Source organism: Athene cunicularia, assembly GCF_003259725.1.
Source record: "Athene cunicularia isolate RWA chromosome 7 unlocalized genomic scaffold, athCun1 chr7_part1, whole genome shotgun sequence".
Classification (NCBI taxonomy): Eukaryota; Metazoa; Chordata; class Aves; order Strigiformes; family Strigidae; genus Athene; species Athene cunicularia.
Genome location: NW_020799107.1, coordinates 4,379,039 through 4,480,970, shown reverse-complemented (window position 1 = coordinate 4,480,970; position 101,932 = coordinate 4,379,039). Strand labels below are relative to the sequence as shown.

The following is a 101,932-nucleotide window of genomic DNA, read 5'->3' as shown; positions in this document are numbered from 1 at the left end:
AAAAAAGGGGGGGTGGGGTGGGGTGGTGGTGGAGGGAAATAATTAAAAAATAAAATAAAATCAAAGCTTGCCAGTTGCAAAAGGATCTTATAGCCTGGGAACAAATGGGAGGAGGAAGATTCTTTCTGACAACAGCAACTCAAAGTCTCTCCTATGTACTGGATTCTCCTTTTATCTCTGCACTTGAAAAAGACTACCTAATGGGTCTCTCCCTCCACAGGGTGCGGCAAAGCCAGACTCACTGGCAAAAAATTATTCTTGGTAGGACTCATTACCAGTCTAAAACACAGAGTCATTTTGTAGATATAAACTTACTTAAAACAGATTTATTTAAGATGCTTAGATACAAATTCTTTTGCTGATTTGCAGCAGACTTATGTAGTATTTGGAATTCTAGAATTTAAAGACAAAACTGGTTTTATGTGCCAAGTCCTTTATTTTAAGAACATTGAACCCTTGGGCTTTTAAAAGTCTGTGTAGTTTTAGCGTCTATTTCCATACACAGAGAGTGTAGCATTGCAAAGTTACAGCAAAAATTACATGGAAATGCATAGGCACACAGAGAAATCTTAGGGACCAGATTAATCACTGACACTTTCAAAATCAGATGTTGACCCTTAATAGGATCTAAAAACTCCAAAATGGTGAACATGTTCTAATTTCACTGTAGTGAAGTTGAAAGAAATATTTCAACTTCCCTTTGTTATTTTGCAGAGGGTTAGAATTTATTTTTACTGTAGCAGTGATGTACTGCAGTAGTAAATGGTAGGAGGTTCTAGCATGCATGACCTGGTTCAGCTGGATAGCACTATTGATTTTCTTCTTTTCAGTGCCTCTGCTTTAGTTAATTTTAACTTCATTTTCTGATTCTTGATTAGCTCAGTGGGAAGTTGTCATTATAGCATTTGACTCCCTAAGGACATGATCTATAAGGCAGATTTTTCCAGTAGAGGGTCATGATTCAGCTAATTTACACATAATTTAAACAGCAGTTGGTCTAATACCCTCAAGTGGAATTTGAGATAGTTGAAGTCCAAGAATGTAATACCATAAGTTAGTGTTTCTGTTAAGTACTCTCTAAAGACCTGCAGGAGGGGCCAGTGGGACATGTAATGCCCCTTGAGTTCTTTTTTTCAATACGTATGTGAAGTTAAAATCTCAAGATTAAGAAGGCAGTTGCACTTAATGTGGAATTGCCATATAACATTTCATTGGGAAAGCTTTGTTTCATCAAAGGTGCCATAATATTTGTTGCCCAGACTCTGTATTTGGATTTATATTTTAATGGCCTATTCAAATAAATGAGCATAATAAAAATGTCTTCATGTGGTTAGAGCAAAGTAATGAACTCTGACTTTTGTGTTTACTGATGTTTCACATTTCTTGAAAGTTTAATGCAGAGCTGTGTTCAGTTACTTAAAACCATTTTTGCAAGATACAAAGAAAACTTCAACAGATGGGTTTTGGGGTTTTGGTTTTTGGGTTGTGTTTTGGTTTGGTTTTTTTTTTTTCTCCCCTGCCCAGTTCCCTAACAGAGTTGGCTCTGCAGAACTGCTTGTGCCACTGCAGAAGGGAAGCATAAATGGGAGTCTTTGGGGACAGAAGGCAGTGAGGAACACAACAGCTCCAAGAGTGTGTCTAATATATGAAACTAATTTTGTGACTAATGATAGAGTAACATCGAAGCTAAATATGTTTGAATGGCTATGTTTCCGTGAAGTGGTTTTCAGTGACACATATGGTGAATAGTTAAAGTACATTAGCAAAGTTTCTAAAAGAAACAGAAGCTACTGTCTAGATTATTTTTTAATTAGCTGTACTTCAATATGATTAAGTAAAAACTGTACAAAACATCTCATAGGCTGATAACTAAATTGATGGGACCTGGTTAGGATCTGTATGTTTTAGTAAGTAATATTAACCATGTATAGCTAATAAATACATACATTAGAAAGAGTTTTTCCCTTAAAACAAATCCTTTTTTTGTATTTATATAGTGTATTTGTATGGTGTTCTGAGTGTGTGTACAGAATATTAAGATGGTGCTCAAATATGAGGGCGGAGTTGTTACGTACACAGTCTGAATTTTGAAAATTCTTCCTATAGATCTTTAAGCCTAAAAGAAAAGCACTGAAATCTAGTCTTAATTGCAAGGTGTTTGCCTGATTGGGTTGGTTTGTTGTTTGTGTGTGTGTGCATTTTATTGATTCAGAAGTGGATCCTGTTTTTAGAGGACAGAAAAAGTTTCAGTGTACCAGTAAAGATCTGAGCTAGGTATCATTGACCATGATCTACTTATTTAAAACTCTGTTTCTCTCCTTTGCTATTTCTGCCAAGCTGACACCATATCTCCTGTCTGTCTGCCGCTGGATCTCTGCTTCCCCTTCCAAACAGTTAGACTGGTTTTATCACTTCTTTCTCTTTATTGTCTGTGGTACTAGCAAGGAGCCAGCCAAGGATGCAGCCAGGTGATTCAAATTGCAACGTTTCTTCCAGGCCTGTTTCAAGGTATTACCTTGAGTTTCTTACAGTCACCTGTATTACAGACATCCAGCCATTTGGGAGAGAGTCACTCCTTTTTAGAGGGCCATTAAACTTTTGAAAGTTTGCAGGTGGTAAAGATTTTTTTTTTTTTTTTTTTTTTTTTTTTTTTTTTTAAACCTGCTTCTAGGTTGTATTATTTTTATTTTTAGTTCAGCCTTAGGCTTTAGTATCTCTGAAAGTCAACCAGATATATCATTTTAAAACATTTTTATTTCAAACTTTTTGCAGTGTTATTAAAATAAATGGGTGCATTGCAGTGCCTTTTGGCATAATGTGTAAGGTCAAACTCTAATTACTCTGTAGTTTAAGGTGGTTTTGAGACATGCAATTCTAGCTGCCTTATCCCTGTTAAGTTAAATAACCATGAGAACTGAGGACTCGCCTATATAAGAAGGGCGTTCATCAGTACCATTCAGAAGTGTCAGTAGCCAAAGAAACCTGCTTGATAGAGTTGATGAAGTTCTTGGATGCCCTGCTGCATCAGTGCTCCAGTCTTTAGGCTTTGCTGTAATCTAACAGAATAGCCTGGTTGACTTTATGCATGACACAAGGAATGAAATGGTGTCCCACCCCAGTGACTGTCCAGCATGACAGGTGGAGATAAGTGTGTCTTAATTGGTTTCCAAAAAAGCTGTCAACAGCCTGAATACATGTAATCTGTGTTTAAAAAAACAAATAGACAAAAAAATTAACAGATTTTGTTCTTGCATTTATGATTCTTCCCAGCTGCCCCTGCTTGAACTGTGTTTGGAAGAAATCCCTGAGTCTGTAGTTTGCCTGTTCGCTATCTAAATGCTTAGTTGGGTTCATGATGTTCTGCTGTTTGAATTTCCTTCTCAAAACTTGCTGTTTCTTTACTTCCCTACAAAAAATATGACATCCGACCTTACTAGTAATACATAATGGCTATCACTTTCTGTATTTACAGAGGTATACCTTTCACTATGACTAAACAGATGAATCAAAGTGTCAGAGGTCAACTCATACATTTTTGTGAGACAACTCTATAGTATGTTTTATTCTTTATAGTAGAGATGTAGACAGAGAAGTTACACAGCCCTCCTTTATCTAACTCTCCTGTTTTAAAATGTAAGTCTGTTCTTTTCATAATTCTGAGTTGTAGTAAAGCATTAAATCAAAAATCCAGTCCATCTGTGGTAAGCAGCTCAGTGGCTTTTCATAGCAGATATTTGTTTATTAGGTAACTTTTTTTTTTTTTATTCTGGCACCTGTTACATGATAAGTGAAATTAAAAAAAACACCTTTGTTCTAAACTTGCAAATGCAATCTGTTGCTAATTCTTATTTTCACTTACCAATTACTTTATTTTTAAGAACTCTCTCCCTAAAGTTAACATTCCTAATAAGGATGAAGGGGGTTGTATTTTTTGTGTTCTCCTGAAATTAAAAGATCAACTATAATAATTTTTTTCAGTGCTTTTGAGTCAGGGAAAGAACCACATTTCATGTCACAATGGTTATAGATTTAGCATGAAAACGTGTAATATTCCTGCTAGGAATCAAGGCACTGTATTTTAATTCAATTTGAATTTATTTTCTCATTTTTTATATATTTGGTTTGATATTTATGAATCACTGCCTGTAATTTGGTTCCAGAACTGGAAAATTTACAGTTTTATTATGTTAATCTAAGTTACAAGGCTGATTATGGCATTTTATAGACAGAAGTACCATAACTAAATTTAAAAAGGTTAATAACATAAATATCAAAGCAATAAAGTGCAGCCTCCTCCTTCCTCCATTTCGATTACTTCCTTCTTATAATGTTACCCCTTCCTTTTCATCTTTGCCTTTAACTGTGTTGTACCACAGAAGTGGGAAGATTGGAGCTATCTAAGGTCCTACGTGTATTAGAAGTGAAGTTTTCACAGTTCTGTAATCCTATCTCCTTATTAACTTTTTTGTAGTTGGGACACTTTCACTTGCTCCTGGACTGGAAATAGAAAGACCAACTAGGCTTTCAAATGTTTGAAAAACAATGCGAGTGAAGATCTGTTGCTTCACCTAAACATTGGCTAGGCTGTAAATGATATCCTTGTTCATAACATATTGAGGAGTTTTATGTAAGTCTCTACTTTGACAGCTCAAAAACTTGATACTTGATCTAGCTGTTAATAAAACTGTGTCACTAGACATGTATACTATTTAAAACATCTAATTTTGCATTTTTAAGTAGCTGGCATTTGAGGTGGAGACAACAAAATAAAAAAAATAAAAAATAAAAAAAAAAGAGATTTCTGAATAAATGTAATTGAATATTGCTAGATTTAAACCAGAATCTACTTTGACAGGAACACTTAGATTTTGGTCTATTTAAAAGAAAAAAAAAAAAATCAGACCTGGAGAGACAAATAGGTCATGTTTCAGTGGTGCAAAATAAGAGAAAATAAAGGCCCTCTGTATTACTGTTTTTAACACCAGGGCATTAAAAAAAAAAAAATTAAAAAAAAAAAAAATTATTGAAGTCCTATGAAGTTTGCAGCTAAAATGAAAGCATTTTTAAAGAAACTTCAAAAAATCAGAAACCTGAAGATTAATTTACCATATTTAAAATTAATTTTTTAATGCTGATTTAGGGTTCGTGTTTGTGTGGTGTTAAGTAGGGATTCTACCACAGGTCCTCTTCTACATGCTGCCTTCATTCTTTCCCCTGCAAGAATGTTTCATTTTCCTGGATGAATTTAATCCTTTTTGCAGACTTATGGCCCTGAAGTAACTCTCAGGCATGACCATTATCGTGTATTTACTCTGCCATACTGGGACATTAGTATGTAAGACTCTTAAAAAGCATATATGCTTGACTGCCCCTCTGCCTTTGGCAGTAGTCGTGTCAGCAGCTTGGGGCTGAGGTGACAGCCCTAAGGTGTGGGTGCTGTGTTATGATGATCTCTGAAGAATACTCTCATACCTTTGAATAAACGACATGGCTCGGTGCTTTGCAATTTTTTATCACTAAGGCACTGTATATTTTGTGAATTGTCATTCACACAATGTTTCAACAGATTCCTGGAGAACAGTGTTTATCTAAAACTTCCAATGTCAAGACTCTTAGTTTATTTCCCCCCCTCCACGGAGTTGTTCAAAATTAAAACTTGCATCTGAATATTCTTCTACACCTCTGATTGTTTTATTTTGTGGGTCTTCTCTCAAAACACGGGGCATTTTTCCAGGTGTTTGGTTCCCAGCATCTGATTCTGTGCATTTTTTCTATAGCCCTTTAAATATGGTCTCTCCAGTGTGTTCTGTCCTTTAGTGCTCAGTGGTGAGAGAAGTATGTTCTCTTGAACACCAGTCTCTCTGTCTCTCCTCTTCCATCTATAGAATACAACTCTTATCTGTCAGTTTGGCAAGCCCTTATTGTGTAACTAAAAAAGGCGTCAGATACTATGATAGTTACAGCTACATGGGTATTTAAGAACATAATTAAGCCAGGTGATTTTCTAGTAACTCAATTGCCACTATGCTTAGAGAAATTATTTACTGCAGTTTGGTGAATTTCTGTTAATCAGATAAGCCATGTTAATTGCGCCATTATGGCTTCGTGACAAGTGCAGATAAAGCACAGTATTTTAACTTTGAGTGAAAGTAGCAATTTGTTAGAAATTTAGAGGCAAGTTTATTTTTCTTTATTCCTTTGGTTTGAGGAGTTGTAGATCTCACTGCTCTAAAAATAGCCCTGATAGATAATATGATAAAACTAACTTTGTACTTCAAAATATAACAAGATTGTATTGTTATACAGCTTAGACTACACTAACATCTAGCAGAGAGTTTAGTGGTGGATATCACAGAGAATTTGAATTATGTTCTTGGCCTTTACAGTGATATTTTGTGCTCAAAGTTTGATGCCACTGGGTAGGTATCTTTTCAACAGCAGAAATGCCGCATATTAACTCTTGCTGAAGAAGATGTACAGATCTCTGATGGCTAGCAGCCTACTGAATAAAGGTAGTTCTCAAAATTAACTTTTTCAACAGGGGGAAAATAGAGTGTCTGCTAGCAGCTTTCCATTTATCACTGATGAAGTTCTATACAATTTGGTTACTGACTGAGTTCAGAAAAAGTACATATTTCAAACTGGTATAATAAGGATAAGTAAAAAGAGGTATCAAAGAATGGTTCTTTCTATGGGTAAAAAACCCCTGAAAACTTTGGAATGAAAATTGCTGATCTTCTAATGCAGCAAAACAACAATTCATATAATTTTGATCAACATATTGTAATGGAGTGTTTGCAAATTTGCAAATCAATAGATGTAGACGGTTAAATGTTTAATGGTTGGACTAGATGATCTTTAAGGTCCTTTCCAACCTAGTTGATTCTGTGGTTGTGTGATTCCGTGAAACATTACAAGTTGAGGTGGTTCATCACCTATAGCTAAGCAAAGTTGTTTCATGTGAATGAATCTGTTCAGTGCTGAAGCACTTGGAAAAAGTGACAGAATGCAGATGTGTTAAAAAAAAAACAAACCACCAACACAAAACCCAAACCAACAAAAACTAACTCTATTTAATATGGGTTGTAGGATAGAGTTGGAGGTGATATGTGGATGACAATTCAGGGCACAAATGTGTGTCTCACGCAAATCAACCTAGGGAAGATGCACAGGAAAGTTCTACTGGGTTTTGTGTGTGCATTTTTTCCCTCTTGCTTTAACCAAAAATGAAGAAAAGAAACCCCTGAAATGTAAATAACATCCTTTTGAAAGGAAGCTCTGTAACAGTGCAGACCTATGTTTGTACCACTCATTTAGACTAGTCCTGCAAATTCTTAAGACTGCTAACATTTTAAATAATAGAGTTGCAAAGTGTTTGAAGACAAGATATCCCTATAGTGCCATGAAATAGCAACAAAGCCACAATTAGCCCAAAGCAACAAATTGCTGAATAAAATTGCATGGTAAATGTATGATTATTCCTGAAATCAGAAAATTGAGCAGAATTCAAGCTATGGTGGTGAATTGCTCCCTCTTTTATTCCAGGCCATTAGAAGAGAAAATACTTGGATAAAAATTTATTAAATTTCTTAAATGAAAAGTAAGCGCCTGATTTGGCAAAGAACTTGAGCAAGTAAACTATCCTCTGTTCATAGAGCAACAGCAAGGAATATGAGATACTGTCAATATCAAAAGGATTCATAAAGCTTGGATGGGCAGCTAGGACCATTTGAAAGACGGAATACCTACTGCTGTGAGGATCCCAAAAGCAGAGTGCAGAGAGAGAGGGCTTACTGTCAAGCTTCACTAGAATCCATGGTGAATGCCTCGAATATGTACAAATTCAGTGATTCACAGTATTACCATGGGCAGGGGAGGAACAGGTAGGGGTGTCATCCATCCCCTTTTGTTGATCCTAGCTATGTTATTGGTCATAACATGAGGAACAGGTCCATAAAATTAGTGGAAGTTGATACTGTCCTGTTTGTAGTCCTCCCTTTCTGCTTTGAAACCTCCATTGAGCTATCAGTTACTGAAATAGTGGTGAGATCTTCTTTTTGAAAAGTTATGTTCTGATTCTGTAGTAATGTTATGCCGACTGTAAATCAAAGAAGAACTCTCTAAGCTTTTTGTAAAGAATTTGTCAGGAAAATACCTCTATTTTAATGTCTTGAACAACTGCTAGAAGATATTTTCAATTTAGAAAAATCCTTAAACAGGAATGTGAAGTTCAGAAGTCCTGGGTTTTACTGCAGCTGTCAGCTGTTCCAGTGACATTGGGAGGCCATGTATTGTGTCTCTGTCTTGATGTATTCATCTACAAGGTGGAATGATAATAATCTCATAGGAGTACTTATAATCATTACTTAACGTCAGTGAATGCTTCTACATCCTTTGTTGAAAGATTTCATAAATGCTAAGTGCATTATGGGAGAGGAAGCAGCTTCCACAGTATTAATAAGCAACTACCTTCCTTTGTTATACCAATTTTATCTGCAGCATTAGTTTGGCATAAGAAAAAGAAATAATAAAATTTGGCTTATTAGTTCTGACTTCTTTATGTTTCTTCACCAGGGGATGTATGAAACTCCAGAGAATTTGAAGGAAATTCAGGGGTTGGTTAATTTGTTTTAACTTAAGGTTGCTTTTAAATCACATTTTTCTTTTTGGCTGCTTTAAGTGTGGGTGTTTGTTCATGTATATATATAGTGAATTAAAAGACTAGCAAGCACTGGGTCGATTCTAATGACATTTGAAAAGTTAATACCTACTAACCAGTGTAGACTCCAGTTTGAGTGTTAAAGCTATTTGGGTTTCAGGGGCAGCATGTTGAGGTTTTACTGCTTGAAAAGAATTATTATACTAGCAGCTTCAGCAGTATTTTCATTTTGAAGGAGCTACAAAGTGAGAATAATATTTTACTTTGGCTCTTATAGTAATTAAGCTCTAATTTTTTGCTTCTGATTTTAATGGAGTTTAAAAACATTGGTGGCATTAATAGTTCTTGTGCTTTCTTTAAGAAGTCAGAGTTCGGTTATAATGGATAATTTCTGAAAGGTTAAACACACAAAGCTAAATCTGTTTTGAAAAATGTCACTGAGCTGTGACCAGCAGGGTATACTTTTGAAAATCCAGTTAGCAGAGACACATGTTCTTGGATGAAATAGAAAGGTGAGATTAATTTTGTGCAATCACCTGTGCGATGGAATTCCCAAAAGATTTAAATATAAGTAGTTCAAGAAACAAATTAGAGCTTGCATGCTCACGTTCATAAACACAGTGAAGAAAAAAGGAGCATAGAGGTTTGGCAGACTCGTGGGGAACCTTCTACACACAAGTACTACTTAATGTCTCCATTACTCCCAGCTTGCAACAATATTTTTTTTCAGTTCCTTTTCAGCTTTTTAAGACATATAAGTAAATTCACATATTGCTTTATGCTTTCAGTTTTCAAGGTAACTTCTAATGAGTAATTTTGATTTTTCATCTTTATCCCCATCAACCATACCAGAACTATTTTTCTTCATATTTTTTCTTTATATGTAGAAAATTTTATGTACTGATGTGGTTTACATCAGTATTGTTGAGATACTGATTGGCTTCTTTGAGAATTACAGTTCTGCAACAGCTACTTAAAATTTTTTGTTTATAAAGGTAGAGTTAAAGATTTTTGTAAGAATTCAGTAACAGTCCTTTTTGTCTGCATGGTATCAGTGAACCAGTTGAGAGTGCACATCTATCCATGTGCATATATATTCAACCAATTTGCAAAGAATGAGCTTTGCTTGAGTCTTCTTGCATAAGTTTTCCATTAAGACAGAATGGGTTTTGGAAAAGCACAGAAAACTGTAGCTAACAATGTGGTGTGTTTGAGCAGGATTTTATAGCACTGGGACATAATGACTATTCCCTTTTACAGAATTTCTCATATGTTGCTGTATTTCTCAATTATTACCTTTGTGTTCAATTTTTTTACACAAATTTAAAACTGCAGTAGGAGCAAGACTGTTAAAGATTGTAATTTAACACAAGCTTGTTCTTTTTTGGTATTCCTAGCTGTTGAACTTCTGTGAAATACTTAAATACCAGTAGAGATGCTCATCTGTCTCTTGTATGGTTGATTCTTTGATTGTATAGCAACAATAAAGTGTTTTGGAAAAGCATTATTCAAGGAGCGTTCATGAAATTGTGTTTGTATGTGAATCCAATACATCAAGTAATTTAATTTTCATTAGTCACTACCAGTATTATTTGTATTTGATTGACCTGGAAGTAATTTAAGTAATCTTCATAGTTATGTGTGATTCATAAAATTGGCAACATCAGTGTATGTTGTTGGGGGAAGGAAGAGAGGAGGGACTAGCATGTAGTTTGGTCTAACGGTTACATATAGGGTGCAGTTTTATGTTGATGGTTCTGATTCTGTTTCACCAGCTGACTCCTAGGTTTGTTTTTTAAAAGCAGTGTTTTCTCAAGTGCATGAGTGCAGTAGAGAGTTGGTTTATGTTCTGTGGTTTTCCTTCAGTTTCTTTTCTTGAAATGGAGTGTAGATCTCATGAAAGAGTATATGTATGCTGATGGAGTTTTACTCTTCAGACAGGAGGACAGCTGTTCGCCCCTGTGAGCTGTGCTTTCCAAGGAAGTCTGGATATTAGTGCTGACTGGTAGGGACAGATGTTAAAGGTGTGTGAATATAGGTCAAGTGCAGTTAACATGCAGTGGTCACCTGCCCAAATACATTTGAAAATCTGGTTTAAACAGTCATATTTGATGCCCTGTGAATCCATATACAGAGTGCTTGAAACCTTGGTAGCAAAGCTTAAATTTCTGAAAGGACTGAAGTGCTGTGACACTTTCAGGGTTTTGCTTCAGTGTTTACGAATCTAGTCAGTGTACCCAAAGCCATAGAACGGAGTTGGTAGCTCAGATCTCCATAGAAAGAAGGGGAAAACAAATGCCTCGTGTAGGCATTTATGCCATTCAGCAGGAAACTTTCAGCCAAGGGTCCATTGTTAGTTTTTAAGCACTGTTCTTCTGAAGTTTGGGGTGGGTTTTTTTGTTTGTTTTGGTTTTTTGTTTTTTTTTTTAATTCTCTTGCCCCTCTCAGTTTCCAATAGAAAAGCCTAAAAACTACTTCCACCGAAAACATGGCAGGTGTTGGTATCTACTTTTCACATCCCTCTCCTTTTACATCCAGTAGTTCAGTTATGGGATCAGTCACTGAATCTGCTGTAGCAATTGTCTGAATTTTCTTCATATAGTTAGGAGGATTACCTGTATTTATTTCTCTTCTCTAGTTTTGAGGGTTCAGCACAGAATGGTGCCTACCTGGGGAGTGAGCTGCTGTGCATCGTTGACAAAGTACCCTGTGCTTGTAAAGAACAGAAGACACTCTTCCATGCCCAAATGATGGAGATGCCTCACTGAGGGTTTTTCTATGGAGAGGTGAATAAATTTTGAACATGATGTTAGACATGCAGCATGTTTCAATACATGGAAATTAACTGCAGCAGGGGCTGGAATCACATCTTCCCAGTCCCAAGCAGCCAGTACTATTCTATGTGCGATAAGATGAATGAGTCTAAACTTGTTGCTCTATCACACTTAAAAAACTTACACATTCTCCTTAGTCCCAACTGTATGAAAAGATACAGAACACTCCTATCCAGGAAAACTGCAGAAATTTGTCTTGCTAGCTTGGAAGTTCTATTATGTAGTAGTCTTATCTCAGTAATTTCCACCAAACTACCATAGGATGGGTCACTTACTGAAATCTTGAAATAAGATTAATAATAACTGTAATAATGTGCAAAACCTCAATGCTTCTCCTTAGTACACATTATAATGAACTATTTGAACGTGGTCCTGATTTACAAGACAGAGATGAGGAGATTAAGTTGTCATAAATACTATTTTGTCAGTTTCATATCTGTGCGTTTAACTTCATACTGTGTCCTTGTCGAAGTGTTGGGATGAGTCAGAATGTATCCAGAAGGGCTGAAGAAGATTAGCTAAAGGAATATAATGGATAAAGCCTAAAAACCAGTATAACCTATTTTTCAACATAATCTGAGATTGATTTAGTGGTAGTGACAAAATGGATATTGCCAAGTTTTCTAAATTTTGAAAACTGTCATGTTTCATCTGTATAAATACAACTTAATGCTGTCCTTAAGGCTAACCAACTAAAGCAAAGATTCTTAACATATTAGCATTAATGAGAAATCTACTGATTTTAATAGTAAGGGATTGTGTTCAGTATCATGGATTTAAAAAATTTTTGTGAAGAAAATAACACTTTTTAAACTTTCGTTAAATGAATTAGACTTTTGTATGTCATTGTTTCAGAAGTAATAAGTTAATAAATGGGTTGTTAGAAAATCAGTTGCTAGAAATTTGTGTGGCAGTGATTTTTTTTTTTCAACTTGTGACCTTTAGCACCAGGAGGGAAACTATCATAGGAATTGGACTGTAAAAGATAAGAAAGAAAGTATATCTACACCCTGCATAGCAGTTGGTAGGCCTCGAGTTTATACGGGCTTCTTGTTCTCCTTTGAGGAAGAGTTTTTGAACAAGGGTCACCAAAGGAATTAAAAGCAAATTAAAAAAAAAAAAAAATTATGGACTTGAAGTCCTGCAGATAAATAGGTTTAAATAATGATGTTACACCAACACCACCACCCTGCCAGCCTTTGACATGATTATAACTTCTTAACATGCACTTTTCATTTCCGTAAGAGGATGATCTCTGTTAATTTTGTATTGGTTGTCTACACTAAAAACCCTAAACAAACAAACCAAAAAGCTTTTACAAATTAAAAAAACCCCAACCAAACAACCAAACTGTAACTTCAGAGAGTTACAAAACCATTTGTAGTGTCATAGTTCAGAGCTCTTGGGGAAAGGGTGATTATTTCTTTTATTTTGCATTTATAATAAGTTGGAGCAAGTGCTGAGGTCCTGGAGAGGGGAGTGCAGCAGAGAAGAACATCTACTGTGCACTGTGAAGTCTGTACAGGAGCAAAGCTAATATAGGTGTGTACGTGTGGGGAGATGCAGGCACGTTTCTCCTCATCCTTCTCTTGCTGGTTGTTCTCTGGTACCTTCCCAGAAATTTTCTGGTTTCTTCTGTCTAAACAAACACGTGGGTTTTTCACTTCCTCTTAATCATGTTCTGAACATCAGTAATAAGCTTTTGAACTTCCATTAAATTTAGCACACGTTGAGGGAAGCACGTAGAGTGCTCTTAATGGGACCTGTGAGCATGTGTGCACAATGGTATGTCTAATGCACTTCCAAGTTTATTTGGCCAAATATACTTTGTTGGAGGAGTAAAATGGTACATTTTGTTGAAGTGTTGTACCTCTAAAATGGATCTGCTAAATATGATGAGCTTTTGCATGTAAGTGGAATTTAAGTTATTTCTAAAATTGCGTGCTTTATTTGTAAATTACCTTTAGAATAAGTAATGAGTCTTTCAAATACTTCTCCCCCATTCAGTGGAGGATTTGAAAATAATCTGCCAGTGATTAAATAGCTTCTCTAGACTGTGTGTGGAACAATCAGCTCTTCCAGAAGAGGAGATACTGACATAAAATTAACCATATTCAGTGTCAGGACACATATTTCCTTTTAACTGTATATATCCACCCAAGCAGGGAATGTGTGTAAAATTTCAGAGAATTATTCATGCTGCGAGTCAAAAAGCTCAAGAGTCCAGTATCGTTTCTACCAGAACCATTTCATTTTTAAGAGCTGTTCTCTGTTTACCTGTTAATGGTAGGTCCCATCACTGAATCGTACTCCAGTGTGGTTAAAAACTAAACACTAACAAAGCTCCCTAGGCTGTCCATCATCCATCTGAAAGTAGTGGGGCAGGCAAAAATCTTGTTCAGATTCCATATAGATGATTAAATGGCTAATGGGATGTCAAATACAGACCCTGTTCGCTGCAAGTGTGCAAGATGTTTGCCATCTGTCTCTCTTTTGGAAGCAGATGAAAGAGCCTCAGTTCTTTGAGACAGAATATGTATAAAGCCTTTCTGCTGGCTCTAAGCATCCAACATCTGTAAGTTCTTGTACAGCAAAGTAAAAATTAGGCTGACACAACTGAAATCCTTCACCACGTTTCACTAGACACTGGCACTTGTGGATTTGAGGAAAAAAGGAAGCTGCTCTTGCATCATTGTTATGGTTATTCCATCGTAGTGAACAAAATAAGAGTGTTGATTTTTATTGGAAAATATAACAAGTTTGAGAAGAAGGGAATATTGCTGTTATTTTAAAATTACTTCTTTTGTTAATACAGTATAAACTTTAATTTATTCTGTGAATAGTGTAATCTACTAATGTCAGCATAATCATTGACAAACATAATGCAAAATAATTGTTTACAAATAAACATGCTGAAAAATGCATATTTTAAAAATTAAATAACTTTCCTAACACTTTAAAAGCCAGATCTAGAGAACTGTTTTTCTGAAACAAGTGAATTCAGTATGTCTCTCTTTTTTTCCAGAGATTGTGCCTCTAGCAACTTGTCTGAGGATTTATTGGTGCTTGCAGCAGTTTTAAAACATTTTCTTCAGAGTTCTATTTCAGTAGTGAAATTTAATCTTGTTCTGTTTCTTGATGTTGATATTTCTTCTTGCTGTGAAACAAAAGTTAGTGATAACCTTAACTAAGGAGTTGTTTTTGCTGTCAGATGTCTCAGTGATAACCCCATGTCACCTTTTACTCATCTGTATTTTTGGGGTTTTTTCCCTATTGAACGGAGCAAGTTATTTTTAGGAAATGGGACAGTGAAAAGCCACTTACCTGGACTTTTTGGAAACTGGTATGAAATGCATGAGTTTCATATAGATTTTTCTGGTTCCTGGCCTCTGATGTTGTTATTTATAGCAAAACACTGCTGTCTGCTTGTCCTTGGAGTTTCTGTGAATACTCCTCTAGCTTTGGCAGATTTACTGTATGAGAAATGCTTTACCTGTGGTCTGAAAGACTTCTTGCCGTGGGAGGAATAAACCACTTGTCACAATGGTATTAGGTTTATACTGGTTGGGGGGGTGGGGGGAACAGTGCATGTGATGTTCATGGTGTTTTGGTCTAACTCAGAAAAATAATTTTCAAGCTGTTACTGTAATCTGAGTTTCTCATTTTACCTTCAGAAGTAACCTTATAAGCATAAGTTTCATTACAAGTCAATGAATCACACATTCCTGTGTGCTGCAGCCCTTTAGAAAACAGGGTTTAAGACATTTTGTGCTTCATTGTTGAAGAAATGTTATCCAGTATGGGTGAAAGGATAGGGTCTGAGAGGGGAAAGAATGAATCTTCAGGTTGTCTCCAGCTGAATTTGGCTTTGTATGGAAACTCTGTGTGTTTGACAGGGAAGGGACAGATTGGACCTTTAAAAAAAAAATAAAAATATATTAAAGGGTATGGATGGGTGCAAGTTGAGGGCTTTATAGATTTTTTTTGGAAGACTTATTTGTGGAATGAAAAAGAGGTACACACAAAAAAAGTGGTTCAGCCCAGGCAATTGTTATAGCTCATGCCATTTCAAGGGACTGTCTGGCGGGGGGGGGGAGCCCCAAATAAATCCTGAGGAATACCTAATTTTTGAGGAAATAATAGAGAAATGAGATTGGTTACACTGGTGGTTGGTTTCATCCCCTTCCTAAGTGCCCCCTCTCTTGACTTGTCTGAGACATCTCTAAATTTAGAAAGCATTTCAAAACACAGCATTTTTGAAGGAGCCCGCAGGCATTTAAAGATGTCTGTGTGGAAGCTTTGGTGTTGTTTCAGCAGCCGGGAAGGACTGCAGTTGCTTGTGCTGGAAGCTGGAAGACTGCCACTCTGCTTCCTTTGTTCGGCTTCCTTTGCTGCATGAAGCATAGAAGTCAGCCACCAACATTATCATTAGTGTTAAAAAGTAATTACGAAGGTGGTGATTTAATTTTCAAATCTTCCATCCCTGAGGTCACCGTGCAAACACCAATCACCAGATCTCCCAGTTTCCTTGCAGCCCCTATTTTGCAGTTTTCTCCTCACCGTAAGAAGCACCTCACTGCGAAATGTAAGGGGTTAATGGCAATGAAGACAGGGAAAAGGAGATGGTGTTTGCTTTTCCCTGTTACTATTTAAAGTTTGATATGGCACTTAAATACTCAGCTTCCCATGCCACATGCCCATGTTGCTGCTCAGGCTGACAGAGGCAGGTGTACCCCTTGCCCAGCATGTTTGGCTGTTATTTATATTTTTATTAGTAGTTTAATTATTAATTTTAATTATTGTTTAAGCCTTTTCCTTGTCTTTTCTGTCTCTTTTTTCTCTCTGCCTCAAAAGAAATAACCTGATATAACCCTAAATTTCCTTAGTTTATACCTATCAGAACTTTTTTTTTTGTCAATTAACCATTTTGTTAAATCACATGCAGGTTTGTATTTCTTGGTAGGGTTTGGTTTCTGGACAAAACTGAAGATAATTCCTAGGACTAAGGTGGAGAAACATTCTTTACATAGGTGTGTCTTCCTAAGTGATGAATAATGAAATGGTTTGGTCCACATTTTTCTTTCCTAATGTGTCTGACTGTTAAAACTACTTTACCCTTTCTAAACAAGTGGTTTCATAGGAAGGACTCCCCCCTTCCGCACAGGACCCCCTGCACCATAACGGGATTTTCTCACTTACCTTCCTTTTGACTTCATTACAAGCTTTTAACAGACTGTTTTGCAACTCAGTTTCTTCCAGCAGTTTCCTGTGTTGAGCATTGTCGGAAACAAACCCATATTCTACCAGAAAACCTGTCTAGCATCGATGATCACAGAACAGCTTGCTTGCTTCTAATAGTTTTGTTTGTTTGTCTGTTAGAAAATTGTGATCAAATATATCACAGATATGTCTAACCATAACTTTGCTGCGTATGACAGTCTGATATCACCCACTTGCCCCAAACCCAACCGAGGAATATGAAATTGGTCTTGTGGTATTTGGGTTGCTTTTTCAAATAGCGAAATTTTATGGAGCATTTAACCATCTGCTTTTTCTGCATCTGAGAGATTGATGAGGTTGTTCATATTAGTTTGAGGAAATTTTAAAAGCAGTTGCATGTAGCTAATTGTGTTTCTTTCCCTTGTTTAATAACATTTTCTGTGATAAGTGGAAGTACACTGGTTAAGTGTTTTAATACTAGTTGTTGCCTAGGCCATTTCAGTATTTTGTTCTATTGCTGCTTTGTTGGAATTGAAATGATGAACACACTTTTGTCAAATACTGTCCATTTTTAAGTAAGTAATCAATACATTTTGTCTTTTATTAGTGTAGATTACTTTAATGGTAATGTATCCTTATGCAGGAGGAAAAAGCACCTACTTAGTTACACTGTGTTTTAAACAAAATACTTCAGTGATGATCTCTGGAGATGTGGCCAGACAACAGCCTCATGATGTGCGTTCATATTCTCTATTTAGGATGTCCTCTACTCAGTAAGCCATCTCAAATATGTTACTTAGTAATCTCTTGGATGAGGACAGGAATACACAATTTTATAAAAGGGTACCGAAAAAAGATGTGCTATGATCCCATCGTGGAGACAACTCAAGTGATTGGTCTAGTGCTGTGCAATACAACTGCCAGAAGTATATGAGAAGGAAATCATAACTCTCTTTTCACTCAAAGCTATTTTCTTCACTGACTAGGGAGAGCATACTGAAAAAAGTGCTGCCATTGCTTATATATCCTTAAGCATATATAATAGGCTGCCTGTGTTCCCTGTGAAAGTAAACCTCTAAGCTAAACACACTTGTCAGTTATTTGAAAAGCTGAAATTCTGATGTTCTTCACTGCCTGTTACTTCATTTAAACTGGATTGATTGTCATCATTACACTGTTGAAAGTCCTACTCTGTGCCTTCCCTGAAATAAGAGGCGTTGGCAGCTCTTGGTGAAACTCCCTCACGGGAGAGCTCTTACTTACTGGAACACCAGTTACCCCAGTAACGCCACTGCCTGTTCTAGGGATGCTGCTGAAATGATTCTTAGGGCTTCAGAGCCCTCATGGGTATGTCCTGGTTTCACAGATCTCGGTGTATCCACAGCTTTCTGTGTAGTCTGGGTGGTAGGGAAGGCGGCCAGCAGGAATGCCTGTGGGTGTGTGTAAGGCTTCTGCAGTTTTGCTGTAAGAACCACTATCAAGTGTACCAAAGGCATTGTTACTTGACTTTGTGTCAGAGTAACTAGTGGGATGGTATATCCGATACTTTTGCTTACTTCATCATATCCTCCCTTCTTAAACACTTAATAAAATCTGTAAAACAAAAATGATCCAGTACACGTACTTTAAAGAGCAAATGTTGGTTGGTTACCTATCTAGGGTACTACACTGTAGTTTAGGCAAGGCGGGAATTATTCCTTCATTCTCACAGGATTGTATGGAAAAGTAGTCCTACCACATCAGTGATTATTTGAAGATAAAATGGAGGTGTTTTTTAACTGTAATTGCCCACATGTTCTAATCTGAAAAAAATCAACTATTTACATGGAAATTGGTGTATAATTGCTTTAATTGATATTGAACTTAATTATATTAAAAAGAGGGGCAAGCACCACAAAAAGTGTTCATGAGCTGCATAAAGTATCTTAAATTAATTTGTCAGTCATCTTGATGCTGACATTTGAAATACTGGCTTAACTTCTCTTGTTATTCAAAGCAAAGGTAAAATTCTAACTGATTTTGAAGATAATCTGATACTAAGTGCTTTGACCTTTTATAAAATTTTTTCCCCCTTTTTTTTCCGCTTTAACTGGACTACTTTGAGAACAAATAAAGCAAAAGGGCACTGATGCCGCTTTTGGCTGGAAGATCTGAACAGAATGGAAGGAAATGGTGGGAATATCTTTACATGTGGTTGAAAAGGGAAAATCTGTACTACAATGGGATGTTTTTGAAAAGCATTGGATTAGATTTTATATTTTTTCCCTGCAAAATGTTGGTAAAGAATTAAGTTCTAAAATAATACTGTGAATCAAAAATAAAGACAATAATTTAAGAGTGTATTGGTGGTTTTAAGTGAAGAAAATACAGAAGTTACTGTACAGTGTGATGTAATCAGAGTAAGGAGATAGTTGCATTGATAGAAGGCAGTTTTTTCAGTATTGAATCCCTGGATGAAGAGGAGTCTTTATATTGTGACTTTTTTTATTCTGTGTCCGTCTGTGTTGCATCCGATCTACCCGCCTCCCCTCCATGTGAAGCCCATGTGAAGATGAAAGCATATCTTGAAATAATCTGACAGCCTAAATGACACAAAACAGGGCAGTGTAAATGTGAACTGAATGTTTTTATGTTTTCTAGTAAACATTCATTTTAAAGTTTTCTTTCCAACCTATTTATGTGTAGTATTTGTCTTCGTGTATATGTATAATGCGATATGCTCTGTGTCTCTGAAATCTCAGTGAGAAGAGCTTCACAGAATGTTTTAAAATATCTTTTTGTATTAAGTACCACTGGGCATCCAAACATCAGTCTTCTCAGTTCTGAAGTTTCTTCCTCAGCAAAGCACATACCCCTTGTATTTCTCTGAATTATTTAAGAATTCTTGAAATCGTTTGCATTGTCTTTAATATCAAGATAATGAGCTAACTTCAAATATAATAATGGACTTTTCTATTTTCTTATGTGTATTTTTCTGCAGGTTAAAGTGAGGGAAAAAAACCAAACCCAGAAACATCGTTGACTGGATAGATTTTTTTTTTTTTCTTTTTTTTCCAACATGAATCGTGCTTTTAGCAGGAAGAAAGGTAAGTAATTTAGCTTATGTTCCATGGGAGACATAAATATCTTGTATAAATTCTTCAGAATATCAAGAATCATACAAGGAAGTACTTATGAATAATTGCACCTAATTAACTAAGTAGAAATGGGCAGCCTTCTATAAGATGTACAAAGCAAAGCATTCTGGATTGTAAGGCTTATGTTGGATTTCACAGTATTTTCTTTATTTGGGGGTATGTGTGTGTATAAATATAAAATATACAAAATACATATATATATATGAAATGCACACACTTTTTTTCTTTTTCTTTCTGCACACGTCAAAGGATATGCTGGAGGGTTTTAGAACTTCTGAAGAGTTAGTGACTTCTGTATTTATTATATATATTCATTGGGTTCTTATTCTTGGAGAAGCTATTTTAGATAACAATGTTTAATATACTTGAAATATCTCTTAGCTTCAAGAAGCTATTCTGAATTTGTAGCAATCTGCAATGGTATGCTTTCCAAAAGGATATCAAACCTCTAAATATTCAGTTATGTATGTTGCTCTTCTGGCTTGCTTATTCTCTTTTCATGGTCTGTTTATGATTAACATAAGTTTATAGGTGGAGAGGTTTTTAGATGCAGTGTGTTTTTACTGACAGCTTTGTTGCTATTTTCCCTGTTTGTTTGTAATGTAGAAAATATTTAGGAGGTCTAATTATTTTTTCATGTTTTCTTCTAAAGATCTCTAAGCGTGATGCACACTGAGCTAGAGCCCTTGCTTTAATAATTAGGTGTAAACTCATTTAGTGTAAGCATAAATGTTTTGTCTGTTTAACAGGAGTGCTTGCTTTGGTATCAATATCAAAGCTGGAACTAAAATGAATCTGCCATACCTTATACCAACACAAAATGATAGCGTCACTGTATCCTTGCATGTCTAGTACTTTTATTTGTTAAAGCCTGATGAATTGAGATAATGTAAGTAGTCCAGAATATCAGCAGATGTAGCTTGATTGCAAAAGGAAGATACACTTACTCACAAAGGCTACAAAACCGGATGAAAGATCAGGCTAAAATCCATAGCCTGTGCTCCTCTTTAAGCACTGGCATATTTTCTTGTGTAGATAATTGTAAGATGTCTATCAAGAGATCTGTATGTACGAGCTGCTTAGTAATGTTGCCTAGCTTCTTCCAAATAATTTGAGAGACCATTTCAATATTCTTTGATTGTAGATTGATTTATCACAACTGGGAAGGAAGTTTGGGTTTTTTAGATTTTGTTATGTCTAGGTGACCATACAATTTTTTTTTTCCTTTTTTCCTAATGACTTCTGATAACATTTGAAACTCAACCTGCCACGTTTTAGAAACAGACCGGTTGTGTTTTGTGTTTTGGCTTGGATTCAGAGTGCTTAAACACTCTTTCACTAATATTTATTGCCGTTGCCAGTGTTGACATCTTGATTTTATGTTCAAATTGTCAAGTTATAGCCTCAGATATCTGAGATCACTTGAGAGGTCTGGATTCATTAGTTTCTGTTTTCACTTTTTCATAAGAAAATTCTTACTGACCTCACCTAATTCTTGGAATTTCACTTTATTCAAGGACATTTGCTTTGCTCTTCAGTTGATTGTCTGCTGTTCTCTTTACCTCAAGAAGAAGAAAGTGTCATGAAAGAAGCTGTCAGACACAATGAAATGCAATTATTATTTGCATTTATTCTGAATAATTATTCAGAAATAATAATATTAATTATTAATAATGAGAATTAATTATTAAATTATTAATTATAAATAATTATTCAGAGCTTGATCAACCAGAAGAATTAAATACTGTCATCCATATATTTTATTCATAGTAATGCACATGACATTTCCATTCCCGTATCCTAGGAAAAACACAAATTTCAGTTAAGCAGTTGTCAAGAATAAGGGAAAACTAGATATTTTTCATGCCAATTGAAGTTCAGAAAAGCTTGGCTGTATCGGCATTTGTGTCTACTAACTGCATTTAGGAATAATTATTGTATTTCCTGGATTTTATTCCCAGACCTCCGATACAATTTCCATGCTTGTGTTTGGTGGGACTGGCTTTGGGTTTCTTCCATTCACACTGGATATTTTTAGGAGTTAACTACATGAGTGCTGTGACTTCCCTAGCAATTCTCTCTATATCCAAATGACTTTCCTTGCAGCTGTGCTGGTAGGGTTTGCAATAATTACAAGTTTATACCAATCTCTTACCTTGGAGCTACATAAACAACAGTCTCAAATATATAGGATTGTGAGGGGAATTCTAACAGATCTCAGTGGTACTTTTGTAATAGCCAAATATTACCTGAATTGTGCATTTATAGAATAAATATCCCCTAATTCTCATTGTCATGATCAGTCTATACTAGCCTTTTTATATGATGCATATAGAGAAGATAGTAGCTAGTGCCATAGCTCTCTGTCTTCTTGAACTGGGTAAGCTGGTGACTAGAATGACAGGGACTGTGCTGTACTTGCCGAAGAGCTCTGTTCTTGTGCCATCACCTGATTCAAGCAACAAAACTTTCCTTCTGAGTGTTCAGGGAGTTATTTCATCATTGACAGATATTGGTAGACAAAGCAAGAAGAGAAGCACTAACGTAAAGCTTTCATGATTTATTTCCTATTCCCCACCCCCAAATTGTTGGAGGCTGGATAGCAACCCTTGCTTTCACAGGAATCATGAATCACTAGGAGAGAAAGGACTCTTTTTTTTTTTTTTTTTTTTTTTTTTTTTTTTTTATTAAAAAAAATTACCAAGATTTGTTGAAGAAAACATTTTCCCATAGATAAGATGTGTGACATGAGTGTTTGTGTATTGTGAGAGTCTATGTTACAGGAACAGCAGGTTTGTACTACATCAGAGCAGTGCTCTCCAGAGCACAGACCTCATTTTCAACATTACCAGTACTTCGTTTTGCAGCAGAATTTTGTAATACAGGTATTATATTTGGAGCAGTACTCTGTGTACGTTTATTTTTGAGGACCATGGTTTGGTCATGAAACAGCCACTTTAACCGACAAGGTGTGCTGAGTGCTCTGACCTTAAAAACAGCTGGTACAGTCATTGCATGTCTGACTCTCTGAGACTTAGCACAAACCAGAACTTCTAACCTGAATAGCTTATGATTGTATTTTAGTTGTAATTATTTTTATTTGTCTGTTAGTAATCTTAGATGAAAGCTTAATTGATATGCTTAAATCTCAAATTGAATAAAATCAAGCTGTTCATCTTTCATCCTAATGATGACAGTGAGAAATATAAAAAAGTGTGAAGTTTAAACAAATTCAACTTGTTTCAGGAAGTACTTGCACAAGTAATCATAAATAAATGGAATCTTTTAGCAGTCTAAGTTGTAATATCTGTTCTTATCAGTCAGCCGTGAACTCATATAAGAGGGAGACAAATTTTATGAACCAATATTGACCAAAAAAGCACTTTCTGAAGTTGTATGTTTTAACATGAAAAAACTTAGTACCTGTTCAAAGCAAAATAGCCTTCTCTTGACTTCAGTACAGGTTGGTTGGACAGCCAGCATGTGTTACAGAGAAAATTCTTTGTCGAAAGAGTATTATATGACTGTACAAACTGTACAGAAATAAATATTTTGTTTTCCATTCATTGATCAGTGAGTGCTGTATACTCTGAAGTAGTTTTCATATATTAACTGGGTTCTATTAAGGACCTCTTGCCTTCTTCCACAAAACCACGATGGACAGCGTTATGTATGTTCTTGCTGCTTTGTTGTTATGACACAGCTTGTGAGAACATTTATGTATCTATCATAGCGTCAGGGGATTGCTTTTGTATGTGATCCAGGTTTCAGTCATGGTTTCTGAGGAGTCCTCTTAGTTTTTTCTTTTGTTTTTCTTTTTAAGTCAGGTATAGTAGCATGCTTACTTGGAAATGTAATGCAAAAAGTGTAGTGCAGATCTAAGTCTGTTCATCTTGAAATATGTTTGCATCTTGATAATTTCAGTCTCTCAAGTAGTGTAGGGATATTAATGTAATTCTTCTGTAAGAGATCTTTAAGTGCTGTATTTTCATGTAAATTTTTTGTATTATAAGTGTATTGGTATCTAAACCGAATTACCTATTTGTCCTTAATTGATATGTGGTGGGGTCTACATTGATATGGGGTGGATACACAAAACAGCATTAATTATGGGGGGTTTGGTTTAGTTATTTTTTTAGTGAATGGAGATGCCTTTCTCAGATGAGTCTGGCACATTTTACTGATTCTATGGCCTTCTATTCAAAGCTATTATTATAACTGGTGCACATAAGTAAACAAAAATTAGCTAGTATTTGCTGGCTTTTGCCTCATCAGGAATGTGAAAGAAAACCACTGTTCTCCTAGACACAGCCATTTCTAAACATGGGATGACTGTAATCCAAACCTTCTGGGAGTAAAAGAGTGAAACTTTTGAGTATCTCAAAACAGTGCTAAAACTATAGGTATGTATGTCTACTTTGGGCTAAATTTAGCACTGAATTACAACATGTGAAATCCAGTGGACTTCAGCGAGGCTGTGGAGGGTGTAAATCACAGCTGAATCTAGTTCATTCTTTATTACACCCCAATGGTTCTTCTTCATCCCAGAATAAATGTCACAGTTCAATGCCAAAGCTGCTGTTGCATGCAGGAACCTGAATTTTCTGATCTTTTTTTTCATGTAATAGCAATTCATAATGTTGGTAATTGGTGCCACATTATCAACTCATGAGATGTAAATGGTATTCATAATGCTAAATGGAATATGTTGACGTAATAGCCTGTCATAAATCATAAGTTTCAGCAATAACATTTCTGGAAATGTCTTTTTATGAGTCTCCTATATGAAAGTATAGACAGATGCATTTAGTGGGTAGGATCTGACATATAAAAAATGCAATCAAAGGTTGCTCTTTTATTTGAATGGACTAATATGGTCTTTATTTTTATTGTAAACTTATGCTGCATTCCAGAGATGACAAATGTTTTGTTTTATATTTCTTCTTCTGAATGAGTAGACAACAGGTAAAGGCCCAAAAGGCTGAAGGGGATAAGTATAGTCCTAAAGAAAATACTTTCGTTCTATGAGAGAGTATATTTCACATCAGTGCTTTAAAAAAATGGGCTATTGTGTGCTGGACTTCAACATCAACAATAATGATAAAAGACATAAAGAGTAGATACTCATATACTTTAAAGGCATATAAGTAGTCACAATCTTCCTCATGGTGCCATTCACATATTCTTGTGATTACACTTTGTCCTTTCAGAAAAACACTCATCACGTTCCAGGAAATAACCAAAACTAGGTCTAAATTTCCTCCTCTGCCTCCATCCCACAAAAGCTGCTTCTTGATGTTTGTAGGGTTTTTTAAAATTTTTTCAAGAGCAAAATTTGGGTGGAAGAAAGAGTGCTTTTTTGTATATTTCTGTTTTCACTTGACACAGAATTCAGTTATCTTAATACTTCCGTAATACCTCCACAGAGAGGTTTTGTGTGTTCCAAATACTGATGTTTGGGATTTGAAATATGAGGTCATGTGGAAAACCAATATTCAGTGACCAAGTCCTTTCTTTGGATTTGTAACTGAACATGTTTTTTTTTAAGTACTGTTTGTACTATTACCTTGTTCTCATTAGGCTCTGGAGGCACCCTTTCAAGTATGCCAAGGAGAGTTGAAGGGGTACTACCTTAATTTGGCAAGGACCAAATCATCTTCTGTTGGTGGAACAAGGAAGTGGCCAGTCCTGCAGCATGTGTGTGTTTGCATGCATTTGTATGCAATTGTGTATGTATTTATTTATATTCTGAAAGCAGAAGGAACAGATCTAATTTTTTAGGAAATAAATTATTACAATATGTCTTTAGAGGATTGCATAGCTACAAATGAGGAGTATGCTTTGGAAACTTCCTCTGTAGGATTCATGTTGGCTCTGTGCAGATAAGCCTAATTTTTCTTTTCTTTCTGTTAACATGAGAATAGGAGGATAATTTCCTGTTGGCTATTTTATCTGCATTATCTTCAGAAAGGTATTGCAGAAATAATCTTATCTTTTGCCTGCTTTAAGAAATATTCTGGGCAAGTTAACAGTGATATTTACCGCAATAAATACTTGTTGCTTCTGCAAAACCTAAGGAGCTCCTTCGAAGATCATATGCACACTGCTTAACCATAAAGCACTAAATACTGAATTTAGAATGGGAATAACATTGAAGGAGTCCTAAGCTTTTTGGTTTCTCCCCTGTTAAAATTTGTACAGCCTATTTTACAGAATGTGAAATGCTTCACATGGCAGTTTGGCAAGCATATCTTTTGCGATCTACAAGCTGATAAATTCTTGATGTAAGTTGTTACTAGTGTATGATGTAGAGTTCTTGTCCAAGTGTGCTATTGCAAGTAACTTACCCAAGCTACAATCTAAATGCTTGAGTTATATAGGGATATTGCTAGTTAGGTGGACAACTGTGTAATTAAAGACAAGATGTATTATTCTGTGTGAAATAAATTTTGATGTGTACGAACCATACCTTGATAGAAATCACAATGACTACTTCATTTTGTAGGATTTAGTCTTATAAGGCTGTTGGAAAATTTCAGAGAACTCAGGAAAATACCATTCTGTGAAATCAAATCCTTTAGGTACATAAAGGGATATTTATATACTTTAGGTACATAAGCAAGAGGAAGCTACAGATATACATATTGTATTTGTTCTGAATGGTTGTTGCCACTCCTTTCTTTTAGTTTTAAAAATACTTTTTCCAGTTTATTGGTATTTTTTTAAAAAAATCTAGTTAAACTTTTCTATTACATTGTTTTAATCTTCCTGAATTAGAAAATTAAAATTATATTTTAACCTGTATTGAGATTCACATTTCTTTCCTTTTCCATTGTTTTCCCTACCAAAGTACAATATGTAATGGTCTTACTTTAGCAGTTTGGAATTCTTCAAGAACTTGCCTTTTTAATAATTTCTGAGAAGCTTAATTGATACTTTCTCAGTGACTGAACTCTGACTCCAAAAGCAAAAGGTGGAGTTGGAGGTTTAATCTATATATACTTCTTAGTGAAAACTTGTGAAAATATGATCCCTTAAAATAAATTGTACTATGCCAATAATCTCTTTTTCAACTTCAACTAGAAGCTTTTATCAAAGACACAGTGTAGCTGCACTTGTGGCAAGAAGATATAAGAGGTACAGGCTAAATAGCTCGTAAATTTTTTTCTTGTTTTTCCTTTTGATTTCAGAAGCTGAACTTGTTAAAAGTTCTTAACATCAACAAATCAGAAGGGCAAAAGCAAAAGATTTGCTAGTCACTGGTTAGTTGCACTAATATATTGTCTTGATCCTATTTTATTTTCTTATGAAGACCTATATACTAGCATCCATATCTTAAAAATATATGCTGTAAAATGCATAGGTTTGCAGTGAGTGTCACCGCTGGAGGAAATTCAAATACTAGACTTTTTTTCATTTTGTAACTGTGCTAACTCAGCATTCCGTAATAGCATTTTGCTAGTTTAGTAATCAGCTGTTTAAAACCATTCTTAAGGTCCTAAATATTATGAGAGAAGGACACAGAAAGGTGAAGCAATCTGCAAAGCTCACTTTCTTGTAGGGAAATACAGCTCCATTGTCTTGGAAAAGAATAAATAAAAAAAAAAAAAAAAAAAAAAAAAAAAACGAAGTAGCAAAAGTAATTATTTTTGAATTATGTATATTGATGGGTATTTGCCTATACGTGCTTAGGGTGGAATCGGACTCATAATTTCAGTTGCTTAATCATAGTAACCTGGTAATAACCGTAATAAATTACTGCTATTAGACACACAGATTGTACTCAGTCATTTCTCTGGAAGGTGGTTAGGACAAATACTATAGCTGAATTACAGAGGAATGTGGGTAGATCTATGTTTGTTAATAATATTTAGGTATTGTGTTCAGAAGAAAAATCTGGTAACAAGCATTAAGTCTCATGGCTCAATATATCAGTTCATTCATTGCCTGCAGTAGTCAAGAAGACAGATTCTACCTTGTTGTCTGACTAGTGTGAGTGAGGTTTGTGAGAACCTGCCTGTTTCTGTTACAGTACAGGATAAAGGAAACAAAGGGTGACAATTCTTTTATGTCCTATTGTGAAAGTTTTCTTTACACAAAAATAATCTAGGAAAAATAATGCTATAGATAGATATATACCTACAGTGAAGTAAATAAGCTATTTGTTCCCTGAGGCATTAATACCTAGATGTAGCACTGATCTTATGGGATGCTTTCTTCTTACAGGAGACTGTTACTAGGCTGATTGTCATATAACATCTTTCTTTCCATAGCAAGTTTTGTAAAGCAGGAAGGAGAGTTCCAAGATCTCTTCTCTTAGCAAGGAAAACATCTGTTGATGTCAGAGAGGTTTTGTTTCAGTAAAGAACAAAAGCTTTCTTTTTTACATTCTAGAAATAACTGTATTTTCAATATGGCACTAAAAAACCAAAGTTAAAATCAGTCTTTCTCTGTTCATCATATTAAATGGAATGGCCACTTGGTCTCTCATGCTTTGATAAACACTTTGGAAACATAGTTCAGTAGAGCCAATTCTAGCATGCATGAATTAATAATGAGAGTGGGGTTTAGGGAAGCAGTTAACTAAGCTTGCACAGTTGAGCATTGTTTTGCCATTTAGAAAATAGTTCATCAATGCCTCTCTCCTAAATCCATTCTATAATATTGGTGAGCAGTAGTGTGTGGAGATATTAATTTGAAAGGGAGAACAGTTTCTTGGCACTGTTACTGCTTTCCTTTTTGGTAGATAAATGGTCAGCTCTGCTGTTATCTAACCTAGTGTGATCCTCTGCTAAGTGCAGTACAGTTGTTCTGGCTGCTTTATGAAGTCCCCGAGTCTATCGACTTAAGCATGTGATTTGTCAGCACAGTGCTCTTCCCCAGCTCTCCCAGCACCACTGAGTTCTCTGAAATGGCTAGCACCAGTGTTTCCAGATTGTGTGATGACCAAACCTTTGATGTGAAATGCAGATTTTAAAGGAAACTTTCCTCTATAATGGAGAGGGACTGGTGTGATTCAAGGGGGACTAGAAAGGAGTGAAGTCTCAATTCTGCACAGTTAATCCTCTTGCAGTCAAAGTGCCCAACACCTGCCTCCACCATTTCAATGTTGTCTGTCAAACCCTGGGTCTTCCAAATGTGACTTTTATGTAGCTTTCCCACTGCCCTTAACAGACTAGTCTATGCTGTCTGGGAGCAAAACTTGAGAAGCTTTCACCCAAGTCAAATTATCTTAAAAACTAGATGGGACTCTGCTGCTGCTGCAGGGGCTGCCTAAAAGCCTTTCGGCACAGTTGGCATGCCATGCATATCAAGAGGTGTGTGTAGAGGCTGCAGGATTCCTGTCTTTAAGGAGGGCTGTGGCTTTCCATGTGCCTTTGAATTTGGAACGGTGATCCTTTTCCCCATCTTTTCTCCCACACAGTGCCACAATGTTTGGCAAAGCCACCACATACTTAGGCTTTTACCTCTTGGAATCTGTCATACCTCATACAAGCTAAACTCTATTTAGGTTTTAATGGACTCTGGATGGCTCAAACTCATAATTTTAAAAAAATAACTGGACACTTATTTAAGCTTTCACGTAAATGCTAAGGCAACCTAGATTAAGAACTTCAGACAGATCTAAAATAACTGTAGTTTTCACCTGGTATGATAGCATGAATCTCTTTTCACTTTTTACTAGTTATATTAGATGCATGCAGTTGTCAGTTTTGGTTTTATCTAGGCTTTTGGCCCCTTCTTTAGGACTTGCTGTTTTATTTATCTCTAAAGCATCTACAACTCTTGCTGCTATATGACTAGTAAAATAGTAATAACAGCTCTTCATTGTAGAGTTTCATATTTTCTTTGTGGCTTCAGAATGAATAATTGTATTACACTGTGAAAACCCATTCAATTTAGAAAGTGAGAGATTGTTAAACCACTAGCCACATCTACATCAGGTATTTAAATGAATAGCTGTTTTATAGGTTTTCTTTTTACATATTTTTAGAGTTTATTGGGTGCAAAATGTCTGAAATTTGGTATTTCTCAACTGCTGTGAAATCAAACATCTGCTGAGAGTGGCAGAAGTCCAAAATCAGAGCTTACGGTTCAGAAGGGAATGCTGGTAAAAAACTTCCCTATAATAGCTTGCATGATTTTTACATGTCTCTGCTATCAGTGTGAATTTTGCCTTTTACTGATTTTGTTTGGTGTTAAGAGTTCTCTCAAAAGTGCCACCACTTTGTAATTATTACCTTCCTTTAGGAAAAAGGCTTCCAATGTCAATGAAAAACTTTAATACCAATGTCACAGTGTTTGCAGATCTGCATCTGAATGTTGGAAATGCTGCTTGCTGACTCAATGTTTTAATTAATGGCACAAGACTCGTATAATTCAGGCACCTTTTGGGTGCCCTGCTAAGTTAGTTATTTCCTTTTGAGCTGAGAGCACCAGTCCATGTTTCCTTATCTTTCCCTAACTAGGGATACCAACAGTTATGGAAACACTTTCCTATCAGTGTTTTTCCATGCTGGAACCCCATATAACATTACATTTCTTTGAGGCTGGTAGGCAAGTGGATGACTTCACAAAAAAAACTTTTAAGGTAAAGCTCTGTACCTAATTACAGTATTGGAAAGATAATTAGCTGCTTAATTAAGACCAGCATTTCAAACTTGGCTCCCAGATTAAATAACTTTTTCAGATTTGAACTTGGCCTGCTTGGGGATGGGAAGAAGGGAGGAGGAAACATTTGCAAAGAAACAGTTAGTTTTACTGGTGCTTGTGCAGTCTATTGTCTGCCTGTAAAACTGCTCTAGAAGCTACAGCCTTGTTGCTTGTTTGTGCTAGTAGTAGGAATAAAATGAATGGAGGACTGGTTTTGTTGTTGCTGTTATTTTTAAGAGATTCAGTGTTTTATTTTTACTAGATTTTTTTCCTTTATGAATTTATAAATATGCTGGTATCCTTGCTGAAGCTAGTTAATGTGTAAGAAATGGGTAAATAAAACACTGACATGAGCAATGTGAATGCTTGTTTTGGAGTTGAAATTTGCGCTGTTCAGTCCCATGGCCAGTCTGCTCATCTGACCTTCGGCAGTGCACTGACTTGAAATAGAATGCTTATGGTTATCTTTTGGGTTGTCAGGCTTTATTCTAACATTCCTAATTCACACTGATTGTTATTTTTTTTTACTTGTGGATAACATCAGCTTTTGATATTGTACTCAAAATAGAGATCAGGTTTCAGGTCAAAATATCCTGAGAAATGAGTGGGATTCTTGCTTCTGGTATTCCAATCACAAGCCACAATTGAAAGGAAGAGCCACTTCGGTGCATAATTGTACTCCTGGGTGCTGCTGAATGGACAAAGCATGCTTCCTTAATTAAGGAGTGACAATATCACTCTTCAGTAATTGAGCTGAACATTACTGTCATAGAGAATCAAATTTGCTTAAAGAAAAAACATTTCTTCCAGCTTTGCAGTTTTGATACTATTACTGTGGTGAATATCTTGTTTAATAGTTTTCTTGCTTCCCTATATTCAAAAATATTTAGTTACTGGTTTAGTGTCAATCAATATCATAGCTTTTTTTTCTTGAACACTTTGACGTGAACAGGATTTTATTGTTCTTAGGTGTAACTAACAGAAAAGTTAGTAATTGGTGTAACTGCAACTCCCATTAAAGGCAAAGGGAATTGTCTGTGAATATCCAAGGATGGAATTTTGTTTTAAGCTGTCATTCTGTTACTTAATTCAATAAAGGTCCAGATTTGTGATTTTTAATTCATGATAATTAAAACACTAGTAGTCTCATATTAGAAAATACTACTAAATATTGAATATGTGGAGCATGAAATAGCACTCTGTTACAGAATCTCTCATGCCATTGGTAGTACAATTTAGTGTTTTCGAACATTTATATTTTTTCTTAAATGCTTTCAAATAAGAAAACGTCTAAAAAATAGTTTCTAGACTTCAAATAGAAGGCTTTTTTTTTTTTTTTTCTAATGTTCTGAACTCCACCTTGAATTGTGTAGGACTTTTGAAATGGCCATTAAAAAGGAGGGAAGATGTATTTCACAAATAATTAACTTGTCACCATATGAAACCTGCATCAGGAAAAATAAGACAATAGCACTGTCTTGTGATGGGAAAATCATTAAAGGAAAATATGCAAATTCATTTCAGATATATAAAGACAGATTAAAGAAGATCTAAACTTCTGAATCAGTTACCACAATCTGACTTGCTTCTGTTGTGTTGTAGAAGAACTAGGGCTTTTTTTCAGTTACAGCTCTGATAATTTTTCTAAAATAATTTCCTTTGTCCCTTTAATATCTTGATAATTTATTTTTTTAAAAAAGCACATAATTAATCAAAAAACATTATGAGAAGCACAATATGTGGTCAGTGCTTTAAACAACAACAACAGGATGCAGAAAATAATGATCTACGGCAGAACCAGCAAACAACCTTAGACCAATGAATATGTTTGGGGGTGGAGTTTGAATTCCTATGGTAAATCAAGTCAGTTAAAATGGGAGGTGTGTCCAAGAGAAGTAACCAGTTCTTTCATGTAAGTGTTTGGGAAGTTATGTACTGCATTTACCTCCAGCCCCAATAACTACTTCAGATATCTGCGTAAAAGGACGGTTGTTGATGTTTTCCAGATAGATACTATAGTAGCTAAATTAACAATTGAATAACCTATTCAGTGCTTCTTTTATTTTGCTTTTCTGTAGACAAAACATGGATGCACACTCCTGAAGCCTTATCAAAGCATTATATTCCCTATAATGCAAAGGTAAGAAAATATGAAGTTATTTTGTCCTCTTACCTTTAGAACTTGATGCGTTCTATCTTGCTTTTCATTTGAAAACTACAGAGACATGAATTAACCAAATGAAGTAGTGAAGAAAAACTTAGTTAAATATCTCTTTTGCAGATGAACAGTTTCTATTTCTTTAAATAATGGCCAGCTGATTCTTGTTCTGAATTATTTGATGCTTTTCTAGAAAGCACATCAGTGTTCCTCTTCTGCTTGATGCTCTGTTTCCTTTTAATGGATGCTAAATGGATGGAAAATTTGAGTGCAAAGGAATTTAACGTCAGGACGCATGCTTACAGTACTATAAAAATTAAAATTAATAGCACAAACTTTTGAACAATAGCAAAGGCAATGAGTAGTGATCTTATCTGCTGGATATATTGAAATGTCAAATACTCTGGAAATATGGTAGAATAATAATGGAATTTTTGCACAGTAAAACCTTATACTTTCTTACCCACAGTTACAGTGTAGCTCTACAGTAGTCTAGTGACACCTGTTTACAGAAAATGTACCTACCCAAAATAACAATTTACAAAATATTTTGCTGAAAGAAGGGAATACATACTAATCAGCATAACCTTAAGTAAAATGAATAATCAGCTATTACTTGCCTAAACTGGGAGGATAATTCAGTAAGATTCCACTGTGGTCTGTTCTGGATAAAGTTATTGTGTGATTCGTGTTTTTTACTATAAAGATGAAAATTATTTCACAGACCAGGACTTAGTTTCCTATACTGGTCTTCCCTGCTGTTGGGTTTACAACTTTCTTTTGCTTAGTATTGTCACATATACTGAGCAGGTGTTTGTAGTGGAAATTTGAATCTTGTTCTGCTAGTTGCCAGATGAACATTTTTTTTTATACTGTGTGCTCTCAAACTAAATTATTACCATTTAACTATATAGTCTTGTCAGACACTTTGGCTTTTATATTACAGTTTTTGAGAAGGAGGAATACTTGCTGGGGTGACTGTGCCATCTGTTTTCAGAGCAAGCTGAAGCTTTGAATTCTATTAGTGCACTGGAACAATGTCCATTTGTTTCTGGTCTTTACAAGGAATCCTCCCTCATCTTTCATGTCTCATTGTCTTTCTTAAGAAAGTATCTCATGAATAGGTGTTAGGACAGCTATGCAGAAAAAAATTTTAGAATAAAAACCACTGTGGTGAGATGGTGATAATCATAGAAACAACATCAACAACTTCTGGGGGAGAAAAAAAGGAATAGGGAATTGCTGTCCAAAGGAAGTCTTCTCAGTCTTATTAGGAAGACTCTTAGTTCAAAAAAGTCTTCCCTTTAATTTAGATTAATATATGTCCAAGCATCCTCTCCAGCTCTGCTCCTGTTTAATGTGGGTTCTGACTTCAGAGGACCTCCTCAACCTCTGTGCTATTTCTCCTAAGGTCTGTCAGAATACTTGCAGGAAGCTGCAATGTACTGCAGCATACGTGTATAAAAAAAGAAGTTACCCATGTTTTCATTTGGATCACAGTATAAAATTACTATTTAGAACTGTCAGTTATTTGATTCATTATTCCAAAGCAAGTTAAAAATTGCTCTGCTCTGTAAATGGAGTGTAAAGGGTATGGGATTTTCACATCACTGTTTTTATTGAGACCTGGCATAAAATTGCACAGCTTTTATGAGGTTAGCTGGCATATGTAGACAAAACATTATTAAATCTAGATGATGTTTCCACCTCAATTCTCAAGTACCATTTTCATTAAGTTTTGCGATATTTTTTAAGAGGAAAGCATATATCTGCTAGTACCTCATTTGGGTTTTGTAATGTTTTGATTTTAAACTAAAATATCCCATTGATTTCATATCTTGTAAGTACACTGTGAAATAGTGATTAAAAGTTCGGAAAGCATTCATAAAGCAAGTATTGAAAAAGACTCATTTATTATTCTTTTTACAAATGTTCATATTGTTCAACTTCCAGTTCTATAAGATATTCTATTCATATAACTTTTATATTTGTTGGAAGGAAAAGACAACACTTTATCTGATTTATTTCAAAAGGTAATTATTTGGGTGAAGAATGATGTCAGAAAATCAAGGCAATTTGATGGAAAGCAATACCAGAGATGTTCTTTTTCCATGGGCAACTGAGCTATATTCTGCTACATCTTTTTTTGAACAAAAATTATCATAGATGAAGAATTGTGTTTTCTCTTGTTTATAAGACACAAAAATTGTCTAATGCTAATCTTCTGAGATGACCAGAAAAAGAAGAGCTTACTAAGAACAACTGGAAAAGATAGGGGTTTGTTTACTTGATTCTGAAGACATCTTTAAGAATTAAAGCTTGTTGATAAAATGTAGTTTGAGCTGACTGTTACCTTATTAAAAAAAATACTAGCAAAGTTAACAGGAAATTAAAAGAGCAGTGCGATATAGACAACTGGCCTTTTTTCTACAAATTGGAGAGGACTTTTTAATAGAGAATTAGTAATGTCTTGCATCTCTTAGGGCATACACCCTCAGGATGATATCACAGAATCATCTGTTAGAAAAGACGTTGAAGATTATCCAGTCCAACCATTAACCCAACACCAACAGTTCCCAGCTACACCATATCCCTCAGCACTTTGTCGATCTCGACTCTTAAACCCCTCCAGGGATGGAGACTCCACCACTGCCCCGGGCAGCCCATTGTAATGCCTGACAACCTGTTCTGTAATGAAATGCTTCCTAATATCCAGCCTAAACCTTCCCTAGTGCAACTTGAGGCCATTCCCTCTTGTCCTGTCACTTGTTACTTGGTTTGGTTAGAGACTCATCCCCAGCTCTCTGCACCCTCCTTTCAGAGAGCTGTAGAGGGCGATGAGGTCTCCCCTCAGCCTCCTCTTCTCCAGACTAAACACCCCCAGTTCCCTCAGCCGCTCCCCGTACCACCTGTGCTCCAGACCCTGCACCAGCTCCATTGCCGTTCTCTGGACACGCTCGAGTCATTCAATGTCCTTTTTGTAGTGAGGGGCCCAAAACTGAACCCAGTCATCGAGGGGCGGCCTCCCCAGTGCCGAGTACAGGGGTGAGATCCCTTCCCTGTCCCTGCTGGCCACGCTAGTGCTGACACAAGCCAGGATGCCATTGGCCTTCTTGGCCCCCTGGGCACACTGCTGGCTCCTGTTCAGCCGGCTGTCAATCACCCCCCAGGTCCCTCTCTGACTGGCAGCTCTCCAGCCACTCCTCCCCAAGCCTGTAGCGCTGCTGGGGGTTGTTGTGGCCCAAAGGCAGCCCCCGGCATTTGCCCTTAGTGAAACTCCCCCAGTTGGCCTCAGCCCATGGCTCCAGCCTGGCCAGGGCTCTCTGCAGAGCCTCCCTGCCCTCGAGCAGATCAACACTCCCACCCAATTTAGTGTCATCTGCAAATTTACTGAGGGTACACTCGATCCCCTCGTCTAGATCATCAGTAAAGATGTTAAACAGAATTATTATTTATGGCAATAATCTTCTTTGCAAGAAAGTGCAAGCAGAGTTGTTTCTTCTGGAAGTAAAATCCAGGAGCCATGAGCATCATAAGAATGCCCTTAACTATAAAAGTATTTTGATCTCTCTCCTTTCTGCCATACCCAGCCCTCATGGTACTTGGTATTTTGAAGTTTGCTGGGTTTTGGCATGGGTTGGTGTATTATGCCATAAGATGATGGAAGCCTGGGGTTTGGGGTTTTTTGATTTGGGTTTATTTTCTTTATGTCATTGGTTTGGGTTTTGCTGTGAGTTTTGGTTTGGTTGTTTTGGGGTTTCTTTTAGTCTGATCTTACTGATGTCCCCAGTCTCGGTCTTGCTGAAAGCACTTATAATAAGACTCCACACATTTCAGTGTGCTCTCGAGGTGAAATTTTGCCATCCGTTTGTGATCCCATATTTTTCTTCAATTGAAAGCATATTGGTTTTGTTTTGTTTTGTTTTTTTTTCAAAAAAGACCAGTTAGAATCTTGATAATATATTATCAGATACAGGGATATAAGACTCATTTAGACGTAGTAACATGACAATTTTTGTGTTACTGGGTTATAAAATGCTAAAGCAACCCAAAATTTCTTTTTTGTATTAGCTTTTTTCTTTAACATTCCATAACTAAGAACAGATGTATGTGTTATTTTCCATACTGTAGAGAAAAAAGTTCTCTTTTGCTGTTAAGTTAATTCTCTTGATTTTAGGCCAGATTCCTTTCTCCAGAACAGACATGATCAAAGTGTGACTTTATAATGGAATTTGTCTGCAACCTTAAAAATGGACTGATTTGTTGTCATCATATAACTGATACTACCCTGAGGGGTGTCTTTCTGCAACTAAAACTTTGCTGCTGCCTAAAACAGCAATGTTGACAATGTCTCTCTGTATTAAGTTGTATATATATTTCCCTATATAGTCACTTGGCTATTTTTTGGCTTATAAATTATCAAATTATCAAATTTTGACGTGCACATTTTTCCATTTTGCAGATTAGAGGTTCTACTTTGCAAGCCTGGTGTTTGTTGGCTACTAGTATACTATGGAGTCAGTAGCTTTGCCCTTAACTCTAGGCTGAAGAGGTGCTACTGTACATAATAACATGATGGCAATGTTAAACCTTTGGGAATTTATTTTGCCAAGAGATGTGATGGCTTCCTAGTGCTGACCCAGCTGCTGACCTAATGTTTACTTCAGGCTTATTTTAAAACTTCGTTGTGCACATATTTCTGATTCTTGATGAAGTTTAAATCTGAAACTTTGAGGATAAATGAGAAGAGCTTTCCAAAAAAAGATGGTTAAACATCTCTTACTTTGTATTATTTTGGGGTTTTGATGACAAATAACTGTGATTTGTTTTGCAGTTTAATGCATTATCTTTCTTCTCAATTATTCAATATATATATTGGATCTGTATTACAACTGTAGGAAAGGCAAAAATTACCTCAGGGGCATTAGTAATAAATGCCCTGCAAAAAGACCTTGCTTGGGAATACCTAATAGTATTAATCTTCACCTTAATAAAATAAACAGGATTTAGTTAGTTTTCCAACTTGATGAAATTTCTTATTCCTTTAACTTTTTTATCATTGAGGAATTGCAGATAATACTTTTCTGGAGCCGGCATTTTGGACAAGAATTTAAGGTCAAAAATACCATGCTGCTGTAACTACCATAGCAGGGTTCTAGGTGTAATTATGTCATTTGACTATCTGCATATTACTATCATTAGTGTACAGTATTATCGAAGCTACATTTTTATGGAATAACCCACACATCTACTACAAATTTCTGTTTTTCTTTTCCATCCAGTCAGCATGCTAAAGAACGATCATGGTTTCATGTCAGTAAAAATAATTGATGAAAGAATGTCAAATGGAAAATTGTATAGAGATTTTTCCAAGTAAATATATGAGACACACTATTAAAAAGTATACTTAAATTTATGTGGTGAAGCTAGATATAGCAAGATATTCTAAAAGGAGCACAAAAATGTTGAGAATTAGAAACTAATTAAATAAAAGGGCATTACAAGAAATAAATCATTCAACGACATTTAATTTATTATAATTAGAATCAATAACTTAATTCCAATTATTTTTCATTACAGTATCAAAATGTCTTGGATTTAATCCTAATTAATTTTGTGTTTAAGCACAAGAAAAGTGAGTATTGTGAAAATATCCAAATGAAATATGAAAGCAAAAAGTTATAATTTTACAAGGAAATGCAAATATGGACTTCTTAGCTATTTCTGATACATTGCAGTCATTAAACTTGGGAGTTATTCTACCAAAGATGAATGATCATGTAAATAAATTATAAAATATTTAGAGTCTGCAAGGTACTGTCAGCAGACTTCTTTGCTTCAGGGAAACGAACCTACCTATTCCATCTTGCTTACAAGATTACATACTTAAAATGATAGAAGGTAGGAGAGGATAGCATTATATCCATAAATATCCTACAAAATAAATGACTCCGATGCAGAAGGATTGTATCTAAACTTTCAACAGCAACAAACATCATTTCATATAAGCAGCTGAAAGAGGGGAGCTGCATTTTAACTGTTCAGCATCAAGTTCTAGTTGTCATTTGTCTCTGAAAACTGGTGAATATTTCAGTTTAATCTGAAACATTTCTTAGTTCCTTAGAAAGATCTGTGGGGTACTGAGTGCTTTTGAAAAGCTGTCAGTCTGTCCTGTCTGAGGCTGCAGAGCCAGTTTGTAAAGGGGCAAGAATTAAGTATGCACCTCCTGAGTCTTGGTCCAGTCTTTTGAGCACAAACACACCCCTCCCTTTCAGTCAATAGTGTATCACTCTACAGTAATGGAAGTTGAATAGTATTTGCAGACAATTGTATATCTCATCTACATATGAATGCACACAAGTTCAAAGGCTGGATGAATACATGTTGTGTATGCTTGAGTAGCTCACAATGCCCTCTACATGGTCAGCACGTCAAGATCATTTTGCAAGAATTAGCAGGCATGTGACTTGGGGTGTCTGTCTGTCTCTGCACCTAGACTTTTGTTTTTCATGTCCATTTACTATTGCTTATCTGAAAGTTTTGAAAAATTTGACTTGTTTGTAATTGAAGTACGGGTATCTTTTATGACTGTATACTGGCTGAGAAGTTTTAAAAAAATTGTGGAATAGCAACAGCATATTTTTGACATGTGTATGGTCTCTTTCCAGATGTCTGTAGTCCTCTGGCAGTGAAAATGTAAAATACCCAGCTGCAAAACTTCAGGCTCTACAGATCGCAGTTACTCTCCAGAAAATGATCTGCTTCAAGAAAGGAAAGAAGTTTAGGAGCAATTGCAGTTTTTCTTTCTTAAGGTCCATCAGTGTGTAGCTTGCACAGAGAGCTTTAAGTTTGACTGAATCTCCCAGTGTCATACATACATGCAAAAAGGTCTGTCATTGAGGCACATACATGAGACAATGCTTAGATCCAAGTAATTAGAATTTGGCAAGGTGATAAGCACTTGCAAAGCAGAGCGGTAGGAGTGGAAAGAGGTTTATATCTGCATGGTACAGGTATATTGCTGCTAATTCTGCAGTGCAATGAGTATGAAGATGAATAGATGTATGTGCTGAAAGCAGAGAGAGGATTCATAAAGGTACTTCACCTAATGCATGATTTTTAGTTTACAAATGTTACAGCTAATTTTAGGCAAATGTGAACTACAGTCATTGTAAGGGCTGATACCCTCTTTGTTTTTGTCTACCCAGCACAACTGCAGTGTGCAAAGTCCTCCCCAGGTGCATGGGGAGACTGCAATTACATGGTTGCTACCACAGAAACCAGCCTATTTGCTGCACCCATTCTGTATCTGTACCTTGCATGGCATCATTATTTGAACACTCAGGGCTAATAAAAACCGAAAAGGGCTTCAAAACTTCTGAGGTAATGCAAGACAGTTTAATATCATGTGTAATGTTTCATTTCCTTTCCCCTCTCAGGAAAAGCAATCAATAGAGCACATGTGTTTTAGTGAAATATTTTTTGTAGATTCTAGTTTTAAAAAAATAATTGTGGGAGGGAGATAAAAAATATTAGTCATGTTTTTCAATACATTATAAAATGCAACTCAAAGACAAAACAGTAACTTTTATGCTATTCCCCAGAGTTCTCATCTTCTCTCAGGTTCTGCTTATGATCCCTTGGTCTCTAGATAAACTCCATTTTGCTTGAAATGTGCAAGTACTGTATGACATACTTCAGTTACAAGTATGAAACAGATTTGCAATGCAAATAAGAAATGGAAACTATAATTTCATGGCAAGAAATAAAAATAGATTGTGCCAATTAATGGTAGTATATGCAGCATAGGAACTGAGAAGCATTTTAAGATCCTTTCTCAGTAATGTATTAAGTAATACAATAAAACTGTGTAGTGAAGCAGGATTGGTACAGAACCCCTAGTCTGCATTGAAGTTGATCTCTAATCTACCACAGCCCTGAAGTATTTCTTATTCTGAGCAAGTTTTAAATTTCCTTTGAATCCAATAAGTTTGTTTCTCTTTTATAGATTGCCTTTGCATTCATTCTCTTTAGCACCCTGGCTGCTTAATTACACTCTTTTTCCTCATCTCCAACTTGGAGCAGTCTAAATTTCAGTTCTCTCGTCAGGGAAAAATTTAAACAACAGCTTTAGAGACATGTTTTGGCAGAAATTTCTAGAATCAGTTATTTGGCACAGCTATAATCTGGATTGAACATACAAAACTGCAAGAGATTTATCTCATTGTTAGAGTTCAAAACACCCTCAATTTTGGAAAGATGGAATGCCTTATGATTCCTTGAATGTTAGACTTGTCCTCTGGCTACCTTGCATTTGTATTGGGATTTGCTTTCGAAATTCAAATGTAAGAATCTAGAATAATTTAGATTGGGAGGGACTTCTGGAGATGATCTCATTAATTGGGAGGGACTTCTGGAGATGATCTCATTAATTCCCATCTGAAAATGGGGCTGACTTCAAAATCAGGCAAGACACAACAGAGCCTCCTACAACCAAGCTTTAAATACCTGCAATGGTAGGGATACACAGCTTCTCGGGAGCCTGTTCCAGTACTTGCTGCATGGCCCATGGTCTGAAGGCGAAAGTTGGTCTAGCAGTTGATCTAGCTATCTTTAACATTTAGGTTTAATTTAAGCTTCAAAGTGTGAATGAAGTTTAAGGGAAACAATAAAACTACAAGGGCCTAATTTTTCTGCAGGGCCTGAAGAGTTGCCTTGTTGTGCCCATATAGGACAATGCTGTATGTTGGTGCTTACTACAGAGCTGGTCTCTTGGTTCTGGAGGGCTGTGGTTGATGTTAGGAGCTGGGATTCTGAAGTTCCTGGATTTCTCAGTAACCTCAGATATGGGGAGGAATCAGGCCTAGATGTAATTTTAAGACCAGTGTTTTGTTTTATTCTAACAGTAGGCTATTGTTGCTCTGTTTCATCATAGAATTGGAGATGCAGAAGGGTTGAAATGTGAAACTTCTGGAATTCATATGATTTCTGGAATATGAGGCACGTAGTTTATATATATGGGAAACTTCTTTCTGGTGCAAGGCTTTTACCAGTCTTTTACTGTAAGATTTGATCTCCTAGGTATGTGCATTGTCTCGATTAAGTAAGAAAATCTGCAGCACAGGTTTCCGTAGCATTCATTTATCTGTCATGGTCTGCAGTTAGGAAGACTTGTGTTGATGTCATGATCAACAGAGTACACTGATTAACAACATGGTTTCTGAAACCCACCACCTGTGCCAGGTACATTGTTTAGATTATTTTTATTACATAAATTGTGATTCTTTCCAGTAGTCTTGGTGTAGAAGAGCTGTTTGTTGGAATATAGGACAGCCATATGTTGAAGTGTTAATCCAACAAGTTCTGGAAGTGCAAGAATATATTTGTATATATGTATGATATACAGAAAAGGCAAGTAGAAGTTTTTCTGTAGTAGTAATAGCAACTCTCAACAGCAATTCTGCATAATATGGCATTTAGTATTGAACATAGCATCTAAAGTGCATTTCTAAAAATACTGTGGTAACTAAAAGTTTTAAAATAAGTTTTAAACAGACACATCACAGCCCTTCCTCAGTATCTGTCTCAAAAGGTCTAAATGATAAGACTGTTGAAACAACACTCAGGAGGCTTAGAAGTTTTGTAACTTTTATATAATGGCATTTTCTTATCCTTCAGACAAAGAATAAATTAGTATTTGAATATAAATCTTCACTTTACTGTGAAAGATTCTCAGAGTCTTGTGTTCCTCAACACCAGGCAGGAGCAGGAACGAATTGACTAACAGGCAGTGAGTGATAAGCGTGTTGGTTCACGACAAGTGAGCAAAACTCAAAAGATTTGTCCTAACAGAATTAACAAAACAAAAAAAGTGCAAAGAAAAGGACTGATTTTCCAAAGACCTTAGGGTCAGCAAAGATTTACTCAACTCTCCCACATTCCTTTCTGTTCCTTCTCTGTTGCTGCAATTTATTCCCTTGCCTCTCCTTAAATCTGCTTGAAACTACCAATTAGCCTCATTAACATGCCCACCAAGGATTCTTTCTGCACAGTTATGTTTCCGTGTGCGCTGTCAGCTGTGAGAAAGTGAGGTTTCTTTTAGGGGAGAATGTGAGGTTTCTTTTTAGGCTCTGGATGGTCAAGTGAGTTGTATGTCTGACAGTGCAACTAATAGGCTGTAGAGTTCAAACATCTGCATTATTGTACTCGTGGGCTAGGTGACCCACAATGGTTTATAGATTGTTCATGCTTTAAATTAGAATCAAGCCTGCAGATGAATTAACCACTTCTCATCTCCCATTTTAACTTTCAACAAAGCTGAGTGTTTCTGTTTGCTCAGCCTTTGCTATGTTTATGGAGCTACTGCCACCTTCTTACATTTGCTATCCACCAAAAATAATTAGGAAATTCTCCAAAAATAAATTAGAAAAAATAAATAGAAGTGGATCATAGAAAATAAGAGAATGGCTGAACTTTTTGAACAGAAACTTCTATAAGGACATACAATTTTACCAATAAAAAAGACTACAGGAATCTGTTCACCATTCAGTAAAGATGTTTTACATATACTCTTCTCCATGAGAATTCACCCTCAAGAAACCTTTGGACAAGTCACCAGCTGCAGTCTCTGACTTTATTAATTTTAATAAAATAATAATGTACACTAGTCAGTTGTGAATCCGAAACTGTAATGAATATTTCTCTCAGAAATGCTTTCTCGAGATTACTCTGACTCAGAAAGTCTAAAGCCAACCCTGGTGATTTTAAAAAGCATTCTGAGCTTTGAACCTGAGAATTTTAGGTGTAACTTACTAGAGGAACTAATAATTTCTGATTTGGGATTAGCAGAGGAAAAATATTAGCATGAAATTATAAAGCATTGTTAAAATGTTTTGCATTTTCACTAGAAATTGCTATTGGCCACTAAAAGGGAGAGTGTCATGGGTTTATACTCTTCTAAACTTTAATTCTTTTTACCTGCTGTATACTTTTGCATAAGTAGTATTTTCTTCATTCTGAGTCCTTAAGGGAAACCAAATATAGTCAATTCACTTATGTGCTTCTGAAATGGGAGATACTAGGGAGACAGAGATAAGTAACTAAGCAAATCACATCAATTGGAGCGTTCTGTAAGATTAGATGGGAGGGAATTCTTGTCTACTCAAGAATATAGAATTATTGCTGAAAATCCATTGAAGTCAGGAATGTGTAGGTCTTCCTAAATCAGAATTTAGAAGCCGTATCCCAACTTGCAGTTTATGAGGCTTCAAGGAACTGCAACTCTTCAAAGCCAATCTACTCTCAAAATGAAAAAGCGTTCACCAAAATTGCAGATACATACTTAATGTTCAAATCAATTGAAAAAGCTTTAAAACTAGGTACAGGTTTTGGGTTTGAGTTTTGTTTTGTTTTGTTTTTTTCTTAAAAAATGTCTTGCTGTGGTACAAGTGGTCAAGTGAATCCTCCTTACTCGTTTTAATGATGTATTTCTGTGACTTGCCCCACCTTCCCCCTCTAGCCTTTGGGTAACCAGAAGAGACAGAGGTGGGGAAAGTTGGTTCTCTTCATGTGTATTTTGTTTTCAAAATCAGAGAGCACTCTGTTCATTGTGAACTAGTTGTAGCTTTTTACTTGTATTAGATTTTGCTGTTAGAATGTTGTGTACAAGGCAGAATGGGGTTCAATATTTTATATTGATTTTTATCAGTAACACTCAGAGGTACTAACTGAAATTGTGTTGTGCATTTCCAAGAGGTTCGTGTAATTTATCACAATTCATTAGATCATAAATTCTTTGAAGCTAAGGACTATCTTTTCAATGCTTTCAATGCTTTCTTTATTGCTGTTAGCCCTTTTCACTTCAAATAATCAAAGCATCCAGAACAAATGCTTGTTTCCCTGTCCTCCATCCTTTCCCTCAAGATACCCACTATTTAAAGATATTTTCACAAAACTTCAAACATGGTGCAGTTTTGGGGTTACAGTTACTACTCTGCTTTGTCCCCTGTGATAGTTTTTTGAGAGAAACATGGATCTGCGCTCTCTTTAACTCCCACAGAGAAACAGTTAATCTGATTTTCACTTGGCTACCCCAGTCAAATATTCTCTGAAAATTTCTGAGGGTATTCTGTGGATACAGTAGCTCAGAATGATGTCTACAGGTGTAATTTGTGTAAAATCAACAACAGTGGTGGATGGACTTTAGGAAGTAGTTTTTAGGAGCAAAGGAAAAAATGACATTTCTAGTTTAGAGAACAGATGTTTTCTTGGCCACTTATATCACAATACTGCTATTAATTTATGTGAATATGGCATTTATTTTAGTACATTCTTGTAGATTACCAATGTGTTTACAGATTACACTTTACATACTGACTCAGCATATTTTCCCACTGAAGTTGTTTTACTAAGAAAATATTAGGCTTGTTCTTTTTTTACAAATGTAGTAGTTCTCAGTATAGGAACTCTACCATTTAGGAAACAAAAAACAAACCCAAAAAAATCAGCAAAGGTAGTTCACACTTCATGTTCCTGTCTGTTAATACATCTCAGTACATATATTGTGGTGTTTATTATCTCCCCCACAGAATGTACATATAAATTCTTTGATATACACTAAAATAACTGGAATTTAAAAAGCAGGTGTTCTTCTGTGGTAGTGATAGTTCAAAATAAAATGTTCAGATTATGTTCAAAATTCATGTTGCATGAAAAAATTAGCAAAAGTGATATTAAATTTCCAGGCTAATAAAGCTAAAGCACTAGCTCCAGACATTCATGATTCTTTCTCCACAGTAACTATTTTCTGGTGCACTGCTTGTCCTCTGTTCGACAGAGAAGTGTTTCTATGAATCAAGAATTGAAACAGGAGTCATTTATTCTAATCTATGGTGCAGTAAGACTCACAGTATTAAAAATCCCGATTCAGAAGAGAGGCGGTGTCCTTAAAACAGGCAATTTCATATTTCACATTAAAGTGGCAAAGGGCTTTAATAAACTGAGAGTAATGGACAATAGTTAGTTGTTCCTATTACTAAGGCTATTTGCGTCTGAATGAGAATTTTGTTCCTAACTGTGACTTCTGTTTTTTGTCCCACGGGGAATTCCTGTTTCTGTGTTTATAATGTCGTTGCATGTTGCCATGGCAAGAGAATGTGATACAAGTTCAGCATTATCATGTTAGTCAAGGACAAAGGAGGTAGAAATTAGTTTACAGCAAAATAAACTCTGTTCACAAAATTGAAAGTGTTTGTGGAATTGTATCTCTGCTTTTTAAAGACATTGTTAATATTTTCCAGTACATAAGAGTAGCTTCAATACTTTTCCGTTTGTCTTTATCTATATATACTATATATATATATATATGTATATAAAAATCCATCACAATTTCTTCCACAATTTGCAGAGTTTATTTACATTGAACAGACGAAGGCTCTAATGATTTTTGTGTCCAACTTCAGTCCAAAGAAGTTATTGCAAGCTTAATGCTCAGAATTGCACAATCCCACCTTGAAATGACACATGTAAACTAGTGGCTGTTCTTGTACATGTTGTTACAAAAGAAAGAATCTGAAGCCTGTGCTCAGATTCATGCCTAACAATGAAGTCATCTGGGAAATATCTCTTTGAAGGAACAGCCACTTTCTGAGTGACATCACAGCCTGTCTACTCATGTGGCTGAGAGGTGCAGCCGTAATTCATCTGCCCCACTCCATTAAAGAAGTTCTGAGTTAATCAAAGTGCTCCAAAGGTTTGAAAGCTTCATCATACTGGTAAAGCAGAATGTTTTTGCCAGTTTCATGAAATAAGATTGGTTTTGCTGTCGAATACTTGACAACATAGCTTGTTTCTTCCGAAGGGTTTTCTGTCATCTCAGTTCAGTTTTCATTGTTCTTGGGGAGGCGTTATTCGATAGGCTGAATATTTGCAACAAAAAAAAAAAAAAAAAAAAAAAAAAGTCAGCAGGACAGATGGGGCTTGAGAACACAGAGCTCAAGCTTTATCTTGCTGTATTTTGTGAAAAAAAGCTAGATAGCCTGCAGAATGCTAATACAGAGCAGACCAGTACATGCTACAGTTAAAGGAACAGTGGCGTTATGAAAACCATTGAGTTGATACAGCAGGACAAAACAGAGCCAAAATCTAGGATAACAGTTTGTATATCTTATGCAGGGTGCTACAGTGGTAAATCTTAAGAAAGCTGTTGTAAGAATCCAAGCACTTGGAATTGATTGTAGCATTGTACTAGATTGGGGTTTTTTGAAGGGGGTGAGAAGGGGGTCTATCCTTCAGCTTTATGGGAATGCATAAAAAAATGAACTGTAACCTCAATTTGTCTAGACTAGTGGGTTTATACAAGTAGTAACAATGAAGACATTTTTTCACACTGCAGTGCCCTGAAGTTCCCTCTAGACTTGCCAATGTTGCTAGCTAGTATCTGCAGAGATATAAGTAGGAGAGCAAAGGTGGTGTCTGTGTGTCTTCTAACATTTCAGACAGTACATTTGACATCTTTGCAAAAGGAGATCTGGAGATGTAGAGCTGTACTACTTCAGTACATTTGAGTGAGTTATAGGAACTTGTTGAAGTTGTGTCTGATGGTTAATATAATCACTGTATTGACATCTGGTTTATGAAATAAAAAGCAAACAAGATGTCAACTTTCTTACATTAAGGTATTTGAAAATATCTAGGACTTGATGAAAAATAGTGTTTCGGTAAATTTGCTGGCTTAGTCTGACTTTATTACCATAAAGAAGTGATGCTTGAGTTGAATCCAATTCCTGCGGTGCAGAACTAAGTCTGCTCTCTAATTATCGACTTGAAAAGCTGAAAAATCTGTCCACTATTACTATGCACTTCTAAAGCTGAAAAGTTGATGTTTAAAATAGTGGATATGAATTATTCTTAGGTGGACTGTCTTCAGTTAAGGTAAAGTAAATATTGTTTCACTGGGAACAATCCAGTCAGGAATACAAATTTTCTGAATTGAGGCATTCAAGCAATATGGTATGTCTTCAGTGAATGAGTATCAGAGGTGCTTCATGTTTGGAATATATCTTTCTAAAGGAAGTGCCAAGTTTGATAATTAGTTCTGCTTTCCCTGGCTAGATACAGAGAATGGTCCTTGTGAATGTACACGTGCCCCCTTCCCTGTGCATCCACTTTATCAGAAGTATAATTGATTTGAATAATCGCCTTCACTGAGTGGTGGTACAGTAATGTTAACTCTTACAGAAATAAACGTGTATTATATTTTAAGAGTCAACACTGAATTTAGATTTGCCAGTTTGTAGTTCTTGGAGATCAGAGACTAAATAAAATTTAAACTAATATAAGAGTAACGATAGAGTATTGCAGGAGCTGGCAAGGATGTTATTCAGCATCTGTAGTTGGATGGCTCAGTCATCTTCTAGGCAAGTCAGAAGCAATACTGGAAGACCATGAATGTGGTCAGGCCTAGATCACATCAGTCAGCAGTACGCTCATGTAATGAGTTACCTCTTGTTAGATACTCTAAAACTTCCAGGCAATAGCAATGATACAATGCAGGAGGCTCTGCAGAGTTGATGAATGGCAATAGAGAAAGAGAAGATAGTAATTTGGTGCCATCGTTTGATGTTAAATGAATCTCTGTGTTTACAGTTTCTGTATTGAAGCAGAGGAGCTATAGTAACTTGAAGATGCCTATGGATTACCCACAGACATCTGTTGCAGTAAAAGGAGCTTACAAATGCTTCTGCCAAAAAAAAAAAAAATAAAAATTAAATCTGTTCCCCTGTGTAAAAGCCAAAGCTGGAAGCATTGAGTAAGTGCAAATTGATACCCAGAGGGTAAAGTTTGGAAATGTGTTATTCTTTAATTTACTCCTTCATTTTATCCAATCTTTGAGCACAGGATTCTTGCATGTGAAGGCTAATGACCACAGCAGCACAAGTGAAGAAAGATTGCTGTCAAAAGAATGTGTGTGTCCCAGTCACTACCAGGGAATTTACGATAAGAAATTCTTTTTCTGCAGTGATAAATTTGCTCTCACTACCATCTTCCCCTGCCCTTATTTCTTTCATGCCAAATATTATCTCTGATTTTTTATTTATTTATTTATTTATTTATTTATCAGCTGTGAGAGAACAGTGTACACCTCCCACCGCCCCAGCTCCATTATAATCTTTAGATTCAGCCTGACAGTTCTTCAGGGCATGATACAGTTGGAGATGTGCTTCTGAAGTGCTGTGTAGATTGATGAAGAAATACTGAATGTTTTTTCTCATACAACTGGTATTTTCTATACTGACAGTCTTGACAAGATAAGCTTTTTACATTTTCTGCTTGCTTTCTGTATTTCAGCCTGCTATTATCTTCCTTGTCAGGTACCAGCTGTATTTCTTAACGTTATTTTACCTCTAGGATTAGATGCTTTTATGCAGAGAACACTTTGATAGCTGTATTGCAATCTGATTTGGTTTTAAATATATCCTTCTTGGTAGCCCCTTAGCATATGACCAAACTGATTTTTCTGGAGAAAGTCTCGGTTTTGATCATTTACAAAATGTGATCTAAATTCTTCTGAAGTTCTGCTTACAGGCAAACTGGTTCTGTTAATATAGATATATATTCTTATAGTCTTTTCTTTTTTCTGTGCCCTTTAGTTTTTCCCATCTGTCTGTGGATTAAAACACAGTGGGGCTTGAGGAAGAATATAACCTTGTGTAATTATTCTTTTGCCTTTAAAATTACACCAAGCTAGGTTCAGCTTACTTGGGCCACACTTCAGGTTTCTTCCCAGTGAGCAGCTATATAATTTTTCTTCTCATCAAATATAAACATGGATTAGAAGACAGGTGCAGACACGATTAGGACTGCCATATGTCCTCGGTTTTGCAGGCATCTTGACCAGAATATTTCTAAATATTCCTGCTTCCAGACATTCGTGTTGCTGGCAAGAACCACATCCAGAGCCTGGTGAAGTGTACTGCTCCAGGGAAATGTTTATACTGTCTGTGTCTATCGACTGTTCAAATACATGTTAAGCTTTAGTTATCAAATTTTGTTCTTCATTATTTACTCATAGCACCAGATTTAAAGACTGACTGCTTACAGATTTGATAGTGAAGAGTCATTAATTGCTGCACTTCTAGAGAACAGAACGTACAAATTAAACCAGCGTGGCTTGTTGAGAGGCTGCTTAAAGTTACTCACAATATGTTTTTTACATTACTGCATCTGGAAGATTCTTTTGTTAACCATTACCTAATTATTTTACAGTCCTTCCTCTAATGCTTTGCCCCCCAACACTTCAATAGCTTATCAGATATTTTTTTCTTTATTTATATCTTAATTACTGTAAATATTTTCACCTCTGTTTTCTCACATTAATTTGGCTTAATTCTACTGATGGATGAAATACCTGGTAATATTTGATTTCCATTAGAAGATTTCTATTAGAAGACTCTTCTTTATTTGTAATTTTAACCAAGCTTTCCTTCCTTTTTTACAAACAGTACTCAAACACTCCCTCAGAAAAACGCATAGAAATTTTTGCCTGTGTGAAGAGTCACCATTTGTGCAGAACATTACATGTCAGACAACGGGATATTCAGGGAATGTGCTGATGTCTGTGGCACTTTTCTCTCTCATGTGATGAGTTTGATTCGTGCTCTAATTTGAGCGGCAATCATGCCTGGGAGAGGCAGTTGTTTTTAAGGTGTTACTAGAGAAGTGCTTCCCAAATGGGAAAAATCCAAACATTTATGTACGCTGCCAAAAACACGTATTGGTAGAGAACCAAGTAAACTGCTATAGGTGGGGAACTGGACTGTAGGGTGGGGAAAGTCAGAGTAGGAAAAGGTGTAGTACTTCATAGTCCATATTGTACTTCTGATTAATTGACAGAAGACTCACGTATGCAAGGCTGAGCAAACACTTACATGTCTTAGGAAGTGATTAACAGCTTAGACTTTTGTTTGTCTGCTTTCCGCATAGCTTCAAAACTGGTCCCACTTCTTTCTCGTTGTTTTGTAATATATACTGTCATTCTCATGTTATCCGAATGTGGATACATTTGTTTTCCTTTCATCAGTAAATCCACATCCCTTCAACTTCTGCTGTAGAAGGAGCTAATTTGTCAAATTTTGGCAGCAGGTATCCAGTAATTTTGCACTGCTTTTTTTCTTTCTTTATTGTATGAGTTTGGTAAGTACTTTTTTTCATATAATTGCATTTAAATCTGAATAAAAGAGAACTCTCAATGTTCAGGGATTTCAGAGTAATAAAGAAATGTGACATCGTGGACTGGGGTTTTTTGAAGATTGAAATGTGATGACAGAAGAAAACAGATGTTGTTTTATTATTAAAATATCCTACACTGCTCTCTACTGGAAGAGTGGCAGTCTACATTAATGCTCAAAAGTGCACCTAAAACCATTTCTTAGTCAAGTTTTAGATTTAGTGAGTTTTTTTACCCTTGTAAAGCTAACTCTTATGAAGTATGGATAGGTTTGGGTTTTTTTTGTATTTATTCTCTCTAAGTTTTGAAGAAAAACACCTGGATATACTTTGCATGTAAAAAAAGTATAATGTTGAGGGTCAAAATGTAAGCTGACAGAGAGAAGAATTACTGGACTGTGTCTTGTTAATGACAAGGAAAATAAATGAACTGTTAACTTTAACAATTCACCTTGACCTTACTGATAGCTATTGAGCGTGTGATAACAGCAAAATTGGCTTGTCAGAACTGTAAAGAATTCTGAAGTCCTGAAGTTACCCTATGTTTGAATTGACTTTTGAGTCAGCAAAATAAGAGATTTACCTTCTCTTTTATTTTAATAGTTTCTTTAGCTAAAGTACAACTATAAAGCATTTTTAATAATTTCACTGTGGAATTGGACCAAAACACGTCTTGCTCAAGTTAAATGCATAGGACAGTTTTCATTTCTGCTACATTCTGAATGAAGAGATATGCCCCACAAAGGGTCTGTTTCCTAGTTTGTCGTGTAAGACAGCCCTCCTGGCCATTACAGGGCTGAATTATTCTCCCAGTTGCTGTCAACGATAAAACTTCTGCTGATTCTAATACGGTGAAACAGTGTCTGTTAATTCTCTGCAGCTGCGCTATCTTGCAGATCTTTGCACATGGAACAAGCACATCTGGTTGTCTGATAACACTATATTATAAACAGTTTGATCTGAGGTGTTTGTCTTGTATATGGCTGGACAACGGCTCACTTTCCTAATGGCAAACATCAGTGAGGGAAGAACAAGCCTTAATGTACTTGAAAGGAACAGTTAAACTGTTTTAACTGACAAGATCTGTTGACCTTATAAAAGTTATTTCTGATTATAGACAGCTGCAAGTGAGGTCAGAATAAGTAATATTAGAAAAATAACCTTTCATCAGTTTTGTAGGGAATGTGTTTGGAAGAATGGCAGACTGCAATGAAAAACGTATTGTAATTTCGATGGGAAAAATATTGCCTTAGCTTTCTTTGTTATACAAAATATTAATGTCATCGCCTTCAAACTTCTTAAAATATCCAACTGAAACTCAGTTTGATTATGGTGAACTTCTCATTAGCACTAAACTTAACAATATGTAAATATTTTAAAAGGTGAGTCTAGTTGGCATGCCCAACTTACTGATAATTTTTGTTTGAACTGGCTTATGCATAAAGTACACCAAATTTAATTCTTACTTACCCTTTAGTTGCAAACAGTAGATACATGTAACAATCATATGGAAACATTTTTCATCTGTATTATGTATTTGATGTTAATGAACACTTAATGTAATGCATTTATTACTTTGCATATAGAATTAATACTGAGTGATATGAAGGGGAACCGCTGCATTATTTTCTGTTTCTCTCTTCTGCAATGAAGTACTTGTATTAGTTTGACTCTCAGGAACAATTACATTTCATGTTCTCAGTCCTTGTCAGACGGGTCTGCAAAATGGCCGTAGCTGCTGGAGGGAACCTGAAGTGATGAAAGCAATCACTGACTTTTAGAGTTCTCACCTAGATTGTGTCAGTATTGCTTTCTAAAGGAGCCTGATCTTGAAAAGGGAAGGTTCATATTTACCAATTTTGCTTTGAAACTTTTGTTGCAGAAACTCTCCCACGATGAATATTTATATTATTCATGCCACAGCTGTACCGAATCCCTGATACAAAATATTTGTTCTCTGTGTTTCTGTGAGATTTGGTGAGAAAAATCTGCTAAAAAGAACATAATGAAATGGCCCCATTTCATGAGGATGGTGAATTAGTTGTTAGTTATTTAAAAAAATCCCAGTGGTGGCAGCGCATCCATTATATTAGGGATTATTCAAACACATAGGATTTAGTCACATTGAGCTTGTCACCCAAATCTCCACTTTGTAAATATGCATGTTTGCTTAGCTTAATAATTACAAGTAAAGCCATAGTAATTGATACCTAATATTAAACAAAATATTATGACAGGGCAGATCACAGACAGAAGGTAGAGAGCAGATGAAAAAGCAAGCAGAAAAAAGCCTCCAGTTAATATGTCAACTATACATTAAACCTATATTGCATAGTCATTCTTTTGTTATAATTAGAAAATAACTTGTCTTGGTTTGAAGTTCTGTTAATATTTTGCCCCAAAATAGGTCTAATTCATACAAATATTCAGAATATTTGCTCTTTATTGCTGTTTTTCTCTTTATCACTTTCTTACCAAAAATACATAAATAAATACAGTTGTTGAAGGTCAGGCATGGAAGTGTAGGCAATTATAACTAAAATTTGAATTTACCTGAAAAAAAAAAAGAAAGAACTGCAGTTAACAGAGATAACAAATATGTATCAGATACAAGCAGTGCAACCTATGGCACGGTCTCATCATCTCTGATCGGTAATAACACTTAAACTACAGATCTTTTTTGTATTTCTGGATTAAATGCACTTTATTGTATTTTTCTATGCTGAATAGTTTTTAAAGCATAAGCTCTAATTCCATATCCAGTCCAAAACTGCTGAGAGCAATATAAATATCAGTAGTGATGCTTAATGTCAAAACTGATGCTCATCTGGAAGATAGCATGTTGTGAATGACTGGTGAAATTCTGGTTGGTTATGTTCCATAAATATTGATATAATACTCATGATGTTTCCATATACTTGGGGGTTTGGTTGTTTATTTCTTTTGTATCTGGTTGAGCAAACCCAATTTGTATGTGTTTCTCCAGGTTCTGTCAGTCATTTAAACCTGTGCTTTCAGCAGTTTATTGTTCCATTTAGATGTTTACTTCTCCTTCCCCTTCATGATCAGAAATGGTAATTTCTGACTGACTTTGGGAACATTACTATGGGCTTAGAAATTCAGTGACATTTAACAGATTCCCCAGCTGTGGCAGAAGCTTAATTTGGTGCTTATACTTTCTAAGGCAGTAATGTGAATTAATATGAGGTACAAGCCTCTGGGAAAACAATATTTATGGAAGTTATTGTTCATGGAAAGATTGGTCTGCTTCTGGGATTTATGGAAAACAGCAAAGATAGCTTCATCTTTCTTGGACTCTGAATCAGAGCAAGATAGCTGAGAGGGAAGGGGAGGGGAAATTACTCTGTTGCTTTTGAGGTATCTTTTGCTATCTCAAATCTCAGTCATTTGGATGGAAGTAAGCAAGTAAGTGCCCTGTGCCTTTCTGGAGGAGTGGTTGCAAGTGAGGCAGCGTGCCCCGAAGCGTCTAGAAGTGTATTTGACTCAATTCCACCCAAGACCTGGCCCTAAATCTGTATCAGGAAGTCCCAAGCTGTGTACACTGATGATGCCTCTGGAGCTGCCACTTTCAAAACTACACAAGCATGATGAAGTGCGCTCGGCCGTCTTCCACTTCACCGTGGGCAGCAATGACCTGCGTTCTCTGGTCATTGAGCCTTGTCCACACTTGAAGCTGCTATTTCCTGTGGTTATGCAGGATTCCTGTACTGTATATAATGCTCACAGACTTTACAGCAAATACACTTCTGTCTCTCATGTTGTGCCAAGAGTATGGTGTATAAATATGCTTGTGTACAGATATCTGGTATTACTGGCCTTCCTCATTGATTCTCATCTGAGTTTACTACTTTCTTCCTTGTCCATTTAAGCTTCCTTTTTTTTTTTTTTTTTTTCACTCGTATACCTTTGCTGATAAATATTCACTCACCTTTCCCTTTCTGTCTTTGTCACATGTAGTATCCATAATGTCCAAGAATCATTCTTCTTTCTCTATATGCATTTTCTGCAACTGTCACTTTTCCAGGGAAGAACACAACCTCTATTTAAAGTCATTGGAGATGTTGCATGAAAGACATCAAATCAGTAATAGAGGTGTCTGCTTTGTTATTCCAAATCTGGCTGGAGAATTGTAGTAGTAGAGAATATTGAGAGCAGATGCATATGGTGTTTTGATTTACATGGTGTTGTATTCAAATGCACATCATATTTCAGAGTGAGTAGCAAATTTCTAATGAGAATTATTGGTAGAGCTACGAAGTTTCTTTTCAGGAGTACAGCTTGAGCACATTGACTACACTTTTAAAAGTTTTAATAACATTTAAAACTTTGGAGTTATTATGTTGAAAGCATATGTGACTTGGCAAATTTAAGTCCTTCTGAAACTGGTAAGACTTAAAAATTATACATACCACTGTGCATCATGTTACACAGAAAATTGTGTACTTCAGAGAAAAAAGAGGGTTTGTTCTTTCTTGCTAGCATTATTTTGGTATATACAGATACATGATGTGACTTAAAATAACTGTACCTCAATGTGAAAATCAAACAATTCGAAATTAATTAGTTACACATTAGTGGTTCGGGCAGGATTTTCATACCTTTCATAACAGTATACTAGAAGGTAAGCAAAACTTTGCAGAAGAATCTAAAGGCATTTCTGTGTACAAATAAAGAAATGGTAAGTTCCCTTTGAAGTATTGTGCTTTGTATATTAACAGGTGTATGTTTGGTTTTCATTAAAACCTTACTTGGTAACAATGGGATCTCTAGTAGAAATTCTTTGAATATGAGCCTTGTCTTTATGTAAATTGGAGCCTAGTTCCTCTCTATCTGTGAAATTACTGTACCAAGCAGCTCTGACAGCAGAATCAGGCCTTCTTAACTGATCTTGCATCACTCTCTGAAAGTTTTTAGTAACATAGTCCAAACCATTGGCTCATGTTGATTCAGGGGAAGTATCATAGATCAGTATTTTCTTTTTTACATCTCATTATTTTGCAAAAGAGATTATGTTAACAAAATTACAGTTTTCCAGTAGAGAAAGGTACTTAACCTCTAATTTACGGAGTTTTATAAGATTGAGATAAATAAAATGTTTTTTAAAAGCTGCTTTTGGTAACTCTTTTAATTGCCTAATTAGAGTCTAATTCTTCATATTCTCTTGATTGGAACTAGCTGTATAAAAATTTATTGTTTCTCAACTATTGAAACAAATGTCTTTCCAAATGTTACTTAGAAAGAATTGGAAAATAAGATTACTTGAGTTAATTAAGCCTTTCAATGCATAACTTATTTCTCACAAATTACAATCTTCTCAGTTTCTTGGCAGTACAGAAGTGGAGCAGCCCAAAGGCACAGAAGTTGTAAGAGATGCTGTTAGAAAATTAAAGGTAAGAAAGAACTTTTAATGAAATAAAAAATTGAATGTATTCTTAACCTGTTTTTACAGATAAGACACTTTGTGTTTCTGGGTAAATTCATTGGTTCTAGAAGCAGTTGTTTTGCTAATCTTTTCACTGGTGTGTAGGCCCTTCCTTATTATGTCCGTATTATCAGATGTTCTGCTGTGAAAATATTTAGTTGTGTTCTAGATTATATAATTATTTATAGTATAAAGATTATGTCCCTTAACATGTAAAGCTTGTTCTTTGGAAATTTAGGGGCTTCATTGATACAAATTCAGTAGCAACAATTTGGTTTAGCTGCTCTGCTTACTTCATGGCTGTTGAATGCCTCTAATTAGGGCACTCCAGATGTGTTGCCAGAGAATTCAGGAAAATAAACAAAGAACTTGTGACTTCAGTAATGTCTGTCCTGCATTTCTCTGGGCTGTGCATTGCTTCATAAGAGCCCCAGTTAGGTGAGTTGCCTCTTGTTGCAAAACGGAGTACCCACCCACTTACAGTAAGGTGTTGGTGCCAAAGAACAGGAGTGAGAATGTCAAACTATGCCATAAGTGGGCTGTGATAGCTCTGTGTGTACTGGTTGTCCCTAACTGCTCTTCATCTAAAGCTAACGTGTCTGATCCATGTAACTGATTGTTAGAATGGAGTTGAAAGTTGGTGGCACTGGCATGAATGTTGTTCACCCTCCAGCTGTGGTAGTTGGTGATACATCTGGAAATAGAACTGTAGTGAATGTGATTTCCAAACCAAGCCTGTTCATGACGAGACATTGCTACCTTGTCTTCCAGGTCTTCATTTTTTGTTGGAAAAGGTTCTGTACACACAAACACCATCTATGTGCTGGTGCACGTAGATGGGTGAGAAAGACAGACGTTTACAATTTCTTCTTGGTTATGTGTCCTTGGACACTGAGGGACTCAGTAGACAATTAGAAAGTATCCTAATGAAATTACTTGTTTAGGGTTGCTAACTGATAACATGGCTTTGATTTGACTGAGTGACAGCTAATATGCTTAAAGCTCTTCAGATTCTTTGAGTTGTGGTAGGGAATGGTGATTTGATTTGTCTGCTAACTCACATTGCTATGGAATTGCACAGTTTCACGCTTCGGAGCATTGGTTTGTTTAGATATAACAATTGTCCTGCTTACTATTGTACTTTCCTTAATTTTTTGTAAGGTTTTCATTATTCATTTAAACAGAAGTTCGTCAAAATGGACAGAAAATTTTGGGAATTAATGTTGAAAAATTTGACTCCGTGTTACGACTATATAAAAAGAAAGAAGTCATGAAACACTACTCATCTAAGACTGAGGGTTCCCTTGAAAAAGTCATTTTTACAAGATTGATTAGTAATTGTATTAAGGTATTGAAACAGAAGTTGTTTGCCATTATTTTTGCTCTACCAAAATAGTACAGCTGCTTTAAAGATTCTTTTAGTCAATTCTTAGAATGTTTTATGCCAAAAAAGATTTACTCTGCTGCAGTTCATCAGAGTCATTATTGCCTAGCTGTTTTCAAGTGTTTTAGGCTAATGTAAGTAAGACTCATTTTTAACCATTGCAACATGCTACCAGTAGAAACATTTAAAATGGATGGTTTTGTATGGACCTCGTAGTTTACAGCTAATACTGGAGGAGTGAAGCCTATTGTGTTTGGTGTTTGTAAAATTCCATTACCCTGAGCAAAGTTAATTCTGTGCAGAAATCTGTCAAGGTAATAACCTGCTACGGAGAAGTTTTGATTCTATTTTAATGGTGTTTTATCATTATTGACTCCTAAGTAAAGCAGCTGCTAAGTGTCTGTCTCACTGGTGGAACTCCAGGCAAAGCTGGGCTCTCCCTGGTCATTGGAGGCTTTTGGTGGATTGAGCTGTATGATCTGGTACCTTGAAACAGTTTGCTCTGAAAGCAGCTCCAAAAAGAATTTCAAATAACTGTTCTCTGAATTGTAGGAAGAGCCGGAACTCTTCTCTTTTCTTGTGAAAAAATATCTGTCAGCCTAGCACTAAAATCTTTTGTATATACTTGTGGTGTCACTGCAGTATGTAGGTATCTGTTCTAGCTTTTTACACGTTCCCTAAATAAGCCACCTCAGAGGTATGTGTCTGAATCATTGATGCCAGAAGGATACTATTTTCTTCAAGCTTGGAAGTTTGAAGCTTAGATGTCAAGTATTACATGGGATCTTAATCACAAGTTTATTATAAAACTCACAAAGTAATTAAAGACAACCTTTGAAAAGACTTGAAAAACCTTGGAATAGAATTCAGAGAGCAGTAAGAGGTTTTATGTTGGAAACAATCTTCAATTGAATACTCATTTCAACATTGATTTATGTTGTGCATCTGAATTCTTTGAAGAGAAGCTTAGAGTTACTGGATTTTATTATTAACAAAATAACTCTAGCTTGGTTTTAGAAAATGCTAATAAAAAATTTTAAACTAGTGAAAACTGCTTGTGAAAACTAATGTCTGATATTGAAAGAAAGTGTATGAGAGTATGAGAGTTTTTGAAAGGTGTGTAACTTGTGATGCTATATTTATATTTTTTATTATATGGATTTGGGTTTAATTACAGTGTTGCTAATCATAATTTCTTTTAATGAAAATTAACAACTAGCAGAAAAACAGCTGACAATATTTGAAGCTATTTTTACAACTGAGGCATCATACTAATTACCTTTTGAAGTCATGTATTTACAGTGATATAAAGAAATACTGTCGTGGTAAACTATTTTTCTTAAACTATCATGTCATCAAACTGTGTTAGAACTGACATTTGATGTACATCTCTTATTGAAATCAAAAGCTCTTAAAGACTCATACAAAGACTGTATGTAGCACACCATTCAATGAACTTACTTTTACCAGCAGGTGGAGCTGATGTTCTACAGTAAAATACAATAACTAGGAGGAAATTTTCCCTGATGATTCATTGTACTTGTTTTATCCCAAAACCTACTACTACATTTTCTAAACATTTGACAATTTTGCTGGATCAGTTGTAATTTCAATATACACTTTTTTCAAGCATCTATATTTATTTTTTCTAGAAGGTTGTCCAGTGGTTTTATCTAGTTGGAATTTCCCTTTTTAGAAATAAAATACATATTTTGATTTCTAAGATAAGGTGCATTCTTCTCATAACTTATTGCAAACCATTTTTTCCTTCCAGTTTTCTAGTCAGACCAATCTCTAGAATTAAATAAAACTACAAAAAATGGTACCGAGATGTTTTATCAGAACTGCCTATCTTATTCAAATGTGTAAATGTTGTCAAATCATTTTATTTTATGAAGTTAAATGATTACTTTCCTTGATTAATGAAGGATATAACTTCTAAATCAAACTGCAGGAATGAATTTGGTCATTCTCAAAAAGTGCTTGAAGGGTTGCCAGAGGTGAGAACAGGTGGAACAGTCAGCATAACAGATGGAAAGGGCAGCATAACTAAACCACAAGAAAATGGAGGGGTATTAGGGAGAAACCAGAATTAAACACCTGAGATTTGGACTCTTCCTTTTACAGTCTTCAAAGGGATTTTTTTTGTGAGGGCCAAACTTAAGGCTGTTCTTTTACCCAACTTCCAACTCAGTCCTGATGCTGTCCTTAACGGACCATCAGTGGATATTGTTCTGAGCTCCTTTTCGTGTTAAAGCTGGGTTTCATTTGTTGTTGGAAGGATGAAGGAGGGTGGAGTACAGAAAATCTTTTAATATTGGAATAAAGAGGTTTCCAGTCAAGCCTTACAGCCATGACTGTTCTCTTTGAAGTACTGGAGAAAGCAAAATGTGTGGTTCAGGACCAGCCAGGGGACTGCCTGAAGACCAAACCAGATCAGTTGAGAAGAGTTGAAGAGAACACCTGTTTACCATCTCCCTCAAAAAAACCCGAAAACCCAAAACCCAACCAGACCAAACACAACACAAAGCAAAACAACCCAAACAAAACCACCCAACCTAAAAAAAAAAAAACAAAAAAACAAAAAACCAACCAAACAAAACAACTACCCACCCACCCCCACAAACAAAAAAACAAACAAAAAAAACCCACCCAACACCACATTCACTACCCCATCCCCCAAAAAAACCTTCAGGGAGTGAGAGATGGAAAAAAGACTACTGCATTGTCTTCTACCCTGTGATTAATAGATCAATAGCCTTCCCCTCAGTCCAATGTGAATTTGGAAAATATAATATACTCCTTAAAAGTGGATTTTGGAGAGAGCTTTTTCCCTACCCAGCTCACTATCAAGAGTTTCAGGTTCAAATGACTGTGGCCTTTTCATCCTTTTGTTCTTCTTGACAGCTATTTTTTAGATTTCATAATTTCATAATACCTGCATGAAACATGGATGAGAGTTTGGACAATAATATGACCAAAAAGATAAGTAGTCACTGCAGAAGAAATAGGGCTTTTTTTACCTCCTGGCATCTTTCCTTATAATGAATGTTGTTATGAAAAAAGGAAAAGCATCTTGTTAAAGCCAGGTATAAAGCTATTTCTCAGCTTAGAGAACTATGCTGCCCTCAGACGTCTTTTAAGGTATCCACATGAAGTACAATTTCTGGTGTCTCCCTGGCAGCCTGTGTAAACTGAAGGAGATGAACCTCTACTCCCTGGCCTGCAGATTAGCACCCAAACCACAGCAATGTCTACTTTTGTTTCAAGTTTTTTTAAAAAAACTTGAATTGTTCAATGAGCTGTAAATATTAAATAAAAGCACATAGTTTTGATTTGCATAGCTTAAATTGATTTTGATAGAACTTGTTTTAACCATTATTTCTTTCACTAAAGCTCATGGGTGTTTTTAAAATGTGATTTTTTTTTTCCTTGTTATTTTTGATGATTAATCCCCTGATTGTGGTTTGTTAAAACTTGATGTATAAGGATTTGAAATGTAATTTTAGTAAGAGTCTCAAAGTATGCAGTTTTCCCTGCTACTGTACTAAAAGACAAGATATATGGAACTTTTTAAAATTTTTAAAGCTAAATTAAACCATTGAAAATTGATTTATTTGTATCTGTTGCTTTCCCTAAAAGAGTCAAGAAAAATATCATGTTAATTCCAAACCAGTTAAATAAAAACTATCCCATCGCACTGAACTGCTCATATTATTATTGGGCCAAATCTGGATGCCTTGCCTGAGAACAATATATGTATAAACTAACAGCTTTAGAACTTGGCCCATCATATCTCTTCCCAAGCCATGCTGTGATTCATTGTAATTTTATATCGTTGTCCACTTTGATGCCAATGGGAGGCTACAGATTTTTACCCTCTTAAATAATCTTGTTACTGTGTAAGCTACAACTATTACTTTGTTTCAAATGTGAACTGAAAGGAGAAAATAATGTTTATAAATCTTTCCTGTCCAGAGGTCACTCAGGGTCATGGAATCATAGACTGTTTTGGGTTGGAAGCGACCTTAAAGATCGTCTAGCTTTTCCTCTTTAGGTAGAAGGAGTGAGTAGAAAAAATAGAAGAAAAAAGGCAAATTGACTGATATCTGAGTGTTGGGATCTGCTGTTCGAACCCTGCACAAGTTTAGGAGGTGGCTGAACTTGGCATTCTGGAGAAGGTCAGATGTGAAAGAAATTACTGATCAGTATCTCTATGTTATCTGTTATTACACAGAACAGGGAGTGGGCAGGAAAAGCATTAAGAAAGTAACTGCACCAGATTTTCTGAATTTCTCTGCATGCACTTTTCAGTCACTGTATCCCAGTAAACCTTTGATAAAAAGCTGACTTGTGTCTCTTGCTGCCTGTGTTGAAGAGATACTTTTGTGTTTTTCTTTCACCATTAGCTTGGTTTTGATTTGATGGAATTTCCTATAAAGTGAGTTTCTAGTCTTCTGCTAACTTTTGCATATATGCTGTGATCTTTCTCCATTTTGTCAACATCCTTCTGCAATTGAAAACCCCAGAACGTAAAATTTGAGTAGTTTCTCACAAGCAGCTGATGCAGTGCAGACATTGTAGTCTTGAGGATCTTTTTGAAATATCCAAGGATTGCATTAATCTTCCCAGTTGTAGTTCCATGAAAGGAAAAGGTCCACAGTTAATGGAGAGCCTACCATGGTATCTAGACTTTCCTAATTCCATCTTCACAGGGTAGTCACCCAAGGAAGAAAGTTTGTACCCATATGTATGAATTGCAAAGTTGGTATTGGTATTGCAACAGAAATGGGTTTGCATAAAGGCAATCTGTGATGTTCTGGTTGGTGAGGTACTCTGTGTTATTTGCCCCTCTATCAGACTTTGTGATATGCAAACTTGCTCTGTAATGATTTTAGATTGCAGATCATTAGTTACTTTTCTCCCCATGTTTCCCTCTTACTTTGCCTGCCTGCAGACTTTATCAGTAATTATTTCCCTCCTGGTCATTGTTCAATAATGTCATGCTTAAGAAATAAACCCTGCTGGAATACATTAGAAACATATCTTCCCAATGACAATTTCCTGTTTATAGCTGCATCTGGAGACTAATGTAACTAACTTAACTAATAGTTTTGTTGTATTGCTTCATTTCCTAAATGTAACAGCATGCAAAACTCAGACAAATGTTTTGTGTATTTTGACCTGTATTTTTTGTAAAATTCATACTGATCACCATTAATTTCATCTCACTTGAATTCTCTAGTTCTTGAACTTGATTTATGCCTTTTGAGAGTGGAGACGTGGTAGGGTCATTTTGTTTACCCTTTTTTTAGCATTGGCGCAGAATTATCTTCTGGAACTTCCTCAGTGTTGTAAGACTTCTTGACTACTTGGAGCAAGCTTTGGCCAGCTGTTCTAAAGAACTTGCACAAGTTTTAGACCTACTTATTTTAAAAAGTTTTCATGTTGTAGCTGTTGTTTGGGACTCTGAGGTGATTGCAGTTGGAAAACCAAGCATTTCGTCATCATTCTCAACATACACTATGGCTTTAACTCATTAAAAACAAGTATTATGCCTCTCTTTCATTACTGCACAGGAATACTCGTTTGCATCTTGATTATAAAGGGACATTTCCAAAAAGCCAGGGTTCACTCAAGTTCAAGGCTGTTCCAAATCGAGGTGTGCCCCAGGATTACCTGTTACATACGTATTTTTTCTGTGCACTGTGAAGTACACTGGAAAGAGATGCCCAAACTGTCCAGTTGATCTGTAGTTTTTGTGGTCATTCCATTTAATGTGTAGTAAACTGAGCCAATTGCAGAGCCCTGTGGTACTATGAAAAGGGACCACATATGTCCTCAAAGTTTCAACTAATGAAAGGACATAATTAAATTACAAATCAGGAAGGAAAGCTGATGGAGTGAGGGTATTAAGTAAATGTACAAGACTGATCAGAAAGACACTTTGTTTTATAATCATCTTGGAGAAAAAAATCTGCGATAATAAACATTGATTGGCCCATCAATTTCCTGTTTTTTAAAGCAGAGACATACAAATCAAACAGGTTAAATTGGTAGTGTAAAATTTGAGTCAGATTTTTATGTAAGAAAAAATTATTTTTTTCCAACAAATTTTAATTGTCCTAGAAAGTCTAGAAATGTTTTTGGCCAAAATACCTGTAAACCAATGATTAGGTTTTTTAATTTCATTTTCTGTAAAATTATTTTTTTTAATAGAAAGATGTGTATAAGATGACTCACCTTAATTAAAATAAAGGGATGGGTATAGTCATTAAACTTTATTAAAAGTATACTCTAAATATGTGAGAAATGGGCTTGACAATAAATAGGACAGGGAAAGGGTGTGCATATTGCATGTATTCAGTATACATGATACTGAAGAGAGGCAGATTTATGTGCTTTCAGGGTTGTACTTAAAACTAGTTAATATTTTGCCATGAACAGAGCTGCTTACAAGCAAAATGAAATAAAATAGATGGAGAGAGTCATATTTTGTATAGCAGTTGATTTAGTGGATAGATTTCTCAAGTACTAGTTGGCATAGGAGTAGGGAGAGAGCAAAAACCCAAACCCTCAACTATCGCTTAAATAAAAATCGGGGGATTAGGTGTTTTTAGGGGAGGTATCAGTTGACTACAGCCGAGTACTTCACAATGAGAAGGTAATTCTGGCTTCTGTCTTCCAGGTCTAGCCCTTAAGATAGCTTAGCACCCTTGTTGACATTCTAGACTCTTTATGCCACTAAAAGTCATTGTCCTCACTGACTTTTTATATAGTTTATTTGTACTGATGGTGAATTGTGTGCTCAGTTATACTCGAGTGGGAGCAAGTCTGAGAACGATGTGTTCAAACATATAGCTGTGAAGGAGAGACTCCAATTCCTCTAGCCTTCAGTGAGTCATCATCCTTATTTATGCATTTGGAAATACCATTCTAGGTTGTCAAATGCTTGAGGAAAAGAGCTGGTGACAGAGCAAAATATAGAGCAATTCTGTAACTTTGCTAAGAAAGTTACCCAAATTCATGACACTTCATAACTGCCATGCAATCGCAAATTTTAAATACTCTGCTTATTTTATATGCAGTGTTCATGACAGAATGACAAGTCAGATCTAGCACCTAGAAGAGGAGATATGAAAGGATGGAAAATGTATTGAATAGGACACATTACCTTACCCAGTCATATAAAATATTGTCTAGCCATCATCTAGTGAACTGTTAGCATATAAATCCTGAGAATATGATAGAAGAGATGAAGTATTTTTTAGGTGTTGACAGCTGTTAGTGCTTTCACACTGAACCTGTTTAAAATAACTGATTTCCTTAGAGGAACATACGGAGAGTACCATCCGTTCATGTGTACAGAAGTGGGTGTAGAAATAGTGCGATGTGGAATGATGTTCACTGCTCAACAACCAAGTGGTTGTCAAACTGCCTGAAAGTGTTCATGTTTCTACTGTTCTCATGCAAAAGCGTAAAGTGCATAAACAACAGATAGAAGTTTCAAGAGAACCAGCTGAGTAATTTTAAAATCTATTTTCTTGAATTATAATAATATTCTATAGAGTGCAGTCTGAAATCCTTGTTCAGTGCCCAGCTGAGACTTTGGGAGTGGTTGGCATTGTTTATAAGAGCTTTTTGAAGGAGGAAGGAAACAAATTCAGGTGGAAGGAGTTGAGAGGAAATGAGAAGTAATAAAAAAAAAAAATCAGAAAAGTTATTGTTAATGTGATTGCTATTGTATTTTTCATCTTACAGTTTGCAAGACATATCAAGAAATCTGAAGGCCAGAAAACTCCCAAAGTTGAATTACAAATCTCAATCTATGGTGTAAAAATTCTAGATCCAAAAACAAAGGTAAGAGACATATGTTTATGGTGCTACATTAGTAATTAAATACTGTTTTAACTGGTTTTAGTGTTTTTATTGTTTCATATTTTAAAAAAGTATTATAACTAAAGCTATTCAGTTGATGTAAAATTCTTCTACAATACCGTTTCTTGTTATAGCACATGGGTGACAACTTCCCAGGAAAAGATATGTAATATTCCAAAATACAGACTGTAGCTAATGTGGGATGTAATTAATCCTTTCACAATGGAACTTTTAAACTCTGAGGAAGGTGAAAACATTGTGGTAAATATGTGTTAACACAGCATATCATAAACATCTTTCCAAATAGTCACCATTATGTAGGTTCCCACATGTAGGTGTTTGGAGGTGAGTGAGGAGACAATTTGTTTGCAGTACTCATTCTTCCTGCTGCTGCTTTGGCATTGAATCTCTTTCCTTAACCTGTTCATTTTTCCCTCCATTTCTCATTTTTTAAATTTATTTTTTTAATTGTATCTTGCCTCCTTAGAATGCTTTTATTTCCCATGTGTGTTATTAATTTCTCTGTAAACTTCATGTAGCAGCCCATAAGCGCTCTGGTATGCTTTTCATCTGACACAGAATGACAGTCCCTGCATTTTCAGCAGTTAAGTGCATTGAGCCATCCTGTGGATGGTTTTCCCTGTTCCTTTGTTTGCTCTGATATTTTGGAAGGAGTTATATAGTTATCAAAACTTCCTCCTCACAGACTTCAAAGAGGAATAATGAGATATAACCAAGCTAAAAAGTATTTATTCAGTAGTCAGCAATTCTTAACATCTGAGTGCTCTTAAATCTTTTATGCATATGTTGAATGTTGGATTTGAATGAACTGTTTGTTACTGCTTCCTAATTCTGGAGTAGTTGCTACCGTTTAGACACTTATACTGCCTTTTGCAAAAAAGGTAGCTTTAGTGCAAGGCTGTATCTATTTGCAATCCATATTCATTTCAGACTGTTGATACAACCACAGTTCAACAGTTCATAAGCAGAGGGGAAAAGAAATATCCTCATCAACTTAAATTGCAGGTTTTGCATCTTTCTTATGTCATAGGGCAGAAAGAGGTACTAAACACCATATCCTGACAAAAACTGCTTTAAAATAATAGTTTTAGATGCCAAAATATGTTAGCCTTCCTAAGTCTTCCTGAAGAGATTAACAGAAAGCTGTGGGACAGAAGTTCCTGGGGGAATAGGAGAATTCTAGTCTCTTAGAAATTTTGTTGTTACAACTCAGATGGTAATCAAATATGAGTAGTCTTTTTATCTCCCCCAGTTTGTTTCTTAAAGCTGTATGTAAATGTAAATTTGAATCAAGTTTTCCTTATTTTTGCACAATTTGTAGATGCATTAGGAAATTACTTAAATTCCATGTTATCATCTCTGATTACAGTAATTTTTTTCATTGTGTTTTTGAAACAAATCACTTTAGTATTGTTACAGAGGAATATTGGTTCATAATCACTATTAATTGTGGTAGGAACAGGAGGCCTGCTTATGTATCAGGACTTGATTCTATACTTGGCACTCAAAAAAAGAAAATTATAGAGAAGTGGTTCAGTCCTTAAATGATATAAAGTAGTTCTATGGACCTGTAAACCCTGAAAGAGCCAGAACAAGCATATGCTGTTATGTGTAACTGCTAGAGCTACAACAGAAAGACATCGAATGCAAGACAGACCTGGGGCAATGGGAGAAATAGCATACACAGAAGAATGGCTGTAAAGACTGAGAAGAGGAACCCAGTTGGGTCAAAGGGAAAAGATTGCCCATATGGTACATTTTTTAAATAAGTGATTGTGTGCAGAGAGGGCATGCCTTTGTTTATGAGCTTATGGCAATCTGGGAACCCTGGTGCTACACAGAAATTTTCTTCTTTTAAAATAGATAATAGTTCACAGCTAAACTGCATATTTTCCTTTAAAGCAAATACTGCTTTCCCATGTAATAAGCCAAATAAAATAAAATACCAAGAAGAGACTTGTTGAAGAAAAACAACAAAAAAAAATAGTTCAGATAGTTTATTTCAGTCTTGTCAAGCTCTCTCAGCTGAAGAGCATTACCACTGCAACTTTTTTAATAGCTGGAACATGCTTTTTAATGGAAAGTAAAATACAGTATTGAAAATATGCAAATAATAATGTTTAAAAGCTGTTTATGTTGCGCTTAAGTAAGTAATTATTTAGATGTCTAACTTGGTTCTCTGTGCCCCTTTTTTTGGATAACAAAGTCATTTTATTTCTGTTTGCTATATCTAAGATAAAAATATAAGGACTCATTTCAGTAAAACCATTTTAACAAACCCTGGGAGATGATGAAATCTGAAGATGGTGTGCACCTGGAAAAAGAACAGAATATTTTACATAATCAGTCCCTAAATAAATTGCACAGGGATGCAAAGCAATAGGAAAACCAATTTTCTAGAACAGAAATTACTATCGAAACATTTCCAGATAAATGCTGTCCAAATAAAAACTTCCTGCTTACATTCAGTCCATTTTTTGGGTGTTCTCGTGTACAGTGAGAGACATTAAAAAAATGTTAATGCAACTTGCCTGATCTTATGTACATTAGGAAATTCAGATTTATTTGCGCATCTTTATCCTAAACAAGTATAGTAGGGGTTTTTTTTTTAAATAATCTTTCTTTTTATTTGCAGGAAGTCCAACACAATTGTCAACTCCATAGGATATCATTTTGTGCTGATGATAAAACGGACAAGAGAATATTTACTTTCATATGCAAAGATTCCGAATCAAATAAGCATCTGTGCTATGTATTTGACAGTGAAAAGTGTGTAAGTATGCAAGACACTGAAAGAATTACGGGCTTTGATTGATCTGCTTTGAAATAAACTAGGGACGATTAATAAAGGTGGGTAGCCTGCCTTTTAATTGGAGTCACTTTAGTATAATCTTTCATGGTAATACAGTGTCTTGTAACTTAGATGCATTAATTGAAAGAAGAGCCTTTTTCTTCATTGATCCTAAGGTGGTTTTCTGGGACAATTCTTATCCTAGGCCAAGCATCTGCAATACTCTGAGAACAGACTGCATCCCACCAAGCTTGAAATGTTTTCACAGCTGTTTTGCAGAGATTGCTGCAACCCTGTGGCTGAGATACCCTCAGACTCTTCTGCTGATGTGTCTGCCTCAGAATTTTATTTTTTTTTTTTACGGCAAGGTTCCTCCTTCTCTGCCTTCCCCCTGCCATGTCTTTCAAGTTTGTTAATGCCATGATGCACTAAAAGAGAATTCATTGCACCAACCACTGACATTCTCTTGTGTCTGAGAGAACGGGGCAACTGTTCAAAAATGTTCAATAGGAGAAAAAAAATACTTTAGGACAGGAAATTAAGAAAATGGTGTCTAGCTGAAACAGGGTCATGTGTTTACCCTGGCAGAAAATAATTAACAAATAAAAACATTGGAATCAACACCAAAAATTGATATTTAGGGTTTTTTAAAATCTGGAGTCTCTCTTTTTGTATTATTCTGAAGTATCTTGAGATAATCATATTAAGGAAACTTTTTTTTTCTTTAAGAAAAAGATGCATATTCACTTCTATATATGTGCAATTATGTAGCATTATGTGTTACTTCCCAGTATTTCTGAATTATTCACCTGCATTGCTCCAGTGCCTTCAGTAGATATTGTTCAGAATTGTTATACACATCTGTTCGATTCTCTTTCTATCCTGCACCTCTTTTTCGCCTATTCCCATGATTTTAAATTGCTCTGGAAGTCTCTGCACACTAGTACCATTTTTATTCCAGACTAATGCACTGTTTCTTTTGCTCTAACTTGATATTTCACTTACTGTACTTTTTTCCTCCATTTCCTTTGTTCATTAGTACTCTCAGATTTCAAAGGATCCCACCTCATTTGGTACTTTTCATTTCAGCCAACCTTCATCTTTCCAGGAAGATAGGACTGCATGCTCCTAGTGTGCATTACACTTTCCTTTTACTAACATAAACAGTTATTCTCTAAAGCAGTCCTAGTTCAGCTTTTTTGTCTAATTCAGTCTTGATTTAGTTAAGATAATCATTTGTGATGTTTTGGGATTTCTTTAATAAAGGTGGCCATATGTGTTTTTTTCGGAGTAAAAAGAGGAGTTAATTCCCCATTCCTGTAGAACTCAGGTCTTCACACACCTCTACTGAATGACAATGTTGGACACTGATGGATAAAAGGCTGGGAGCATCACATTCTGTACCATTTTTTTGCATCCAGCCCTTCATGTTCTTACAGCTAGTGAAGGAAAAGTCTTCTCAGCATTGGGCAGAATACTCTTGCTTTCATGAGAAAAAAGCAATTTCAGATTTTCTTTTCAATAAAGACAAGAAAATTCTAGTTTATCTTGAGCCAGATTAATGTGGGTTTTGTTGTTTGGGTTTTTTTTTTTTGTTCCCCTGTCAAATTGTTTTAAAAATTAAAAATGTTATTATCTACTGTGTTTACTTTCTCTACTGAAGTTCTAAGGCAAATGGTCCCTTTTTTTTTTTTTTTTTTTTTTGGAACCTTGGTGTGCTCAATCAACTTCTTATAGACTTATTGTTACCTTTATTTTTAAAGTAGATTTTCTGCACAGACTGTGTATACACAACATAGGATACTACTCAGCATAAAACTACTAAATTATTATATTTTGCACATACAAATGCAAATTCTGTTTGGTTGGATTTTGGTAATCAGAAATACTTGTACAGATAAATACATTTATCTATGCTATGCTGATTGACCATTATAGGATATGTAAAAATAAGTGTTGAAGTCCAAATTTAAAAGTAAAAGGGGTCAAAACATCCATTAACATGAAAATATGAAGCCATTAAAACCAAACCAATTTGTTTAATAATTGAAAAGCTTGTATTTACTTCAGAAATCATCAGAAAAAGACATACTGAAGCACGCTATCTGTATTTACAGGAATTGGAGGCATAATTTATGCTAAAAATTATCTAATTGCATTCTGCCTCTTCAGTCTTCCTTCTTCATCTGAAGTGTTTTTAAGTTACTTTCATAGCATTTCTGTCAAGGTATTTTGCTGAAGAGTGTTTGTCATGCTCCTCTCTAGTGTTGCCTTCACAATGGGTGAAGTAAATCCTTTGAACATGATACACGATGTAATGTATTTTGTGGTCATCTGAAATTAAAGTAATTATATAAAATATTCTTAATATACTAATTTCTTTCTTATGTTTTATATAAAGGCGGAAGAGATAACTTTAACAATTGGCCAAGCATTTGACTTAGCTTACAGGAAATTTCTGGAATCTGGAGGAAAAGATGTTGAAACAAGGAAACAAATTGCAGGTTTACAGAAAAGAGTAAGTTCTGAACTATGCGTTTTAACGAACTTTTGAGTTACCTGCTTTCTATGATAGTATAATTTCCAGCATTATTCTTAGATTGCTAAGAATTGCAACAGATACTAAAGAAAGAAAACTGAAAAAAGACCTGATACTGTGAAACAGTAGTATCTTTTGCCATCTTGCAGGGTCATTAAAGAGACTAGCAAGGTTGAAATGTGGAAGATACAGAAGTTTGATTACTTTTTGTGATCAGATAATTAGTAAAACACTGCTTTTAAATTGCCAGATCTCAGCTAAAATTGCTCTCAATGGACACTTTTGAAATGAATGAATATCCCAATAGCTATTGCAATAACTACTTGCTTTGTAGATTCAAGAACTAGAAACTGAAAACACAGAACTGAAAAATAAAGTTCAAGATTTGGAAAATCAGTTAAGAATAACACAAGTACATGCATCTCCAGTAAGTACATGATCATAACTCTCATATCTGAAGTTACTCTATATTTATAATCATTATCTTATGATAATTATTAGTATCCATGTTTTTTCCAATGATTATGATTAACAGTGATCATATAACATATCTGTTGAAATGCAGTATTGAAGTAACAGTAAGATTGTGACAAGCCAACAAAAATGCAAATTGCAGTCTCTCAAATTGTGGTTCTTTAATCCCGTCACCATATCTATTTGTTCCTGCCTAAAGACAGTAAATAATCATTCTAGTAGACATCTAAGCATGCCAGCTAAGAATGAAGAACTTTGTTCTGCACTTGAAGTATCTGGTTCAAGAATGCTACTTGGGATTTTTTTAGGAACTTTCTGTCACAAACATATTGTCACTTACTACTGACATTTTCTAAATGACTTTCAAAAAATCTTGTGTCTTTCAAAGGAGTCATTAGGTCTCAGGAAATAACAGTGGGTGAATAGGTAAAAAGGAGCAAGTGGGGGTTCCTCACCATTGGAAATTTCTTACGTGTTCTGCAGTTCCAATAGATGATCAAACAGAATTATTTTTAGATGACTAAATCACATTTATAGCTAGTCAGGACCTCTAAAAATGCAGGTTGCATTGCAAACTGACCCTAATGACTCCCCTCTTCTTACAGGTATATTCTATCTATACAGTATTAGGTAACTGTGAAAATAAATAAAATTTCTTAATGTGCATCTAGCAAAATCTTAGAAAAGCATGGACTGCTTTTGAGCTGTGCGTTTTGGGCCACCTTGTCCCTGCCCTGGAGGTGCACCATTTCACTTTAAATGGATGTCTAGAAATTTGGGCAGTGTAAAAAGTATGTTTATAATGGTGATGACAATTTTTCAATCCTGTCTGTACCCTCCCTTGATATTGATTAGATGGTTGTACCCATGAGTAATTATCATCTCATTTTACTCAAATCTATTTAGAAGAGAGAACACCATAAATTATAAATACTGTGTAACTGCCACAGTGAAAACTGTAAATTATGAATGTCTTCTCACTTATGAAGCATTCAGTGATAGGTAATCAACTTTAATGCTAGATTTAAAATCAATTTAGTCAGTTCTTTAATTTTTAAGTTTTCCTCAGTTGGGATGGCAGCTAGTTTGGTTTTTTTAGTGAATATGATAACTAAATGTATCTTTAAATTCAGTTAAACAGACTCATAAGTCCCGTGTGATAGATGCATTTCTTTTTCATTTAAATTAATGAAGAATGTGATAATTGCATTTAGCAAAAACCTTAAAATTATTTATAATGACCAAAAAAAATCCTGTAGTTTGTGATATGTCTAAGACAATGCTGTATCATTCCTTATCAAAGAGTTAAGATCTAAAATTGTAAATTTACCAGCTATTTGTAAATTCACTCCCTAGGTGGTGTTTTATTGTTAATTACTATTGGTACAAGGAATATACATATTGCTTAAATAGTACTTATGCTGCAACAAAATTATATAATATTGATAATTATATTAAAATATTAATTTATTTTAATAAATCACTACCTCCTGTTAGTTTTCACATACAATTTTATTGCTTTATTTATTCCTTAATCTTTAAAAAGAAAACCACAGACATTTCCTGTCACAAATTTCTTGAGTTTACTCATGATTAGAATTGCTGTAAGAGCAATCTAACAGCCTATTTAATATCTAAATCAATTCTACCACAAAATAGATATATATATATATATATAAATTAATAAATATTGGATTGGAACAGGTTGCCCAGAGAGGTTGGAGCTATCTGTACTTTTGGAGATATTTAAAAATTCCTGGACATAGTCCTCAGCAGCTTCAGCTAATTGAATTCTGCTTCAGGCAGGAGTTTGGATTAAGCTACTTTTGTCTTATCTGATTCTTCATGTAGCCAACAATAGGGGAAAGGAAAAAAAAAAAAAACCCACAAAAACAAACAAAACCAAACCAACCAAACAAAAAAACCCAAAACCATTTTCAGGCAAGTATCTATCTCAAATCTAGGAACATAACTGCATCCCCCAAACACTATCTTTTGTACCTTAAAAAGAGACACCATTCAAGTAGGTATGTTTTAAACTGGATTGTGTACTTTGTAAATCAGAGCTACTAATGGGGCTAGCATAAGAGTAAGTACATATAAATGCAACCATTAGGTTGAAAATAAATGAAGGAAAGGATTAGTGAGGTTATGAACTGACTTCAGGGAAAAGGAAGCATAAATATTTTTAAGACAGTTTGCGTCTGATAAAGGGATCATAAATCAAAGTGCCTGAAATAGGTATCATCATATCACATCCACTGCTATCTCTTCTTTTACTGTGTGAGCAATAAATATGTATGAAAGAAGGAAGTTACAATACATAAGACAATTGATTGCTGCTTATAGTTTGCAATTAATTTTGTACAGTTTTAATTCAAATCAACTATCATTTCAAGCATGACATTGCAAAATCTCAGCTCCTATTAGAAAAAAACAGAAGTGGTGCAAATAATATTTTCCTCTATTTCTGCATAATTTCAGTGATGAAAAAGATCACTTCAGTTTTAAAGTTATTAGAGATTTTTATGTGACTGAATTTAAATCTAAAACTTTTAAGTACCATATGGTTGAAAATATCTGTACTATTGCTGCTCTATGTCTTCATAATTAGAAAAGAAAAATAGCAGTTCTCTGTTGTGATCATTTTGTCAGAGTAAAATTGGTAGTATTTTGTCAAATACTGAATTAAATTACTTACATAATGAAGCAGAATATCCAACATGGGGAATAATATCTCCTCTGAGTCATTTCCTAAGCACTTGTGTTTAGATGGGGGAATACCTGCTTCCCTGCAGATACTGTTTTGCATGCTATGAACAGAACATAATCATTCTTGTGATTTAAAACAGATTTATTAATCTATAGTTTTCAGGTTTTCTCATAACTCTCATATCCACGCTATTGAATTCAAAAGAGATGCCAGTGTCATACAAGAGATCTCTGAAGCTTTTTTAGACATAATAAGGGATTTGATTTATTTCTATTTAATTCATTTGATATCGCTATAACTCCTTATCTATCAGTCCAGTTTGATGTTTACTCTGTATGCTGAAATCTAGGGACAGATTGTTAAATGATCAATGGAAAGTTTAAGCCCTAATACTTGATACCTAATACAAGTACATGTGTTATTAACTGGCATCACAGAAATTTGTAGAGAGATGTTCAGTTTCAGGAGCCAGCTACAGATGGTTATGAAGTTGCTTCTGTCATGCTTAAATAGTACCTTGGATTTTCATATCTTATGCTTTCCTTTTTGTATTTGGTTGTTTGCATGCTGTTTGTGCTTTCTCAGCGTTTGCCAGATGTGCTGCAATGGCTTTCCTGTTTTATAGGTAGTTGACTGTGCTCTTCCTTTAGTGATTAATGCACAGACACAGAAATACTTTGTAATCAGCAATTGATTTAGCACTTCAGAAGCCAACACTAGCAACTTGATTAAACAAGTTCTTACTTGATTAAACAAATTAAAGAAACAAAAGATGTTGCAAGTGCCTGTGATGACAGTTCACAGAACATGACAAATATAAACACTGAAATCACATTGTGGGCTATGTCATCTTCTCCTTCAATCCCCATCCCTATGGAAGGGGAACTGCAAGCCATGTGGAGGCATCATTATTAAGCAGGCATCATTTCAGGCTGACAATGAGTGTGTATTTTCTTTCGCCATGAGATAAGACTTAGGGATATTTATTGCACCTGTAATGTGAAACAGTGCTGTTACAGACGCCAAGTGACGTCACTGTCATGCTTTATTTGTTAAAATACTGATCTAGGACAGAATGTCTTTCCTGCTTGTCAGTAACTAAGAAACCATCGTATCATTTGTATGCAATGCCAGTCTATCCTTTCTTTACTCCTGCTTGTTCCTTATGAAGCTGATTGATTTTTATGTCTTTAATTATTCTAGACACATTAGTCTTCCATTAATTTTTAATGAAATGAAGTAGGTCGAAAATATCTTCAAAAATTTTAAGTTCAGTTCTTTTTGTATTATTTCAGTGATCCTTGACACAGTTGTTGGGGTTTTTTTAAAAGCCATTTCTACCATTTAAAAAAAAAATCTGCTCATGTGAAAATTGAAAATAGTAATTATTAAATAATGAGGGATGACTTTTCTCTCTCCAGTTCAAAGGATTGCAAGTTACAGGATTGTTTGGGAAATACAAAGGGAAATCTAATCTAAAACTACTTTCCTGATTCTTATTGCTTGTACTGCAGATTTTTTGCAGGCCATATAAGGGTTCATTTGAGGATTTATTTTAAAATACTGGCAGACTGAAATTGGTGCAAACTATATACATGCAATTAAGTACCATTTACATTTTTGCAATGTTTAAGCAGGTGCAAAGTATTGACAGCAGTAGGCTTCTGCTTTTGAAGGATACATTTGGTGTCAGAAATGTCTTGTTACTTGGTTATTAGTATCACAATGAAAATTTTTCTGTGGTTGTTCTAAAACTAGCCATATGGCCAAATCAACATCAATCGAATTTAGGAACTTTTTCTATCAGTTCATAAACTGTATGGGGGAAAATGAATTTCTTTCTGAACCTATAAAAGAAGCCATTAAAAGCAATGAGTTCATAGTTGGAAATGAAAAAAAAAAAAAAAAAGAAAACTAGGTTGTATAATCAAATACTTTCACATAAAAAATACTGTGAAAGTTGAACATTAAATTATTAATATTCTGCATGCTTTTTCTCTCAGGGTATTGTAACTATTTAGATTTAAGTTTATTTAGCATATCAGTAAATAATAAACTACTTAGTGAACATTTTTTCTGCTTTTGGTAAATGTTTTTAATTGTGCTAGTCTTGCTAAAACTTTTAAAAGTTTTATCTATAAATATCTATATTTGCCAATACAGAATTGTTATGCAATAGAAATGCTCATTTTTTTTCATTTCCTGAAATGATCTGTCAAGGACATACTATACCAAACTAGGAGTTTCCTTTGAGAAGTTTGCCTTTATAGCTGTGCTTACATGTGCCATGGGAAATGTTGGCATGGGATGTTTCTTTTGTCTCTCGCTTTGTTGCATGTACAGTTAAAGTTTCCATTACTTTTATATCTTGTGCTGTTTACTTTTCATCTGGTTTAGTGGCTTGGCAATACATTAGTCACTGGTCTTTTTTGCATTTGGTCTTGATTATATGAGGACAATCTGATTTTCGTTTTGTTGTTTGCTTATGATGATGCTGCTCAAGTTTGTATCACACTAAGGCTTTGGATGCTGTTGCTATGTGTAAATCCAACCTCCAAAGATCAGTGCATCCCTGGGAGCACTGTTTCACATGACGTCTTTTTTTTGCTATTTATATTGCTAGTGTTGCCTAAAGTGGCCTTGGTTAGCTGTCCACACAGCCTCTGTGTGGGTTAGCACCCTCAGTTTTCATAGCCGACTGAACGGTAAACCATTGTAGGTCACCAAGGAACCTCTGATGAGAGAATTTTAATCTTTTTTGGGCTTGGCTGAAGTTTATCAGGCATGCCTTTACGATTTTCTCCCTGAGCAACATGTTTAAGGCAGAGAAAAAGATTGTGACAACTGCATGACTCTCAATTTAGCTAGAAGAAAACAGGAATATTCAGGAAAATAACTTGAGAGAACAGTGAAATATGAGAGAAGCAGAATTGAAAGGCAGCAGGAAAAGGTATTGGGAGAAACAGCCCCAAAAGGAGCTGTGTTCTTCCATTCACCATAAGTATTATCAAAGAGGTAGTATATAATAAGTATTCCTATCATGGCAGTGTTGCAAACCCCCTCCTTTTTTTTAATGGAGCATTAAAGGTACTGATTGATTAGACCCTTTTAGAAAGTTCTTTAATAATTGTGACTTAGAAGCATAGGCCACCTGCACCTATTATCCTCATTAAGAAGCTTTAACACCCTCATGAGAAAACCCCAAGATAGACATTGGAACTGTATGCGTATTTCAGGAAATGGTTTTGGAATGTGTTTAGGCATGTCACTTGATTCATGTTTCCATTAGGACTGCCAAGTGAGAAAATGTTTTTTCTTTGCCTATCTTCTGGTCTTTGAATTTTATAATATTCTGTATTCAGTTCAGTGAGCACTTCTTCATGAGGGTTTAAAATTCTGTTTGTGGTGTTAAAAATAATAAATTTGAAGTTGTCTATGTCAGATTTCATTATACTGAAAAAATACTAAGATGTAGCAGTTAATTAATGAAACTGCTAATACTTATACAGTATTTTATGAATTAGTAAATTAATATATCCTTAGTAGTCCCAAATCTCAGGTAGTTTGTAATCAGTGGTTTTGCACCAAACCGTAATTTCCAATTCAAGGTCATGCACAGTTCCCTGTAACATTCACTGCAGTTATCCACTGTGACTGTTCTGTATATTACTAGCCTGAATGTTCTAAGGAAGAAAAACATTTTCTAAATCATTAATATACTTATGTGATTCCTGTGGGGCTATGACACAGAGACTGCAATCAATATCTTGAGACACCTGGTAAAAACAAACAATTTTGAAATTATTTCTTGATTAACAAAAACTCAATCATACTACATTTTCTAGTATGATGCAGCCAAACAGTGCATCTTCAGCATCATGCTAAGTGGACTGAGTCAAAAATAAATCCTTTGACAGGCACATAATAACATCTAATCATAATAGAGACCAGGTCCACTGAACTAGTATGGTAATTTCATTAAGAACTATTCCATGTTGTTTCCCTGTGTTGATGAAATGGGGTCCAAATTGCGAAGTAATATATCAGTCTGACCAATACTACACATTCAGTGTTACACAAGGGGAAGTTCAGACAAAATATATTTTCCATATAACATGGCAATTTAATACATTTTTACTGTATTTTCTTCCTTTATAATCTGGTATAAGACTATTAAGTTTCAGAAGTTATACCTTTTTGAGGTTGTGTTCTTTAGAGTGAGGATCTATTCCCTTCTGCCTTTTTTTAATCTGGTGATGTTTCCTACAATTTTAAAAGCCTTCTGTGCAATTCTTCTCTTTGTCACCTTTCAATTATTATTTTTCACTGTTGAGTACACTTCCTTGCTGTACCTGTCCTGTCTGTGGCTGCTTGGATACATAGGGCTGTAAGCAGAAAGCCACTGGCAGCCTCACAGGTCTTTCTGGTCATGAGATGCACCCACAGAACAGCACTCACAACACAAGTCTCAGTGCCTGGTGGTGCACTTCTGTACTGCACTATAGGACAGGAGGATTACTAGTACAATGAAAGATTACTAGTGATAATTCATTATTGATAAGACACATTCCCTAAACTGTCATATGAAGCTCGACATGTTGTACAGCATGAAATATCCTAAGATTATCTCTTATCCGATAAATAGGAGGAAACGTGACTGCTCAACATTCAGGGCTCAAATGATACAAATAGTGTGTATTCCCATTCTGTATTGACACCTGTCATTGCCTGGATTTGATATAAGTTCATCGTCCTTACAGTTTTGCTGCTTTGCATCCTGTGTGCGTTTTGCTGGTTTTGGTATGATTTTCCATGTGTTACACATGCATTTTTATGGAAACTACTCATCCTTTGTTGTTTTGCATTTCAGGGAAATATTTTGCTTTCTTAATTTGACTGTATTTAGTATCTTCCAGTGTTTTATTATCATGAGATCTATTTTTTCCATATATATGTATAGCAGCAAGTACATGGTAGCATCACATTGCAAGTCGTCTACCTGTAGTCTACTGAAACTTGAAATAATAATGAAAATGCTGTGTCATTTTTTTTTGCTTTAATTTTTATTGATTACCATTTCAAACCCTTTATTTCACAATTTCAGCTCATCTACAGATGAGTTCTTTGCAATTGTGATTAAAACTTTTTTTCTTATGAATACAAATTTTGAATAGAGAGTTTTGTTATCTTTGCTGGTGTTCTCATAAGTATGGCCTTGTTACTAAATTTGGATACCTGTGCCCTTACCTGGCTTATCTGTAAAGAAAGTGAAGAAAGGAACTAAGACTCAGTTTAAAATGATTTAAAATGTTTTGTTTTCTACATAACTCTGAAAAAAATGCTTTAAAAAGTCATTGATTAAATCCTGCTCTACTGGAGTTTTGCAGACTTCTAATGAAATAAGCATGTCACATCGATTGTGTAACACTCTATGAGGAGAGTAAAAGCAGATTTCAGAATTTTTGCTGCACATATCTACCACTGCTTCAGCCTGGGCAAGTTGATGGGTTTTTAGGTGAGATACCTACAGATCCATTTCCTGCCTTCTCAGTGTAGAAACTCTTGTCTCTAGCCAAGAACTCTCTGCGCAAGTGTTTAATCTGTTAAGATTCAAAGATAAATCTGCCCTCTAAAGCCTTGTTTTAACTGTCTGAAGCCTTTTTTCCCTCAGATTTTGAGGTAGAAATTACAACTTGGCCCCAACAGAATGATTGTTTGGGCATGTTTCTTAAATATTTTAAAAAGAATTTCCTTTTACACTTTTCTTTCCAGGATCAGTCCTAAGGGCTCTCTTTATCTAATTTCACGTAGACAAGTTCCATTTCTTTTGAAAACTTCCAGGGTGCAGATATTTCCCATTGAAGCAAAAAAGGGGTTTTGTTTATTATTGAAGTGGACAAAGCCCTCAGTTTCACTCTCGATACACAGTGAATCTTGCTGCAATGTACAGTTAAATGCTGCCCAGTCATATGAGGCAGCCTGCTGCAGGTTCTTGTCTGCCTAATTCAGACCAGAACCTTGCAGTTACCACTTTGTCTTATTAGGTGAACCCTCTTATCCTCTGTAGTATTCTGGTGTGGGTATTACTCATTTGCTTCTGAAGCTGTTCTGTGGATCTACGAAGAGATCCAGAGAATCATACAATCCACAACATTTTTATTTCCTTAGCACCAAAGTTTTATTCTGCCCTGCATCTTGTGCTGCTGTTGTTGGGACATGAAGACTCCTTTCCTTTGCAACAAGTCTCAGCTTTTGAGATACCTACTGAAAATACCAACTTTGAGTTTTTCATCCACGCAGAAAAGATGGCAGGACATTAGTATCCATGAATGTTTAGGTTCTGATATTCTGTAGATAGGGAAATGAAACAAAGTCTAGTGTTAATGTAAATGTTAAAATCTGTGCACAGAGAGCTTCTACTGTGAGAACATCTTAGTTAAATGTTTTTAAATATTGGTGTGATATAAATGGTAGGTGTTTCCTGGTTTGGAGAAAGAAAATTCTGACCTGTGCTTTAACCATCAGGGTAACTCTTCTCGCCAGATATGTGCTTACCTGCTTATTTAAATACGCAGATTTGAGATATTGCTGATATGTTGGTGGATTTTGACAGTTGTCAGTGCATCTGACACACCCACTTCTGGAAAGATGCCTGTTTTCATTTCATTTGGTGTAATTATCAAGGAGCAAGTTGTCTTCATTCCAGTTAACACTGGGTTACTTCTTATTATGGTATATTTTTAGATTTTGTTTTAGAATATTTTCAAGTTCTGTATCTTGTAACTATAGCACTAAACAGCAAGTTGCTGACAAAACTTTTTTGAAGTATGAAATGTGGTGTTTTTTCTTCTTTCCCTGACATTACCACGTTCTGTTCCTCAGAATGTTTTCTCTTTCTGTGATTCCTTTTCAGCTGCTGCACATAAAGTGTGATAATGATGAACATATGTTTCAAAGACCCTCTACTTTTTTCTGGTGTAACAATGAGGATTCACCTCCTTGTTTAGATATCTCTTCCATTACGCTTACTCCTAGGAGTTCTCCTGACTCTAGACTACCATCTGGATTGTTAATACCACCACCTTCAAAAAGTGGTCTTCCAAAGCCAACCAGTGAATACAGCTGCCCAAGACCTCGTGTAATCCTGCTGTGCAAAACCTTTTTCAGTTTTTTTTGGCTTTCCTTTGTTCTCTGTTGTGTGTTAACTTGTATTAAAAACGTGCATTTTGTACAGTGGTTAAAGGACAGAGCAGATGTATCTTAGATTCTCTAGAGATACTCTAAAAATAGAGGATTTATGAAGATTCACTCTTACTTCTACATAGCTTTTTCTCTCCCACCCCTAAAACAACATGTTATCTTCCCAACATGTTTAAATTAATCCATTAATTCATTGAATCTGTGTTCTCTGTCAGCCTTTTGTTAAAATTGTTTATATTAAAAATAGTTACTCAAAGCAAACAGTTCTCAAGGTCCAACTACAAGGGCTTTCCCCCCTCATGAATTAATAGAAAAGCAATCAGCCATTAAATACCTTTTAGCGTACTTTATAAAAACTCTGTGCAAAATGAAGATTGAAAATTATTCTTAAATATGAAATGGGCATATTGCCTGCTTTCTCATAGCAATATGCTTATACTCTCAATTTTTCTTCCATTTGCAAGTAACATCTGGCTGTATTTGGCAAACATCCTGGCTTTCTGCATGTGTTCACTAAATAAAATGCTTCTTGTGCTCATATGTATTCAAAATATACATTTCTTAAAATTACTGAATTATAGTTTTATTTAAATTAGCTGTATCAGTATCAAAATGGCCAGTAACTTGAACAAAATGGCATATAGACAGGAAATGACAGTGTAAAGCTTTGGTTTGCTTTTTTTTTGCCCAAAAGACTCACTTACAACTAAACATAAATACTGTTTGTTTATCTAGCTTCTAGGTAGCTATAAACTCTTAGCAAATAAGGAGAGTCTACATTAGCATTTACTGTCTCCAAGACATTCTAGGATTATCCATCAATGTTGATTGGAAATGTTGGTTCATATATGGCATATACTTACACATTAAATCTGAATGCCACCTTCCTGATGCAGACAAAAACCTATCTACAATGAGAGGGAGTTTTGTTTGAATGAAGAAAGGGATATGAGATAATTTATGTTTACTTTGGGTCAAGCACATCTGTTGCTCTGCTTTGAGTGGGAGCAGATGACATCCAGTGATCTCCCTGACTTTAATACCGGTTCTCTGACTATGCACAAAGGTGCCAGGAGGTTAATGCAGTTTCCATGAACATAACAATAAGAGCCTATTGTAACTAAACACTATGCACTGAAATCTTTTCACAACACATGATCTTTGAAATGGCGATGCTAACTCATGTTGAGGTCAGTAAGAGTTCTGGGTGTGTAAATATCTTAAATATTAGTTATTTTATGAAGTTAATTCAGCTGTGGTCTTGCCAGGGAAACATGACGGAGAGAATATTTTTGTTTTATGTCATTTGGTATACTTCAGTATACCTAGGCAGAAATACCACAGGTTTTTTAGAACAGTTCTAGATCTCTCTTAATCCAAATTTAAAATACAAATACCAAACTTCTAATAAATAGGAAATGTAGGCCTTCAGAATCTAGTTTTCTCTTTAAGCAGTGTATTCAGTGGAAGACTGTGGATCAGTATCGTTTCCTTCTCAGCAGACACTGCAGTCTCCAGAGAGATGTAGAGGTAGTTTAGGGCTGCCTATAGATTATTTAGTTTAGAAATCTATGACATGTCCTGTCAGAGGACAGCTTAAGTTGCTGCAGCAGAGGCACTAAAGAAAGTAGCATTCCAAAATAAGGTTTAGGACCATGAAACTCTCATGAACTGGCAGTGCTAAAGACTATGTGCTTGCAAGGTTGTCATATGCATGTATTCTGAATGAAAGGATCCATGTCATTAATTTCTTGCACTTTAAAATTTTCATGTGCATATTTTGGTCAAATTGAATCTTATTCAAAAGCAGCAGGCTTTCCCTTTGCCTAGCTTTATAGTCCCTCTAATACACAGAATGTAGATTTTTTTGGTATTGTCTAAGTAATAACATTAACATGCAAAGTAGCTTTGCATATGTATTTTGCCTTCAGTTTGTCAATCTCAGTTTTAATCTATTTCATCATTTGTCTTTAGTGTTCAGTTTATTCTGACCTGACTGTGCCTCGTTTGTGTCCCAAAGTAGTGGACTGATGACAGGAGAAATGCATCATTCAAAAATAAATATGGCTGTAGAACCATAGTGATTGTTGGGTTTGGGGTTTCTATGCTTATGCAGTATTTTTTTGAACCCTTCCAAATTCCTGGGCCTTCCTAACGAAATGTATTCTGTTTCACATTCAAGGATGAGAATGTTATTTTGTATGTTTATATTCAGTGTATTGCATGTCTAGGTTGTTATTTATGAAAAAATACATTTGAAGCTTTGATCACACCAGGTTTTTTAGGTTGTCAGATAAGTGATCATGTAAGGAAGAATTAGTAAACAAGAAATATGGAGATTGTCTTTTAATTGTAGCTACTTGTTTCTGTGTGCTTCAGAGCATAACATTGTTGTTGCGGTATTACCTTCAATAGGTCTTGTGAACATGTCTGTATTCATACGTTTGCAATAGAGAACTGCTTGTCACCAGCTTTTCCAGGTTTAACTGTGATACATTTCTGGCTGTACCAGATGGACTGAAAATGGAAAAATTATAATGCTGCTTATATATTGGAGAGTTTTAGCATGTCTCAGACTCTGAACTGCAAATGCCATTTGCTTGGTGTCAGGAGCTGTTTTTTGCATGCTGATGGTTATTTTTAACTTTTCTGAAAATGTGGCTCTTATCTGCATGCTGAAGAATTCAGTATTGTGATCTTTTTCCTGTGAAATATTGCCCTAATATATATTGTCCTTATTGTAGGCAGGCAGTGTGACACCTAAATCACCCTCCACTGACATCTTTGATATGGTTCCCTTTTCTCCCATATCCCCTCAGTCATCAACACCTACTCGCAATGGTACACAGCCTCCTCCAGTACCCAGTAGATCTACAGAGATCAGTAAGTTTTGTAACAACTGACCTAATTTTTACTTACATTATATTTTTTAATAAAGCATCTTTAAAAATTTACATACATTTTGCATGAAAAGCCAAATACAGTTTTTCTACATCATATTCAATAATGGCATTTCATTTTTATACCATCTTCCCAAAGTCATTGATGTTGCTGCCAAGTTACATTATAAACAAGTTTATTTACTTGCTGAAACTATTATATAAAAAGTTTGAAGGAGTTGATTGGGGATTTTAACTTGGCTTTTCTTTTACAGTATCTTTCTTGTACTTATTTCAAGAAATACTTTTACTTCCTGTTAGTTCTTTCCTTGTCTAGCCACAGTTATAGCATCTAAAGCCTACGTTTCTGGGGAAGACAGAAGGTGGAGTAAGTATGGTGAAGGTGATACAGGAGAGCAGAAGAAACCCTCAAGATACTAGACTGTTGTGGAATGATACTTTTAATACTACTTTTCATACCATCTACAGATTTGTTTTTCAGTTATAGTTGCTGAACCTCTCCAGATCTGTGAACCACTCCTAAAAGATCTTCAAAAGATGCTTAGCAATAGCAATTTTATTTTCCAAAGGCTTGAAAGCAGCAAGGGTAAGGTTCTTGGCTTCACTGGAGATCTTTTAGGAGACCACAAAGTATTTTTAAAAGCTTTGGAAATCCCTTGGGGGGGAGAAGAGCAGAGCATACACAACAATGTTAGAAGTTGTTGAAATATCAGTCTGTATGTAGTATCTTCTATTCATTATGTCTATTTTAGTATGGATAAGGAACATTAACGTTGCTGCCTGCCACCATATAAAACCAGATTGGAAGTGTTTCTTCCTATTTTGGGGAATGCTGCTAGTATGTAGTATTTTCAGGTATAAATGAGAGCTGTGCACAATTATAAAAGTGCATTGTGAAACTTCTGTGAGTGAATGTCTTCCCTAATATCACATCCTGTGCACCTTTTGGCTCCATTGCTCAGAATTACTGTCACCTTCTAAAGAAAAAGTCAATGTCAAGGCTATTGATTCAAATAAAAATATCTGATCTTTTTTAAGAGAAGATTTAAAATTAATTTAGATTAATTTCTATTGCTTTCTCAAAGGGTATATTAACATAATTCAAAACAATTCTATTAATAGTTAATATTAACTATTCTTAAATAATTTCAATATTAGAATATTCTAATAGAATATTAGAACTGTTCTTTGTGAAGAACTGCAAAAATAATAAGACACCCCTTCCAAGAACTTTTGTCTTTTCAAATCTGTTCCTCTGCAACTACAGACAGTGCCATAAAATCAATCTCAATGTGCATATCCAGCTTCCGAACTAATAACTTGGGTTGAATTACAGGATGAGACTTTTTTAAGCTATTGTCCTACCTTGGTTCTGTTGAAATTGTCGCTATAAATCTTGTGGGAGAGAGCGCTCAGTGCTAAGTGGCCTGCAGAGTTCCAGCTATGTAATTGTTTAATCCGTGGGTTTTGTAATATAGAAAATACTATAAATAAGTAGCTTATTTAGTGATATGTACTGTTTAAAATAGTTGTTTCTTCTGCACTTCATTCATTTGCATTAAGGTGATGTAGTTCAGAGATGTGACAGTGTCTGTTAATTCTCTGTGCTCCTCTGTGTGCCATACTTGAGAGATTGCATAAGTACATCGTAATCTTTATGTTTTTGACCCCTGCTCTTTCAGTCTACATCATGGTACTTTATATGTTGAAAATTGTTGCATTCATCAGCTATTAACATACTTTGGCATATTTCAGAAGTGTAATTTGGAACAGAATAGGAGTATTTTATAATCAAACAGGGACTTATTGTCTGAGATGAGAAAGTTCAGATCCCAGAAGAACCGCATTCAAGCTGTGTAATGTTACATTACTATAATAATGTACAATAATACATTGTTTTATATGGTGTTATTGCTGCCAGTACAAGCAAGCTGCCATTTCTTTCTCCAGTACAAGTCAGATAGGTGGCAACCGAGAGGAGCTGATATTTGGAGTCTCCCATTTTATGAGGTCATCTTTTCATGTTCTTTATTCTATTTTCTTTGTCACTGCACTTGAGCGTGTTTTTTTCCATCACTTTTGATAAAATTACAGGGTGTTTTTGTTGCATTTTGTAATTCTTAAAACGTTCACCTTTACCACATGCAGTAGTAAACAAGGAGAAAGATAAAGGCATGCCATCTATTTGCTAGTGTCAATCTCAGTTGCTCCATTTGTCTAAGTGAGGTTCATCTGCCACCATAGGGATGGCACTTGTGGTGCTCAAGCAAAACTTGCTTTTAAAAGCCAGAATTCATCTTACTCATTAGCTGGTCATTTTAAAAAAGTGCCCAGGTATAACACTGCACGGGAAAGACAGGAACCAGTAACAATACCAAGCCCTTTGGATTCCTCCAAGACCAAGAGCTTCATAGGTGATAATTGGCACCAGGATGACAGTTCAACTTTTCATAAAAGACAAATGCCTAGAATTAGAATTTTGCTAACCAGTCCTCCTTTGGCTGGTTTCATTAGCAAAAATTTTCAAGGGTTATAAATTATATCTTTTGCACAGTACATAGTTCAAGAAACCCAGCATTCTAATACTGGAAGAGTGCAACACTGACCTTTTCTCGAAAAGGTGGTTATCTCCATAGTGTTTAAGCTTTAAATAAGGGAGAAAATTGTTGAAATTTTGAGTTGTTCTTCAGCTGTATAACAATATGGCTTTTCAGTAAATGTCTACTCACTGCTGGGTATACCAGTGATAGCAAGTAGATCGTTTTTACCTACTTGAAAGTAGAAAATTGTGTGATTTTTTGGAGACGGAGTTGCAAATTGGACAAATAACGTGGTATCTCTTTAGGTAATAATTAAAAGTGATTCTTTCAAAGACAAAAGCCCTTTCCAGAATTGTGTTTCTACTCAAAATGTTGCTGAGAAATATTTAACACTAAGCTTATAGTAAGCAGCTTGCAAGCTAAACAGAAACATTGCAGCCCTGTATAGTAATTGCTTAATTGAACAATTGGCCAACGCGTAGTCAGTGCAAACAAAAATGCAGTGTTAAAGACCATGCTGCTGTTTCCACATGGAGTAAGGGATTGCAACTGTTCTTGTAAGTGACCTTAAAGGACATAATTAATTAATTAATTCTGATTAAGTGAAAGAGGAAATAATTTATGTGTTTGTTGGCACAGCGTTATTGCCATATCTGAGAAAAGAATGGGTGAGGAACATTCGATGTCGAATTGTTCAATTTTTTTTTCACTCAGATGCATTTTGAACAATCCAAGGTCACAACTGGCTGATGCAGAAACCTGCTCCAAGATGCTATCTTTCCAGAGATATTAAGAGTGTGTTGTCAGAAGAATGGTGGAACCATTTTTTTATGCTGTAATAATTCCAAAAGAAAAAAATCTGGAGTAGTCTGCAGCTAAGGGAGAGGCTTCCTGGACTTCACTCCCTCAGCTTATTCCAAATATTTTCTTGGGTGCCTGTCTTCAGTGTGATTAATTTTTATTTGTGCTGGGGAAAGCATATATCGGCATAACTCTGTGCCTGGATGATAGCTAAGGTAAAGAAGATTGGGATGCAAAATGCAGCAGAAAAGCTAAATATTTGTATTTTTGTTTAGCAATTGTTGGGTTTGAGTTTATTACATAGTGCAGGTTTCTACTCTCCAGTATTACATGTTTCTTGTACTGAATTGTCAGATAGGTCACAGAAACCAGAATTATTACCTGTTCATGTTTTTTTGTGGTTTGAGTTGCAAATGTAAAATATTTTGCATTTCATGGTTTTGAGTTTGTTGGTCGATTTTCCAAGCTGTGAATTTATTTCCATCCAGAAAGGAATGGGAAAGTGGAAAGAAATTATCTGTGCTGTTTGAAAGGATTGTTTTCAGAGGCTTACTGGTTGCTGTGTATTGGAGAAAGAAATGCCTGTCCATGGTATAATTATTCTGGGAAGTGTTCCAGGCAAGGTATTCTTGCTGTAGTTAATCTTCATGCAAATAACTCTAGTCTGAAATAAAAAATTACTAGTTTCTATGCTAAAACAGAGCCCCCCTGCAAACAGTGGAGTGAACACTAGCAGATAAGCTTATGGAGATCCCAGGCTATAGGGCAGCTCAGCAGTGACTAAATTTTAGTATTCGTCCAGTTTCCACATGTTCTCAGCTTCTGTTCAAAACAGAAATACTGATGATGCTATTGAAAATATTTCATGGAACTTTATCCCTCCCTGACTCCTAGCAGTGCAATCTCTCATAAGACACACAAATTTGAAGTGCAGAAAAGCAGTTGTATTATGGTCTTTTTCAGCTGGTTTACTGAAATGTTCAGTAAGTTATATTAGAGGTACTTCCCAAAACAATAATTTCTCATAGAAACTCAGCTAGGAATACTTCTCTATTTTCAGTTTGGTTCTGTGCAGTGTTTATTAGGCTCTGTCACTTAGAATAAGTTACACTCTGGTTAATTTTAAAGTCTGCCTTGAATAACAATATAAATGAAGTCACCTAAAGGCAGGTGACATGAAAAGAGTGAAAGCTCTTGCCATTCTACTGCTAATGAGCTCAGAAGTTCTGTCATTAATAAAAGCCCAATAATAAGTCATGAATGAGATCATATCCATAATATTGTACAAAATACTTGCTTTCAAAAATAGTGATGTCATGTTTCAGTACTAAGAAATGCAAGACTTGCGTTCTTTACTGTTTTTTCCTAAATACATTCCTTGAATGTTTGCTAAGGTTTGGTGTTGAAACTGGCTGCTTTTAGCTGACCACACAGAAAGCTGTCAGCTCCTTTTAAGGGTAAAAAGAGCCTATGGAAGAAGGAGAAAAAAATAAAGAAGAAAGAAAATCGACCTACATAATGAACAAATGGAGTTACGAGGAGCATAAAGCTTAATCACTTTTTGCCCAGTAGAGGTTAGATTGAAAGTCAAAGCTGCTACACATCTGAAGGTTACTTGTTAGGAAAATCGGAGCATGTAAGGACACTGGTTATACTGGAGCAGACCCATCTTGGCTTTGAAAGAGGCAAGGGACAACGGAGATCCTAATTTTTATATTAGATTAAAGTCTTTTTTGCATGCAGGTGGTCTGCCTCTGCCAGGAAAGACTAGTTGGTTGGTTCTTTTTTTTTTTTTTTTTTTTTTTTTTTTGGCTTGAGTGGGCTTTTGGAACAAGGCTTTCCAATCTGGGCCATTTCCTGGTCCCATGTGACAGTTTTTGAACCATGTAGTTAATCATGTTCCTGCTTGTTTCTGTACTTGATTATGGGAGTGAATGCTGGTAGCTGCTCATTATTTAGAATGCCTGTTGTGCAGCCTGATGACACCTTAATTGATCAGGTGGAGACTGATATGCACAATAACCGATGAGGAGCCTAGACAAGTACAGGTCTAAAATTCTGACTCCAGGGATACCAAAATAAAGACATCTGTTTAGCTATATGCATGTGCTTCAGCATTTATAACATGACTGGTAACACTCTAACATATATTTTTTTGTCAAGCAGTCAGTTGTTAGCTTCCATATCTTGGATGCTAAGTGTAAAATTCTGGGCTTAAACAGAAAAATAGGTAGTCATTTCAGAGATTGTAATGGCCCCTTTTACTCTCATGCTCTCAAGCTAACATTGTTTTAAGGTAGATAATATACTTACAAGGTTTCTTGCTGGGCAACCATGAAAGTTAGGAGTTAGTATATAATTTTAACTTTCTTTCCACCAGTGACAAGACTGTATTAACTTTATTCTGTAAATTTTGCAATCAGTGTTGTTGAGTTGGGTTAGCAAAATTATTTTCTTACTGCTTTATCTCAATCCAATGTGGAATAGGAAAAGTCTGTATAGATCGCACCATTAGATGTTGAGAAATAAATCCCATTACCGAGAAGGAAAAAAAGAAAACAAACCCACCAAAAAGCAAGCCCCAAAATATTTGATCCGATGTGAAGAACTAGCATTACACTTTTCTAATTTAAAAAAAACAAAACAAAACAAAACAAAACCCAAACATGTATTGGAGGTGTTTCTTCTTTGGACAAAAAAGAAACACAAAAAAAACCCCTGACCTCAGAAAGCATACTACACTTAAGAAAAAGTGAGAAACTATATGGTATAAATTTGCAGTCATTCGATTATGGATCCAGATTTAGTGGAATTTGGGGGTAAGTGACCTTTCATGGTCCTATGATTTCTTTCTTTCTTTCTTTCTTTCTTGACTTGATCCTATCCAAGATTTTAAACCCCTGACAATTAGTTTTAGTTACTACCAGTTGTGCATTGAGGAACTCCTATCAAATGAAAATCTTAATCTTCCATGAGTAAGAGTAGTTGCTTGTCCTTACAAAGATGTCCTTAACCTGATGGTGAGAAGTGTCAGACAGGGGACATGAAGGCTAGTTTGTTTGCAAGAATGTTCCTGACATAATGTTAGGATGAAATTTGACACTGGATGTCCAGTTGTTCCCTCCTCATTTATGTAACTCCTTATACACATCAATTCCAGAGCACGCTTTGGTAGGAGATGCCCTCTTCAAATTGCAACAACTTCTCGTTGGATCCCTAAAATTCCTCTAGACAGCACAAGCATTAATGAAAGCTAATTAGAGGCTTGAGCAGAAGTTAGTGGTGTTCTTGGAAAAATACGTTGAGTGTTAAACTTGGGAAAACTAATCAAGACCTGGCTTTCAAATTTCAGTGTTAAAATCTGTGGTTAAGCAGTTGCATATCTGGAGGTGGTATTATTCAGCTTGTGAGGAGATGTAAGCTGATTTTTTCAAAGTGCTATTGTTGTGGTCCGTACCTTTTCTTTCAGTGACTTAACTTTTCTGTTTTTCCAGAGAGAGACCTTTTTGGAGCAGAACCTTTTGACCCTTTTAGCTGCGGAGCAGGAGATTTCCCTCCAGACATTCAGTCCAAACTAGATGAGATGCAGGTAACTACTCAGTTATCAGTTATGCAGTTTTCTGTGTCTGTACAACTATTCTTGAAATACATGTTTACAGTATTCTGATAATATATTCCAGACTGCACATACAAATAACTAGAAAAACTGTTTCTGACTGTTCCTGTTGTAAGTGATGGTCTTTGAGCTGGGAGTTTGAATTTGCCTGAAGGTCCTTACATGGTATTAATATAGACACCTGCACTAATTTAGGGTTTCTCAGCAGTGTAATCAAAATGGATACTGCTGCTCCTGCCTGGGAAGGGACTGAGCAAACTGAAGAGCATAGCTGAGGCGAGAGCCCTACAGATACACTGATCTTGTTATTCTTCAGTTCCAGTAATCACCACCATTCCAGTATGCCCTCATCTTTCCCTCAGTGGCATCAGTCTGGTTGTTCATGGCATTGGCATAGACACAGTACATGCTTAAGGGGCCGTGGCAATTTTCTGCTGCCTTTAAAAACAGCTGTATTTGACTGTGACACTCTGGGACATTTAAACTACTAAGAATTGATTCAAGAATTCTGAACTGTTGTGTTTTTATCAGAAAACGTTTGTTGATTCTGAAACACTCAATATCTGTTGTGTTATTGACACAATTTTGAAGCAACGCCAGGAGAAAGCCTTAAAGTTTTGGAATAAACTGCTCTCTTCAGTCAGACTTTCCAAACTGCTAGTTCCTAGCCAGCTTGCTTATCTGTTTTGTTTTCAGCAGCATGCCAGCAAAATGGAAGGCTTGAAAATACTGGGAACTTGAATTTTGAGGATCCTGTCTCCTCAGCAGAAAATGTTCCCAGACCTACAGCCCTCTTGTATCACAAGAGCCCACAAATTCCAAGAGAACTATCTCTAGGCTCCTTCAGTTCCACTCTTCTGACTGGAGAGCAGCAGAAACATTTCAAAATAGCTAAAATAAGATTTAAATACCATTTAATTTTCCTGGATAATTTTTTTTCATTCCTGTTCATTGTGAAATTTTATTTTGCATGTCAGTTTAGGTAGGTGTCTCTGGCAAACTCCACTCACTGTAAATTAAGAAATTTAGATTCTTGCTCACCTGTACTCCAGCCCATATGATTCCAGATAGCAGTTAAAAGCTTAAACTGGCTTCTTTGCAGTTCCAGTAAAAATGCTTGTGTTTAGTGAATGCTGTAATGATACTAACAAGCCCTTTAGCACAAACAGCAAATCTTTTAGCACCTCACGTTGATGTGTGTCAATGTTTCCATTGTCTGTAGCCCATTTTAGGAAAAAGTATACTGTAGCATCTGTGGCTAATAGGAAGAATCCTATGAAAATATCTAAATGTCACATGCTAGGAGTTGTTATTGACAAATTCTTTAATTTTTAGCTTATAAGGCTGCAAAGTGTTATCACTTCATAAAACATCAGTGAACGGAACAGTAGAAATCTTTATCGAAGATTTTTGAAGTTGTAAAATGAAAAACTCATATTGTTGTTTGTACTCTCTTGACCTAAAAAAAGCAGACAAACCACCAATAACAAAACCCCCAAACCTTAGGGTGTTACTGTGTCCTATTTCAAAGAATATTGCATTGGTCAGGTATTTCCCCTTGCACATACAGCTTTTGTTCTTTCCAACTTTTTTGTGTGCTGTATAAACTGGTCTGACAGTTAGAGACTAGTTTATAAAGCAGTATCAGTCTTAGCTTACCTTGACATTTCCACTGAAAATTAATTAGTGGGTCTTTATGTAGGCACAAAAACTGTGCATGTGTAATCCAATTGAGAACAAGTGTAAAGCTTCTAGGATGTGAAAAAAAAAAAAAAATTCTAACTTTGGCCGAAGCAAAAGCTGTGTGCAGTTGTTTTACCAGGCGGTTGATGCAAAATACAAATTGAAACATGTTTTTCCTAATATCTCTTTTATCTTCTTGTGCTTTCCTGGGTGCCTAGCGTCAGCGATGGTTGGTATATAATATTTTAATAATGTTATTTGAAGAATTTACAATTGTAGTGTGAATGTGTTCATGTCTGGTGTTTTTATGTATATGCGTGCACATATATAAACTTGCAAGTTTTATATTTTATATATACAACTCTAAGTCTGGGCCATTTTAGTTTTTAGGGGCCTACAGGTTTAAAGTAGACAGAGCTGGTTTTAGTTTTCTTTAGTCTGTCTTATCAACTGCTACTACTAAGCCTTCATTTCATTGCTGTTTTTCCATGTGTACTAGTGAAATCTCCCATTTTCATTATTGGATTGTCATTAGTGAAATGGTTTAAGCAAAGCCTCTGATGCATAGATTTTTTTGTGTTAGTACAGTCACATTTGTTAATGTGTTTTTATGTGGAAATAATTACTTGGAAACTTGGAATGAGCTGAAGATAGCTGTGCTAGAAGTCAACAGTTGTTAGATATACGGCCTATAGGAAAGAAGGTGAAATGAACACTACAAAAGGTAAAAGCACACAACATGTATGCTCGGGGAAATCTAAATTTAAGAAAAATGAAAGAAAAATGTAGGCATTTTTCCTTCTGAAATGCAAAGTGAAGGAATCTGTCACATTATGAAAGTACAGCCTGAGTTTCAGTAAATACGTATTCCATTAAATATACAAAGGTAGGTTGTTTATGAATACATCTAATAGTTCAAAGCACAAACTTATTCTGAGAGGGTATTAAATACAGCTTATCTACCTTCAGAGTGGTAAGCAGTGGCCTCCGCGCCAGGCACTGACAGCCTGCTTGGAGCAGCGCAGTCGAGGCTCTCTTACTCTGTTTCTCATGTAGAGTTATGTCAGATGCCTCAGGAAACGTGCCCCAGTCTGCAGAAAAGCTGTCTCGGCGTGTGCGTGCGTTGGAAGGTGATGTGTAAGCAAAGTGAGAGAGGAAAGCACAGCACAGCGGAAGAGGTGTTGAAGACCAGACTCCTTAAGTAGTGGATGCTTTTCCTTTGCATCCGATATTTTGAATTTAATGAGATCAGATAAAGTTTCCTGACCTCTGGGGAGAATGGTTTATGTTTAAACTTTAGTGAGGATCCAGATTTCACACTTAAACTCTTTCTGTTCCATTTCTCGGTCCAGTTTCTGTTGATCTTTTTGGAGAGCTCAAAACTCAAACATGTGCTGAGATGTGACTTTTACAGCTCAGGCCTCACTCTGATGACTCTCCAACCTCCTGTTTCCCCCCACCCTTATGCTAAAGCATATTTTCATCTCCTCTATTTTGACTATATCCAGACATTAATAAAACGAATCTATTTTCCCAGAAATCTTGCAGTGAGGGGACGTTTCCCTGAATCATGAATCATACCAGCAACAGCTGCTATAATTTATTAAAATCTCAAGGTAGTTAAAATCATAAAGTTTCCAGGAGCTGCAAGCCATTCTCCCCAAAGCAGTCAGTAGGCTTGACGTCTTTCCATCTGAAATAAGTTATGCTCAGCCCTCTAAATTATTTACTCAAGAGACATGTAAATTAATCATTGATTCATTGACTTAAGCTCATTGGGTGAAGTCACTGTGAAGTGATAAGTAAGTTAACCTCAGAGCCATAAGGCTGACTTTGACAAATTTATAAAATAAAATGGAAGTTCTTTAGTCTTTTACTGTTTACCAATTTATAACCAGAATAGCTCAAGTCTTACTATCATAGACACAAAGTAGGAGTTTTAGAAGAAGGGTTGTTTTCAGGTTACTTTTTCTAGTGAAAACACGCTTTGCTCCTCTCTTTGAGACCAATCATACCCTGCAAGTCCATCATTTTTCTGGGTGACAAAGATGTTCAGCTCTTGAGTTGAATCACCTCAGAAGTAAAAAACTTACTTGACACTGTCATCATGGGGGTATGAACACAGAAGCAAGGCACAATATAGATGTACACTTCATAGTCCTTCCTGTTTCCCCCATCAGAGGATGGTCTTTTTCTGCATTCCCTGAAAATCAGCAGATTTGAGAGATTTTCTGACCACATGAGAAGTTACTGTTTCCTGAACCTTTAAATTACAGGAAGCCATAGCACACATGTTTTTTAATGAAGAGGCAGTGTGTTATGCCAAGAACACATGTTTATTAGAAACTGAGATGTCTGAATTTCACAAGGCAAAATATTTTAAACACTGTGTATAAAAATTAATGATGAATTTTTTTACATATGTAATATGTTTAGAGTGCTGACTATATATGTCACTTTTAAATAAAAAATATTTTGCCTAACATTAAATTAGCATATTAGAAAAAGATTTTAAAAAATCGTAATTTATATCTCCTCAGTCGTTTCAGCTGACATCATTATTATTGCAGCTGTGAATGCTGGGTTTTGGAGAGTCAAAAGTAGCCATATGATGCATGATGGATACTATAATAATCATACAGCAGCTTCAAGTAGGAGCTATAAATCTTGAGAGATATATGCAGTTCAGGTGTATATATAAACTGTAATCCTGAAAGCGGACATAAAGTTCAAAGTGTTCTGCACTTCTGTGAGAACTACAACATAGGATATTTTCTTTATTATCTGCATTAATTGCAGTTCAACTAAGGACATAAAAAATAATCTTTTCTTAAAAACTTGTCTTCCCACAGCTTGCTTGGCTACAGCTGATTGGAATTTTTTTTTAATTGTCATATATTTGCCAAACTATAGTTTTGGAGAATCCAAAAATTATTTAAGAATTTGTAGTTATTTTGCAAAACTTCAGAGATAGGAATGGAGATGGCTGTGGGAGATCTGAAGTCTGTGCTTTCCTGATCTTTGGAAATTTGATTGCAAACACTTTGCCAAAGAGGCTGCTTGGACTGTTCTGTTTTTTTTTCCCTTTTGAGGGCTGCATTTAATTTAATGGGAATATTGGTCAAGACAATACAGCTTTCTTTGGCTTATACTCCTACACACTTGTTGTCCTCCACTTAAATATTCAGGAAGTAAAAATCTGGGTTTTACATTCTTTCTAAGCTCTGAAAAAGCCCAGATGGCCCTTTAGGTTGTCTTGATGTCCTCTTTATGTTGTTGGGTATTTTTGACCCTGTGGTTGGCATGGAAGTGTGAGCATACAAGTAGCTGTAGTATCTGACGCTTGATAGCAGTTTTTGTGTGATTCAACAGGTGAACATTAAAACATCACATTGTTATAGACTATAGCTATGTGCATGAGCCATTTTTAAGTATGCATGTGTTAAACACTGCAGTTCCTGGTGCTATAGTTGTAGGTTTTACTTCCTTATCAGTTCTGCCTGTACTAGAAGCTGGGTTCTCGGGTATGCAACTGATAACAGCACCTGGCAAACACATCACTGTCTTCTTTTAGAACAGACAATAGTTCATTATGGTAACAAAGTTAGAAGGCTTTATAAATAATTATGATACATATAGTGCAGCAATGTCTTAATGGAATAACATCCATCATATTGCAAATATGTCAAACTGTGATTGTTTTAAAAGCTAAATACCACAGCTTAAAAGAAGGGGAGGACTGAAGGGGAGGGAGGAAGAGTGGTCTGTAGCGAAGTTGCAGAAGGAAGGGTCAGGGAGACCACTCTTCAAGAAAGTAGAAATAGTTCAAAGTCAAGTCATGGCAAACACAAGTCAAGTGATAAGTGACAAGATATCAGTTTGTATGGAATAAAACAAAAATTTTTAAAATCCACATGATAACATAAGAGCAGCAAGATACATGCACTTCCTAAATGCGTAATCCAGTTTGCTTTCAGCTATCCAGGAAAAGGGCATTGGAAGTGCAGCTGTGCAAGACAACAACAACAGTACTTAAACATATAGAAGAAAAGTAAAAGTATGCAGGACGTGAATGGGATGTGTGTTGGTTGAAGGGCTCTCTGGGTGGCTAGGAATAAAGCTGGTCGTCCTTGTTAAACCAGTTGCTGTGGGTGTTCTATTGCAGCTGTATCACACAGCCTCAGGTTGAAGCATAAACTATCCCTTTTACAACTTCAAAACTGGAGGCAGCCTTCAAATGCTTTGAAAGATCAGCACTTCAGACACGCTAACTGTGGGGTTTACAATTTAACAGACTAGACTGTAGGGCTAATTCTCTGAATTCTTCTGTGTAAGCAGTCCTCCTTTGACTGCAGTTACATCAATTAATAGTATCCTTTGGGTAAGTGAATGTTTATAACAGGATGTGTTTGACTTGGAACTTCAGATATTGTTTGCTGGAAGCATCTTTTGCATTGAATGCTCTTCCTGTTAACCCTTTGAAAAATACAGAGGGGAGGGGGGGGAGAAGATCAAGTATGCTAGTGAGCTTTGGCAGCACCATGTCACTCAGGTAGGGCAAACTGGGTAGCGCAGTCGGTGTAAGCCTTCTGGCTTACATCATAAGACTGATACTGGCTCATCTCATAGTATGGATTTGCCTTTGGAAAAATTAAAATTTTACTTGGAAAATCTCAGATCATTTAGTAACTATTGCGAACAAGTTTATTTCTCAGCATTACTCTTCTGATGGAAGTAGCTGTTGGTGTTATTAAATACTCATATGCTTTTAAAATTCTAGCCTGTGGTTTAAATTTGTTTGAAATTAAGTTGCTTTGACTTGAGATTTATCTTTCAAAGCCAAAAGATACGCTCTTGATGTACTGCTGTGCATTATAAGAAAAGGCTTGATTTTATGCCTAATCTCAATATGGATTGCTTTACAAACAGAATCATTTTGTTTACAAGATGTTTGCTTCATGAAAGCACATATTGATTTCATAGCATATGATCAGCAGTCTCTAAGTGAGCTGTATGTTAAGACAACACTGAACATTGTGACAGCTGACACTGGGCTTGATGTCCTCATGGCATTTCTATTCAGGGTGCTTGATTCCAATTAATTCTAGCTTTACAGGACTTTCACCTAACGGATTGAAATTTTCATGAATCAAAGGTGACTTTTCTCTTGAAGGTCAAGCCACAATTATTCCACTTTTAAAGCAAAAAGAAAAATAACAAAAGCACTGTCCCTGTATTACAAGTACTGTTCTTATTTCAGAACTGGTGCAAACTAAGTACATTTTGTAAAGCAAATATAGGTATTTGTAGAATTTTTTTTTCAGTAGAGGGGCATGGTAGCATCTATCTTATAATCATTTTTGTGTTTCTAATCAAACTAATGCAAGTAAAAAGAGGAATTTTGGTCCAAACTCTTAAAGAAATTCTTTGCGCTTTAAGGCCATTGTATTTTATTTCACCAAGTTACATGCCTTTGAAATGCACAGTTTGTTTATTTGCAGTAGATCAAGTATAATTTTATTTGCCTTTTTAGTGAAGCTCAGACGACAGTAGGCTGGAAAGCTGTCAGTTTAACTGACTGGGGAGTGATTCAGAACAAACCTCTGAGATGTGGTTGAGTACTGTCGTTTTTGTTGGACTGCTACTAAGATAAGCGATTATGGAATGGAGGAGATACCTGGTAGTAGTAACAATATTTGTGACTTGCCCTAATTCTTTCCTGCTTATAAATCGTGTTGAATTTTACTCAGGAACAACACGGTGCAAGTCAAGCTTCTTTTGTTTTTCTATCAGCCTATGTATATGAATATTCAGTATTTTTATTCTAGAATATTTCTACTGAATTTCTTTTGTTGTACAAGATACATTCTTTTGTAAGTTAACCACTTACTAAAGATCAGCTGACTAAATAATATAAATGTCTGTGAATTCACTTTGCAATATCCTTATGGTTTATCTGCTTAAAGATAAGCTCAAATTTAGAAAGAGAGCTTGATTCTCCAGCAATCACTTTCTTTTTTATTAACTATGTCTTGTTTCATTGCAGGAGGGGTTCAAAATGGGATTAACTCTTGAAGGCACAGTATTTTGTCTTGATCCACTAGACAGCAGGTGCTGATGCCAAGAAACTAAATGTGAAATTCCTACACAGTGGTTTTTTATTGATTCTGAACACGTATTCACAAATATTATCCATGTGCCAAAAATTGCTTTTTTCAACATGTAAACTCTTGTGAGATTTGCTTCTGTAAAAATCCAATTTAGTTCCAGTCTTTCCCTGTACAAATGTAAAAAGTTGTATTTGTTTATGAAATATTAATTAAATTACGCTGTTGTGTTCCTTTCTCTCACATTTTGGCCCGAGTTTGCTATGCTTTATGACTATTAGCCTGCAGGAGTTCTTCAGAAAGCTCACACATACCTCTCTGTTTGCAGATGTGCAAGCATGATTTTTACATAATACTTTACCTAGCAGCATTTTGAAATTATGCTTTTAATCCATTATTTAATATTCAAGCAGTAAAATGGTTTATATCTAGTACAAAAAGTTCAAATTGCAGTGAAAAAGCAGAAAATACTAACCATTAATATATGCTTAAAAGGTAAATCTGGATGCTGTGTAATTGATTTCCATTACTGTGCATGGTTACTATGCTGTACAGATGTTGTTATTAGCTTATAAAATCCAGAGATTTCTAGGTCCTTAATTCATGTTTTAGAAACTAACAAATTCTTAGTATTTTAATTAGTGTTTGATGAGCGTAGAAGAACTGCTAAATTGCAGAATGGACAAACTGACTGCCCTTTGTTTTGGTATTTTATAGCTGAACTGTAAAGCATGTCATTTGGAGTTCGTTATATGATAACCATAATTTAGAAGGAAGATTATGGTCTTGCATTTACTTAGGAATTTACGTAATTTTATGTATAAGCAGGCACTCCATTTACTGGGCTCAATTCTGTAAGTTATGTTCAACATGCTGTTTACAGTCAGGCTCTGTTGAGTATTTTTTTCATTGTCTGCTTTAATGTTACATGTCTCACTATAATTTTGAAGCTTGCTGTGAGAGTTCAATATAAGTTAGTAAGTCCTTCATACCCACTGGTTGTTCATGTTACAGAAATAACTACACACCAAAATTTTCAGCTGCTAATGAGTTGAACGCTGACCTGTCTATGCATACTCCTCATTAATCTTCAGCATAAGCAATAAAATACCATCTTAAGCCTATCTCAGAAAATTATTATCATTAGTGCTTTAATGCCCAAACTCCACATTAGTTCAATTAAAAACTATAAAAATTCTAATATTTTCCCCTCAAAACTTAGAGATGTGGGAGGAAAAAAATTTCAGATTTTTTTTTAAATATTTTCTTTCCTTTTTCATGAAGTTTTTTTTTTGTGATGAGAGGTTTTGTCCTTAGCAGTGACAGTTTACACCAAAAATGCATTTTGCAAATTCATGATCACATGTATATCGTTATGCCTTGTTCAACAAAGTACTTCTGCATGTACTTTTGAAGTCCAGTGAAATGAATGGGATTATTCCATTGCAAAGTTTGATGAATGCTCGGGTACCTTGCTGAATGGGGGCCTTAATGTCCTACATTACATTAGTCTTCATCTCTTATTCTGTGTTTAACATTCATATAGAGTATTATATATAAATATATATATAAAATATATAAAATCACTAACAAATAGAATAGTATATGTTTCATAAGGAAAAGTCTTTATAATTTTGTTTGTCATATAGTATTTTGGAATTTGTATAATGAGGATGTTTAGTAGCCATAGCAATGGCCTTTTTTAACAAATAGAATTTGTATTTTTATTGTACTTTAAAAAGCTTTACATAATAAGCATCTATTTAGTGGTCACTTATTATCAACGGTAACACTAAGATAATATTTGCACATTTTAAGAAACCTTTTTTGTTTCTGATTTTTATGATAGTTGACTGCAAATGGCATGGTTAAATATTACATACCTGGTCAATCCATACAAAAATAATCAACAAAACAGTGCATTTTTAATGAAAAGGTTATGTGATCCAGTTGGAAACTGTATTTCTATGTAATCTCAAATGTCTGTTTAATTTTGCCTAAAATAAATGTTTTTAAATAAATTGTGTCCTAGAAAACAACATTCATTCAGTAAAACACCCAGTGGAAGGGAGGGCGGGGATGTGCTTACATGTTGGCAGGCCCTGACACAAAGAATGGTTTAGTGCTGAAATTGTGTTAAAGTCACCTTATATGTTGGAAATAAACTCCAGTGTTTGACCTTTATTATCAAGTTTGGTCCAATCCGTATTCAGCAGAGAAAAAAATCCTGTTCCACATGCAGCTGCCTAATACTAAATAGTTAGGGAGTAACGCTCTCCCCAGTGCTTCATGGATTCCACTGACTCTTTTTATTAGTTTTATTTTTTCACACTTAGCTGCTCAAAATACTTGGCTACCAAATGACCTTAATGGTTACTTAAGGAGTAAAGGATGTAATGAAGTCTTCTGAATCCTAGAAAGCAACCTCTGTATAACCAGATGTGTTCATGTGACAGGTCACTGCATTTGGTGTTGATGCTTTTGAGAAAACTAATCTTAAACCGCCTGGTAATTACTTCCATTGCAACATTTCTCTTCAAGCTAATACCCAAAACCCATCTAACCTCTGCCATTTGCGAAAATGGGGCTTGGACAGTTTATGGGAATGGACGCTGTCAGGGCTATCAGGTAAGGGCTATGTCTAGTCTGTGAGTCATAAACATGACCTGTTCTTTCTCCAAACATGTCTCCATGTTCCCACTGTTCTTTTACAGATAGTGCAATAACATCGTCTTCTAAATCTTTGGGCTATTACTTTAAAAATACATATCTGAGAGCAGTATAAGGGGTCTAGGTCACTCCCTCTTGCTCTGTTTAAACAGGAGCGTTCCTGTTCAGCAGTACAAACTTGTCTGCAGAAGCTATCTTGTTACAAATTACTACTTTTTCAATTATCTATTAAAAGCATAGTCTCTAAGCTTCCTAAAAAAAAAAAAAAAAAAAAGGGGGGGGAAAA

The 101,932-nt window shown here is 35.6% G+C and overlaps 1 protein-coding gene across 4 annotated transcripts; it reads left to right on the top strand.

Moving 5' to 3' along the window:
* The first annotated feature begins 19,688 nt into the window (after nt 1-19,688).
* Nucleotides 19,689-100,997, top strand: GULP1 (GULP PTB domain containing engulfment adaptor 1). Of its 4 annotated transcripts, XM_026852352.1 has the most exons (12): nt 19,689-19,799; nt 32,582-32,643; nt 56,226-56,297; nt 65,475-65,573; nt 68,248-68,385; nt 70,805-70,921; nt 71,277-71,369; nt 81,043-81,267; nt 84,074-84,212; nt 91,065-91,159; nt 93,088-93,098; nt 98,916-100,997. In XM_026852352.1, exons 1-12 carry the CDS (start codon nt 19,772-19,774, stop codon nt 98,935-98,937), a joined length of 1,101 nt encoding a protein of 366 aa, XP_026708153.1. In that variant the 5' UTR covers nt 19,689-19,771; the 3' UTR covers nt 98,938-100,997. The 4 variants fall into 4 exon arrangements, with proteins under 4 accessions (XP_026708153.1, XP_026708155.1, XP_026708152.1 ...); XM_026852354.1 differs by lacking the exon at nt 81,043-81,267; XM_026852351.1 differs by lacking the exon at nt 93,088-93,098.
* The last annotated feature ends 935 nt before the right edge of the window (nt 100,998-101,932 follow it).

What these genes read in the sequence shown, in the direction of transcription:
- GULP1 (XM_026852351.1), top strand. Translation starts at nt 19,772, where the DNA reads ATGAATCGTGCTTTTAGCAGGAAGAAAG. An exon ending in ATATTCCCTATAATGCAAAG is followed by an intron (nt 32,644 to 56,225) that starts GTAAGAAAATAT and finishes CAATCTTCTCAG; the next exon opens with TTTCTTGGCAGTACAGAAGT. An exon ending in TTGCAGGTTTACAGAAAAGA is followed by an intron (nt 70,922 to 71,276) that starts GTAAGTTCTGAA and finishes CTTGCTTTGTAG; the next exon opens with ATTCAAGAACTAGAAACTGA.